The 124,355-nt window shown below is 43.0% G+C and overlaps 3 protein-coding genes across 8 annotated transcripts; 1 reads left to right on the forward strand and 2 right to left on the reverse strand.

The window, feature by feature from the left end:
- The first annotated feature begins 2,626 nt into the window (after window positions 1-2,626).
- Window positions 2,627-41,123, forward strand: FLACC1 (flagellum associated containing coiled-coil domains 1). Of its 2 annotated transcripts, none has more exons than XM_020811758.3 (17): window positions 2,627-2,756; window positions 4,845-4,993; window positions 7,363-7,499; window positions 8,723-8,785; window positions 10,852-10,909; window positions 11,977-12,116; window positions 12,898-12,918; window positions 15,120-15,213; window positions 15,579-15,640; window positions 17,179-17,276; window positions 18,492-18,544; window positions 24,947-25,046; window positions 30,362-30,465; window positions 35,386-35,448; window positions 37,495-37,584; window positions 39,263-39,372; window positions 40,415-41,123. In XM_020811758.3, exons 3-17 carry the CDS (start codon window positions 7,378-7,380, stop codon window positions 40,491-40,493), a joined length of 1,257 nt encoding a protein of 418 aa, XP_020667417.3. In that variant the 5' UTR covers window positions 2,627-2,756; window positions 4,845-4,993; window positions 7,363-7,377; the 3' UTR covers window positions 40,494-41,123. The 2 variants fall into 2 exon arrangements, with proteins under 2 accessions (XP_020667417.3, XP_078235969.1); XM_078379843.1 differs by having other exon boundaries at window positions 2,628-2,756; window positions 4,867-4,993.
- A 1,186-nt stretch (window positions 41,124-42,309) lies between these two features.
- Window positions 42,310-72,087, reverse strand: LOC110089021 (caspase-10-like). The gene is made up of 10 exons (XM_020811757.3): window positions 72,031-72,087; window positions 69,831-69,914; window positions 54,180-54,523; window positions 53,456-53,555; window positions 52,576-52,711; window positions 50,873-50,944; window positions 49,806-49,885; window positions 48,919-49,036; window positions 46,701-47,214; window positions 42,310-42,902 (listed from the first exon to the last, which is right to left on the reverse strand). The coding sequence occupies exons 3-10, from the start codon at window positions 54,491-54,493 to the stop codon at window positions 42,767-42,769; spliced, it is 1,470 nt and encodes a 489-aa protein (XP_020667416.3). The 5' UTR covers window positions 54,494-54,523; window positions 69,831-69,914; window positions 72,031-72,087; the 3' UTR covers window positions 42,310-42,766.
- CFLAR (CASP8 and FADD like apoptosis regulator) lies at window positions 69,831-113,942 on the reverse strand. 5 transcript variants are annotated; one of them, XM_072978949.2, is made up of 11 exons: window positions 113,803-113,942; window positions 101,093-101,678; window positions 99,524-99,635; window positions 94,717-94,852; window positions 92,985-93,079; window positions 91,342-91,387; window positions 90,336-90,385; window positions 89,507-89,582; window positions 82,210-82,687; window positions 80,841-81,001; window positions 69,831-69,914 (listed from the first exon to the last, which is right to left on the reverse strand). In XM_072978949.2, the coding sequence occupies exons 2-10, from the start codon at window positions 101,386-101,388 to the stop codon at window positions 80,866-80,868; spliced, it is 1,425 nt and encodes a 474-aa protein (XP_072835050.2). In that variant the 5' UTR covers window positions 101,389-101,678; window positions 113,803-113,942; the 3' UTR covers window positions 69,831-69,914; window positions 80,841-80,865. The 5 variants fall into 5 exon arrangements, with proteins under 5 accessions (XP_072835050.2, XP_020667410.3, XP_020667408.3 ...); XM_020811751.3 differs by lacking the exon at window positions 69,831-69,914 and having other exon boundaries at window positions 78,123-81,001; window positions 90,336-90,382; XM_020811749.3 differs by lacking the exon at window positions 69,831-69,914 and having other exon boundaries at window positions 78,123-81,001.
- Window positions 113,943-124,355: the final 10,413 nt, after the last annotated feature.

Genomic DNA, 124,355 nt, shown 5'->3' on the forward strand with positions numbered 1-124,355 from the left:
CTAAGTTTACAGCCTTATTCATTTCAGGTGCAATATAAAAAGGGAGTGGCTCATTCTAATGCCGACTATTTCTCCCGACAGGACAGAGAGGAGATCGAGATGGAGGAGAGGACGGCACACTCGGAAGGGGGGGCATGTGAAGGAGTTAGAGCTTCCGTGTCTCTTTCCCGCCTTTACCACCAGTGCCCCTCCGGCCTTGGAAGAACCTTATTACACTGGGTCTCATCATCCCACTAGAACCCAGGTTCTTTTTTTTTTTTGGTATTTTTTATTTTTTATAAGGGATAACAAGAAGGAAAAGGGAATTGGGATTGATGAGGAAGAGGGGAGACAATAACATACTTTCATCCATTCTGTACCTATTGCCATATCAAGATTTTAAATTATTCTATTTACTCTTTTCTGCCTTCTAGATTCAGTTCTCCTTTCAATATGTACTGTTCACAAGCTGCCTGTTGATTCTGTCTACTTGTTAAATAGATCCCATCTTTCTGTTGCCTTTTGCAAGGGATAGTCCTTCATGACTTCTGATAAAATGTCCATTTCGGCTATTTCCCGTATCTTTTCAATAAGATCTTCTTGTTTCGGTACCATTGATCTTTTCCAATTTTTAGCATATAAAATTCTAGCTGCCGTAACTATGTATATAACTATATAATTCTTTGACTTATCTATATTTTCAGGTATCATACTCAATAAAAACAGTTCTGGTGTTAATGGCACTTTACAGAGCAATATTTGTTCCAACATTACATGTACTCTTTTCCAATATTGTTTCGCTACTCCACATGACCACCACATATGATAATAGCTTCCCACTTGTGATTCACATTTCCAACACTTATTTGATACATCTGTATACATCTTTGACAATTTTTCTGGGGTCATGTGCCATCTATAAAACATCTTATATATATTCTCTTTAAAGTTCACCGATCTTGTAAGCTTTATATTATTTTGCCATATTTTCAGCCATTGGTCAATATCAATGTTATGCCCTATATTTTGTGCCCACTTAATCATACATTCCTTAACCATTTCATCTTGCATCTTAATTTCCAACATATAATTATACATTTTCTTAACAGTTTGTTCTTTTGAACCTAATAAAAGTTTGTCAAAAATCGTTTGCTCTAAGTAGAAGCCTTCTATTTTATCTTTTGTATATCTAGATTCTAGCTGTGCTCTAGGCCACCACTCTATATATATATTCTGTGACTCTAGCTCTTCTTTAGACTTTAGTTCACCGTCCTTTTTTAATAGATCTTGATATTTTAAAAAGTTTGTTTTTGTCATAAGACTGGGTTGGATAAAGGCCTCTAACGGTGACACCCATACAGGTATTTTATAATAAATTTGCTGTACAATTTTTCTCCACATTCCCAGTAAAGCTCTTCTTATCATATGTGAATTAAAAATTTTTTGTTCTTTGTCCTTTTTATACCATAAATAGGCATGCCAGCCTAATTGCAAATCATGTCCCTCCAAGCTAAGTAATCTATTGTTTTCTAGAGTTATCCATTCTTTTATCCAATCTAGAATACAAGCTCTATAATACAGAACCCAGTCAGGAAGACCAAAGCCACCCCTCTGCTTAGCATCTTGCATTGCCTTAATTTTAATTCTTGGTTTTTTACCTTGCCATATAAATCTCATGATTATCTTATTAATTTCTTTGAAAAATGACTGTTTTAATATTATAGGGATTGACTGAAATAAGAATAGGATTTTTGGTAAAATAGTCATTTTAATTGCTGCAATTCTTCCCAACATAGAACCCAGGTTCTTGAAGATTATGGGAGCTGACAAGGGCCTGCTGACCAAAGAAACCTACTCTTTTCATTTTTATATAGCATCCGCCAACAGATCATTTAAAAATGCACCAGTGATCTCTGATGGGATTGCAAAAGCTGGAGATAGCAGTGGGAACAAAATCAAAGCTAAGCAGAATCTGTCTTATTTGTGAACAAAATGTTGTTGAATTTGCAGAGGTTCACATAGAACACCTGAGGAAAAAAGAGGAAGAGAATTGGAAAAAAATGTGACTAAAAGATGTTCAATATTAGGCAGCCAAGCCTAACACAGTCAGTTTGCAAGTGATTTGTGAAATATATGGTTAACAAAATCACATCAAAACCAGCTTATGAAGGGCCCATTTGTTTCTGTTACTTAAAAGGCCAAGAAATTAATTGCAATTATCAAGTGCTTTTATGGTGCAGTGGTTAACCTGCAGTACTGCAGTTGAGATTCTGCTCACGACCTGAGTTTAATCCCGATTGGCTCAGATAGCCCGCTCAAGGTTGACTCAGCATTCCATTCTTTCTAGGTAGGTAAACTGAGTTCCCAGCTTACTGATCAGGGGGCAATGTGCAGCCTGAATTATAAAATTGTAAACCTCCAGAGAGTGCTTTAAGCACTGTGGGGTGGAATATAAGCAGCACACTTTGCTGTTATGCTCACTTTTAAGTAATCACATTCTCTGATTAATTTTTTTAGAGCTCAGTACTTGAAAGCAGATTTAACACTTTATTTTAGTAATAGGTAAATTTAAAAAAGCAATCTTAAATATGCTCATGAATCAAGCTAGTACACTGTATCTTTAAAAATAGAATGGTGGGAGGCAAACAGTTAAGTGTGTTTCCATGGTGAGGAAGGTAAAATCACAGAAGAGAGGGAGACAGAAATACATTGACAATGTACTGCTTTACCAGGATTTCAAAGTTCTCAAGCTACACAGGTCAGAAATAACCACTATGGTAAGATCTGTTCAGCTGTGAAATTTTCTTGATTTTTAATTATTAATTCTATACTGTATTAATAGAACCTAAACGCTATGATACTAAGGTGTAAAATATAAATGGCCTCCCTATAACTGCAAGAATCTGTGTTCAGGGGGGTTTTACCTCTGAGGTGTTCCCCCCTTTGCTGGGGCCACGCACCATTTTTGACTGCAAGCATCCCCTTGATTCTGCACCTGGTGGTAAGTATGCCCTGAGCCTTCTGTGACTCTAAGAAACTGCAGTGTGAGTTACCTATTCTCATTGCTTTTGAGTTTTTTTAAATATGTGTCTGATTTTGGTGCTATTAGCACCACAAAAACCATATACATTTTAAAAACTCAAAACAGTAACTTTGTTTAGAGAACATAATATGCATTTCTGCCATTTAAAAGTGAAACCATACAGAAATCTAAAATACACATTTTTTTTCATTCTCCCTGGCTTCTTAGACATGGGTAAGTACTGTTTATTTTAAATTCTTTGTGCTTCTGTACCCTACATCTAGCTCTTTTATTATTTAATTTTGATTTAAAAGTGTTACCGTTTGTAAAGTTAGTTTAAAAATTTTTATTCTCGAAGGCTTCGTTAAAAGAAGCTAAAATAATTGTAAACTGCCTTAGGACTGAGTGAAGCAGAGCAATGTAAAAATGTGTGTAAAATGTATCCAAATAGCAGAGGCAGCCCTACTGTTAGGTACAGTGAAGCAACCGCCTCAGGTGGCAGGTACTGGGTATGTGTGTGTCAGTCGAGTTGATTTCTAAATGTGGAATTTGGGGAAGGACACCATTTTGTCCTTCGTCGGAGGCAGTGAAATATCTTGGGAGAGATCGCTGGCCTAATTCTGAACCTACCGTTAAGTCTTTCCCTTCACGTTGTCTCCTCCTCCTCAATGGCATCTTCCCATAGACTTTCAGGTGCTTCTTGATCACGGGGTATAAGATGGCAGCCTTCAACTCGTCAGTAAGCATCCTTCACCATATGGAGCGCCAAGTGCAATAATAATAATAATAATAATAATAATAATAAGAAGAAGAAGAAGAAGAAGAAGAAGAAGAAGAAGAAGAAGAAGAAGAAGAATAAGAATAAGAATAAGAATAAGAATAATAATAATAATAATAATAATAATAATAATAATAATAATAATAATAATAATAATAATAATAATAATAATAATAATAATAATAAGAAGAAGAAGAAGAAGAAGAAGAAGAAGAAGAAGAAGAAGAAGAAATCATTATTTATTTATTTAAAATATTTTCAACACCCCCCTTCTCCTTTAAAAGGACCCAAGGAGGCTTACAACAATTAAAACACAGTGTTTACATTAGTAGCTGTAACCCTTTGAATGAAAAGTTGCTGTTTTGTTCTGGTGACTTGAAATAGGATGGCACCCTCCCTGGGTCTTGTAATAATACTTTTTCTGTTGTGATGCTGCATTTGGCTGACTATGAAGGTGGCATTAGATATGTAATCCGCTTAATCTTCTAGATTGTTTGTGATACGTAATGAACCATTAGGAATGTACTGGGGTGTGGGTTGGGGTGTATGTGGACTCCAAATCACAGAATCCCCAATTGTGCTGACCTGGAGAAAAGCCAGCCTGAAGGCCTTCATGGCCAAGAATAAGCCCAGCTCCAGCCCTGCTCCCTCTGAGAAAAGGAAGTTGTCCCGGTGCTGGCATGTCCTATGCCAGGCCATGAAACCTTCCAGATGAGCACAGTTACGGTGCGAGTCTGGCAGGTGGAACTCCCAGAATGGAGGATTCAAAGATTTGGAGTTGCAAAAAGCTGAAATCAAACCAAGCACGCATGTAAACAAACAAAACAAAAATGGTAGGTGTCTAATAACTAACTCATGTGGATTTAAGGCTATATTTCTAGCTATCTGCAGCCTGGGCAGTAGTCTCCAAAATAAAATACTGCTTGAAGTATCCATTTGCTTACTAATCCTCCCGTATTTCGATGCACACTTTGTGGTGGTGTGCATGCACATATATACCAATTCAGTTTCAAAGTGCTTGTGACCTTTTCCCTTGCTTCTGAAATCACAATGTTTTGTTCATAGTACTGTTTACCCACCTAACCAGGCGTGGAAGATTGGCTTGTTGTGTGGGCTGCGAGATTCAGACTTCTAGAAGCTACTGGAAAGAATCCCTTAAGAGGAAATCAACATAGTTTGTGATCAGTCATAAAAAGAATACTGCATAGTGTTGGGTGAGTAAAAAAGAGAGAACAATAACGTACAGTAATTGTTTCAAATAAGAAAAGGGATAATACAGGAGAGTGGTGTTTTATTTCAGCCATCATAATTATTCCTCAAAGGAATGGATATATCTCTGTCCAGCGTGCTGGTTGTGGATAGTGGAGGACTCTCGTCACAAGCAACTAACTTATTATGAAGTGGTATGGACCATGAGAACATTGACCGTGTGCATTCTGAGAAGGATGTACATTTCCCAGTCAGATGCAATCCTTGTGATACTGACTTATAGTTAAGAAATCAAAGAGTGGAGTCTTAGGCCAGAATTCTGTTCAGGGTCAAAAACGTGCATGCAATAGTAATCATACAAATTGTTTCCCCCTTTTGTGGGTGCCCACCAAGAGACTGGTCACAATGGCACAATGGGAACCATTTGTGCAATTTCCTTTGCACACACATTATTTCCAACCAGATTTAAACCTTTGTGATTAACGCTAAGGACACATGACCTATAGCCCACAACGTTTTGCCCAGCTTAGAAGGACCTCTCCTCTTTAGGGCCTTTTCCCCCTCCTGTGATTTTAAGACCTGCAGGAGGTTTCAGCAGGTTCAAAATGCTGCAGCCAGACTGAGTGACACTGGTTACAAGGGAGCAGGCCATCCCCTTATTGCAACAGCTTCAATGGCTACTACTCTTATTTCAGTTTAATTCCCTTTTCTAATATATAAGATGTGTCCCCTTACAATTCTGGAAGTTAGGTATATAGATGCTTTCAACGTTGAAGGCCATCTTAGTATTTTTTCCCTTTTCATCTTTCTAAGTAGCTCCTTCTCTTATTTGTCTTTTCCCAATTCTTGTTTCTATCTTTCTAAAACTTCTGCAGTCCCTTGTGCCATCTGAAACTATTTTATACATTTGATCTAACTCCAATAGAACTTCCAGTCTCTTTTTACTTAGAGCTGCTGGTTCTTTCCCCTTATCTTCCCTTAGCACACCTAAAACTCTCCTCAGCTCCAGGGCTAGAATTAGATCTCCTAGGTTTTCTCCTCTAATTTCCTCCAGCCCCTCCTTTGATTGGCATACATAATCCACCACCCTCTCATTTCCCAGATCAAATGTTGGTAACTGCTGTCATGATGGTGGCTTATGTAATCAGAGAAATGTAAGATGGACTAAGACAGGTTCTGTGTGAAGATGATTTGAGAGACATTGGAATGTGTTTTTCTAAGTGCTTTGAGAATGTTTTTCTGATGATTGGTACATCCTGGTTCGAGATAAAACTGAAGGTCGAATCAAGGGGCCCGTGGAAGACTCAACATTCTGAGCTAATTGGAAATGAGATAAAACACCTAGACTTCCATGGGAATAAAGGGGGAGGACAGTGTTACAGCCCATTGAAGCTAATTGGTTAACAGCCAGAATTGTCAAGAAGAAGGGAGGAGACAGAGAGTGTAGAAAATGGACGATGGGTTATGTGAAATATGATGGAGATCCAGTCTTGTTCTGGGATTCAATTCCATGATCATGGTATGAGTATGTGACTTGAGGATAAAAGTAAAGAGAAAGAAGGGGGTGGGGCTAGCCCACCTTAGCCCAGCTTAATAGTGTTTATTATTTTAATGGGGAATAGTTATTTTATTTAACTGAATCTTTGAATATGTTCCTTATGCTAAAGCTTATGCAATATAAACTGATTCTATGAAACTCTATTTTTTAAATGATTCTTACAAAAGGACTGGTCTCTTGAACAACAGGGTCTGACTAAATCCAGGGAGTGGAGAGGGCCACAAACTAGCTATCTTTAAGAGTCCTACCTACCTGAGCTGCTGTGAGTTCTAAGGAATCACAAAGCCCATGGGTCTGTACTTGCAAAGTACTGGGTAAAAGTAAAGTGTTCTTTTAAGGTCAGACTTGTTCAAGGGGCTTATGCTACGCACTGCTGAGGTCTTGGGACTTGCCCCAGCACAAAGGTGGTAGGTAAGTGGCCTGTCAAACTCTCTGACCGAGTGCTAGGTGCCCCTTAGAGGGACCTGGGCATCACACCTCGTCTGATCAACAGGCTTCTCCCCCATTTTACCACCTCTTTGGGGTGGTTTTAACCCCATGGGGGGGTCCCAAACAGGTTGGAATTCAGCCCAGGGGACAGAGCTCCATCCTCCTGTTGCTGTCTCGTTGCAGCATCAAGCTGGAAGTCCAACCTGCTGTTTCCTGTGGCATGTTCCTCATGGGCCAGTCCGAAATATTTAATCCCTCAGGAACCTGAGCACAGCAACACTTGGTCCTACTTGCCTAGAGAGGAAGTCCCCTGAGTTCCATTAGAGGTACATTCTCACCATGTCTGCCTCTGAATTCTGAAGCTGTGTCTTCTCTTTTCACCCACAGGTTTTGGCCGCAAGGATGTTAAGAGCCATGGACATGTCCCAGTCACAATTCCTGTACTGCCCTTGTTGGGATCCTTGGAAGATAGGATGCAAAAGGCTTATGAAAAGCAAAGCAGGCCAGCTAAGCCAGAAGCCTAAGTGAGTAGAAAATATTGACACATTCTGGGAGAGAAGAATGTCACACCCTTTAATTGTGCCTTACATTGACAGAATTAAAGCCAAACAGTGCTGCTGAGTTTTTTTTTAAAAAAAGAGAAAGATTATCCAGATAAACTATGGGTTTCCACCTCTTCTAAAAAATTCCTAATGGTGGCTGTGTAACACTCTCACATTCCATTCGGGCTATGTATATATTTTAAATGAGTATTGCAAATACAACATTCATAAAATCTATGTGTATATATAAAACCCCACAGTGATATAAACACAGCCCAATTTGTACATCAGAGTTCTTGGAGGAGATCCACAATATAAAGGAAACAGCTCCAAGCATAAAGGCTTCAAAACCCTAAAATGAAATACAAATTGAAATGTAACTACATAAGATCACTGCGTGGATTCACCCTTCCGGTGCCCCTCCCGCACAAACAAATTGAAATTCTGCTACCTAAACCAAGGTGGGGAAGGGTCTTCTCCTCCTGAGTCCAGGGGAAGAAGCAGGCCAGCCTCTCCTACTGACTCTTGACGGAATGCTTGAATCACAGCCCCTTCCTAAGATTTCACCCACCCACCAAATACTGTAATCCAGAGGGGCTACAGCTGCACCCCACCCCCACCCCTCCTACCTTCCCAGAAAGCTCCTTAAGGATTCAGTGTGTCCAGTCCTTGTCCAGAGGAATGAAATGTTGAGGACCAGATGGGAATGAAAAGGGGGAAACGAAAGGGGAAGAGGGAAGCAGCCCCTTTGAACTTGTATGTTTCTTTGTGTGATTTAATTACTGTATTCATAAAAATATTGCTTGCTCTTGGTATTGACGTATGCATGAAATATAAGTGAAGAGTAGGTTGTGCTACACTTTAGTTCCAGAGTGAATGAAGATTACAGAGATATAGCCTGGGGATAAGCCATGGTTATGTTCCCCACAACTAGAAAGTATTGTTTCTATAAGAAGGCTTTTATAATCTTCTATGAATGGCAAAACCAATATCCCTAGGGGCACTATGAGAAAGTGGAAGAAAAAACCAGGGATTGGTGTTACCTTTGATTCTTTCAAATTTTATTGACCCTCCCCATATTTCATTGTTATCCCTGAAGTTGATGTTCTTACAGTTTTGGTAACTTTAGTGTCCAAAAGCACTTAGGCCTTTGCTTTCAAAGGAGCTGGAGGTCTTTATAAACAATGATTATTATTTTTAATTAGATCACCTCGATTAGGTGTGATCCTGAGAGACCAAAGCAACTTCCCCTTGGCAGGTACACCTAGGTATGTAAGTATCAAAGTAAAGTCGAATGGTAATGTAGGGTGGAGCTGGGTTTCTAAAGTACATATAGCTTCCAGTGGCTTTTAGTATATATTGAGGACTTTAATTGTTGCATAGTTTTGAATTTCTGGTAAAATTCTCCTTACTGCTGCACAGTAGCAAAAACTACAGCGATCCATGGAGGAGAACAGCTTCACGTTCTCTAGAGTCCACCCCTTTCTCATTACTTGGCGCTTAGTCTCAATAACTCACTCTGAGATATTTGAAAGGGAAAGAATAAAAATATTATTTACTTACAGTTACTTGAAATTGCAATTTGTGTGCATATTGCTTTCTTCACTGCACACATACTAGCCTTTCCCACCCACACCTTTTTGGAAGAGAAGAAGCATGTTTTTGCAACCTTACATGCTGCCTTTAGTAGGTTTCGCTGGGGTGGGGTGACTGTCAATAACCAATTGTTCCCTCCTGCTCCTGAATTCAAAGACAGCCCCACCTTTCTGCTCTATGTCTTTACCCATGTCTAGAGCCTTTTGACATCCGTTGTTGAAAGCAGTCATGTTTTTCAGGGGTTTTTTTGTTTGATCTATTCAATTGTAAGTAATGAATCCCTTTTTTTAACTTCTTTTACTAATGTCTCTGAGTTACTGAGACTATAAGTGCCAATTTAATGAGAAAAGGGGTGGACTGCTCTGGGTAAAATGAAGCTACTCTGTTCTGTAAATCCCTGCACTTCTGCTATGCAGCTAGAGGAATTTAACCAACATTCAAAACTCTGCAACAGAGCAAAACTTTGAGGAAGGAGAAGAATCTATACTGTATTTGAACACAAATCTCACTAGGTGACCCAGGGGAGAGCCACATTCTCTTCTGTGAGGCTTGACCTGCCTCACGGGATTGTTTTCAGGCTAAAATGAGAAGAAGAAAGCCATCACTTCTTCGTTAGCTCTGAATATCCATAAACAGTTTTGTTACTACCCCCACCTCAAAGATTCCTCTTTTGAAATCGGGCCTTCTTGGCGGTGGCTCCTCACCTCTGGAATAATCTACCTCCTGATATTCGCGCGGCTCCCTTGCTGGGTATTTTTAAAAAGCAACTAAAAACATTGATGTTCCGGCAGGCCTTCCCCTCAATCAATTCCTTCCTCTCCTCTCCTTACCCTTTGTCCTAATTTGTTGAAAGTTTTTTTCTTTATATAGAATTGATTTTATATATATTGCTGTATGTTTTCTGTAAGCCGCCTAGAGTGGTCTTAACCGGCTAGATAGGCGGGATATAAATAAAATAAAATAAATAAATAAATAAATAAATAAATTTCCTACCACCATCATCCTGTTTTGTTTCTTATCCCTAACTCTCTTTTTTACCTGCAGCTTTCAAAGTGATGCTCCTCCTGCTTTTTACTGGTTTTAATTTTACTCTAACCTTTCCTTCTTGTGAGCATCTGGGTTTTTAATTACAGTATATATATATTTTTAAATTGCTCCCGCTTCTTTCATCCAAGTTTCTCTGTGCCCTTTTCTTATCCACCGCCTAAATATGTCCGTCCATCATTTCTCCCTAGACATTTCCTCATGATTTGCTGATGATTTGCTTTTCTTTTAACAAGAACATTTCAGTGAGGATTGAGAGGAGGTGGCACTTTCAGCCGGGGGTAGACCATCCTCCTGAAAGGCCACTTCATCATTGCTGGCCACCCATGCTTCTTATAATCTGACTGGAAGTGAAAGGGTTAAGATGTGGGCAGCTACAGGGGAAAGGGTGTGGCCATAGAAACAGGCCTCCAAAAAGGTAATTAGGCAAGTGTGACTGCAACCACACCTGGCAGAAAGGTCAAATGCTAGCAAGGATTCTTCATACTCTATGTTGGGGTTTAGGGGGTTATTAGGGAGAGGGAACCAGGAAAGAAGAGAAGGACCAGGATTGCAATGACCAGACAGCAAGATTGGCATGGTGGTTTGTCAGGGGATTATAGGAGGCAAGAAGGGAAAGGAATTTAACAACAGAAGCCATGTCTGAAACTGCCCATCATTGGTGTTCTGAATAACAATTAATTTTTTCTTCCAGAGTAAGATTTCCCCACAAGACTTATGTACAACAGTTAAGAAGCAGGGAGCCCCGAGATGTGAGTAGTATACGTAACTGAAGTTTTAAGAAGGTGGATTTATTTGGAGTATGAAAAGCTTTCTCAGTCTTTATTCCCATCATCCTTACAACAGCCTTGCGGGGTAGAGCAGTTAGTTCTTCTTTCCGACCAGTAAGGTAATGGAGATCAAACTCTTTGTTGAAGGAGCAGGTGTGTAAGTGCAGGTCTTCCACACCAAAGACCAAAAACTCTGATCCTTTGATAATGTAAATGCCGAATGATGAAATGTTTTGGTGTAGATCATAATAGGATGGCTTTTGAGACTTCATTCTGTCCTGACTGATGAAAATATTTGAAGCAGGCAGGTGAGCAGAGGCTGCACGGCCTTTACCATCCCATTTTTGACTCCCTCAGACAGCTACGGGCTGTGCCTGTGGGCTGAAGAAGAAAAAAACTTGGGTCTAAAACACACAGGGAAGCAAAATAGTGTCAAAACAGATAGCAACATTCTTGGACGCATCTGAGGACATGGCCATCCGTTCTTAGCCTCTTCCCATTTTTATGTCCGTGGGAATGCAGGGAGGCAACAGATGCTACATGAGGGGGAATGCAGAACTGACTCCTCTGTTTTAGGCCCTAAGTTCACGTGTGCAAAATTCCCGTCACTAAAACCACATTTCAGGTACTCCCTAACTAAAAGGGAATAAGAATGGTTTTACTAATTCTCTCCACAATATGTACCTGCTAAAATTTCACTCAGGAAAGTTTGGGAGCTCCACCTTCTGTCATTAAGGAGGAGGACCAGACCAGCAAAAGCATTTAGTCAACAGGGGCAGCCCAGCAATTATAATAGCCTAGCTTTGAGATGGTGGCAGTATCCTGAGCCTGAGTCCTGTGTAAGTTCAACACTTATACTTGGTGACATTGCTCCGATAAAAGGCATCCTCTTGCTTCTGTCTTATAACTCATTCTAGGCCATTAGACCACTAAAAAACAACACCCGTTTAAGTGCTGCTGGGTTCTGTGAGAATGGATCACACGTCTGGGATTCCATTTTGAAGTTCACACAGGATTCTAGAATTCGGCCCCTTCCCCTTTCATTCCAGATATCAAAAGAGTTTGAAGATGAGGTCATTCCTGGCTTCACCTTGACCCGCAGTAAAGAACATATTGATGTCACTCTGGGGCAAGAATTCTTTGAGAGGAAAAAACCTGCCGAGGAACCCGCCAGGCCCGTTGTGCCGAGGTAATCTTCAACAGTGTCAAGAGATGATGATGTGTTCATAAGGATCTTTGTTCCTGACGTCTTGCTGAGGACTACTTCACATTTGATGTGGCATGTTAAGACTAAACTGGAGCAAATAGACATGAGAACAGGGGCACTTAACATTTATGTAAAACACTTTCACCTCAGACCTTTGTGCAGATATTAGAGAGAAGAGATGTGGCTTTTTGACCCGATAATCAAGAACTCTATGCCTGGTGTATGTTGGGTAGTGGTTTAAGTTAGCACGTGACATGAATGTTGTCTCCATTTTGGTGACATACTGTTTGACTGTTTGATGCCTCTTCCTGGGCTGTTTAAAATGCCTGGTTTGGGTCCCTCAAGAAGCCCTGTGGGAGCTCTCCAGAAGGAAGACCATGCAGATGATGGCTACAGTAGTGACCCCCTAGGGTGAGAGTGTGGGGCAGAAGGTCAGGACAGCACATGGGAAAACGAGCAGGAAGATGCTCAAACCTAGCAGGGCTCCCTTCCCACAGTTTAAATCCCATGACGTCAAGCACATTGCCCTCTAAATTCTAAAAAAACTATTTGGGATTTTAATGTACAGCTTAAAACAGGGTAATATATGGGCCCTCCAGATATTTTTTTATTTCCTATTTCGTAATGTAACTAAAGGTTTTGGGGTGCAGCTGTCTAGCAATAGAAATGAATAATAATTTCAATATGAATGTGTTTAGCTGACTGTTAATGGTGCCTTGAACAGCCTCTATTTCTCTTCTCCCCACCCCCAACTCCTCCGCAGCACTCCACCTAAGCTTGAAACGTAAGTAATGCATTTTTACTCTCCTCCTTTTTTTTGTGTGGCAGCAAGGAGCCGTGTTAGTCTGTTGGACCAGAAACAATAAAGTGTCCTGTGACATTTTTATAACTGGCAAGTTTTAATTTGGCCTTAGCTTTCATGGACTGCAGTTTGTTTTCTGGGGCATCTGAAAAAAAAAACTTGTGCTAGGTGAAATATATTAATCTTCAAGGATGGCACAGGGGGACTCTTTCTTCTTCTTCTTTCTTGGATTCAATTGATAGAGTTGCCAAATGTGTGCCTTTGTTGCTTACTGCGTCCACCACTTCCTGGGCGGCTGTAATTTGATCCCTTCTTAAAGGACATTCTGACAGGAGTCTGCTGTGAAATATATTGTGACCTATTAACTCACGGACCATTGCTGACCAGATAAATGAAAATTATTGTCCTGAGCAGAAGTCTAAAGCAATGTTAAGTCAAGCACTGATTCAGTTGTTGATTAATTTATCTCTTGGGCTCGCTCTCTCATTCTCCCTTTCTCTTTTCCACATTTCCACTCTCTCATTCTCATTCTCCCTTGTCCTCTAGAGTAGTGGCTCTCAGCTGTAGATTCGCTTCCAAGGAAGGCAGGATGCTCACCTGTTCTCCTTGAGAAGCAGCTGTAAGGCACAGTTGGAAGACACTTGTCACGTTCCCGGGGGTTACAACAGCCGAAGTCGGATAAACCAGCCCAGGGTCAAGAATACAAAGAATGCAAAGCCAATGTCCATAAATTAACTCACAGAAGGAAGTCCAGTGTCAAAGTCCAGAGTCAGAGTCCGAAGTCCAATACCGGCATAGTTCAAGGGCAGAGTCCAGAGTTCAGGGTCAGGAACAAGATGCAAGAAGCGTGGATGCAAGCCGTGGTTTTGACTCCTTGCTTCCATGAAGTTTCTGGCTTTACTGGAAGCTTGTTTTATAATGAAACAGCTCCTTGAGCTGCTGGAAAGCTTTCTGTTCTGCTTGTACTCAGGATTAGATGAACGTAGGTCTCTGTGGAAAGCCTTTGAGCGATCCTCTGATCTTCTTGTCCTAAGTCTCTCCCGAAGCCTGGCCCGAAACCTGTCTGCTGTGGAAGGAGAATCTGGAGGCGGTTCAGGTGTTTCTGATCTCTCCACATTCTCTTCAGCCACAGTTAACCCTTCTGGGTCCAGGTCTTCGGGAGCATTCATGACAACACTATAATTAATTACCAGCAGAACAATAAACCTTAATTGTGACTGCACCAAGAGCAAGCAGAGTTTTTACAAATGTTTGCTGTCTTCTTCAGAATGGTTAGTAGATTTCTAACAATTAGAGACATGCAAAGCCAAAAAAGTGTGTATTTCTTCTATTTCTTGTGTTTTGAGTTCTTTTCATATCTGATTTTATGCCTCGTGTCCCGCCTTATCTGATATTAAGCCTCTTACTATGTTTTATAATCTCTTGGTTTTATTCATAACTAATAATTGCAGGGCTATATTTTATTATGCTGTAAACTGTCCAGAATAGCATGCTGCACTAATATAAATTAATGAATTTAATAAATAAATAGAATTTTGCTGAAGATGCCTCTTGCACTTTTGTATTTTTCATGTACTATTCTTTTTGATTTTACATGAAATGGAAAGCCTCTTTTGTGTTTCCCATTCAAGTTCATGTTTTCTAGTACTCTCAAAGCCAGGGGTGGGCAATTAATTTCTATAGGGGCCACATGAAAAATCTGAACCGTGTTGGGGGCCGAACCAACTTTATTTAAAATAAAAGATAAGCAACTGATCAACTTTAGACAAAAAACGATAAATGATTTTGATGTTCAACTTGTTCAGTGAGAGAAATCCAGTCTGTCTTGGGCTTGAACAAGTGCTTGAACACCAGACTGGAGCGATGACCGGCGGGCCAGACAGGAGCGGCTCACGGGCCATATGTAAAATTACTCCAAAAAGCAGAGGCAAGGCAACAGAGAATCATAAACGGATATGGAAACAGGACAAGACATATTTTATGATAAAAAGTTATTTCTAAAGTGTAACCCTTTCCCTGGCTGCCCAAAGGAGACAGAAGCAAGTTCCGCCCTCCTTTGGTTGATCACCAGCCACCAACCGACCAGGACATCCTACAAAGACTCTTTATGGTAAACTGCTATTGACAGTTCCCTTTTGAACCTGATTTGTATTTTGCTGCATTTTATGGCACATGTTCTGCAGGGAGGATGTTGTCGCTGACCTAGTGGACCAGATTTCTGAGCTCACAGCCATGATGGAGCAACTGCGCCGGGATAATGAGGCAACCCACAGACAGGTAAGTCCTCCTCATGAGGGCACCCTCTGCGCGTATGTAGGCTGGGCACTCTGCCATATTTTGAGAGGGTGGGGAAGAATCGTCATAACTTCTTCCATGTAGCGGTTGGTGTCTGGCTCATGGAGGTGGCTTTGAAAGGTGGTATGGCTGTGAGATGACCATAGCAAAATCAAGATGAGGGGTGTGTGTGTGTGTGTGTGTGTGTGTGTGCGTGTGAGAGAGAGAGAGAGAGAGAGAGAGAGAAGAGACTGCTGGTCTCAGCAAGAGGTTGCCTATAATGAAGCTCTGTGGAAGTTTCCTGTGGACTCCCCTCATGAACATTTTACATGTCTGTGAAAAAAGATATAATTTCTTCCCCATCGTAGCTGGAGAAGGATATGGAAATGAAATGCAGTGAGATGCAAGAGGAACACGAGAATAAAATGAGGTATGTCTGTTCTTGTATGTGAAATGTATGCTTATTCTAATGCTTAGAGCCATGTTTCCTAAAATGTGAGGCCACCCAAAATATCTAGAATACTAATAGTTTCTCACCTCCGATACTGGCTTTACTAGAGGTTTTCAAGCAGACTTTAGATGGCCACCTGTCAAGAGTGCTTTAGTTGTGGGTTTTCTACTTTAACAGAGGGCTGAAACTCAGTGCCTTTGGAGTTTCTTCCAGCTCTGCAGCTCTCTGACCCTGTGATTGGCTGTGCATTGCAAGATTAGGTGGGTAAGTTAAGAATTGTACTTCCACCCATCAGATACAGGGACATCAAACGTCCCTTTCCTCCATCTAAGAAGAAGCGGATGGACTGTAGTTTCTTTCTAATTGTACATTTTGTATAGAATGTGTTCAGCCTGAGTGACACGTCACAGCACCCCATTAGATACTGCCTGCTGTTAATGAAAAGCAATGTATTGCCTTTGGGCAAAAATACGTATTAAAATTATACATAAGTATGGGGAAAGGTAGGTACCAAGCTGGTATACTTAAAAAAATCTTTTAGAAACAGAGTCATCCCTCAGTTCTGCATCACTGTGATATTTTTTTACTTTAGGTCCCTCCCCTGCCGCCATCACTGCAGAAACCATACTGAATGTTTACTGCTTGATTAATTTTTTAGGATGTTGCAGTCTCCACTCTCCAACTGGATAAAGCTAGCAAAATTGCTTTCCTTGCATTGACCAGAAGCTTGGCCTTAGCGGAAGGCACTTCTGCTTTCTTACACAAAGCAAGGTCCCTGATTCTCTTGGATTCCTCTCTTCCCGCCTCCCTCTGGACTCCCGGTCCTCCAAAAACAGGTGCTTCAGACAGGTTAGAACACACAGAGAGAGAGACATTGCAGAGGCTTGTGGTCGTTAGAGAGGATTGCCAGAAAATTCAGGTAGCCTGACTTGCATTGAGGGAACGTGCTTTTCACTAAGCCAGTAGTTTCCAAACCTCCAGTCCTGGCCAGTGCAGCCAGTGGTGAAGGCTTCTGGGAGTTTTAGTCCAAGAACAGCGAGGGGCCCAAGGTTGGGAACCACTGCACTCTGCCAAAGCCGTCCCTGAATAGGCCAAATAATGTGCCTCATTGTGATTAGTTAAGCACATATAATAGTACCTACCACAGACCTGGGCAAAGTGTGGCCCAAGGGCCACATACGGCCCACGAGCTGCTCCTGTCCGGCCCGCAGGCAGTTTTGAACATCAAAACCATTTATAGCTTTTTGTCTAAAGTTGATCAGTTGCTTATCTTTAACATGCCACAAAAAAAACCTCTTTAGTATTTGCGAAGATTAACAAATGTGAAGATTAACAAGTTTGAAATAAAAACAATCATAACATCACTGTTTCATTTTATTTTTAAGTAAATTTGGTTCGGCCCCTGAACACAGTTCAGATTTTTCATGTGGCCCCCCCTAATAGAAATTAATTGTCCACCCCTGACCTACCAGAAGGCTGACGCCTTATAGAAAACACTTTCCATCCTGTTTTGGCAGGGAGATTCAAGCGTTCCATGCGTCGGAATTGTCTGCCATGGAAGAGCAGTACAAAAAAGAGTTGCGGAACGAGAGGGCAACGGCCCAAGAGAAGCTGGGTGTGTATGATTCAGGGCCTGACCACCCTTGGCCTACCGTAGTATCCCTACAGGACATTTTCGTACCGCATATGCACACACTGCACCATGTACACATGCATATGACAGTTTCTAAAAGAGCATGGATGCTCAACGTGGATGTGAGTGGGGGAATGGCCTAGAAATCCAACTTAATCATATATTTACTTTTGTTTGTGCAAAGTATTCATTTGCTGGAGTCCTAATGCCAGGAGACAGGCGGTGGGCTGCATTCTTTCTGGCCAGGTGGCTCTTTCTGCCCAACACCCTAAAGTAAGAACTCTGGAGAAAGCCGAGGAAGGAAAGGAGCTGTTTTGGTTTCTCCTCTTTCAGGTCAACATCAGGAATAGCCAAACAGGCAAGATAGCTGGGCAAGAGAGAGTGGTGATGAAGCAATGGGCATGATTTTTAAACTATCTGTTTATATCTGTTTAGAGATCCCTATGTGTCCCTGTGGCATGCATGCATCTCAGCATATTAGCATGGCAAATGGCAGGCTGATGACTGGGGCCACATTTTGGAAAGTAACATATGCTCAGAAGACAAAGTCAGGTGCAGATTTCAAGACGGGGGACACTTCAACCAACTTCCAAGATGGTTGGTTGTAAGGACTGGGAAAGGGATGTTGTTATACAGATAGCAATCAACTGTTTATGAATTAGCTGTTCCTTGTTTCTCTGTGGCAGCGCATTTGGAAATTGCCACAAACTAGAAGGGAGCTTGTAATTATCTGTGCATGCACAGAGAAACCGAGTGTTGTATGTTGTCTTAGTGGAAAAATTAACACACCATTTCAAATTACTTAAACAACCACACTCCCAATATGATTTTTTTTCAACACATGGTTTCCTTTTATTTACTGTGTTCTGTTAGTAAGAATGACAAGAGTTCCTTTCCACGCACTTTCCATGTCAATCTTACGTGCAGTCTTCTAATTTTATACAAACTACAGTGATGTGAAGGTGCTATACCAGATTTTGCATTCGTTGTGCAAGGTCTGTACTATTTTCTTCCCTTACATGTTCTTTCAATAAAGATTTTTTTAAAATGTAAAAACAAAAACAAAATAATTTTGTTGAAAGAACAGCCTGTTGGCTACACTTCAGAAATAATGATGGAAAAGAAAAACTGAAATTCTTTTTCAGTGTTAACAGCTAAATTCCATGGAATATGTTATTCCCCTTTCCTCCCCTCTAGCTGGGATGCAAAAAGAATACAAGTATTTGAAGAATGCATTTCGTGTGTACCAGGTAAGATTAAACTACCATCCAGAACAGTAAGATATGTGGAGGCCTACATAGTTACAGAGTTTAGACATGTAAAAAAAAAAGTATGTTAATTATTGTGTGTTATTATTTCATAGAAACTAATTATTCATTGCTTTTCCACTACCTTTAAAAATATTTCTTTTAAAATCTTAAAAATACAAAAAAGGACCACAGTGTCCTAAATCAAATGAAATCAAAACCCATTGTTTTGAAGTCACAATTAAAGATCACTTGTTATGCTAAAGAAATATTAGTTTTGCTCTGTAGCAAAAATGGCATTGTTTGCTGGGTGTAACCCCTTACTGTCATGACTGATGAAGTGCCCCTTCCAAGTTCTGCTCAGTTGAAGGTCCTTTGTTATTCTGTGGGTCTGCAGGGGTAGTGGCCTTACTGATGCATCCTAGCATATGGGATTGGGGTTCAATATGCTTGGCAGGAGACGAGGACCATTGAAAGCAGCTTGACGGGGAGGGCAGTGGGGTAGGTACAATGTGGGAGTGTTAAACGCTGCAGCCAGCTCCCAGGTAGATCAATTGCTGGCCCTTTTTAAAACGCATGCATCTCCTTGCCCTCTTCATGATAGGCTGGGTATTGAGAGAGAGAGAGAGTGGAATATATTCAAAATAAGCTAGTTTCAAAATCTTGTAAATGCGTGAGCTCACACAATGTGATAAATCTGTTTATTCTGCAAGATGTCACAAGATTTGTTTTTTATTTATTTATTTATTTATTTATTTATTTATTTATTTATTTATTTATTTATTTATTTATTTATTTATTGATTTGATTTGATTTGATTTGATTTGATTTGATTTGATTTATATCCCCCCTCTGGTATATTCTACCACTCTGGGCGGCTACCAACAAACATATAAAAATAACACAGAAGCATTGACATAATCAATAACAAGAACAGTGCAAAAAATATAATAAATGATAAATAGCAAGAAGAAAGAGTTAAGTGCTGACAGGAGGGAAGGCCTAGGTGTACAGCCATGTTTTTAGTTGAGTTTTAAATGTACCCAGTGTAGGGGCCACGCGAATCTCTGGAGGAAGGTTATTCCAGAGGTGAGGAGCCACCGCCAAGAAGGCCCGTTTTCATGTCTTTTCCCTCCGGGCCTCCCTCGGCGTCAGGCTCCTCAACTTCACCTCCTGGATTGCGCGGGTGATCCGGGTAGATCTTGGTGGGAGCAGGCGTTCCGCCCGGTATCGAGGTCCCAAACCGTTTAGGGCCTTATAGGTAAGCATTAAACTTTGAAGTCAATGCGGAAATGAATGGGCAGCCAGTGCAGCATGGCCTGAATAGGAGAAATGTGCTGGTGTTTTCTCACTCCAGTAAGGGTTCTGGCCGCTGTATTCTGCACTATCTGAAGTTTCCGCATCAGCCTCAAAGGCAGCCCCACGTAGAACGCATTACAGTGGTCTAATCTTGAGAGCGCATGCACCAAGGTAGTGAGTGCCCCCATGTCAAGGTAGGGCCGCAGCCGAGCTATCCACCAAAGGTGGAAGAAGGCGGTGCGGACTACCAACGCCACCTGCATTTCCATGGTGAGCTTCGGGTCCAAGTGTACGCCCAAGCTGCGGACCCCACTCATCGGAGCCAGAGTCACCCCCCAAATGAGAGAGAGTCACCCAGGCCACCAGCCACGGGGACCCCCACCCTCAGAACTTCCGTCTTGTCCGGGTTCAGCCTCAGCCCATTTTCCTGCATCCACTGCAGTACGGTCCCCAGGCAGCGCTGAAGGGACATAATGGCATCACCTGCAGTTGGTGAAAAGGAGATGTAGAGCTGGGTGTCATCCGCATACTGATGACACGATGCTCCACACCCCCTGATGACCCCACCCAGCGGCCTCCTATAGATGTTAAACAGCATTGGGGAGATAGTCGACCCCTGTGGAACCCCACATTTGAGACTCCATGGGGCCGAGACACTCTCCCCAAGCTGTACTCTCTGGGGACGGTCCTCCAAGAAGGAACAGATCCAGGCAAGCGCCGAGCCACCAATTCCCAACTCGGAGAGCCTCCCCATGAGGATACCGTGATCGACGGTATCAAAGGCCGCCGCAATGTCGAGGAGGACCAACAGAGACGTTTTGCCCATCGGCCTCCCTCAACAGGTCATTGTACAGGGCAACCAATGCCGTCTCTGTACTGTGGCGTGGCCTGAAGCCCGACTGAAATGGGTCCAGGGCATCTGTTTCATCCAAGTGTGCCTGAAACTGATCAGCGACCACCCTCTCGACCGCTTTGCTCATGAAAGAAACATTGGCGACGGGCCTATAATTGCCAATTTCGTCCACCACCATGTTAAGTTTCTTTCTAATGGCCCATTCTGTTGTTTTTGGCCTGGCTGCTTTGATTAGCCAGGCTGGGCAAGGGTCAAGGGAGGAGGTGGTAGTTCGACAGCGATCAAGCACTTTGTCCACAGGGTCAGGCGTCACAGGCTGAAAGGAGTCAAAGATTACCAGGCAAGACGGAGCGCTGGACATCTCAGCTCGACTCACTGTATTCAAAAAGGGGGAAAGCTCCCAGTGAATGGCATCCACTTTAGATTTTTAAAAATGCTGCAAACTGGTCAGGTGAAAAACTAGGGGAGGCCTATCACCCGAACCAGTTCCGGATAGGTCGCGCACTATACAGAATAGCTCCACCTGCTGGTTTGATGCTTCACTTATCCGGTTAGCGAAGAATGATCAACATGCAGCCTTTACCTTATTCAGGTAAAGGTTAATTGCGACCTTAACAGCTATCCAATTGTGATCCATTGAGTTCTTCCTCCATCTATTCTCTAGCCTTCTCCTCATTCACTTCATCGCTCGAAGGTCCTGGTTAAACCAGGGCGCTGGCTGAGCTCTACGGCGGAGAGGGCGTTTAGGCACGATCATGTCTATGGCCCTGGTGGCAGCTGTCAACCAGAGTGTCGACAGGAGCGCTAGCCAGGTCAGCCATAACCCCTCTCATGGCATCCTGAAATACGACCGGATCCAGTAGTCTTCGAGGGCAGACCATGGAAATAGGTCCCTGCTCCCTGCGAGGGGGGAGAGCCAGTGTGAGGTTACATTTTATTAGGTGGTGATCTGACCATGACAAGGGGACTGACACAAGGTCCGTCACTATCAGATCACACTCACTCCAACTGGAGGAAAAGACCACGTCCAACGTGTGACCACCCACATGGGTGGGGCCGTTGACATGTTGGGACATGTTCAAGGAAGCCATGGTTTCCAAGAACTCAAGAGCTGGCCCAGAAGCCTCTGCCCCCACATGCACATTGAAATCACCCAAGACCAAAAGCCTCAGGGATCCCAACAGTGCCACGGATACAAAGTCGGCCAGCTCTGGAAGGGAGGTGGCTGGGTTGCGGGGAGCGCGCTATCCCAGCAAAATCCCAATACCATCCCTGGCCCCAGTCGACACATGGAGTGCCTCTAGACCTGGCTTTGCCACCAAGGAGCGCCTAGTAACCTCCAAGCTGGATTTATAAACAATGGTTACTCCCCCCTGCCCCTCCAGTTTACCCTGGTGCTGGACAGCATAACTGGGCAGACAGACAAGAGCGAGGGGAGGACCCCCCTCTCCGGCAATCCACGTCTCAGTTATGCATGCCAGGTCTGCATGATAAGATCGTGAATCACCTGGGGCTTGTTGGATACAGACCTGGCATTCAACAGCACCAGAGTTAGAGTGGAAGGCTGGCTGAACTGGCTACCTCGGTACTGAGGGTTGGTCACAGTCTCAGAACAATGAACAGGCTTCAAACATCTGTTCATCGTTCTACTAACACGAGCAGGGACTGTGCCAATGCCATATCTCCCTCTACCCATGACCACTGGGATGTTAAAAGGCCCCTTGCTGGGCAAGCAGGCCTCCCACTCCATGCCAGACAGAGAAGAGAAATAAATAAATAAATAAGAAAAACAAAGCCCTAAATAGTACGACAACTTAACAAAGTGCAGAGACAAATACAATGCAATCCAAAAATTATACAGTATTATAATTAAAAATCCCAATACAAAAAATAGAATTAAATTAAAAAGGTACCCAAGAAGTTAACCCCCCATCTAGTCCAGGTCCGTCCTCCTCCACCTCGCAACCTTGTCCTTTTAAGGAAAATGCCGGAGTGAGGATGTTACTCACAAGTTGCATCACAATGATGAGCATAGGCAGCGTCGAGCAGTAAAGTCCAGGCAGAAAATTGTTCAGTCCCTGGCTTTCCCTTTTCCCTTCCTTGAAAGGGAGGTAAGGCGTCTTTATAAGTAGTCCAGGAAGGGCAGAGTGAACAGTCCAGTCCAGGAGAGGAGGCTGCCATGAGGGAGACCATCATGGCGACCACCCAGCAAGTCAGCTCTCTCCTCCCCACAGCCACCCAGGGTCTTCCCCCCGCCGTCTCACCACCGGTGCCTGGGATGGTCCGCCTCTCTACTGCAACAACTCGGGATCCACAGAGCTCCTGGGCAACACAGCCACCACCATCAGCCACAGGAGACCCAGCAATCCGGGCTCCGGGCTCCAGCCTCAACCATGCGGTCGGAGCAAAGCTCGTCAGGAGGGGGGGGGCTCCGAATCACCAAGTTCCAGGTCTTCTCCCCTCCGAGGCAAGCCTCTGATGTCAGCCTAGTCAGTGAGCCCATTCCCCAACAGCGCAGTTCCCCAGCAGTCGATGAGCCCGTTCCCCAACAGCACTCAAATGGCAACTCTTGCGGTCGGGCGAAGGCGTCTGAGTTCCGCTGAAAGCCGGAAGGCTCCAATTGAGCACCAACTCCTGCCCCACGTTTGAGCTCTGGCTCCAGCACCGCAATCCCGCGCTCAGTCCGGCAGCCAGTAATCAGGGAGGTGAGGAGGGGGACCAGAAAAGAAGAGGGAAGAGAAAGAGAAGAAGGGGGGAAAAAAGGAAAAAAAGACAAATAAAATAGTGAGGAAAGACCAAGAGGCAAGCCGGTGCGGCGGAGAGAAGCGCTAGCCGCCCGCCACCGGTGCCATCTTGGGATACTACCAGACAAATAAACACAGCATCCCTTCCGGAGAGGTGCTTTTTTACTCCATAGAAAATACTAAAACTAAATGTTGTTGTCTTTTTACACGTTGTCAAGTTGCTTACGTCCTATGGCAACCCTGTGAATGAGCAACTTCCTAAACATCCTGTTCTCAACAGAAAAGCTCAGCTCATGCAAACTCAGAACTGTGGCTTCCTTTAGGAAGTCAATCCATCTGTCTTCCTTTTCTCCTGCTGCCTTCAACGTTTCCTACCATTGTAGTCTTTTCCACAAAATTTTGCCTTCTTATGATATGCTCAAAATATGAAAGCCCCAGTTTCATCATTTTTACCTTAAGAGATAGTTGAGGCTTTATTTGCTAGTGGCAGATCCTTCTACGTGATGATCTTTTCTAATTCCTTCATCACTGCTCATCCTCGTCTCAGATTTCTTGTCCGCAGTCTCCATTTAAACTGATGATTAAGCCAAGGTATACACAACCTTTCCCTATTTTAATTTCTTTGTTGTCAACATTAAAGTTGTCCAGTTCTTCTATAGTCATGGTTTTTGTCTTCTTTAACTGCAGTCCTCTTGGGCACTTTCCCTAAAAATCATCTCAAGTCATGGCTAGTTTCTGTGTTGGTCAGATGGTGTCCTCTGCATATCTTAAATCATTGATGTTTCTTCCACCAGTTTTCACTCCACCTTCATTTGAATCTAGTCTGGCTTTCCGTATGATACATTCCATGTACAAGCTGAATAGAGAAGGGGATAAAATGCACCCTTGTCTGACAGCCTTGCCTGTAGGAAACCATTCTGTCTCTCCTTATTCTGTCCTTAACAGCAGCAGCTTGTGCACAATATAGGGTTACACATCCAGACCATCAAGGGCTCAAGCACACCTATTTCTTTCAGAACCACCCATAGTTTCCCATGAATGTACTTCCATTCAAACATAAAGGCAAGTCTACAATAGTATCCTTTTGCTGAGCTGACAGTAGAATTTACAGAAATAAGATAATCTATAAATAATATACAGTATCGGACAAAAAGTTTTTTTTTAAATGTACTATCAAAGACTCTTCTGTTGTTGTTGTTGTTTTGACTGGTCAGCAAAAGATGATTCAGTCATTTAGAGAAAATACCCCTTTGCATGAAAGTTTACTCTCTGGAGAGGGAGGATGGCAAATATTCCCACAAAATCTGCCTTTAACCTTTATCCAAAAAGGGAGGTGGTCAGGCCAGAGATACTTTTAGACGGAGCATTCCCCCTCTTTCTGGGTTGCAAGTGCAACCCGTCTCCTCCTGAAGTGCTTGAAAGTTCTGCAAATGAAAGAGGGTGCTTAGAATGATCATCTACATTTTTTTGCAACTGTTCAAATGTCTCTCTGTGATTTCTCCTTGGCAGGACAGCATATCTGATGAAATGGAGGAAAAGTGGCTGAGAAGACAGGCGGAATGGAAGAAAAGTGAGAGGACTGAGCGGGAGAAGGCACTGTTGCAGCAAAGTGAGTCTAAAGGGGAGCCTCCTTTCTTTGTGCCATTAATATTAGGTGTGTGGAAGAATCTGAGAGCAAACATGGTACAGAATGTCATGGCTGAACTCCTGTGCAAAAGATCACCCTGTGTGAGCTTCAGTTGTCACTTTTCTCTTGACTACATATGGTAAACAGTGAAGAGGCCGGGCCTCTTCTTTTCCCGTGGGCTTTCATGACGGGTCATGTCACTGGTTGATCAGGAACTCCTCAAAGGTCGTTGAGAGGAAAACGCCTGCGCGCATGCACTCATTCTTTCACATACATACCATTGTGCCTTAATGGGCTTGTAGGGGGAGAGAAGAGTGAGAAGCAGCCACCCACCCACCCAAAATGGAGGAGGAGGGGGAAGGGGAATCCCCCATTACCCCAAGTGACCTTTTTATTGGCAGCACTAAGATTGGGCAGCATTGGAGAAGGAAGGAGGCTTAAAGGTAATGAAGGGCAAAGGGTGAGGGAAAGAAAGGTGTGTGTGTGTGTGTGTGTGTGTGTGTGTGTGTGTGTGTGTGTGTGTGTGTGTGTGTGCGCGCTTATCCTCACCAAGGTGGTCATGCTCCTTCCCAGCTCAGTGCCATTTAACATCAGCGCTACGTCACTTGCAAAACATTGAAAAACAAAGGAATTAGGATGCCTGCAGGGATAAGAATTTGTATGTCTTGTATATATGTGTGCATACATGAAAATGTTCATGGAAGGGGCATTTCAAGTGTCTACAGAAGAGGGTCAAACCAGCTACGTTTTTCACACCCACACCAACTTCTCCTTTCCCCTTTCTTTGCCATTGTCACCACCTCTTCCTTTTACCTGGCCCTTTGCAGCAGTTACTGCTGCCAGCTCAGAGAGGCAAATGTGCACACACAGATGCTTGCTTGCTTCATGCCTACCATAGGGCCTTCATGGGCTTGTCCTGGGAGAGAAACGTGAGAGGCCACCACCCACCCACAGAGAAGAAGGAGCCTTTGCGTGAGCTCTGTCTCTGTTTTGGGAGACAAACGTGGCTGGTTTAAAATTCTTGCCTAGACATTTGGAACTCGCCTTCCAGGAATAATTAAACATGTCCTTGTGGACAACGACTTTGCATTTCCTTGTGGAGACAGATGGCTGGGTGAACCTCAGATTGTTGGCATTCTTTATGCAGCCAAAATAACTGCTTATGAACATTCTGTTCTACTTGGAAGATCTAAGTTATGATCCTGCATGAAGTGTGGCTGTATTTATTTTTTTATTTAGTTAATCATTTATTCATTCATTCTATGTTGCGTGCAATAGAAAGACCTAAGAAGTCTCCCAAATGGTTTTTAAAAAATCCCATAGTATTTTTTAAAAATTAAACACATGGGCCACAATCTTGTTCATTTTTTAAAAAATATGCATGTATAATGCTAACAGGATTCAGCCATAGTAATATTTATGAATAGAGTAATGGAGTAAGACTCAGGAGAGCTGGTTCAGTTCACTGGCTCTGCCATGGAAAATGACTGGGGGTTTGTGGAACTGGTTAAATACCTCACTTACCTTGAAAGCCCTATTAAGATCACTAGAGATGGGGACAAATCTCTTCATGCTGGGTCATTTGAAGCTGTCAATATTCCCTTTCCCCACCCCCTGTCAACTCCCCCACTGACCAGCTAGCATGTGCTGCTTGTTCCCTCCTTATCACATGATCTTCCACTCTTGGCAGGAGCCTGGACATCCCTTCTCTGCCTCCTTCAGCAGCCCCCCTTTCAGATGAGGAGATTGGGCAAGGATTTCGGCAGTGCAGCCTTTGAGTGGGGAGGCTGCTGGAGGAGGCAGAGAAAGGAAGGCCGTGCTCCTGCCAGGACTGGAAGATAGTACATGAAGAGGAAGGAAAGACGAGTGCACGCCAGCTGGTGAGTGAGGAAACCACACACCTATGGTGCCATGCCAATGACTTGAGATGACCAAGCACAACATGATTTGTGCCTATCTCTAAAGGTTCTGACTTGATGGCACATAACAACAAAATTTAAAACCAGTTTTTAATATTTTCAAGGTCAAATGCAAAAATAGGGAAATATGTAATGTCCTGTATTGACGTCTGTCTGATTTCGTTGCTAGCTGTTAAGGTCGCCACTAACCTTTACCTGGCTAAGGTAAAGGCTGCCAGTCGAACACACTTCGCTAACCGGATAAGCAAAGCGTCCAACCAGCAGGCGGAATTATTCCGTATAGTGCGCAACCTATCCGGAATTGGTCCGGGCGATAGGCCTCCCCCTTGTTTTTCACCGGACCAATTTGCAGCATTTTTAAAATCTAAAGTGGAGGCCATCCGCCGGGACCTGTCTCCTTTTTTGAATACAGTGAGTCGAGCTGAGATGTCCAGCGCTCCATCTTGCCCGGTGACTTTTGACTCCTTTCAGCCTGTCCCGCCTGACACTGTCGCCAGGGCGCTTGACCGCTGTCGTGCCACCACCTCCTCCCTTGACCCTTGCCCAGCCTGGCTAATCAAAGCAGCCAGGCCTACAACAACGGAATGGGCCACTGTAATAATTAATGGGTCTTTCCTTGAGGGCAGATTTCCATCTGCCCTCAAGGAGACACTCATTAGGCCCATCAGGAAGAAACTAAGTTTGGCGGCGGATGAAATTGGCAATTATAGACCCGTCGCCAACGTTTCTTTCTTAAGCAAGGTGGTCGAGAGGGTGGTAGCCGATCAGCTGCAAGCACTCCTGGACGAAACAGATGCCCTGGATCCATTTCAGTCAGGGTTCAGGCCGCGCTATGGTACAGAAACGGCATTGGTCGCCCTGTGCGATGACCTATTGAGGGAGGCCGACGGGCAAATTGTCTCTGTTGGTCCTCCTCGATATCTCAGCGGCCTTCGATACCATTGACCACAGTATCCTCCTGGGGAGGCTCTCCGAGTTGGGAATTGGGGGCCTTGCCTTGGCCTGGCTCCGTTCCTTCCTGGAGAACCGTCCCCAGAGAGTACAGCTTGGGGAGAGCTTCTCGGCCTCGTGGAGTCTCAATTGTGGGGTTCCACAGAGGTCGATTATCTCCCCAATGCTGTTTAACATCTATATGAGGCCGCTGGGAGGGGTCATTCGGGGGTGTGGAGCTCGGTGTCATCAGTATGCTGATGATACTCAGCTCTACATCTCCTTTCCGCCTACCGCAGGAGATGCCGTTTTGTGCCTCCAGCGCTGCCTGGAGGCCGTACTGAAATGGATGCAGGAGAACGGGCTGAGGCTGAACCCGGACAAGACGGAGGTGCTGAGGGTGGGTGCCCCCACCGTGGGGGGTCTGGGAAACTCCCTCTCCTTTGGGGGGGTGACCCTCCCTGCCAAGGATGGGGTCCGCAGCTTGGGGATCCATCTGGACCCGGCGCTCACCATGGAATCCCAGGTGGCGTCCGTGGTCCGAACTGCCTTTTACCACCTTAGGCGGATAGCCCAGCTGCGGTCCTATCTTGATGTGGGGGCCCTCACTACCTTAGTACATGCGCTTGTAATCTCAAGATTAGACCACTGTAATGCGTTCTACGTGGGGCTGCCTTTCTGGCTGCTGAGGAAATTACAGGTGGTGCAGAATGCTGCGGCCAGACTTATCAGTGGTGTGAAAAAATACCAACATATTTCTCCCACTCTGGCCGCACTGCATTGGCTGCCCATTCGTTTCCGCATCGACTTCAAAGTGCTGATGCTTTTGTATAAAGCCCTAAACGGTTTAGGGCCTCGATACTTGGCGGAATGCCTTCTTCCACCAAGTTCTACCCGTGTCACTCGCGCGAGTCAGGAGGTGAGGCTGAGGAGCCTAACGCCGAGGGAGGCCCGGAAAGAAAAGACAAGAAATCGGGCCTTCTCGGCGGTGGCTCCTCGCCTTTGGAATAACCTTCCCCCTGACATTCATGCCGGCCCCTCGCTGGGTATCTTTAAAAAAACAATTAAAAACACTGATGTTCCGGCAGGCCTTCCTCACAGCCAATTCCTGACCTTCCCTATTTTTCCTTTGCCCTAGTCTTCGTTTCACTTCGTTCTTGCTTTTCCTCTACCTTAAAATTGTATTAATTTTTATTGTAAATTGTCATTGTTGTAAGCCGCCTAGAGTGGTCCTATGTGATTCAGATAGGCGGGATATTAATTAATTAATTAATTAATTAATTAATTAATTAATTAATTAATTAATTAATTAATTAATTAATTAATTAATTAATTAATTAATCAATCAATCAATCAATCAAATAAATAAATAAATAAATAAATAAATAAATAAATAAATAAATAAATAAATAAATAAATGCTTTTCTCAGTGGAAAAATCTTTGCCTCTCAGCACGACAACAAAAATGGAGGCACCCAGGTCTCTCACTGAAAGGGAGTTCAACATTTGCAGGACAAGCACTGAAAAGTTCATCTCTCACGTTCTCATCAAATGTGCTGCGAGGATGACAGCACGAGGAGGAGGACCTCCTCTGTCCTATTGGAGACACACACACCCTTCAGATCTCGGACCCAATTCATTCAGGGCTTTCATGCTCAAGTCATAGCTAGTGCCTTGAACAAGGCTCAGAAATGGACTGGCAGCACCTGTGGAGCTGTCACAAAGGGGCCACTCCCGGCATCCAGCCCTGGCCAGCAATCTAGCTACTGATTCACTTCCCACAGATGTCAGGAACTGTAATGAAGGGCTAATTTGGGAAGATTGTGTTTCTGAACAGGAAGCAGTTAATGATGAGGGGACAAAAGCCAAGAAACAGAAGTCTCTTTGAACTAAAGAGGTAAGGAAGGAGATAACCATGGAAGAACCAGTTACAAGTGGAACATTTTCTGAACGGGATATTTCTGAGGAAAATATATTGCACTCTGTGTGTGTGTGTGTGCACGCGTGTGCATGTGTGTGCGCATACACACACACACACACACACACACACACACACACACAAAATCAAACAGTATCCAGAGGGCCAAAAGTTGCCCACCTCTGCACTAAAAGGACCCAATATTCCCCACATCACCTGTGTTCTATGAGAGGACACTGTTGTGGTCGTCGGTTAAAGCTGGGAAAAGACACTCGATTAGTGGTTTCCCCAAATTTGGGTCCCCAGATGTTCTTGGCCTGTAATTCCCAGAAACCCCAGCCAGTACAGCTGGTGAGGAAGGCTTCTGGGAATTGCAGTCCAAGAACTCTCCTGGGTTATCCAAGTTGGGGAACCACTGCTCTAGATGCTTCAAATGCATAACATCATGAAATAAAATCTATGAACATTTTTGTTTCATAAGCCACATACATTCTATTAATATGTATCTGCTATTTTTATCCTTTTGCCAGAGCAATCCTTGACAAAAAAATTTGAACAAGAAATAGAGGAACAGAAAAAGATTATTCAGAATAACAGTTTTTTGGTAGGCAAAGTCTATGAGCAAGAAAGAGAGGTAAGAGGCATTTTTAACTAAGCAAAATTGTGTTCAGTTTAAACAGTTCTATTTATAGGTTCTGCTCTTTTTTCCCTTCTTTGGCCTGGGGGATTTCATAATACAGCGGTGCCTCACTAGACGATGATAATCCGTTCCACTGAAATCGCTGTTTAGTGAAATCATTGTCTAGCGAAAAGCATTTCCCCATTGGAATGCATTGAAACCTGTTTGATGTGTTCCAATGGGGAAGAATCGTCATTGTCTAGTGAAGATCGGACAGAGGAAAGCCGCTTTGCGAACCGCCGATCAGCTGTTTAAATCATTGTCTTGGAGCTTAGGTCCCCAAAACACCTGTTTTGCGAGCGCGGAGGGAGGTGTCAAAATCGTCGTCTAGCGAAAATTGGTTTGCAAAGCAGGGACCAAACATTGTCCAACGAAATTCCCGCATAGGAACCACTGGTTTTGCGAATCACGCGAAAAGTCAATGTATAGCGAAAAAACTGTCATGCAGGGTAACTGTCTAGCAAGGCACCACTGTACAGTGGTGCCCCGCAAGATGATGCTAATCCATTCCATTGAAATCACTGTCTTGTGAAAATATCATCTTGTGAAAAGCGTTTCCCCATTGGAATGCATTGAAATCCATTTAATGTGTTCCAATGGGGAAAATTGTCATTTTGTGAAAATCGCCCATAGGGAAGCCATTTTGCGAAGCGCTGATCATCTGTTAGAATCGCTGTCTTGTCAAGCATTGGTCCCAAAAACACCCGTTTTGCGAGTCGTAGAACTATCTGTGAAAATCGTCATCTTGCGAAGCATCGGTCCTGAAAAAAAAGTCTTGCAAAGTACGGACTGAAACATCGTCCAGCGAAAATCGCCATAGGAAAGACTGTTTTGCGAATTGCTATAGCAGTCGCAAAAAGTCGTCATGTCAATTTGTTGTTTTGCGAGGTCATCGTCTAGCAGGGCAGCAGTGTATGCCATTTGTCTTAATTACTCAGCTTTCCTCTCTGTAATGGTGAGCTTAGTAATGTATTAACTGCTACTGTGTGTTCTTATTGTCTCTCTTACAGCAAAATAATGTTATTTTGTTCAAGTAGAAAAAAACTAAAATGGAAAAGACACCAGCAATACAAATTTGTGCTTATTTAATAGGCCATCAATAACTAATTACATGGAAATAATTTTTAAGTGGTGGCCATGTTAGTTTCTGCAGACACATCAGATAGGAAACAAAAGAAAAATAAAAAAGAGACAAAAGCATACTCAGTGATTTAGGCATCTGCCTGTGGAGCCAGAGGTTGGGAGTTTGATTCCCCACTGTGCCACCCTGATGGGGGCTGGAGTCAAAAATCCAAAGTGTCCCTTCCTGCTCTGCAGTTCTAAGATTAAATACTACCTGCTATATTTCATGAATCAAGTCCATTTCTTCAGACATAAGAGTGAGACTATATGACAATCATTACCAAGTAAGAAATGCCACATGGACTTACACAATTTGTCGCTTGAGCCTACTGTACTAACCACCCATTGTTTTTCTGTTTCCCCAAGTGGTCATGGGGCCATGTATAAAAGATTAACCTATAGTCCCATTTTTATGTCTGAGGAAGTGGACTTGATTTAGGAAAGCTTACATTAAAATATAGCTGTCAATCTTTAAGGTGCCACCACATTTTCGTCTCTTTTATTATTTGCGTTTTGTTTTGTTGTCTGATATAATTATTATGGTTATTTGCAAATTAAAACACTTTTCAATTGAATGTGGAGCAAGCATGGGGAACAGGAAGCAATAAAAGCAGCAGAACCTGACAGAAGGAAGCTCTTAACTAGTGTTGCGTTAAAGCTGTACTGGATGGGATTTGTGGATAGACACTGTTGAGCAATCCTCTTCATGGATTGCTGCCTTGTCATGGAGAAGGGGCTTGAGTAACTCAGAGAAGCTGTGGGCTATGCCGTGCCGGGACACTTAAGACTGACAGGTCATAGTGGAGAGTTCCAACTAAACGCAATCCACCTGGAGCAGGAACTGGCAAGCCACTCCAGTATCTTTGCCAAAAAAACTCCATGTACAGAAACAAAAGGCTAAAAGATATGACGCTGGAAGATGGGACCCTCAGGTTGGAAGACGTCCAACATGCTACTGAGGAAGAGCAGAGGACAAGTACAGGTAGCTCCAGAGCTAATGAAGTGGCTGGGGCAAAGCCGAAAGGATGTTCAGCTGTGGACCTGCCGGGAAGTGAAAGGAAAGTCCGATGCTGCAAAGAAAAATACTGCATAGGAACCTGGAATGTAAGATTTATGAACCTTGATAAGCTGGATGTGGTCAAACAGGAGATGGCAAGAATAAACATTGACATCCTGGCCATCAGTAAACTAAAATGGACAAGAATGAGTGAATTCAGTTTAGACTATTATCATATCTACTATTGTGGGCAAGAAGCCCATAGAAGGAATGGAGTAGCCCTCATAGTCAACAAGAGTGGGAAAAGCTGTAATGGGATATAATCTCAAAAATGATAGAATGATTTCAATACGAATCCAAGGCAGACCTTTCAATATCACAGTAATCCAGGTTTATGCACCAACCACTAATTCTGAGGAGACTGAACTTGACCAATTCTATGGAGACTTACCTAGAACTAACACCAAAGAAAGATGTTCTTCTCATTATAGGGGATTGGAATGCTAAAGTAGGGAGTCAAGAGATAAAAGGAACAACAGGTAAGTTTGGCCTTGGAGTTCAAAACGTAGCAGGGCAAAGGCTAATACAGTTTTGTCAAGAGAACAAGCTGGTCATCACAAACACTCTTTTCCAACAACACAAGAGGCGACTCGACACATGGAAATCACCAGATGGGCAATACCAAAATCAGATTGATTATATTCTCTGCAGCCGAAGATGGAGAAGCTCCATACAGTCAGCAAAAACAAGACCTGGAGCTGATTGTGGCTTTGATCATCAGCTTCTCATAGCAAAATTCAAGCCTGAACTAAAGAGAGTAGGAAAAACCACTGGGCTACTCAGATATAATCTAAACCAAATCCCTTATGAATACACAGTGGAAGTGAAGAACAGATTTAAGGAATTAGATTTGGTGGAGAGTGCCTGAAGAACTTTAGATAGAGGCTCGTAACATTGTACAGGAGGCAGCAACAAAAACCATCCCAAAGAAAAGGAAATGCAAGAAAACAAAGTGGCTGTCCAACAAGGCTTTACAAATAGCAGAGAAGAGAAGGGAAAGAAAATGCAAAGGAGACAGAGAAAGTTACTGAAAACTGAATGGAGACTTCCAAAGCAAGGAGAGACAAGAGGGCCTTCTTAAATGAACAATGCAAAGAAATAGAGGAAAATAATAGGAAAGGAAAAACCAGAGATCTGTTTAGGAAAATTAGAGATATTAAAGGAACATTTTGTGCAAAGATGACATGATAAAGGACAAAAATGGTAGGGACCTAGCAGAAGCAGAAGACATCAAGAATACACAGAGGAATTATACCAGAAAGATGTGGATATCCTGGACAACCCAGATAATGTGGTTGCTGACCTTGAGCCAGACATCCTGGAGAATGAAGTCAAGTGGGGCTTAGAAAGCGTGTCTAACAACAAGGCCAGTGGAGGTGATGGCATTCCAGTTGAACTATTTAAAATCTTAAAAGATGACACTGTTAAGATGCTACACTCAATATGCCAGCAAGTTTGAAAAACTCAACAGTAGCCAGAGGATTTGAAAATATCAGTCTACATCCCATTCACAAAGAAGGGCAGTGCCAAAGAATGCTCTAACTACCGCACAATTGCACTCATTTCACATGCTAGCAAGGTTATGCTCAAAATCCTCCAAGGTAGGCTTCAGCAGCATGTGGACAGAGAACTCCCAGAAACACAAGCTGGATTTCGAAGGGGCAGAGGAACCAGAGACCAAATTGCTAACATGTGCTGGATTATGGAGAAAGCCAGAGAGTTCCAGAAAAACATCTGCTTCATTGAATATGCAAAAGACTCTGACTGTGTAGACCACAGGAAACGATGGCAAGTCCTTAAAGAAATGGGAGTGCCTGACCATCTTATCTATCCCCTGAGAAACCTATACATGGGACAGGAAGCAACAGTTAGAACTGGATATAGAAACATTGATTGGTTCAAAATTGGGAAAGCAATACAACAAGGCTGTATATTGTCTCCCAGCTTATTTAACTTATATGCAGAATACATCATGCGAAAGGCTGGACTGGAGGAATCCCAAACTGGAATTAAGATTGCTGGAAGAAATATCAACAACCTCAGATATGCAGATGATACCACTCTGATGGCAGAAAGTGAGGAAGAATTAAAGAACCTCGTAATGAGGGTGAAAGAAGAGAATGCAAAAAACAATCTGAAACGCAACGTCAAAAAAACTAAGATCATGGCCACTGGCTCCATTGCTGTAGAATGAAATCATAGTCAAGCGAACGTAAAAATCCCATTGAAATGCACTGAAAACTGGTTCAGTGCATTCCAATGGGCGAAATACCTCAGTGTCCAGCGAAGATCCTCCATAGGGTGGCCATTTTCCGGTGCCTGTAAAGCCAGGAATCTGTCCTAAAACACAGTGGGGAGCCATTTTACACAGTGGGGAGCCATTTTAAAAACCCAACAATCAGCTGTTTTGATTGTCATTAAGCCAAAAATTGGTTCCCGAAGCAGGGAACTGATTATCGTGAAGTGATTTTTCCCTATTACGTTGTTTTGCGATCACAAAAACTTCATCGTTAAGCGATTTCCTCATCTAACGAGGTAATCATCAAGCAGGGCACCACTGTATAGTGAAACAGAAAGCTGCAGAAAAGATGATGCACAGCAAGGCCATATTGGGAATGCATTAATAACATTGTGATGAAATTTTTTTTGCATACATATTTTTTCTGCTTTATAATTCAGCAGTTTCTCTCTTCTAGGCATTTCAAAAGCAGCAACAGACCACTATGAATACTATAAATGAGTTAAACCAGAAGATTACGGCAAGTATGGTTAAAGTTCTTACATAGATTCACATCTGAATATTGAGTAGACATGGTACTGACTAGACAGTCCAGTTCTCCAGGCCAGGATTGGTCAGGGTTGCTATGAGGTACAGTATGTCATTTGGGCCAATCTTTCTATCCACATGCAAGAATCGACCACACCACACTTCAAGCAACTAGAAAGATCTAGACTGATGTTTTCCTTTAAAAGGAAATAACCCTCCCTCCCATCTCATCTTCTATGCGTTCCTTGAGCTACTTAGTGATATTTGGAAATGGGAGACTCCCTTTCTGCTCCCCTGAGAAGGGGAAAGAAAATGAATTATTCTTTTTTCTTTTAGCTGTTGCTAACCAAAACAATGTATCAGCGATGCTTTGAAAAGGTTTTTGAAAAAGCCCTTTCAGAGCATCACTGATGAGTAAGCAACAATAACGGAAACATTTCTGTCTCTTCCCGTCTGCAGGTAAGCAGCCAGGAAGTTTTCAATTTCTCTAAATCGTTAAGTGTCTTCAGCAAGAGGACAATCAGGCAGCCGCTTTGGTTTGATCCTAGCAATAACACACACTGGAATCAAACCAAAATGAAGCAATCCTACTTGGACCAAAAACAAAAGACAAAATCAGTAGCCCACGACAGGGGCCCAAAAAGGTGTGGATAGACATCAATCAGGGCAGGCTGCTTTGCAGTGGCACGTACATCATGTGGTCATCAAAAAAGGGAGTAAACCAACCTGTCCCCAACCTGGACCAAACTGCAGGATAAATGCCCGCCTGATCGCAACCTGAGTCCCAAGCAGGTATTTCGTATCCCTGCTTGACCAAAACATTTGTCTGAAGCCCATCGGCAACTTGTGGGCTGTGACGTGTGGCCCTCGGTTGCTCTCTGCCTGGCCTGCAGCAGGGATGGACCAGGCTGCTCTTTGACACTAATAAATGTGGCACTAAAATGCCATCTGATGGCTGGAGAGGGAAAGGGCACCGCACAGAATTTATTCTGGGCCCAGTTGGGCAACTCTGGACTCTACAAATATATGCCCTTGTAGGGAAACGACTGTGCAATTGTTATGAGAGAATGCACGTGCATTTGTATTTTGATGACCATAGTAATAAAAAACAAGCAAACAGTGTTCTTTGGCCAGAGATGTGTTGTGCATTAATTGTTGGCCAACTCTGCATTATGTACCTGTGCAGAATGTGGCCTTTTAAGCGGGAGTGCCTCACTCTGAAGACTCTTTGCAAACATAATTTGTCTGCCGTTGTCATATATTTGAAAAAATGAACACAAAAAGAGTTTTCTGTAGCTTGTGATCTTGTTGTTGTTGCACCAATTTGAAAAAATTCTACAATGACATTTAAAAATGGTTAACAAATGAAGTAGTGCTTTTTCAGTGTATGCCTGCTGGAATAGCCTTCTTCAAGTTGTCATAAGTGATCCTGCTTCCTGACCATCTCTCTCTCTCTCTCTCATACATATACACACACATACAGTATATATATATATACACATACATACATACATACACACACACCGTATTTTTCGCTCCATAAGACGCACCTTTCCATAAGATGCACCAATTTTTTAGAAGAAAACAGGAAAATATAATCTGTTTTCTTTGTTCCATAAGACGCAGACTTTCCACCACCCAGTTTTGTGGGGAAAAAGTGCATATTATGGTGCGAATATATATATATATATATATATATATATATATATATATATATATATATATATATATATATATATATATATATATATATATATATATATATATATATATATATATATATATTATTTATATTATTAAAATAATAAGTAAATAAAGCTATAATATGGTTTACATAAAAACACTTTTTTGGCCTTTGTGTCAGATGAAAGGAAGGACAAGCTGGTAAGTGTTGTATTCTTTACGCATTGTTTCTTTTATTGTATTAAGTTGCTTTACACCCATGCTCTCATCTGTTTTGGAGAAGTTGTGAAAATGTGAGATTCTTAAAAAAAATAAATTAATGAATGAAAACTCTTTGGGTTTTGTGCATTAAAAGAGTCTGGAGACAGAATTAAATGAGAAGAATGAGACTTTGAATGCCATTGCTTCGTCTCTTCACAACACAGAGCTGGAACTCCGGAATGAGGTGAATATGGAGAAGCTGGTTCCCAAGATTTTGAAAACAAAAAATTGGAAACCTTCATCAGGTGGTAGTTGGGACAGAAGCAGAGGATTTATTTACATGTTGCAGTTAAGACTTAATTCTTCAAAAAGCCTCTGGTTTGTGAATGTGGGGATATTGTGCTTCCGTACCCAATGATTCAGGATATGGCTGCACAATATCGTACCTGTGTTGCCAGGGGAAATAAGGATGCAGAGTTTTACATAGCTAAGGGCAGCCTGAATGTTGACAACACCAATGGCAGCAGTGAAGATGGTCTACACGATACACTTTTCTGCTCAGCACCATTCACAAAGTGGCACCGTGCAAGGGAAAATTCCAGAAGCTGATTCCTTTCTTCATCCGTTAACCACTTCTCACCTAAATACAGTGGTGCCTCACATAGCGACGTTAATCGGTGCAGCAAAAAAGAGCTGCAAAGCAATTTCGTCGCTATGCGATTAAAAAAAAAACCTTCAATGCGTTCCTATGGGCTTAAAACTGACCTTTCAGCAAAGATCCTCCATATGGCGGCCATTTTTGCTGCCCAGTAAGTGAGGAATTAGTCACAGCGGGTGGCCATTTTGGAACCGCCTATCAGCTGGGGAAAATCATCGCTTTGCGATAATCGGTAAGCGAAACGGGGTACTGATAATCGCAAAGTGATTTTCCCCCATTTAAAACATCGCAATGCGATTGCAAACGTGATCGCAAAAAGTTCGTCCGTATGCGATTTCATTGTTAAACGGGGCACCCATTAAGCGAGGCACCACTGTACAAAGCAATTATTAGGGCTGTTCCAGTGTGAATGGTAGTGAGCAGAAGATGGCATCTTCTGCCATGGGTGTGGTTCCCTAGGTGCTTTGTATAATTCCCTGATTAAAATGATTGCTTGTCTTAGGCTATCTGTAACACAGGGTATAATGAACCCAAACTCTCCTGTATCTTAAGGGCAGGTCAGCAAAGTAACAGGCCATTTTCACCCGATCAGCTGACATCATATATTCTCTGTGTCCGTCAGCCACAGTTCTAGGCAGTGGTTTCCATTGGTAACGTTCCTGTATTCTTTTCACACAAAAATCATGAATGAGAGAAGATGAAATAGCTACATGTCTAGTGCCAGGATCTCTCCATTTGGAAGGACCTTTAGACAAATGAATTGCAGGACATTCTGATAACAGTTTGATATTTCAATCAAATGGTTGGTTTTCAATACAGAGATTCTGGTTAGGCTCTGTAGCTGTGTTAAGGTATTTTGCAAAGCCTTCTGCCATGGCAGAACAAGCTAGGTAGATATGACCTAACTTCCTCCTCTTCCAAGCCAGGAGCTCACAAGTGACTAGGGAAGGACAGGTATGTCAAACCCCTCTCTGTGGATGTATCCATGTCCTCTTCCCTGCCAGTACATCCTTGCAGGCCCTTTAAAGGGGTAGGACAGCAACTCCATGACAGAACCCCTGCACTGCCCATAGAAGGCCCCAGGTTCAGTTCTCATCCTGTTTTTAAAGGGTTCCCAGATAACACTGGTGGTGGTGGTGGGACACCCACCCACCCCGTCCTCAGATTGCCAGTAAGAGGGGGCAATCCTTGAAGTAGAGTGACCAGTGGCTTCCTAGGCTCTCCTCTTTTCTAGTCCAGCACTTTTTTCCTTTCTTCTCTGCAGAAAGCCAACTTGCTAGAGATGGAGAAAATGATCCAGCACCGAATTGCATCAATTGAAGAGAAGCATCGGATTAATGTTGCTTCTTTAGTGGAAGAAAATGTGATTTTGAGGTAGGCCAAAACAATCCCATCAACATCCAGAGGGTAAATTATAGTAGATCAAGAATTATTAAATGACTCTACAGTGCAATCCTATGTATATCTTATACACAGTGAGCCCCACTGAACGGAAGGCAACTGACTCCCAGACAAGTCTATACAGGTTTACTGTAGAATTGGAGGGGAATATATAAATTGAGTGGCATATTCCTTAATTAAGTTATTCAGCTTTGTTTTCACTAGGGAAATTACTTGTTACTAGTGCTGGGTGGGTTCTACAACCCTCTGAATATTCAGATTTTCTAAACCAAATTACTGTATTTCTCTGTGTATTTACATCTATTTCCTATTGTGGCCTGATCTGCTGATGTGTTTTTTTCTTTAATCCCACTCCTTCAAAAAAACAAAAAAGAGCCTTCATTAAAAGCTGAGTCTCAGAATGCCACTGCACATGATGGATGAAGTGTGGCTGACCAACATGTGGTGCAGCCAGTGAAACATTGCAGCACACCTGAGCATGCATGGAAAAGCCTTGGATGTAGTGAGAAGGACACTTGAAAGTGTTGTAACAAGGTGGTTTAGGTTTTAAGATCTAAGGAGTTCCTTGTCTCAGTCCCACCACTCTCACAGATGTTTGGTGAGAGAAGTGTATTTTCCAGTGGCTACTCACAGGCTGCAGAAATGCATTCCCTTGAGAGACCAGGTTAGTCCCCCACTTCTTGTCCTTTTCAGGAAGATTTTTAATTGATTTTGACAAATAAGTGTAGTGACAACAGAACATAGACAAGAGTTCTAACTCCTGTCCTCTGAAGATGCTGGCCAGACTGGTGAAACAGGAAAAAAAACCTCCAGAGTACAGCCAAACAGCCCCCCAAAAAACTACAATCACCACAAGAGGTAGACCTTGGCTACTTCCTGTTTGGTGGGCTTTTAGGGAGGAGAGGTTGCAATTTCTTAGTTATGTTATAATCCAGAGAGTGTTCCAAGGGGGAAGGGAAGAACTGGCCCCTTAAACTTCATCAGCTAATGGTATGACAATTGTTCTACATCTTAGACGTAAGCTTATTGAGAAGAATGAAGAACTATACAATGAACGTAGCCGAAGAAGTAGCATCTTTGAGCCACTTAACTAAGACTGCAAATGAAGAACCAGTAAGTGCTTTCCTCAGACAGGGTGGTAAGACTCCACATTTCTTCAAAAGATCCTAAACCAAATCTGTAATGTTTGTAGATTAAAACCACCCGGACCACCTCTGTGGATGACATTAAATCAGAATTTACTGTTCATGAGACAATGCATAACCCAGGAAACCTGAACTCTTACAAACTGGCTTTAGGCTTTTGCTTAGTGACAACATGGGGGCTAACAGAAAGCATGCGGGGGGGAGAGCCCACCCCCATTTTAGCGTACTTCCCAACTGCAGCTTCTACAAATATAGTCCATGGGGGCTAACCCATCATGAGAGGCAGTTATTTATTTTTGCAAGAATGCTGTTTCAGTTTTTTACCAGCTGTTATTACAAGATGCATATTCTTAAGACACAAAGTTTAAAAAGTATTTTTAAAAAATTCCTTTGAGGTAATTCTTTTTTCCTTAATTTAAAGGACCTGAGTTGCACTACTTCTGGTTCTGTGGTTACCTTACCAGAAGTTTTCAAGTCTTGTTTCATGTGCCTGTAATTGTGTGTTATAAACTGCCATCTTGATTTCCTTCCCATGCTGTGGCCGCTTGGAGATGTTCAATAAAAGTTAAGTTGAACTCAGCCGAGCTCTTCCTTCCCCTGGGACGGCATAGTTTGAACACAGTGTCTGCTACATAAGGAGTATTTCTTTGTGACGGGGGAGCCCTGCTGTTTCGGGCTTCTGATCATACAGAAAGAGCCACTTCAAGGGCTTCTTCTTTGCAATAAAACAGCTCATATTAGACTTCAAATCAGCACACCTTCTTGTGACGATAGCTCCCCGCACTGGGCTGCGGAGGGCGGATGAGAGTTGTGGCCCCAACAGGAAGCAATGCGTCACACATCGTTATAAAGTTCATTATGCGACTTACACAATTTTGATCGTGTCTACAGTTCTTTCATACGTATTGTGTTTATGGCCGTGGCCAAGAAAAGGTTGAGAGTGGCTGATTCAGAAGGCCAGACGTTTGTTTCCTCCCACTGGACTGAGGCTCAGGGTCTCATCCCTCTTCTGCTGTTCATGACAACAGCGGAGTGAGTAGCGTCAAGGCTCAGGTGGCCAAGAGGCAAGCCCAAAAGCAGACAGAGTCCCCGAACCAATCCGGGAGCCTAGAAAGTACACCAGAGGACTGTGTTTTGGGTCTACCTTGTTCCATGGGAGGTGGCCCTGAGCCAGAAAGACCTTCAGCAAAGGAAGCTTCTCCTACTGCAGCATTGTTGTGAGAGAGAAAGCAGCAATTATCTTACTAAAACATATGCCGTATTTTTTTGCTCCATAAGACGCACTTCCCCCCCAAAAAAGTGGGGGGGGAGTCTGTGCATCTTATGGAGCGAAGGCCGCGATTTCGCCCCCGCTGGCCCCGTGGGGGGAGCTTCGCAAAGGTCCGAGTGAGCCTTCCAGGACCCTTGCGATGCTCCCCCCCACCCCCCACGGGTCCAGCACGGGCGAAATCGCCACCTTCTGGGACTCTTTTGAGGCTTGGGAAGTTTCAGAAGAGTCCCAGAAGATGGCAATTTCGCCCCCTCTGGCCTCCGGGGGGGCTGGGTGAGCCTCCAAAGGGTCCTAGGGTGTGTTCCATAAGACGGACCTCTCCATAAGGCTCACCAATTTTTAGGAGAAGAAAACAGATTATTTTCTTCCTGTTTTCTTCTCCTTAAAATTTGGTGCGTCTTATGGAGAGGTGCGTCTTATGGAGCAAAAAATATGGTAACACTTCTGTTCCATTATACTGTCTGCCAGAAATACCGCCCACAGATTTGAACCAGGTAGTGTTCCTATTCTTTTTTTCCTTAAAACAAACAGCATAATGACATTAATTGCTAAGACTTTCTTGAGAGTATGCAGTGTAAAACACCTCTCCCCCTCCCCATTCCTTCAGAGGAGCAGCAGCAGCAGGATCCAAGCAAAAGCCATTGAATGCAAGATTCTGTTTTGAACAAGGGTTACACGGGTGCCTCTGGAAGATCACGGGCAGGACATGGAAGGATGCTCTTCCCTCCTGGTGCTTGGCAATCATTTCAAAAGCACACCACCCCTGCAGCTGGAGGTTCTTTTCAGCTACCATGACTAATAGGCGAGGTCAAGGCACAGCAGGCACAAGGAGCTGAACAAAATCCATTATGGTAAATAGGTAGCGCCTGAAACATCACTCACGCAGAGAAACTGTGGGGTTCGTGGCAAATGTAGATGGCAGCCACCAAGTTGTGTTGGCGAAAAAGGGTTTTTAAGGCACAGGGAATATCAGCTTTTTCCTAAGGGTGTATGCTGGCTGTGGCATCTGTTTCTTCTGCCCCTGAGCAGCTGCACGTTGGCTCACATCTGCATTGACTGCTGTCAGAATGGACAAGATGTCTTCACCTCTGCAGAGAGAATGAGTTAAAAGGAAAGTCTCAGTTCAACTACCACATTTCCAGAAGAATAGCTGCATTAGCCTGTTGCAGCTAAAAACAACAGTTTTGCAGAACCTTCAAGAGTGGCAAGTTTCATTTGGCACAAGGTTTCGTATGCTGCATTTGTAAGGGGGACACAATCTCTCCCAAAACTTCTGCCAACTAAAACCTGTTAACTCTTTAACATGCCACAAAACTGTTTACTGTGTTTGCATACTTATTTTGGTATGACATGTTCCTATTTACCTTAATAAGAAACAAGATGCAATATCAAAAAAGGAAAAGCACAAAATATACTGTAGTCCTAATGACCTTGAGACTGGTACCTTGAGACATGGATGGAGAGAAAGAACTGTATTTACTGCTGATCATCCACAGCAGCAGAACACAGACGTGCGCACACAATCAGAAAAAATGATTCCACTTCTCTCTTTGTGCATCCTCAAGGCTAGCAGGAAGCTGCTCATATAATGGTCCCCAACGTGCTTGTAACTGCACAGCTGAGCATCCATTTGCCCTAGCAGGACAACATCTCTCGCAGTTGAATTACTGCTGGCTGTGCTAACCATCCATCTGATCAGAGGACAGGTAACTTGATACTGTACGGCAGTGGTTCCTCAAGTGTTCTTGGACAGGAACTCCCAGAAGCCTTCACCACCACTCATGCTGGTCAGGATTTCTGGGAGTTGTAGTCCAAGAACCTCTAGGGGACCCAAGGTTAGGAACCACGGCTGTGTGGAATGGAGTCATTCTAGCTAGGCTGGGGCATCACTCACTTCGTGATGAGGAAGTAAGGAATTGGGAATAAGTACACGCACATGGACTCTTCTTTCAACACATCAAGGACTGCTTCTGCACTGACTTCTCAGAAGTTGCCTCTGCATTCTGGGAGAGTGCAGAGGCAGCACATAAAGAATCAGGGCCATCCTATGGGTATGTATTTGGTAAGTGGGGATACAGTGGGGTCTCGACTTACAAACGACCCTACTTGCGAACAATTCAACTTACGAACCTGCCCTATAGGGGAAATAAGGACTCAACATACGAACTTCCCTAGAGTTACGAACAGGAAAAAAAGTGCCCCTTCCTTCCCCTTAGAGGATTCTGGAGGGGGGAAAAAGGTGAGAAACTTGAAAATAAATAAAAGAAAGTCACTTACCAGGCCTTGGTAGGCCCCAAACAGCAGGAAAAAGAGCAGGAAACAGCTAAAAGCCGACACCCAGAAGGGAGCCTGGCAGCCATTTTGTGCTTTCCCCCCCCTCCTGCCCTCTCCTCTCCCCGCCTATCAGCTGATTGGCTGGCTCTGAAGAGGCTTGAGGAGGCTTGCTCAGCACCTAAAAAGCCTGCCTGTGTGTCTTTGTGCTGAAAAAATCAGCACAACATGTTTTAAAACATGCTTTAAAATTGGCTTCGTTTCAAAAGTGCTTTGCAAACTGTTCCCTGCCTCCCCCTCCTTTCCTGAACCTAAGGAAAAAAAAAAGAAAAAAATTATCCCCCTCTAGTGGCAGAAGGCAGAATAGCAGCTTCCCATTAGTTTCTATGGACAGAAAAGAGCAGATACAGATTAAATTGTTTTCAATGCATTCCTATGGGAAATGTAAATTCGACCTACGAACTTTTCGACCTACGAACCACCTTCCAATACGGATTAAGTTCTTAAGTCGAGACCCCACTGTACACAGGGCTCTTAAGGGGGGCTACTCTCGTTTCACATACTAAACCATCAGGGATGCCACATGTCATGAATCTGGACCTGGATCCTGCCCTGGACATCACACTGCTGGCTCCCCCTCTTGGCTGAGAACAATGGGGGTGGCGTGTGTCCAGTTTAGGGTTTTCTCATTTCAGCCAGAGCATCAGACAGGTCAGCAGGGCGTTCATGGAAGTAATTAAGTACTCTTCACGAGACAGCTTTTGACCCAATAAATAGGCAGCCGCTGCATCATCTTCTGTACCATTTTCTAATGGAAGCAGGAGCCATGTCCGTGTTATCTGGTACCCTATGCCAACTAAAATGAAGCACAAAGGCTGCTGGGTCCCCTCTGGGAGAAAGACCGTGCCACACAGCAAGTGCACCCTGGACAGTAGAGAGTGGCTATGGCCAGCCCAGCCCATGAAGCCTTCCGGCTGGTGCCACCTGGAAGACAAAGTCTGTAATTTCCCACTTGCCATAGATTCAGAAGAGGTAGCCACGTGCGTCTGTGCTAGCATATCAGGCAAAAACAAAATAAAAATATAGACAAAAACACTGCAGCACCTTAAAGACTGTGTTACATGCTGTCAAGTTGGAACTGACATACAGCGACTCTAACAGGGCTTTCAAGGGAACCGAGCAATTTAAGGAAGGGCCTTTATGAGTTCCACTCCCCCAGTAAGTTTATATTTCAATGTCAGTCTGAGGAAGTGGGACTTATTCCATGAAAGCTCACATTAAAATATAGCAGTTAAGTCTTTAAGGCGCCACAACATTTTTGTCTTCTTTATTTTATTTTTGCCTCATATGCTAGTTTTCTACTAGGTCCTCTCAGATGCTGCACAAAAAGGTCTGAGGGTTGGTTTCCCATTCCCATTGCAGACTGATGGAAAAGCGATACCAAGTTTCTTGGCAACTTAAATGTAAGGGGTGTTTTGAAAGCACATACATAATCTTCAAATCAAAGATCAGAACAGGACTCATGTTGGCTTGGGATTCTAGTAGCTACTACAGAAAAAAGTCAACATTTCTGAGCTCGGATGCGTTTAAGGGGCACCTCCTCCCATTTCAACCTGTCCTTGCTTTAAAAACAGCTTGGAGCTGCTTCATGTATCAGAGGCAAGTTCCAGAAGAGAGGAAACAGCTTTTAGGGCACTGATGCCCCAGCTAAACTCCCTAAGGAAGCTCACCTGTTAAAATATTTTATCAGAAGGCAAAGAAGTTGTTTCCCCCTAGTTTTATTAATTCATTGTAACTGCAAGGATTCTTATCTGCTGCTTTGTGATATACAGTGGTGCCTTGACTTACGAACGTTTTGAGTTACAAATAGCTCCAGGTGCGAAATATTGCTTTGAGTTATAAACTGTGTCTTGACTTGCAAACAAACAAAAACTTTCTTGCCCTTTTTTTGACCTAAGTTCACCTCAGGTCAAAAGAAGAAGAAAAATTCTCCCCCTAATGGTAGAGTATGGATTAACCAGCTTTGCATTAGTTCCTATGGGAACTAATAAATGGTTTGACTTAAGAACGGTGCCTTGACATAAGGTCAAAAAACAGCCGGAACGGATTAATCTGTTTTCAATGCATTCCTATGGGAAATGCTGCTTTGACTTAAGAACGTTTTGACTTACAGCCACCGTTCCAATACGGATTAAGTTCTTAAGTCGAGGTACCACTGTACACAGTTCTTAAATCCTGATAAAAAATGGGGCAAATCTTTTTCAGTCCTCCCTAACGCCTTCTGAGCACTGATTCCCTGGGAGATGGGAGTGAGGAATTGTTCCCCCATGTGAAATGCTGGATAGCCCAGTGGGGTTTAGGTATCTGGTTTGCGGAGCCAGAAGCTGAGAGTTCGAGTCCCCACTGGGCCTTCCTTGACAGGGTCTCTTCCAGCTCTGAAGTTCTATGATGGCGGCGACACATTAAATTAGCAGAAGGAACACAATGGATTCCATCTTTTGTAGTCAGTTAAAACTGATGTATTTCCTAACCACTTATGCATACGTACTCGGCATTTTTACAAAAATATCAAATGCAAATGGTAGCGGAAAGGCTACCTGTGGCAAAAAGATTACCTTGGCACCAGATCCCGCAGCTTCTTACAGAGAGACTGAATGTACCAGGAGCCCTGATAAATGTGACGGAAAGAGAGATAACCATCCACCGTGGCCATGCCAAGGAGAAAATCTGCTTCTGCTGGAATACTCATTGTGGGGACAAATCCTGAAGCTTGTGCATCTGCTCCAAGTGTGGCAGGACTGTTGTTGTCTGTGTCAAGGAAGAAAGGTGCCTGTATCTTTTCACCCTGGCACGCTTGGATGAAGAACAGTTTGGGTTTTTTTGCCAGGAAGGGACAACGGTTGGCGGTGAAGTACGACATGATGGCACGGATTGAAATTTTCTGTTCATCTGTTCCAAAAATCAATCCAGACTCCCCGTGAGACAGAATGCAGCACACCAGACAATCCCTGTCCTTCAAGCAGTCAGAGGATTGCCACTGCTTTAAAAGTTCTTCCATCCCTTTGGCCGTCTGGTCCTTATAGGTCGTCACTTCTAGCCCAAGCCATGTAAATACACGTTCCAGTTCCACTTTTGGACAGAGGCAAGGAAAGGTATTGAGGTTCAGAATGAGAAGACCAAAAAAAATAGAGACAAAGACAAGGGTTCGGGGTGCGCAAAAAACGAAACTGAAAAGAAAATCAGTTTTTACATTTAAATTGTCAAAAAATTACTAATTTTGGGGTTTAAACCAAATTCACTCTGCAAGGGTGCCAATTCCATTCAAAGTTATTCGTTGATCTCAGAATCTACAGACAGAGATTCTTTTAGTTATCGGCACTCTTTCATGATAAGTTATTCTGCTCTAATTACTAATATATTTTAGTAATTCTTTTGACACTACTTTCCTTTTTGGTAATTCAAAGGGGTGACTGTACAGGCATTTGTCTTGCTGTTTGGTCTGCTACTAAGGATGGGCTGGCTTGCTCTTTTTGCCGGCAATCAGCTAATATACTGTAATTGCTAAAGCAACCTAACTTGCCTGCAATCAGACAACACAATTGCCAGAGCAAATCAGCCAGTCCGCAAAGCCTTCCTACCCACACTTTCTGCAGTCCCTTTCAGGGGAGACTTTTTAAGGTACATGCAGGATTGCTCTGTTTTGGTTCAATTCCAGCCCGTGTGATCACTGAGTCGTTGGGCAGGCTCTGTTCCTTTGGAGAAGCCACTTCATTGGAAATTTCCTCTGGAAGAAAGGGCCATTCTTTTCCATTTCTGCTAAGGTATCAGCAATGCTTGATGTCAAACCACTCCTGATTTGCTCTGTTGGTTAGCAATCATTAAAAAGAAATGGGAAGCTTTCCCTTCCCTTTCAAAGGCAAGGAATATATAAAGCTTCCCATTTCTCAAAATCATAAATCCCAAAAGAGAGTTGAGGAAGTTTCCAATTAAGCAGCTCCTCTGGAGGGAAAACCTTAATGATACTGAGAAATCTTCCTTTTAAAAAGAAACAATGCTTTCATTTGAAGTGAAAGGTCTTGATCATGCTAAACGAAGTTGCTTGTGGTGCAGTGTGGTTTCTTGACCCAAAAACAACACACCTCTGACTGGCATTATCTTACTCTATTTAGCATGGATCCAATTTGGCTGTCTAGCAAAGCCCTTTGGAGAACAAGCTTCCAGAACCCTAATATACATTAAGGAGTCTTCCTTATCTCAGTCTTTTTCCATTCTTCAATTGTGTTCTCAGTCTAGCTGAGCCAGTTAGGAGCAGAAGCAACAGCGACACGCTAAACTCCTGAGAAGCTCGCAAAGAGAGTTGCCAGGCCCCTCCCTTCTATGAAGGATCATCGCAAACTTGCAGTGAGCAATTGTAATCTGCTTATGCACCACTTTTATTGCAGCAACTTGATCAAAATACCCCTTCTCTAAGTAACACAAAAACATCATTTTCCCTATCATTTGAAATGTGGATGGGATGATTTCTCAGGAAATGTCTTATTTTTAGTGATTTGGGGCAATTCTGATGAAACTGTCCCCATACCCACGCAATTTCCTGTCACCCCCTAGAATGATTCTGGCTTTTGATCCCTACTCCCACCCACCTTTTTTAAAAATTACTTGTTATTTTGCTTTCCTAAATTTGTCCAGCACAGGAATCAGTCAAGTTCAAGCGGTTAAGAACTTCTTGGGTGGGAAGTTCTCAGTTTTATCACTAATCCATTAATAACCAATGATGTTGCAATGACGAGCAATAAGACACCCCAAGGCAGGCCTTTCACGCAAGTCACTTACTGGCATCTATCTCAGATCCATTCCTCCTCTTGTCCTGGAGTGATCCCTCAAAGTTCATATTATTAAAAATGAGGCAGCATCCCCTGTGTGGCCCATCCATTTTATAGAGAGCTGACTTCTGCGGATTGAGCGGGGGAGTAGATGGGTTAGGTGGCACTGTCTTATAAAAAACTTTTTTAATTAGGCATTCAATTCCAGGCTGGGGAAACACGGAAACATTTTATGCTTAAGAGTCTTACCACAATGTCAACTTCTTTTGTTTAACCCTTTGCTGCCCCCCCCCAATTATAAGAGGGGTGTTTTGTTCACAACCACCTTCCAGTTCCCCAGCTAGAAAACCAACTGGAAGACTAGAGGAGCCACTGATGGGTCAGACCCAAGGCCAGTCCGGTTCAGTATCTGAATTCTGAGAGTGGCCAGGAAAGTGCCTGGAGCCAACATTCTTTCATGCTTCTCAGAAACAACCCTGACAAGGCTGTTTGTCCCTAAGCAGCTGTTCTTCAGAGGACACTGTCAGGGGTGACTCTCTTAGGGCTCCTTTGTCCAGTAAACAGGGCAAATATGGAAATGGGCAGGATTTCCTAGGGCTCCAGCAACCCACCCCAGTCCATAAACCCACCCACCCCCATTTTTCAGATGTACTTCTGGCACAAACCCATTCCGGTCACTCTAGGAACAAGGCTAGAAGTGGACGTTTTACACACCGAACACAATGAATGCTGTAAAGGGGCTACACTTAAGACTTATGGGCTGGTTAAAATAAAAGTTTACTAAATTAAATCTAAGCAGAATTTAGTTGCCAACTTCTTGAGCTTAGGCCATGTGAAGGCAAAATTGCTATCTGGTGTTTCTGGGATGTTCAAGAATTCCTTTGGAAGATGCCAAACCTCTAGTTTGCATTCATGGTTTCCCGGAGGCTGTTGCAAGCTGGGTTCAGAGGTGTCAAACATGTTTCCTGCTTTGACATCTATAAAACAGTCATAAACAGATGGGAACTTGAGAAATCATAGTCTGTAGTCGTACATTTATTTTAAAATATTTTTATATCACCCCATTACCTAAAGATCTCAGGGCAGAGCACCAACAATACTAATTTTTTAGACAAAAGCAATAGCACTCCCATTTTGAAAAAGCTAAAATCACTTTGTATCTTTCTTTCCTAATAAATAAGAACTTTAATTAAATATATTTCTGGGAAATTTTCTTTACTGATGGGTAGACAGCCTCTCAAAAATACACATAAAGGAATGAGAATGGCTATTGAATTTACAGCTCATATGGTAACAGGAGAACGGTCACAATGTTCACACACAGCTCATTTAACTTCCTTTGGCTAATTAACAGATCAGGTTCCAAGGTACACCTCAGTCATGTTGTCTGGTTCTGTGGCCAACTGCACAACCATGATGGGCCCCCGGGAGTTTATCTAACAGCCACAATTAACAGTGACAAATTAAGCTTTATGTAAATACTATCACGATTCTAGCCAATTATTTGTTTAAGAAATATGCACTTAGGCTACAGCAGTCCCTAAGAGCAGAATCACTAAAGTTCTGTATTATCTGTTCCACTACAGATGTGTTTAGATGTGATTTAATCCCCCCCCCCCCAATTTATGCAGTAACCCTTGACATTTCTGGGGGAAGACATCCAAGGACCACTCCCGGATGCTAAAATACAAGAATATGAGCCTTAAGAGAACACAGGACCTATCCTGCCAACAAGAGCCAAATCAATAATTTTCTTTAACATTCTGAACAAGGGGCACAAAACAAGAGTGTTTACCCAGCTACTGGTTAGCCTGTGACGACTGGTTCTTGGAGTAAGCAAACAAAACACAAAATAGAACCCTTTTTTTTTTAAAAAAAACTTCCCCAGTCCTCCCTTTTGCTTTCATAACTAAACATTTTAAAATTATAAAAGTCAGCATGCACAGAAAAACACCAGAACAAACCTTGATTTGCAAGTAGAGAATGCATAATGTGCTCCTGTACATTTAGGTTCTGAAATTCACCATGGTAAGAACCTATTTAGAAGGAATAACAGAATTAACAAAAATTGTCCCCCTATATTGGTCAATAAATTTCACTGTCTGTCTTGATAGCAGGACATAGATCAGATCCTGGCCATGTTTGCACATAACACTAAAATGACTCTTGAAAGGCCCCTCTAGTTTCTTTTTTACAGCAACAGAGAATCACTGCTCTGAAGTGCTGCCAACAACTGGTGGCAGTTTCTCTCTGATTTAAGCAGATCTACAAACCTGTTAAAAGCAAGATTACATGCTTTACACATTTTTATGAATTCTGCTTCTTTAACAGAGGGAAATATAAGATTGAATTACTTTATTTGCTCTGAGTTTCCCTTAATCTACTGCTGTACTTCCTTGTTCTTGGGTTAGTTTCTTGACAACAAGAGATAATTTAATTCCTATCTGCTAGCCTTGATAATCAGTGATTTCCAGCAATCAGAGCTGTGATTCTCTGATGCCAGTTTCTCATTCCCTTAAGTTTTCATAGAATCGTAGAGTAATTGAGTTGGAAGAGGCCTATAATATCATTGAGTCCAAACCCTCTGCTCAAGGCAGGAATCCAAATCAAAGCAGATCTGACAGAGGGTTGTCCAATTTTCTCTTGAACGCCTCCGGTGTTGGAGCACTCACCACCTCCTGAGGTAATTTGTTCCATTGTTGTACTGCTCTAACAGTTAGGAAGTTTTTTCTTGAAATTCAGCTGAGGTCTGGCTTCCTGTAGCTTGAGCCCATGGTCCATGATTACATTTAGATACTGCACCAACTTCCTTTCCTTTCCTTTCCTACCTACCAACAAGCAAACAAACACACAGGCCTCCTTGGGTGTTCCATGCCCCCTGGGAGTGCTGTTTTCAGGTTCCTGACACATCTGAAAAAATGGCACTCAGCCTCTCTAGGGTTGCCCACCTGTTCTTGGGCAACAGGCCACAGCCTGAAACCACAGCTTGCAGCTAAGCTACCTTACAAATCTTAACATGTGCTAATCAGAGTTTGTTGTTCTTTTCCGAACTGTATTCTGGATTTATTCCTTGTTTGCCTGAACATCGTGCACTGGGCACTTGCCAGAGACTTAAGTCAAGCGAGGAAAGAAAATTGAAACCATTCCATCGGCGAAGCGACGCTCTGTGGCCCTTCTCCAGAAGTGAAGTGCTCTTCCTCCTCACAGGGCCTGATAAGAGCCCCCGGGTCTCCCCCACTCCCAACCCCGTTAACCAGTCCTCCCTCCTTTCAAGCCACCCTCCCCTGCCTGCGGCTGCATTGGCACCCTGACTCCCTATTAAGGGAAAGATGGGATAAAATTTCATTTAAAATTTAAATAATAAAATAGTTTTTTAAAAAGTGGTGTGAAGGAAGACAGGAGAAGGGGCAGATCCTGCTTCCCTTCCTCGGGTACTCCTTTTAGCATAAAAACGCAAATCCACACCCCTGCATTTTAGCCAATATATAACCACACATTTAATAAACAGAACAACATCGGACTTGGCTCTCTGTTGTGTAGCCAGTGCCACAACCTCAGAAGTAAGTGCCTGAGAAGATACATGCAAACACAGCTACGCTTGCGAAAGGAGAGGAATGGTTTGGTTCCAGTGAATTTGGCAGAACAGAGCCTAATCAAAATCAGACACCTGCTCTTTCTTTGTATCTATTCACGTTCTTCAGGAGATCGGGTGATATTTTTTCACAGAGTCTTTCCAACATCTCCAAGTTGTTTGTACCCAGGAGGTCTTGTTTCTCTAAGGAAGTCAACAGTTCCAGAGCAGACTAGGAGAGAGGAGGAGGGAAAAGCAAGAGTTCATGTCCTTTGTTCACACTCTTCCGCATTTTTAGAAAGGCTTCATCCACAAGCAAAAGCCACACATGCTTGTTCTGCTCCTCACCCCATTCAACTGAAGAAATTATTAATGAGACTAAGACGACTGGCAAACCCAATCACCCATCCACCCCTCTCTCTCTAAAAATGCTGAGCGCTTCATGCTTTTTGTGCAGTTTCAGAGGTGCTGCCTCTGCCTACATAATGAACCTACATAATCCCTAACCTCAACATTAGAGGCCATGCTCCCCAGAAGATACTAATTCCTACCAGAACTTGGAAAAGTTACTTTTTGGGGTTTTGGCTCCCGATCCATTGGACACATTGGCCGGGCAATACTTAAAGTGCTCAGGGGGCTTTTTTATTTCTGTTTTGGCTAGAGTTTGGTTACAACTGGTGTTGGTGCTAAGAACAGGGCCGTTATCAATGCCGAGAAAAGAGCAACTCCTTTATTCATTCTATTATTCTTCCTATCTCCTCTCTGGTGTTTGTTTCTTTCATCTGTTTGATATGATGTGAATCATATTATACTGTGGCATTTTTATGGTTTAATGCTTTTCTTTCAAGGAGACCACCTCAATAGAGACGGGCCTATTTTTAAAGATTGGTCAACCTTCTCTGAAGAATTTATCCAGTAAACCCCGTCCATTTCAACCACCCTGAAATATTGTTTACAGTCCTTATACTTTACTCACTGCAGGACACAGCTTCTTTGGAAGGTGTTCCCTCAGAAGGAATGTGGCAATCCTCACATTCTCTTCAGTAAACTGTTCAGATATGTCATACAGCATCTCTCTGTGTGAAAAGTCAGGTAAAATAAGTTTACAATGTTTGGGAGAGAGGACAGAGTATGGTTCCCCAGACTGTGCATTCCCCCCAGGGAATCCAAAATTACCCAAAACAAGATTTTGGAAAAGTGTATAGCTGTGGCTTACAAGAGACAAAAGCAGCAGGAAATTCCCCCCCCCCCAAATCATCTATATTGACTACTTCTGGTTAAAGCATTCTATAGCCTCCCTACACCCCCACCCACCACCACAGCTACTTAAACCTCCACTAATGTAAAGCAGAATGTCTGACAGAATTCATTCAGGCACAAATTCTAGCCCTCCTTCCAATCAGGAAACCTTTGATCCTCCGGACATTCCAGACTAGGATTCCCATAATCCACTATCCTTAGCCATGCTGGATGAAGCTGCAGGGAGCTGCAGGACCAAAGACTTGGAGAGCCAAAGTTTCCCTAACCCTTGTTAGCCCCTCTAAGCTGTCACGAGGAAGGATGGGATGCAAATGATACGAAACGAGCCCTTTAAGAAAATGAAGACGAACATTTAGCATGCCCTATTCCCACCAAAAGGTCATACATGAAACCATACATTCCACGCAGAAGGAATCTCTGGCCATGGAAGGCAGACTCACCGATACTCAGACACCATCCTTCTCTGAGGAAGCTTGTTCTGAACGTCCTCTTTGGTAAAGCCAAGGATATGCAGCAGAGAGTTGTGCTTAATTAGGTAGAGAAGCTCTGCGATGAGAAACATGTCCTCCTTATTGACTAAGTCTTTACTGATGAGCAGCTCAAAAATGTCCTGTGCCGACATCACTGTTTCTAGCCTTTTAAAGGCAATTAAATCACTGCAGAGAAATTTCAGAGCATCCACATCGTCCTTCCCAAGATTGGCATCAACTTCGAGAAGCTGCGAGCGGAACTTCAGGCTATCTTCCTCCTCCATGACGGCAGCGCTTCCTCAACACTAAACTTACTAAAAGTGGGAACAGAAACAGGTATTGAACAGTGGTGGGCATGTGGCTCTACAAACAGCATTCAGGATAAATTGTATGTTGACTACAAGTCCCAGAAGCCCCACCCCACCGATCCCCGGTCACAACACCCAGTAGCCAAACAGGCTGAAGCATTCCAGGAATTATTGTCCAAAAAGAGTCACTTTTCCAAGCTCTGGTTAAAGCAGACAAACATAGCAAGGACTGGGAATAAGTTAGCATCAGGAACATCAGTCATACTCGGCAGGAACCACAGCCACTAGTGCATGATAAATTATTTTGCCAGAACCAAAGTGAAGGTAACTACTGTAAACTAGGAAATGATCTAACAAGGAGAAAGGGGGGGGGGACCATCACACTCACCCACACCCCAAACTGTCATTTATTTCTTCAAGGTGAGAACTCTGCAGACACACAGAACATGTTTGTAAGGATTCTGACGTCTGCTTGGACATCAGCTTATATTTGAGGCTGGAGGTACTGGGTAGCCACATGGAGGACGAACACTGCACTTTGCCCACTCCAGCTTAGAACTACTGAACCCCTTTTTCTCCACCTTTATTCACTACATTGTTTTAGTAGTGCTACTTGGAAGTGCCTCTGCCAACCAATGCTTGCTCTCTTTCTCTCTTAAGACATGTTGGAGGGTGTAAAAACAACCAGCACAGAATACATCTGCCACCACTGGTGCCCCTGATTTGTACTCCTACTGTATCTGGAACTGCCTTTTTATGTAATCTCCTTTAAAACATTTAACCCTACCTTGGTGCTTTAAAAAACAATCTTCTAGGACAGTTAATACAGGTAAGGTCAGACGTAACCCACAAGTATCCTACAGAATCCAACAATGACTTAAAGGAGCAAGGAACTGGGATAGCAGGCTGTGAGGAAGAGTCAGAGAGTGAGACGTCCCCTCAAACATCTAAAGTAGAGAAAGCAAGGGAAACACTGGAGGCAGAATGGGAAATAGGAAAAGGACAAGGGATACAGTGAGAGGCAGAACAAGAGGCAGACACGCGCACCGGAGAAAAGGGGTTCGCGCGGAAGAGATAGGGTTGGCGCGTGACAGTGGAAGCCGCGAGGAGGAAGGACAGTTAGTTCGGTTAGAAATGACAGAGAGAAGAGTTAGGAACCATGAGGGAGAAGATCGACGTATTTCTAACTAATGAAGAAAGGGGTGAAACTAGAGACACCAAGAAAGTAACAGTGTTTAAAGAAAACATGAGAGAGAGAGACTTGATAAAGGTGTCCAAGTATTTTCGGTACCAAGGAAAAGAGCTGCAACCGAGATTAATGAGGAAGACAAACAGAAGTTAGTCAAAGAGAAAGCAAGACCAATAATACCAAGTTTGAGCCCTGAAGAATGGACAGTCCTGGTTTATCCACCACCCTTGTTGCAGGACTCTGTGTGCGGTTTGCAGTGGGTGCCTGAGTTTGCCAACCGAACAGGAGAAGGCAGCAAAAACATATTATTAAAAGACACCAATAATGAGAAGTCTCTCATGTGGTTCTGGGAATGTTCACCCCCACAGTTATCGCTACATAGTTCTATGGAGTTAAATAAAGATGAAACTACAAGTTATGTTAATAAAAGTTCGTTTATTAATAACTCCGAGTCATCCTTTGTATTGCCAGAAGATGAACAGCCCAAGGTAAATCCCGAACCTGTTTACACAGACAGCCAATAAATTACGATTCTGCCAAAGGTCCTAGCAAAGCACAGGGCAACCCTAACCTCACATTTGGGAGAGGAAAACAGAGAGGGGAACTGGATCCTCCCACACCAAAGACACAGGAGAGGAAGTGAGTCTATCAGAGAACATTTATGCAAAATGGATCCTCTGAAAGATACCAGGTTCAATGGTTCACCCTCATTTGTTACTCTGCAACACATCTTACCAGTTCTTATTTTTTAAAAAGCACTCTGAGATATTATACCCCCTTAGCTTCCCCAGTTTGTACAGAATCGAGAAAAGCTCTCGAAATATGCACCTGATCCCTCAAAAGATGGCACCCTCTTTATATAACTCCCTCCCAGGTAATAGCAGACTTGCCTTCAGAGTCCTACTGTTTAAGCAAACAGTGAAGACATTTAAGTAGTTAAACACCATAATATTGTGATGTTAATGATGCTTATATTTTCAATTACAAGCTTCCCTGTGATCTGGAACCAGGAGAATGGTGGAGTATGAAAGTATTTAATAAGTCAAAAGGAAAAAAAATTAAACTAATAAAGTAGTAAGCTTCCATCTAGTGTAGTCAGTTTCCTTAACCAAAGTACCTCCATCTTGTCTGGACAATGTCTCAGGTTCTTCATCCTCACCCTACCTACCTGCCTACCTATCTAATTTTTACCCTGCTTTTCTCCTAAGAAAGGACCCAAGTCAGCTTGCATAATTAAAAACACAATATTAAAATCTAAAAACATGACATTACTCAAATACTGAAAAATAATTAATAACATATTAAAGGTGTTAGGTAAATATATTACTGAACACAGATTTTGGAGCAACAAAATGCAAACCATTTCATTTTAAACTTCTCCTAAAGGAAAGCCTTCCTGAAGAGAAAGGTCTTTGCCTGTGGGGAAATTGTATGCCTTTAAAATGTATATATCTGTTACATACAGCACTGATGTTACCTGTCTGTCATGGGTTTGGAGGGAAAGTTCCATCCTATGGGGAGTGGAAGGCGGGACATCAGGAGGAGGGGCTGTACTGTATATATATGTGATGCCTGTGTGGTGAAGAGGAGATGCTGAGACAGACTGTGAGACACTGGGAGGGACGAAGCAGCAGCTGGGGAAGAAGAAGCTGTTGTGGGAGTCTGTGTGTCTGACAGGGTACTACTGTGTGTCAGAGTACCAACCTGAAAGGTTCAGGGGTCTGTTGGTTAGCCAGAACTGATGGGTTCAGGGTCTGTGCTTTAAGTTAAAGGTTCTAGGTGAACCAAACTGTATGCTGGTGTGTGTGAAAATAAGCCACGTTACTTTATTTTATTCACCTGATTGCTTATTTTTCCCTGTGTGTATTTAAAATAAACTTTATTCTTTTTGTTGTTTAAAAATCCATCCCTGGTCTGTGTGACTTATTATAGGGAATGGTTGGTGGCAGCTTAGTAACTGTGTGATAGATCCCAGTAGGTCTGGGTTTGTCACATTGATTGGTGTCCAGCGTGTGGGATACGACTGGTCCAGTTGTCCAGCGGTCCAGCAAAGCCTTGGCAAGTGTGCCCAGAGCAAGGGGGGTCTAGTCAGGGACAGTCTGAGGCGCGTAGGTAATCTTCTAGGTGTACCTCACGGGGAGGTGCACTAGTAGAAGAACGTGCCAACTGGGGAGACTTAGATTAAGGTGCTCTGAGGCAGCCTGATTTTGGCGGGAAAACGCTGAGGCAAAACTGCGTAGCAACAGTGAGCTAGCTTGCCAGCTGAGAGGCCCAGCAGAGGGGGGTAGGCTCTGACTCGATACTGTTGCAAATTTAGTGCTGAAGAACAGCAGCAATCTCTAGGAGAGCTGGTTCTGAGGCAAGAAGGAAAAAAGTGGTCGTTTTATTTTGAGGCTTGACTTTTTAAAGCAGCCTGTTCTGAGGGGGGATTATGCCCTTGACTCGAAGTCAAGTAACAGACATGGGTGAAGTGAAAGACCCCCAGATTGACCAAGGTTCTGAGGATGAATTTGGCTCAGTGCAGGGTGACAGCACAGGAGAGCAGAACCCAGAACTTAGAAAAATACTCCTAGCCCAACAGCATGAACTGAGGGTGAGGGAAATGGAAATCAGAAGAAAAGAAAGAGCTGAAATCTGTCAGGCAGAGGCAGATGCCAAGAAAAGGGGAATGGCCATGAGGATAAAAGAGATGGAACTGAAACACCAAATTAGACTGGTACAATTGGAATTGAAGTTCCTAAATAAGTTTATTAACAATTTATCAGGGGAAGAAATGTCAAAGAAGGAAAAGTATGAGGCTCAGGTCAGACAAAGTGAGCAAGATCTTGGAAAATATACTCAGCAAAAAGACATTAAATTAAAAGAAATCAGAGATAAGACTGAAGAAAAAGTAAAAGAGATAAAAGCTAGGGCTGAGGAAGAAATTTTACAGATCAGGGCTGAGTTTGAGGCCAAGCAAAAGGAGCTGGATTTGAGAATAAAAGGGAAAAGCCAGCAAGGGGGAGGGGCCCATGGTGAAGGGAAGCCCTCAGATATGAAACTAAGACCTCAGATTTTGGAGGGAAAACCAAAACAAGATGAGAGAGAATCAAAATACGCCAGAAAATGTTATTTCTGTCAGGGAAAGGGTCATCTAATCTCAGAGTGTCAGAAATTAAAGCAGCTAAAAGGAATGGTGCCTCAGGAGTCTAGTGGAACCAAGCCAAAAGCTGTGTTCTGTGTCCAGAAAGAGCAAGGCTCAGTCTCACTGAGGGAGCCTGTTGCCATGGCTACTCAGTCTGAAACAGCTACCTATGCTGATCAGGCTGAGGAAAATGGTCCTCTTGGGGAGGTAAAGCGCTGCTTGCTGGTAAAAACAGATTCTCAGTTGTTTGAGACAGCCGGGGTGGACGTAGGAATACTTGACCGTCAGTATAGGGGGCTGCGGGACACTTGTTCCCAGGTAACCCTGTGCCATCCAGATATTATTCCTAGGGAGTTTATAATCCCAAATGAGAGCATAAAGGTAGCAGGTATTGAGGGGCAGGTAATCTCTCTGCCAGTAGCAGAGGTACCTGTCAACTTTCAAGGCTGGAGGGGAGATTGGCGGATAGCGATTTCATCTACTCTGCCAGCAGCCGTGCTCGTGGGAAATGACCTGGCTGAACATGTGAAACGGGTGCTAGTGATTACACGCTCACAAGCCACCACGGGGACAGTTCAGGGGGGTAATGATGAGCCAGAGGCGGAAGCAGAGGGGAGTTCAGAAGCTGTGGTGGAAACCTTAACCACAGACAGCAGATTTGGACAGGAGCAAAAGGCAGACGCCACTCTCCAAAAGTGTTTTGAACAGGTGACTGACGCCCAGCTAACACCTGAAACCCCAGTGAGATTTCTGGAGAAAAAGGGGATTTTATATAGAGAGACCCTGAGGAATATCTCAAAAGGGGGAGATGGGATCAGAAGTCAGCTGGTGGTACCTGAAAAGTATCGCCCCATGATCTTACAAAGGGGGCACTCTGACATGTTTGCTGCACACTTAGGGGTGAACAAAACACAGGAGAGAATCACACAGAATTTTTACTGGCCTGACATAGGGAAGCAGATCAGGGAGTTCTGTAAACAATGTGATGTGTGTCAAAGGCAGGGGAATAGCCGCGACAGGACCAAAGCAAAGTTGTGCCCTTTGCCTGTGATTGACACTCCGTTCAAATGCATAGGGGTGGATATTGTGGGACCTTTGCCCAAGGCCACAAAGAGGGGGAACAGGTTCATTCTCACAATTGTGGACCATGCCACGAGGTACCCTGAAGCCATACCCTTGACTAACATTGAAACTAACACAGTGGCAGATGCCTTGGTGGGGTATATGTCCAGGATGGGATTTGCCTCAGAAATAATCACAGATTTGGGAGCATCGTTCACATCGAAGCTCATGAAACGCTTATGGCAAATCTGTGGAATTAAGCACAAGGAAACCACTGCCTATCATCCTGAAAGTAATGGGTTAACTGAGAAGTTCAATGGGACTCTAATGCGCATGATTAGGGCTTACTTGGCGGAGAATCCAAACAATTGGGACCAGAAGCTGCAATCCCTTTTGTTCGCTTATCGATCAGTGCCACAAGCCGGTACCGGGTTCAGTCCATTTGAACTTTTATTTGGGAGAAGGGTGAAAGGGCCCCTTGATTTGATCAAACAAAATTGGGAGCAGATCACCCAGGATGACCCACAAGGTGTTGTGACATACATAGACACCTTGATGACTGACCTAAAGAGAAACCTAGAGCTAGCAGCAGAGACCCTGCAAGCTCAAAAGGTCAGAAAGAAAGTTTGGGATGACCAGAAAGCCGGGGAGAGGCACTTTGACCCAGGGGAGGAAGTGCTTTGGCCTAGGCCCTGCAGAGAGAACAAACTGCAGCTGGGTAGCCCAGAAATGGAATACTTGGGTCACATGGTAGGGGGAGGAGTGATAAAACCCCTGGAGGCCAAAATAGAAGCTGTTCGTGATTGGCCTAGACCCAACACCAAGAAAAAAGTCAAATCATTTCTTGGGTTGGTGGGCTACTACAGAAAGTTCATCCCGAGGTTTAGCGAGATTGCGGCTCCGCTGACCGATCTGACGAGGAAGAAGGCTGATGACCGCATCCCGTGGACCAGCGACTGTGAGGCGGCGTTCCAGAGGTTGAAGGAGGCGCTAATCAACTATCCTGTCCTGCGTGCTCCAGACTTCGACCGGGAGTTTATCATCTACACCGATGCGTCTAACAGCGGGGTAGGAGCAGTTCTTTGCCAGGAGGATGAGAATGGTGACCAGCATCCAGTGTCCTACCTGAGTAGGAAACTTCAAAAAGGTGAGAGACATTTGGCAACCGTGGAGAAGGAGTGTTTGGCCATAGTCTACGCGATCCAGAAGGCCAAGCCTTACATCTGGGGAAGACATTTTGTTCTGTGCACTGACCATTCACCACTGCAATGGTTAAAGACAATGAAAACCCACAATAGCAAACTTATGAGGTGGGCTTTAAACCTACAGGACTATGACTTTGAAGTGAAGGTGGTCAGAGGGTCAGTGAACTGTGTTGCTGACGCCTTGTCAAGAAGACCTGAAGATTGAAGACGGCGAAAGAACATGGACTATGTATATATATTGATGACAAAAAGTTAAATGTACCTGGGTTTTTTTGAATTTGGTTTGTATGAATAAAGGTAAATTGATGTAATGTATATGGTAAATGTTTAAATGCCTAATTGATATGGTTGACTTAGAATGTAAGTATAAGTAAGTATTATATGGTATGTATAACTGTTGTTGTGTGTTTTATCCAGGTTGTTTTTTGGGAAAAAGCACCTTAGCTTTCCCCCTACAAAACAACTTATAAAGAGGGAAGGTGTTACATACAGCACTGATGTTACCTGTCTGTCATGGGTTTGGAGGGAAAGTTCCATCCTATGGGGAGTGGAAGGCGGGACATCAGGAGGAGGGGCTGTACTGTATATATATGTGATGCCTGTGTGGTGAAGAGGAGATGCTGAGACAGACTGTGAGACACTGGGAGGGACGAAGCAGCAGCTGGGGAAGAAGAAGCTGTTGTGGGAGTCTGTGTGTCTGACAGGGTACTACTGTGTGTCAGAGTACCAACCTGAAAGGTTCAGGGGTCTGTTGGTTAGCCAGAACTGATGGGTTCAGGGTCTGTGCTTTAAGTTAAAGGTTCTAGGTGAACCAAACTGTATGCTGGTGTGTGTGAAAATAAGCCACGTTACTTTATTTTATTCACCTGATTGCTTATTTTTCCCTGTGTGTATTTAAAATAAACTTTATTCTTTTTGTTGTTTAAAAATCCATCCCTGGTCTGTGTGACTTATTATAGGGAATGGTTGGTGGCAGCTTAGTAACTGTGTGATAGATCCCAGTAGGTCTGGGTTTGTCACAATATCTATGGCAGTAGCAAATGTATATTATAAATGTATATAAATGTATATATCTGTATGCTAGTAGCAGACATCATGCTAAAACTGCAAGGCTAACGTCCAGTAAGGATGATCATTAACCTACTGTCTATTGTCTCTGGGTAATGTAGTTGAAGTGTATACCTCAGGAATGTTTACATTGTCTGTATATTTGGAGTTATCGGTGTCTGTTTACTATTAACTGTCTGTTTACCAGCCTGTCTGTTTACCAACCACTCTGTTTACTGATGCCTTTGTATTCAAGGAAATTACCTGGCTCTGTTTACCAGCACTCTGGTTATTCTGGCTGTGTATTCAGGAAATTAAATGCCTCTGGTTAAAATAGTATTGATTAACTAGAGCAAATGTAGTAGGGGATACAATAAAAGAAGAGGAGGCGGGGGAACAAGAGATTCCGCCTCTGAACAGCTGCCATACACTCGAGTGTCCCGTCATTTCTTTTCCCCCTTGCTGGTCAAGGAGAAAGATCCCTGCCCTGAGGCTTCATCTGCAAGATCCCTACTTCCTCTCATCTTGCAGATCCCGACAAAATGGTGCCTTCTCTGAGGAACACTCTCGAAGACCACCTACTCATCACGCCCGGTGTGGAAGGGCTACAGCGCGCGCACGCATCCTCTGGATCCCGATGAGTAGGACTGAGGTCAACTTTCGACAATTCGCGCTCATCTCGCCTGGCACAGGCCCCAAGACGCGTCAATCATCCGCAAGGATCCCTCGGGTGAGTGGAATTTGTCAAGTAAGACACCTACACGTTTAGCAACATGGGAACTTCTTTATCAAATCTTCAGGAACAATTTGTAGTGTGTACTTGCCTCCAAGACACACGTAACATCTTTTTCGATCCAGAATTCGAGGCTAATCTGATTAAACAACTCCCTCAAATTCTGCCTCCACTCCCTTCAGCCTCTTTGGCTTGCCTGGAGCAGCATGAGAACATCTCCTGGGAAATCCAGGATGAATTCAAAGCACTGCCACCTCAAGCAACTGAGATTGATAACCATCCTTCAATGGATACAACAGGTGCTTGTGCAGAAACTGGTGTCATTTCTGCCCCTCCTATCACTGAGGGAGCAGCAGAAGCACAGAGAGATGTGCCAGTTGTTTCTGCTAGTTGTGAATTGTTCCCAGCTCAAGGCATCCACAAACTGCAAAGCAGTAACCAGGACAATGGGATGGACTCTTTATCTGCCCCATGGCTTAACGACTGCAAGGCCTTGATAAAAGATTCCTTTCCACCAGCAGAAGGACTCACTTGCCTTCCAGAATGGCAAGATTTAGCATTTAAGCAAACAAAAATTAATGCTGGTGCATCCCCTGATAGTCCTCTAATGTTTATGGGAGGAGCTGCATTTGCTACTGCTGTTCAGCAAAGCTTCATGACAACAGCTTTAACTCAAGCAGCAGAAGTATCTATAAACGCATTCCAATCAGCAAATCAAACTGCATGCCTGACTCCCTTCCTTGCTGGTCTGAAAGAATCAGCAGCTACCTCGGAATCTCCGCCGGTTCAGCCAAAGTTGCATTATGTCCCAGTGAATTGGGACCCAGGCCCAGATTTCTTTGATATCATAGACTGGGGGTACAAAAGCAGCTTTACAAGCATTAGATGCATCATATAAGGAAGGGGAGGAAGAAGAGAATCTAAGGGGGGTAACTGTTACACACCAACATGAAGCTTGTTTTGAACTGCTTTTTCCATGTGCTAATCCTGTTTGAAAGAAAAGTCCTACTCAGCCGGACATGGCAATTATATAGATCACCAAAGAATGCCTCCCACCTGGACAGTAGAGAGACTAATGCTGCATATTGGGGTGGGAGGAGGCGAACCAGAAAGTTTTCCCCCATCACCTTCCAATTTGGAGAAAGCATTGTTTACACTCAAGCCACTTGTAAGGATCCAAATGATGTCCTGCACACTCTAGGTTCCATGTTCTTAGAACTACAAATCACATCACACCTTGCATTGCTTCCTGAGTAGCTTAGCATATGGGACTTCATACAAGCCTGCATTCCTGTCTCTGCCTTCCCGGAGTAACAGTGTCACATCCCTGAGAAAATGTTTGTAAATGCTGTAAATTGTCAAAAATGTTTGTTTTTCTTTCTGCAGGATAAGGTTGATAAGAATTTCAGAGAAACAATTCTTAGTTTTATACTCAGAATTAACTGCAGTTTTAGCCTTTGAGTTTTTCCTACTATGAATTTAATTTTGTTGTAGACACTGTATGTTTATTCTTTTACATGTCACAGTTTTCCTTGAAAATTATTTTCTAATGTAATATGAAAACTTTGTCTGTTTATCCCTGAGACAGAGAAGCATATTATTCCCTACAAGTAGGCCCCAGAGTAGGCAATTTTGTACACTGTGATGCTGATCCATCTGACATGCTTGCCTGTAGAAACATATTTTCAGTCCAGGGGAAATTTAAGGGCACTAGCAGGCAATTTTTTAATTCAGTCAGTTGTACAGTTTAAGAACTTTGCCCCAGAGCCAGGCAGATGCATACAGACACCATTTTTTACTACTCATCCCTCAAAATAAGTTGCTGTTCTTTTGCCAAGCTCTATATGTATCTCTCCAGTCAAGTGTCATACAAGAAATTCATGGTGTGTGTGTCTTCAGTGGGGAAGTTGTCTGTGTCACATATTTCTATGCAAAAAATCTGTATACCTTAAAATGTTTTGCTTTTGCCTCTTAGCAGTATATTGTGCTTATATATCTGAATAATTAGTGATCAATATGTTTGTTTTTCCTGAATGCGGTTATGTACTTGTTATGCATATCTTATTGTAATTGTAATTTTAATTATCCAATATTGTGTTTTCTTTAATCTACACTATAAATTTAATTCTCTTGCCAAGATTCCAGGTTTCATTCCATCTGAACAATGTTTTAAAGTTGTAAAGAATGAGTTTTGCCTCTCAGTGCAACAAGGAAGCAGGTTTGGCTATTTGAATGCTTCCCTTATTCCCAGTGGCCTGGAACATGCTATTCTGCCCTCTGCTGAAGATGAGCCTGACTTCATACCATCATACCTGGACTCAGAATTTTCAAATGTTTACAACAGCCATTGTCTTCAACAAAATAAATAAAAAACGGTTGGGATGTGGGGAAATTGTATGCCTTTAAAATGTATATATCTATGGCAGTAGCAAATGTATATTATAAATGTATATAAATGTATATATCTGTATGCTAGTAGCAGACATCATGCTAAAACTGCAAGGCTAACGTCCAGTAAGGATGATCATTAACCTGCTGTCTATTGTCTCTGGGTAATGTAGTTGAAGTGTATACCTCAGGAATGTTTACATTGTCTGTATATTTGGAGTTATCGGTGTCTGTTTACTATTAACTGTCTGTTTACCAGCCTGTCTGTTTACCAACCACTCTGTTTACTGATGCCTTTGTATTCAAGGAAATTACCTGGCTCTGTTTACCAGCACTCTGGTTATTCTGGCTGTGTATTCAGGAAATTAAATGCCTCTGGTTAAAATAGTATTGATTAACTAGAGCAAAAGTAGTAGGGGATACAATAAAAGAAGAGGAGGCGGGGGAACAAGAGATTCCGCCTCTGAACAGCTGCCATACACTCGAGTGTCCCGTCTCTTCTTTTCCCCCCTTGCTGGTCAAGGAGAAAGATCCCTGCCCTGAGGCTTCATCTGCAAGATCCCTACTTCCTCTCATCTTGCAGATCCCGACATTTGCCTGCTTGCAGAAGGACACCAAAGATGGGCCTAGCCTGGCTTCCTGTGGGAGGGAGTTCAAAAAGTCTGGGAGCAGCATCAGAGAAAGCTCTCACCCATGTACCCCACCAAGTGCACCTGTAAGGGTGATGGGATCGAGAGGAAGGCCTCCCCGATGATCTATACGGTGCTGCCTTTGAAGAGTGTCCGGAAACTTCAGCCGTTTCGAAATGCTGCAGCCAGACTGTTGACTGATGCTGGTTATAGGGAGCATCTTAACTTCCTTATTACAACAGCATCACTGGCTGAGAGAAAGGACCTTCTCAGTGGCTGCTCCCAGGCTTTCGAAGGCACTGCCCTGAGAAGACCAGTTGGTCCCTTCCTCCGTGACTTTCCATTCAAGCAGGCCTTTAAGTAGTAAGTTATCTCATAAATGCTGTTTTTTAAACTTACAGGTTTTTATTTTATTTATTTAAATTAAATTTAAATTATATAAAACTTGGTTTCTAAATGTTTTAAAATGCTTTTAAAATGCTTTTAAAGGCTGTTTTTTTAACTTAGTTTTTAAAAAATTTATTTAATTTATTTAAATTAAATTAAAATTAAATTAAACTTGCAGGGTTTTTTAATGCTTCAGAACTGCTTTTATTGTTAAATCTTAATGTATGTTTAATTGATTTTTAAATGTGCTATCTATACAGTGTTTTTAAAATTGTTCTTTTATCTGTTCTGAGCTGCCTTGGGCCTCCTAGGGGAGAACGTCAACATTTAAATCATTTAAATAAATATTATCACCCCAGCAGGCTCATAAAGGGGCACATGGTTTTTGAGATAGCTTGGACTATTAGCCTAGGATTTCCCGCTGCTCTTACTCGTCTAAACGTTACCATTCTCAGAAAGAAGTCTAGCAAGCTTCTGAAGGGTTCCCTTTCTGCTGTCATACATAATGCTAAATTATAATTTAAGTTATTTATTTTTTCAGTTTTCGTGACCAACAAATTGCACTTACTGGTGGCAAAAGTAGCTGAGCAACAAAATTAATGCAGAAAGAAATTGCCATTATAAGGCATGGATGTTTTTTAGACTTGGTGCTAAAGCTAAGCTAATTCTGAGAGCAAGAAGCTTTGGCAAGCAAACAAAGTTAGTTCTCTTGTGCATCAATATCCAGTCAGAAAGCAAGAAATAAAACAGGGGCAAGGAACATGTGGCCTTCCGTATCTTGTTCAACTGAATCCCCATCAACTCCACTAATTCCATGGCTCAATTCTGGCGCAACAACCTCTGTCTCTCTTGACATACTGTTCTCCCAGTGACTACTCTGTAAAGTGGTGGCGGGAAGGGGAGAAGCATCAAAATTCAAGAGAGAAAAGAGAGCCTGCCACCCACTCCTGCCATTCGTGCAAGACCTCTGTGGGCTGAATGGAAGAGGACTCTACTGATCCAAACTACAATACACTGAAGATAAACTCATACTTCAAGATGATTTTGGAACAAGGAACCCGATTAGATCTGTTTATCCTACAGATGTACCACCATTCCTTCCCAAGCATACGTGACCTCATCAGATTTCAGGAACTGTGCTAAAGATCAGGCCTGGCCAGCACTTGGATGAGAGGAAAATATCAGGGAACTCCTAGTAGTGGCTGGGAAGAACCACCTCTCTACAATTTTGGAGAACCATTCTGAATCCGGCAGGAGAACACTGGGCTTCCTGTGTTCCTAACCTTGTAAGTTGTATACAAGGATCATAATTATCCTACTGCAGGATGAGAAATATGTAGCTGCTCAACACTGTTGGATTGCAACTCCTGTTATTTCTTGCCATTTGGATATAGAGGCTAAGGTTGATGGGCCCTGTAGTTCAACAACACACATGAAGTTGTACATTCTCTACCTCTTCCCTGCTCTACACTCCTGTTCTCCACCCAGTAGCCGCCGCCTCCTCTACGTGAAAGACTCCTCTGACTGACAACTGTGCACAGGGCTATTTGGTCTGCTGTCAAAATAATGGCCTTGGATGGGCTTAAAACGTTGAAGTAAGCTTAGAAGTGAGGGCATGGACAATAATTCTAAGCCATAATAGTGTGCCCCCAAGTATTAAAAATGCCACCATCCATGAGAAAAGTCATCACCTTTACCTTTCTCCAGAGCTAACAACTCATTTTCAGAGAACCAACTTGGGTGCTGGATGGGAAAAGTCCATATATCACACCAAGCATTACTGCGGAGTAAAATTCCCGTTTCCAGATCAACACAACAGTCTTATCTGCACTTATTTAGGGGCAAATAACTTAATGGAGATTACATCAGAATATGACCAGGCTGCTTATACAATAAAATGGATGGGGCTTCCGATATTTCTATTGCTTTCTAAAATAGTTTTCAGAAAATGTGAGGCTTGCAAACTTTGTGACAGTACTGCCCATCTCTTTTAAGCACTTACAAGCATCCCTACTCCCCACTAATTGAACATCAATTTGTTTAACGCTACTTTGAAAACACAGTGGTGCCCCGCATAGCCACGATAATCCGCTCTGAAAAAATCGTCGCTATCCGGATTTGTCGCTATGCAGGGGAAAAAACCCATAGGAATGCTTTAAAAAACGTTTAATGCGTTCCTGTGGGGAAAAAACTCACCGCTATGCAGAAATCCTCCATCTGGCCGCCATTTTCGCTGCCCAGTAAGCGAGGAAAGGGCGCGAAAACACTGCGGGCAGCCATTTTGGAGCCGCCAATCAGCTGTTTTTAAAACATCGTTATGCGATAATCAGTAAGCGAAACATTTACTGATCATTGCAAAGCAATGTTTACCCACTGAAAACATCGTTATGCGATCGCTTTTGTGATCGCAAAAACCTTGTCGCTATGCGGATTCGTCGTTAAACGGTGTGCTCGTTAAGCGAGGCACCACTGTACTGTATAAAAATACTTCTGAAACTGAAGAGAGGCAGGGCTGGTGCCCCCTTATCAAGCCAGCCCTTCTCTCACACAGGGAAGGAAAGCTTCTTCTAAGAGGGTGCCCAGAGCGCTGTGACATAAAACCATAATCTAAAACCATAGAGAAAATAACAACAGCCTTGACACCACCCTGAACAAATCACAAATTTTATTTGGCATGACCTTTCCAGCTTGCTTAGTGGACGGCAATCGATGGCAGCCTGTGCCAGAGAAAACATGTTGAATTTTTAAAGTGTCACCAACATTTAAACTTTTTTTTAATTTTGTATTTAAAAACTAGAAAGATACAAAAAAAGAACATTACTACAAAGAACATCTTAATAACACACAAAAACAAATACTGTACAATATAAAAATATTATTTTCATCTATCTGTTCCTTCTGTACCACTATTTATTTAAACCTTGTAAGATCTTCACATTTATATATTTTTACCCAATATTTAGTGCACTGTTCTCACTGAATAAAATTAAACCAGGATATTTTTTTCGATCCTAATTCCACTATTACTTGTTCTTTATTAATCATATTTTCCAGCCAATTTTTTAACCTAATAATTTGTTTCTTCCCTAATAGATTCTTCAAATTCCATTTCAATTTCTCTGGGAAATTCTCCAATTCTACAAGTGGATATAATGGGGAGATTAATGGAATAAATTATTTCCTATATGTATTCTAAATTAATAACATTTCTTTTTTTAAAAGGGGTTTCACATTTTTCTGTAATGCTCTTATTAGTTTGTTTAAAAAGAATGTTCAAAGTACCCACCAACTGCCTGCAATTCCAAACTTAACCATAATAAATTATTAGGATGTGCTATATCTGGAATATATCTTATTTTATTATTTGTGTTATATAATGTTTAATTAGGAATACCTAACCCCCCCGATTTATACCATTTTATTAATCCTTGCTTTTTTACCTCCATTATTAATCATATTTTGCCAGTCTCTCAACTTTTCTTCTACTGTCTTTATCACTAACACCATAAATAAAAAATTAATCTTAAATAAAATCTTCATTTTACATACCATTAAAGTCCAATCTTCCTTAAATCATCCAATTTTGTTTTAATTTCTTGCTTCAAGACATGGATATGGATGTGATAGAACAGACTGTTAAAGAAGAATAGAGATGTTATTAAAAATTTAAAGATCAGAAAGATCCCCTGGAACAGATGAATTGGAACCAGAGTATTATAACATTTCTAGGAAAACGTTGATACCTAAATTAAATTCCCCTTTTAATAAAATAATGGAAGGAGATGAGATAGATTCATTAGGTATACTAACTCCAAAAACAAATAAATATCCAACACATTTGGGATCTTATAGATCTTATACAGTACTAGCGAAGAGAATAATGCTAAATATGTTAAGGTAGATTAAGGTAATTTTAAAGCAGATATATAGCAGATTTGACTAGGAGAGTACCAAATGTAAATATTACAGAAAAACAAAGTCTGGAGGCTGGAATAATCTCATTAGAAAATTTTAAGGCTTCTGATTGTATGGGATGGCCAACATTAAAATGTAAGTATACTATGTTTTGGAGAACTGATAAATGTGTAATAAATCAGTTACGTTCAGAGAACACAAGCACCTGTTTTAGTATGTAAGTGATGGGAGGAATAACAGAACAGAGAGATACATCTAGGCCAAGAGCCCTGACAATGTTTGCTTTAGTTATAGAATTAGTGAGTGTTATTAGAAAAGATACACTAATTGGTGGTACAGGTTTTAATGAAAAAGTTAAGATTAATCTAAATGGTGATGATACTTTATTGTCAATAGAGAATCCAATTAGGGTGATGGACTGAGTTAAAACACATTTGAAAGAATTTCGAGAGATAATGGGGTTACAGATAAATTGGCAAGCTTTCCCTGAGTGACTGGCTGTCTGAATGGGCTTTTTTTATCGGATTGTTGCATCCTCTACTGCTTTGAATGTGTTTTGGTGTTGGTTCTGTTTTTTTAGCATGCTGTTTGTTTCTTCCTTTTTAGTACTTGTACACTTGCTACTGATAGCTTTAAATATTGCCTTCTAATGATGTAAGCTGCCTTGGATCCTTTTTAAGGAGAAAAAGGGTGTAAAAATATTTTAAGTAAATACATAAACAAATCTGAAACGATGTTATTTAATTATGATAAAGAGAAAAAGGAAAAAATTAGAAAAAAAACGCTGACGATTAAATATGTATTCAGATGTAAACAGCTGAAAGAATTTAGGATTGAAAGAAAGAAAAAACATTTTGATAAACTGAAGCAACTTTGAAACTTTCTCTTCCTCTGCAACAGAACATGGCTGTTTCTTCCTGAGCATTTTCTCCACAGAAAAACAAGGCCTCCCATTTCAAAATGAAAAGTTTCACTCGGAATCAAACGTACTGTATGTGCCTTTAATTTATTCCTGTTGCCTGCCATCAAGTTGGAAATGATTTACAGGAACTGTTAATAAAGCTTTCAAGACCAGATATGTAAGAAGTGGTTTTCCCCCAGGGTGCCACCCCAAGTTTCCATGGCCAAGGGGGGATTCGAACCCAGGTCTCCCCCCCCCCCCGAGGCCTAGTCCAACATTCTTATCGCACTCACTACATATCACAGTGGGCATCCATTTAAGGGGCATAAAATAAACTCCTTTTTCCCCATGAGGTGCAATAGTAACAAACGAAAGCCAAGGAGACCCGTTCCCATTTTACGGGGAGTCCAAGGCCGCTTGGGAAACAACTTAGGACGCACCGGAACTAAGAAACGAAGAGTTTTTGAAAAGTTCCTTTTTTTGGAACGACAACTTCCCGAATCCAAATTTGCCCCCCCCCCTTTCGCCCTGGGACGCCACAGAAGGGTTTAACAGCTAAAAAGCAAATAAAAACTCCGGAGGCTCCTCAGGACTTCCGAAGCATCCTCAAAGGCCCTGCCCGGAGAGTTTCTTGGGGCAAAAACGTCCGCCATGTTCTTGCAGGCGTTACAAACGCCGGACGTTACACTTAACTTTTTTTTTTTTTTTTTTTTGCCCCTTGTTGCAGGGCGGGAGAGGCTGAAAGAGGGGGCTGGGGAGAGAAAACCCCCACAGCCCCTGATTTTCTGAGACATGGAGAGGAGGGGGTCCCATCCCCACCCGAAGTCTATACAGAGTTGCGCCCTATTACTTTCCAAACGATTCATTTAAGTGTTGGATTTAAAAAAAAAAAAAAAGGTCAGGATTAAGCAGAAGCGTTCTTTAGATACGTACCCACGTTCGGGTTTTCCTCCGACTGACCATTCAAAAAGAAATAAAAGAAAACAAAACCACCCCCACCCCCGCGACTCTTGTCACGCTCGAGCAAATCCCACGCGAGACAGAAGTTCTTATTGGGACGCAGCAGCGAATCCCATCAGGGGGGAACCCGCGTTTGCACGGACGGCCAGAGGGCGGGGCGGGGCGAGACCCGGGCGACTCCCGGCACCTCCTCGCGCTCGCTCGGAGTTTTGAATTTCCTGGTTCGACGCTTCTCTTCCCCCCGCCCTGCCCCCCCGGGCGCGTGCTGGCCGGAGCCTCCCCGAGCAGAGAAGAAGCCCCGCCCCGGCTCCGGGTTGGGAAACCGCCCTGAGCCTGGGAAGCACGTGATTTGCCCGCCCCTTGCGTCTTAGTGGCGCGAGGGAAGAGCGAGACGAGAAAACGAAAGCGGCAACAACAGCTTGAAGGGCGCTTTACTGTACTGTATTTTATTGTGAGTTTTCCCGGCCACCCGTCCACTGCTGTGGGAAATTCCATGCCGTGGGAATTCCCACAGGCCTGCCTTTTGGAAATCTCCTAGTTCTCGCTGTGTTCTTTTCTAAGTCCCTCGCAATCCAATAATTCAAGTTATCTGTTCTAGAAACTTCCCTGGTAACCAGGGTGAAGCTGATGGGTTAGTAGTTGTCCAAATCCTTTTTTCTTCCTGTCTTTGAAGATGGAGACATTTGCCGGTCTTCAGGGCCTCACCTGTTCTTCCAGATTTTTTTGCAGACTGAGGATCTCGGGCCTACCCTTGAAAGGTCCCTAGAGTGCCCATGGATAGAGTTCATCTGCCCCCCCCCGGGCCTTAATTCGTTTAAAGTACGGCAGCCAGGTGTTCCTGTACCAGTTAACTTATCTTGAGCCACAGCAATCTGACAACATAAGTGATATTTTTTTTTCTCCTGGTGGATGATTGTTTTCCTTTTGGATGAACGCTCAGGTAAATTAGATGTTGAGAAAGCCCACTTTTACTCATTAACATCGCTCCACCCTTTCCCCACAGACCTACCACCTTGTTCATCATCTTGTTCCAAGCATAGCTGAAACCCTTCTTTCTTTGTTTCAACTTCTCTTGTTAAGTCTGAGCTCATCCCTTCTGACCGTCTCCCTACAAATACAGGTTTACTGTTCCTTGGTGATTGGCAACTCCTCCTTTCCTATCCACACCCCCTTTTAAGCCTCAAGTCACCCCAAACTCCCCTAGGCAGTTACACTGCAGTCTGGAGCAGATGCATTCCACTTTTCTTTCAGAAAGCACTTGGGATTAAGCCTTTAGCACCTCACTTTTTAGAAACCCTCACACACTTTGAGCTCCCTTCTTTCAGAATATTTCTGACCCTGGGATCTCATCTAGTTTTCTTTCTTTTTTTAAAGTTCATTGAAATCAGATTTCTTAAATGTCCAGAACGTATGCTGTATCACCATCAGCTTTGCTTTTTGTCAGTCCTGTATAATGAATCCCAACAGGATGTGGTTACCCAAGCTTCTTACTCTCTGCGTCACTGGCTTTTTAAGTTCTTCGCTATTAATGACGACAGGTCTAAGACAGCTGGTCCCCTTGTGGCTTTGTCCATCTTCTGGAACGCGAAGTTGTCAGCAAGGCAAGTAAAAAAAACTGTTGGGATCTTTTGTTCTTGCCAGCAATGGATTTCCCACAGAAATTAGAGTAGATAAATCTCCCATTTCTCTTATATATCACTTCTTTGAATGTTTGGTAATCTGGTTGAAGAAAGCATCATTCAAGTGTCCAGCCTGGCTTGATATTTGTAGTGATGGTATTATTGTTTAGCCTCTCCTTTGACTTTTACCCGAAAGCTCTCCCCCATGTACTGTGCTCCAGATCATGGATCTCCCTTCAGTGGTCATATTCCATTCCTGGGTTTCATCCCACCAGGTTTGAGTAATGCCCATGAAATAATCTTTGTTTTCCATGCTTTCTGTATTAATATAGCAATATTTGTAAACATGGGTCATTCCCTCCAGCTTCTTCTATATTGCTCCTCCCCCCCCCATGTCTAAATCTATTGATGGATTGCTGTAGCTGTTTCTGATGCATCTTGTCCCTGGTTCTTGGTGTCTCCCTGTCCTCTGGAGGTACCATTTCTGCTCCCTGCATGATTCAGTTGAAAGCACAAGGGACCCAGTTTCTGAGATGTAACAGATGTAGTTCTCCTGTCCCCTGCATCTTCACACCCAACTGAAGAAACATACTTCCTGATACAACCTCTAGGCCCACAGACTACTACACTCTGTGTTCTCTCCATAGGGAATAACCACCACTGCCACATATCCTAATCTGGGAAGTGGCAGGAATCTCTAAACTGCAGGATTTTCCAGAGCTATCTCTATGCTTGCTGAAGCTTGAAACCACCATCCCTTTTTTTCAGTGAAAAAAGAATCACGCTAACACTATTCCTGTTTTGGTACTCCAAAATTGCTGACCAGTGGGAGACCTGATACTGACTGTGTAGCACCAGAAACACTGTACTTCCTGCAGTATAGTTCTTGCTTTTCTCTATTACGTTCAGTGGATCTATTCTTTACTGTAATAATTAAAATTAGCCATGTACAACCTATTCATATTATGGAATTTAATGGCAATTACTCCCAGGAAGGTTTGCGGCATTACTCACACTATTTTGGGTCTGTACAGCTCACAGCATTACTTATTGCAGCATTACTCACACTATTTGGGGTCTCTAAATGTTAGCAGCAGCCCTGGCTACCACTGCCTCTGGGATCAATGTCTCCGGCTATCACACTGTCTTTTACTTTCCTGCTTTCCGTACCTGGAGACAATAGGTCAACTAGAAAAACACAATGCTCTGCGTCCCAGTTTTGATGGAACAAATACTGTATACCCTCCAGTTCTAGAGAAGGGCTTGGGCTTATTTCCGACCTACCTCTGCATTCCCAACAATCCTGTGAGCTATATCAAGCTGAGTGTGTGTGACTGGTCCAAGGTCACCTAGTGATTTTCATGGCCAACTGGGCATTTGAATCCTAGTCCAGCACTCTAACCTTTGCACCACACAGCCTCATGTGTTGGTAGCATCTGGGAATACTTCATCACAGACCACAACTTCAGTTGTCCCATCACCTCAAATACGCATTTTTAAAACAGAATCTGGTGTTTGTTTATAATATTTTACCCTGCCTTTTCTTCTAGGAAAGGACCCAAGTTGGCTTATAGCACTAAAACATGATATTCAATCTAAAAACTGAATTGTTCAAATATTAAATGAATTAATAACATATTACGAATTTTAGGTAAAGCATTAATAAAAAATAGAAGCAATAAAATGCAAACATTCATTTTAACACTTCTCTTAGACAGTACCACGAATGAAAAGCCTGTCTCAAGAGAAGGACAGCAATGATGGAGCCAGCCTGGCTTCCCCTGGGAAGGAATTCCAGAGTCTGGGAGGAGAGAAGGGCCCTCTCCTCTCCCATGTCCTCACCAAGTGCACCTATGAAGGCAGTGGGACCAAGAGAAAGGCCTCCCCTGATGATCTTAATGGCTGGGAAGGCTTGTAGAACAAGACAACTTGGACTGAAATCAGTTAGGGCTTTAGAGGTTAAAACCAGCACTTTGAATTGTGCCCAGAAATGGACTGGCAGCCAGTGGAGCTGCTGTAACAGGGGAGTTATGCGACCCCTGTAACCAGACCCAGTTAACAATCTGGCTGCAACATTTTGGACCTGTTGGAGTTTCTGGAGACTTTTCAAAGGCAGCCCCACATAGAGCACATTACAGTAATCCAGTAAGATGTGTGTCACTGGCCAGATCAGATCTTTCCAGGAACAGGAACAGCTGGCATACTAGTTTTAACTGTGAAAAGGCACTCCTGGAGAGAGCTGAAATCTGAATTTCAGTTTATTCACCCTCATCTAATCCACTACTGATACAGTGGTGCCTCGCATTACAATGTTAATTCGTTCCAGCGAAATCGCTGTAGAACGAAAACATCGTAATACAAAAATAAAAAGCCCATTGAAACACACTGAAACCCCTTCAATGCGTTCCAATGGGCTGGAAACTCACCATCTAGGGAAGATCCTCCATAGGGCGGCAATTTTCGGTGGCTGTCTTGTGAGGAATCCGTCCCAGAAAACAGCAGGGAGTCATTTTATTTATCTGGTGGCCATTTTGAAACCGCCAATCAGCTGTAGAAAAATCGTCGTTTTGCGAAGAATCGGTTCCTGAAGCAGGGAACCGATCATCGCAAAGCGAAACAAGCCCATTTAGATCATCGTTTTGCGATCGCAAAAACGTCGTCGTAATGCAGTTTTGTCGTAATGCGGGGCAATCGTAATACGAGGCACCACTGTATCTAGACACTGGTCTAATATTGAAACACTAGCTAATATTTAAGAATTACTGGTGGCAAGTAATCAGCAACATACTTCCACAGTCATCTCTGAAGAGATCCTGTGTCAGCTAGAGACAGCTGGTTATGGTTTAATACTTCCTCCAAAGAAAACATCTAGAGAGACCAAGGTTGGGGAAATATTGAGTTCTTAAGGTCATTGCCATGAGCTGGGAGTATTTTTATTTATTTATTTATTTATTTATTTATTTATTTATTTATTTATTTATTTATTTGATTTCTGCCCCGCCCCTCTAGACAACGTCTACTCGGGGTGGCTTACAAATAAAACACAACAATATAAACAAATATAAAATCATAAAATTTTCAAGTTATTTACGATTATAATTACAATATTAACACTTAATTAGAAAGCAAGACATTGCCAAGATGGCATACCAAAAAGAAAAAGAAAAGGACTAGGGATGGAAATCACTTAATTTAATAACCTGGAGAGAAGTTGTGCGTGTGTTTTACAGACCAATCCTCAGGGGAAAAAAACAGCTTGTAAATCTTTAGATTAATTGTGAGGAATAAAAACAAGCAACGGCTTTTAAGACCAATTTAATTCTTCAAAATCAGGTACATGAAACGGGTTTAAATGGTGACCAGATTCTCCCCCCTATTAGTGGCAGGGAACTTTGGGCCCTCTGATAACTTTGAACGACACAGTCTCTTGATACTACAGTGGTGCCTCGCTTAGCGAGCGCACCGTATAGCGATGTTTCCGCATAGCGATCCCTTTTTCGGGATCGCTATACGGAAACATAGCTGATCTTCGCAATGGGGAAAACCCGCATTGCGAAGATCGGGTATTGCGGCGGCCATTTTGAAGCCACCGAGGCTCCAAAATGGCCGCCAGAAGCCTGGAAATGGCTGCCGGCAGCCGTTTTCACGCCCTGCCCTCGCTTAGCGAGGGCGCGAAAATGGCTGCCGGCAAGGGGAATCCTCACTGAACGGGTAAGTAAGCAAGGTATTGGAATGCATTAAACTAAGTTTAATGCGTTTCAATACCTTTTCCCTACCCGTTTAGCGACGATTCCGCATAGCGAGGGTTAATCCGGAACGGATTAACCTCGCTATGCGGGGCACCACTGTACTTGTGATGTATTCAGCTCTCCATTCCTCTAAAAGAAATAGAGAAGTGACAACAGGGAAAGAATGGGGCCTTTTAAGGTTGGGTGAGAAGTCCTCTTATCATGATTACAATTCACATATGTTTGAATGTTTGAATGAGATACATATATCTCATTTCATGAGAAAATCTCAATGATTTCTGCAAAGGAAAGCTACCTTCACATCTGTTAGGCATGGTAATACACAACCCTTCCTAATTCTGTATCAGACCGAAGGGTTCATCTATTCAGAAAAAAATATCTGAGAGTTCTCAAAGACATCAGCATTCTGAAACACAAAATATGAGCAAACAGACAAAACTGGACAAAAAAAATAAACTTAAAAAAGTATTATTTTTAAAGGCTTGTTAATAGAGAATTTTACTATTTAATAATAAGTCCCATAAAGACGAGAGGGATAATGCTAGAACTGCTGGATAGCTCAGTGGTTTTAGGCATCTGACTGTGGAGGTAGAGGCTGGGAGTTTGATTCCCACACTGTGCCTCCTTGACAAGGGCTGGACTCAATGATCCAGAGGGTCCCTTGCAGCTCTGCAGTTCTAACACAGAGCTATAACTATTACTATTATGTGTAGTATTTTAATAAAAATACGGTGACATGAAAAATCCCCCCACTTTTGAGCAGAGTAGATTACAATATTTGTAATATTTGTTTGTCCGGCAAGGTACATATCTTCATGTGGCTTTTGTTGTATATCAGTTGCTCCAGTATTTGTTATTGGATAAAATACTAAACAAGCAAAGCAAACATTAATATTTTATACTGACAAGAGCTTCGGAAAGTTTCTTATGTGGACTACAATTCCCAGAATCACCCAGGCAGTCATTTGGGGAAGTCTGGGAGTCGTTATCCTGGGAAGTAACTATTTCCAGCTGGATGCACAACACAGGCTTGGCGTGCAGACGGTCCAAGATTCAGTCTTTGGCATGTCTGGAGAGCATGAAGGAAGAAACCTGCCTAGAACCATGAAAGGCCACAGTGGAGGCAACCCCAGGACAGACAGACAGTTGTCTACACAGTAATGAGTTTCATAGGGCAAGCCACCTAGATACTTGTGACCCAGAGTCCTTTCTGCAGAATGAGGTGCATCCAGACCCAGGCCCTTGGTTTCCCATATGCTTCAAGATATCTTTCAGCCCTCCTTATGCTTTTGTGCATTTTCATGTCAATTTACAAATGCAGGACAGGAATTATAAAAGTCCTTGGAAAACCAAAAGTGAGAATAACCGAGTGAATCCAAGAAGGTTATGTGCACAAACAAGCATTTGAATTGTATATGGTAGGGCCGGAGTCTCCAGAAACCTGGTTTAGCGTTTTGTATAAATGTAGCCACTGCATTGTTTTAAATCCTGTTGAAGATTATGGATCTGCTCAATTTTTAAAGGCAAATTTATTATCGTATGTTGTAGTGCAGAGATGAAGCTAGTATAGTGATGATTTAAAAGGCTGAAACAATTTTTAAAATTTCAATTTCCTTCAAAAAAAAAAAAAGGAGACCAGATAGTTAATAATGCTGCAGTTATTCTGGATAACTACTGTATCAGGCAGCTATTTTTATTACTGTCTTCACAGAAGAATGTAGCTTATAAAAGTTATTTTTTTCTGAACAATAATCCCCAGAACTGGCTAAGAATTCTTGGGAGTGGCAATATAAAAGCAAAATTTCTAAACTCTGCCTGAAAAGTGGGATATACATGTAAAAGGTATTCAGGCAGTCTGAGAGCAATTGGGTTTGTGGAGATCTAATTTAAAACAGGGAAAAACTCTTCACAAACAAATTTCCGGATACAGAAAAAAAGTATCTTTTGTTAGAGCTGAAATAAGGAATAAGGAAAGAATAAGGGGGGGGGGGAGTATCTTTTGTTAGAACTGGAAGGAAAAAGAAAACACAAAACTAAAACAAGGCACCACGTGCAAATGACTGGAATTTAAGAATGAATTCTTGGGGTTTTCTTCACCACCAGAGGGAGCCAGGAGCTCAAAAAAGACTGACTTTAAGATCCTGTCTGCCAAGGTGAATGGGTCGGAAAACTCACCTTGTCATCCTCCCCCACCTTAAGGAAATGTTCAAAAAAATTCAAGCAGAGACTTGTTAACTTTCACGGAGAAGCTGCAACAAGTTACACTGTTTGCCTTCTGCAGGCATAATTACATAACATAACATGGCCATAACAGGGTCTTTAAATCATAACGCCTAACACTATCAAAGCAATCACCAACAGAACACAAATTCTGATGCAATCCCATATCAAAAATATACTTCTGACACCCCATAACTTAACAGCAAATTCACATGTCCCCAAAGAGCTTCTTCTGTATTCTTTCTCAAACTATCACAGACCTACAAGAGCTTAGTCTTTCACAAATCCAACAGTGGCGCCCCAATTCTACCGGAGGTCTACTGCTTGCCCACATAAGGTAGAGAGCTACACTCTACACCCTCTCTTACACTTAAATAATAGATGTAAAAGGCAGAGCAACCGACTAAAGCAATCACGCAGGGATTCTCTCTTAATAAATCTGGCAACAGGCCCGTGATGGTAGAGGCAGAGCTAAACTCAGATCGAGAAAAGATGCCGAATCCTGGAGTCTGCCTTGGAATTACATACACACAATTCCAACTGATGTGTTTCTGTATCAAACGTCCTTAACCTAGTGCCATCTAGACATGCTGCATGCAACACAACCCCAGTAATCTCAACCAGTATGGCCTCCGGGATGATGAACTATCTGGAGGGCACCAGGCTGGAGAACGCTGACCTTCTGACTTTCAAAATCTACAAACGGCATGGTTACAAAAGCAAGCCTCAAAGATCTCCCTCTTTCTACGTTCTTGTGGCCAATGGTTTTTCTGCCAGGAGCCCCTCTGACCGAGCAGTGGTACTTCCTTATATCATATATGACTCGATTTGGCCAAGTCCCCCATTTCTCTGTTGCTCCTCCATTACCTCTGGCTCACTCTGGGTGCGCTGAGACTGATGAGTGGGGCATCATATAGGTGTATAACCCTTGACTCCAAACTGGCTGAAGGGAATATACTTCTTTGAAGGAAATCTTAATGTCTTTAAAAGGCAAGAGTTTTATTTTTGGGTTTTTAAAGACAGTGCATCTTTACCATGGACACTTATACCTTGGTAAAGCAGAGTAGTGCACTGTAGGCACAGATCTGAAGTGCCTTATGTGGACTAGCGGCTTGAAAGGCACAACGTGTTTCTGACTACACATGGATGGCCAGTGAATGATTATCTCCGCAAGAAAGGAATCTGTTGGACATACCTATCTCAGGTAAAGGCTTAGATGTTTAACTGGTAGAAAGGAAGAGTTTTTTCCTCAGAGTGTGCTTCAAGAAAAGAGAATATAGCTCTGTTGGGTTAGTCCTATTCCTCTCATAAACTCTGTTGTTCAGTTCCACAAGAATATCCAGCAGAGGAAATTTCCTGTAAGGAAAAGAAGAGGGGCGGGAGTGGAGAGAAAAACAAACAAACAGAGGTTTCAAATATTGAAGAAAAGATCATGATGATGATGATGTGCTGCCAAGTCACTTCTGACCTGTCGCAAGCCTCCCAAGGGTTTTGTAGGTCTCAAGTGCTCAGGTGTGAGGTTTACCAGTCTCTCCTTCTGGTGGCACAGCAGGACCGCGCTACTTGCCCAAGACGATGCAGGTGGCAGTGCACATAATACCACAATCCACACACAAGCCCCTGCTGGTCTCCGCTGTCCCCTTTCCCAGGAGGCCCAGTGGAGATTCAAACTCCTGCCCCTGGCTCTGCAGCCATGAACTTCAACCCACTGAGCTAATCACCAGCAGTGTCAACAGACTCTACAACTTCTAGTATTACTTGCCTGCGTCCTCTTTGTAACATGTTCCCAAGCATTACCCACTGAACTGGTTAAACCTTAAATCATGCATACTCAAAATAAAGTTCCAGTGCCTTAAACAGAGCACACTTCCAGGTACATGTTCGGGGAGCTGTGGCATTCAGGATGGCTCTGCCCTCCACGTAAGGAGATTTCATTTCATTTTACTTGATCTTATTTTATTGCAGGACAAAGCACGTACTGTAGAAGCTTTGCGTTTGGCCTACAATCCAGGCAGCTTCACCCAAGAAGGCCAATGGCAGGAGACTGTGGGAACCTTAGTCCAAAATCTCCAAAATACCAAAGGTTCCCTCCAACAACTAAAAAAACCACAGAACTCTTATCTGCTCTGAGCTAGAAGGGTTGGGTCATTTGTGCAGAAGTACTTCCCACTGCATAACAGATTTCTGCTTTGGCTTCCTTCCGACACGAGGAACGGGGCCTATTCAAACCACACAATGGCTACCCTCTAAAGCCCTTGAGGTGCAAGGCCCACCTGCTGGCTTCTGGAAAGTCACAGAAGAGAACAGGGAAGCCTTGTACTCATGGGCAAGAAACACATTACGATTTTCAGCCAAGCATCCCACAATTTCCATTCAAAGGCAACCTGTGTTCTTTACCATGAACAAATTCATGTCACATGAAAATTTGCATAGGTTATCCTTATTCTCAATACTTTATTCTACATTGAAGTGAAAACTAAGTTCCATGGCCTGCACCCAACTCCACATTTCTTCAGGCCTAATCAAGAGAATGATCTTGAACCGCTTCTAAAACCTTTTCCTACCTTTTGTGCGGGTCAGTCAAAAGCTTGGCCAGAGCCGTCAGATAGTACGAAGAGGAGCCGGGTGATTTCTCTAACGCAGAAGCATCCACCATACTCTGGCTCCAGAGAATGTCTGCTACCTGCGGGATCGTACACAGGTCTCCATCTGCCTCGACCAGGCTAGTATCGTCCTGCCAACCTCCCGACTCGATGTAGTTCTGGATGAAGAAGAGCTTCGGTTTTCCTAAGAGATCATTACACATGCCGCCAGTGAAAAAGCTCTTCACCCTCTCCAGCGGAAACCCTGGAACGAGCTGGTCTGTGCAGAAGATGTTCTGATGGTCTCCTCGGCTGACCAGGATACAAACAAAGCAGTCATAGTCTTTGTGCTCTTTCAGTCTCGCTGCCGTGTGCAACTCACGCACCATGGAATCCACATTCAGGAACAGGTGACAATGGACTTCAAATCGCAGTGCCCGAAAGGTGTCCGCCAGCATAGCTGGAGAAGAAATGCAAGCAAGCAAGAAAGGTAAATACATTCTCACCTGCTGACTGTCACTGTCACACTAGCCGGGGAAAGGGCTCTCATCAGCAGGATAGAGATACAAAACCCGTATTTGAGAGGGTTGCACTTTCTGTGAAAGGCCGGGGACAAAAGATCACAGTTATAGCTGCCCATCAGCAGAGCTGCAGCTCACCAAACTCCGTAAGTAGGAAGCAGTCCAATTAAAATATCTGGATTATCTTCATAATGAGATAAACAATATTAATCACAAGTAGAGATGGGCATGAACTGACGAACCGGTGGATTGTGCTGGTTTGTTTTTCAGCCAAACAGGTGTTCAGCATGTCCCAGCTCAACCTCCTCTGGCGGGCACCCACTCAGAGGCAGCACCCTGGCTTCCCTGCTCCTCCTCCTCCGAGTGGTGCCTCTGAGTGGGCGCCTGCTGGAGGAGGCACAGCTGGGAAGTGCAGAACACCTGTTCGGCTAAAACACAAACTGCCATGAACCACCAAAAAAGACATACATATAGATATCGACCATGCACATAAGTCCTGTAATAAATACTGCAAGGTATTCTCATCTCTGAAAAGTAACGTTCTGGTTTAGGGGTTCCAGACAGGTATGCCATTCTCTAGGATACTCCATTTCATGTGCCCCCACTCCATCTTCATTCTTCCTCCAACTTAATTAATTTCTTTGGCAACTGAGCATGCTCAGTTCATGCTGGAACTGTATCCCTTTCTTAATAAATTCAAAACATGCCCAGCAGAGAGCAGTATTGCATACTACCAAATACGAACCTGAAAATAAGCCCTAATATGATTTTTCAGGATGTTTGTAATATAAGACCTACCCCAAAAATAAGCCCCAGTTCAGTAAAACCCGGCCCTCCACCACTGTGCAGCAACCAGAAGATGACATGACTGTATCTGAATAAATGTAGATTGTTGTCAATGAAAAAAAATCCCCTGAAAATAAGTCCTAATGCATGTTTTGGAGCAAAAATGAATATAAAACCCTATCTTATTTTGTGGGAAACACAGTGTTTGGGATCCAATTTAGAGCTTACACCAAAGCAGGGAGGCATAGCGCTCCAGTCAAATTGCTGAACAAACCACGTCACTTATCAGAAAACTTCACATGGAAAAATTGTGCCCTGGAGGGTTATCAGCAGTAGACCAGATGCAATGAGAAATGAAGCAGAAATGTCCTCCTGCCTCCACCTTCCTTTAAAAAATAGTCTTCCCTAAAAGGGAGATGGCATTTTCTGTGGGATAACAAAGCCTCTTCTGCCTTCCCTACAACTATTCTGCTAGCTTATGGACTTCAGAGGATCTAGAGGAAACTGTATGTATATATTCATCTAGATTCTAGGCTATCATGTTGGGTGATGGGGAATGAAGCTATTTCATGCATGATGAAACCATCTCCACTGCAGTCAGCTTTCTTCTCCGTATCCTCTCGAACTCATCTAAAGATTAATGGAGTCCAGAGACATTAGGGGTGTCCTTAGCCTTTAGGCATTAGTAGTTATCATCTCCATCCTCTTACATGGACCATGTACAAAAAGCAGAGGAAACCACATTGGCCATCAGGTAAAATTCCAAAATCAGTGTCAGGGGATGCCTAGATGCTCTTTGTTTTCCACTAACAAAGAAGTCTGGAAGTTTCACCTAAGACAGAGATGGTGCTGAGTTTACGGCTAGGTTTTATATTTCCAAAAAGAAACAAAATTTCCCAGCCTTTTTTGTTCTCAACATGCCAAAAGGTTACTCCAGGTAAAATCTAAAGCTATTGTTTGGTAGAGAGCCTCATTTGAACATCTGCCAAGTCTTCCACCTCCATTACATCTCACGACACTGTGCAGGCACCATAATATCAATGCCAGTTCTTCCGTTCTCCCCATAACCCATCTGCTTTTTGTAATATGTCATCTGATTATGAGATCTGCAGGTCTCTAAAGTGTGCATGCATTTTGATGCTCATTGGGTTGGCCCCGCACATATTTTAGAATTTCCTTGGGACTCAGAAGTGAAAACTGACTTGCTTCTGAGAAAAAACATACAATTGCTCTGTTAAAGTGCTCAAGTGTGGGGTCAACTCTTTTGCGCCTCTGGCCTGTATTCTTTGAGGTATGGTTCTCTTATGAGGACTGCTCTTTTACTAGATCTTTGACTGGTCCCTGGTTTAAATGCAAATCCTTTGGCACCTTTGCTTCCGTCAGCAGAATGCCAGTTCCCTCAGGCAAACTCTGGACAGTTTTACAAGGCTAGAACTGCTAGGCTGAAGCCAGAAGTGAAAAAACAAGGGTAGCTCTACTTTATTCAAAATGGTTCTTAAGAACAGAGCCCACTGCTTCAGGCTGAGTCAGATCAATGGCCCATCTATAGCTCAGTACTACCAACTCTGACTGGCAGCAGCTCCCTTGGGGGTACCAGCAGGAGGTTTCCCAGCCCTACCTGGAGATGCCAGGGACTGAACTCAGGACTTCTGCACCCAAATGAGATACTTGGCCACTGAGCTGCACACTCTCCTTTCTTAACTGCCACTTTGTCAAGACGTTCCAGGCCAAATTGCATGGCTGACAAGACAAGTTGTACCTTTATTGCTAACAACATCCGTCTCAATTTCTCAAGGCTTTGTCTTTATGTAAACAAAACAATGCCCATCCGTGCACAAGTGAAAGGTAGCATCATTTGGAGGAATTCCCAGTTTTGCAAAATACCAAAGCAGAAACATTTGGGAGGAAAAAAAAATCAAAACCAAACTGCCAAAGGAGGACTAGGGCTAAGCTACTGGGGCTTCTGGGAGAAAGTCCAAAATCAAGTCCAATTACCCTGTTACAGGTCAAGCTTTCTCTTTCCTTGCATTAAGATAACTGCATGAAACCTGTTCCAGCTGGAGCTCACACATAGGGGAAAGAGTGAGGTGAGCCAAATTACTTTGCAGAAAAGTTACTCCCTTCTTAAAGATTGAGGGTAACTTCGGATTTGATTCGTACAATGGCATCGAAAGATCAAGAAGGTTGGATGAAGGGTCTAAAAGTAGCTCCAGACAATGAACAGAGCAGCTCAGCCTAGTCTCTCTTAGGAGAATGCTATGCTCACCAGTTATTCTGCTGCACTCTGCTTATGCTCTGGAACTATGCTGCTATCTAACTGTGTTGTAAGCACTAGTATAGGTTAGCTGGTGTTTTTTGTTCTCTGTGGGAACTCTTCCAGAATTGTCTAGCCTCTTAAGTTTTGGGAAATGGATTTGTTTCACATCTGTTCGATTTTCCTTGACGTTCCGAAATGGTTTCTGAGCTTTTATTTTCTTTTGCATCATCTTTAATTTTAAAAAAGTATAAAATTCAGTTGTTTGATCCCTCTGAGAAGAAGACAGATAATGAAGAAAGTGCCTCAGCTAGGGAACATCTTGTAGGTATTTTGGTATTCCTAGTTTGCAAAACTGGTTTCTGGACTCAAGCAAGCAGCCTTGTGACTTCTGGCGACTCCCTGGAGCACTGAGGGGCCAGACAGGCTCACAGTGTTGGGAGGAGGACCAGACAGAAGACACTACACACCCCCCCAGAAAGCACCCATACCAAGAAAATCTGGGTAGGGTCACTGAGTGGTTTGTGTGGTCCTCCCTGTCAGGGCCAGAATCTTGACACAAGCGGAGAGCCCAAAGCTGAGAACCAGTGACCAAGGCTATCTTGTTTTCCTCTCAACCTCTCTTTGTCCCTTCCCTCACCCAATTCAGGGTGGAAAGCAATCTCCTCTTTCTGTCACTTGCTATCTCCTACATCCTGACAACGGTCACCTTGCAGTCATTTATGGCAACACTTGCAAGTGATGCATAAAACTGACTCACCTCCCTGGACCGCTTCAAAAACAGAAGCGTGAGAGAAAAACTCAGTGCTTTCCCTTCCCCCTCCCACAGTCTGGCTCCCTCAGGCACCAAGTGGCCCACTCTTGTTCTGACTGAATGTAGTATTTTTAGCTACTGTGTTTGTTCCAGGCGCAGGTTTCAAGCCCTCAAGAGATTTCTGGGTTTGTTTTGGTTTGCTTATGCAACAGACTCCTATGGGAGTTTCCAGAAGAGATCATGGGGAGTTGAAAAAAACCATTCAAGGAAGGGAAGGGAAAGGAAAGGAAGGGAACTTGGGCTTCACAGACAAAAAAAAACTCAGGAAGGCTCTCCGATTCAAAGATGATGACGACTACGGACAGAAAAGAGAAATCCAAAACTATAAAACTATAAGGGCAGTTTGCTTTACAATACTGTATTTAACCTGGACCAATGACTAACTGCTGGCTATATATGCAGAATTGCAAGCATGGATCAGATATCCTATCCTGCTTTACTCAGGAACACCAGTTTTTTTTAAAAAAAATCATTCAGTTTCCCTAACTGTGAACAGCATAAAGCAATTAAAGTAAAAGAGCAATTCATCCCCATTAAGAGGCCTTGGGGATTAACTGCTCCTTCACTTTTAACCTCCTTGTTTTGCCTACAATGAATGAAAATGAATCTCTCTTCAGGATTTGGTTGATCCATAGTACGCTCCTATCTTGGTTCATGGGGAAATGGCTCAAATTGCATTCTGGCAATCACTCTCTGCTTGACCAACTGTAGTTGCTCCTGGTCAACACTGTCCAATTAAGTCAAGGCCTGATCCAGAAACACACACACACACCTTTCAATGGCTGAAATCCTATTACACTTGGCACAGTACAGTCATGCCTCGCTTTACAATTGCCCCGCATTATGACAAAACCACATTACGATGATCTTTTTTGCGATCGTAATTGCGATTGCAAAACAATGGTCTGAATAGGGGTTTTTCGCTTTGCGATGATCCGTTCCCTGCTTCAGGAACCAATTCTTTGCAAAAAGACAATTTTCGGACAGCTGATTGGCGGTTTCAAAATGGCCGCCAGGTAAATAAAATGGCTCCCCACTGTGAGTTTCCAGCCCACTGGAACGCAATGAAGGAGTTTTCAATGCATTTCAATGGGTTTTTTATTTTCGCAATACATTTTCGTTATACAGCGATTTCGCTGGAACGAATTAATGTCGTAATGCGAGGGACCACTGTATAAAGTTATGCTTGCAGATGTTCACAGGGAGTTTTGACCAGGTACTACAGAGGTCTGATTCTGCAGTTAACAGTGCAACTGACTGCTTAATTAACCACGCTGACCATGCAGCTGCATTCACAGAACAGCTTCCTGGATAAGACTTCCACCCTAGCGCAAATTTTGCAATGGCTTGTGCAACTTCCGAGTTATGCAGAGCAGCTGTGCAACAGGATTCTAGCCAATGTCTCCCAGATGCCAGCAAATTTTGAACTAGTTGGATTATAATATTGGGAAGACAAAGTGACTGGGTGTCCGAGTGTTTTTTTAATGGGTTGTGATATTGTTTACCAGTTTTTAGTGTGGTATTTGTTTACTCATTCTATTTGTGTGCTTTCCGTTGTTATCCTAAGTGTTATCTTTTAATGATGGAAGTTGCCTTGGGTCCTTTTTCAGGATAAAGGCAGGGTAAATATATTCTGAATAAATAATAAATAAAATAACTGTGGTGAAAAATGGAGGCAGCGGCTCAGGGGATGTGTACACATACAATGGGAGAAGGATGGGAACAAAGCAGCAGAGATCTCATGCGGTAAATGGACTGAACCACGTCAGACTGTGTATGAGGGACAGCAGTCTCCCATCTATCCACACACACAAAAAGGACAGAAATCCATAAATAAACAATTAACACAGGAGGGGGATTATGCTAAACTCCACAATTTCCCCCCCGATGTACTCATTTTTTTGTTTAATTTGCAGAGTGGGGTGTTTTGTCCCCTCTGAGGGAACAGCAGAAATAAAATCTCCCCAGCAGTCAGAAATCATATTACGCTGTATAGGAATTTTATTCATTTTACTACAGTAGAACCCGCTTATCCAAAAATCAGTATCGGTGGAATCATTTATCCATGATCTGCAGATATATACAGTATATTTTAAATTATAGAAATACATATACATACGGTATATATATTTCTAAAGATGAAGTTACCAGAATTGGCCACTAGAGGGAACCAGAGACTATTCTATGTATAGTTTGCACTATTAAAAGTGTTTGCTATAATGAGGGGGGTCTAGGAACCCATCTCTATGGATACAGAGAGCTAACTGTATATTTGAATCCTGTCTTTCCTTCACAAAATTCAAACTGGCTTACATCAAGAACAGAACATATGACCTTCCAGATACTGTGAGACTGAAACTTCCATCGTCCTTCATTATTGACTATGTTGAGATTTGCATACCAACTAAGTTCTCAAGGGCTCATTTTTTCCTCTACATTTTATATTCATAACTTCCCTAATAACCAAGTTTTGGTTAAGAAACTGCTCCACATTCACTCAGTGAACTTGATGACTGAGAGTGGATTTGAATCTGGGTTCTGCACTTTTCAGGACCCCGATTTCAGCCTTCCACCCACTGCACTATCTTGGCTCTCTGTCATTCTGCTATCTAATTCTGCTACATACATTGATCATGACTAAACTTTGCAATTTAAAGACAGAGTGAGAGAGAGAGAGAGAGAGACTGAGGCAAGGACAGAACTATAAGGCATGGTAAAGAGTATCTACAAAATGTACAAGAAGGCGTTTCTAGATGGTGATTTTCATAAAATAAAGAGAATGTTCCTTCAAGACTAGACTAAAACACCCATCATCCCCAAGCAGCATGCTAGGAGGCCCTAAGCTGGAGGAAGACTGCTGCTGAGCTTTGATGGAAGGAAACATCTGGTGTCCCAGGCACTTACCTGCGTCATTGCCAATGCAGTCTATAATCAGACACACTCCTAAAGGCTGGCTCTGCATTCTGTACTTCTTCAATACCTGTAGAGAAGAAGAAGAAAAAAAATAATATCCCCGTGTCACTCTTCTTTCCAACTCACAGGACTTCTCCTCTTTCTCTTCCAGCCTGACCTAGTTAATCTTTGCAGCTGAAAGGGGGGGGGGGTGCTGATAGCCGAGTGGCTGGCAGCACTTTCCTGGCATTGATGCCTCTTTCCCTTCCTATATTGGAGAAAAGCCAAGGAGAAAAGCCTGTGCTTTGTTTTTAAATGTTGGTTCTGTGTTGACTCTTGTCGCCCAACTGCACTCTCCAGGCCGCCACCTGATCTTATCTAAGCAGGAGCAGATCTGGAAGGGAACTACATGGTAATACCAGGGATTTCCAGGTAGGTCTGGGAAAGAGTTTGGCCTGAAACCCTGTTGGACAGCCAACGCCTGTCAGCTGACAACAAGGAACCACGGAGACTAGGTCATTCTTTGCTTTTTGACTGCAGAGATCTCTAGCGCATGTAGGCATTACAAGAAAAAAAAAGTCTGTATCAGGAAGGGGAATGTGTGGCCCTCAAGGTGCTGCTGGACAACAACTCTGGACCACTCTGGACCAATGAGTAGGCTGTCTAGAGCTGATGGGAGATGGCAGTCCAAAACCACCTTAGAGGGTTGCATGTTCCCCAGCCTGGTTATAAAATATACCTGTTGGGGGGACGAGCGAGGCCCTTAAGGCATTTCTTTATGGAAAAGGAAAGAGTCTGAATAGTAGCAGAGAAGGACTTTTGTCCTTGCATTCTACAGTACCTGTGCTGGGGCTCCTCCTGTTTCGGGTATTGATATGTGAACCTGTTCTGCTGGAATACAAAACGTTCAACATTATTATCTGCCAGATGCCCATCCTGTCCCACAGGGGCAATTTTAGTCAGTCTTGAAACAGACAACACCACCCTGTAGTATGAGCAACATTTTAGCTAGCCATCATAACTGATCATATCACACTCTTAAAGTCTATCTGATTCTAACTTATTTTATCTGATTTTACCTCACTAACAATGATGTATTTTAAATGTTCTCAGGCAGGAACATGGGACCCAAAAAGGTGGTTGTTAAAGCACGACATTTTATAACTATAAAAAAAACTGGAAACAAATAGAGCTTCATTAGTAGCTACAGTATGTGTCATGGCAATCCCTTCTTCCAGAACAACAATCAGTTGGTCCAAGCAGCAATGTGCAATAGCTAACAATACGTTCTCATTAACCGTACACCATATTGCAAGAACTTACATGTAACTAGAGAAGGGCACGCACCACTGGTTCAGCAGTTCCTTTTTCATCGAAACAGGTGTTTGGCTCTTCCTCGCCCCGCCTCCTCTGGCGGGCACCCATTCAGGGGCAGCGCCAGGTGGAGGCGGGACTGGGAAGAGCCAAACACCTGTTTGGATGAAAAACAAACTGGCATGAACCACCGAACCAGTGGTTTGTGTCCATTTCTAAACGTTAACTTGTTTATTATTGAAATTACATTTTGGAACTGGAAGTCCAACAGTGTGAATCTATATATGTCTCTTCAAAAGTAAGCCGCAATGAGTTAAGGGGCACTTACTCCCAGATAAATGGATACAAGAAAGCAGCCCAAGGCTATAAGGCAGCACTAGGGCACATGCAGACCTCCAAATGTTCCTGGACTCCAGTTCCAATAAATCCCAGTCTGTCTGGACAGTAAAATGAGGGATGATGGACATAGTCATTCACCAGACTGAGAGGGCCACAGGTTCCCCACTTCTGCAGGAAGGATTAACAGGCCTTACCTTGAGGAGGACATTCTCCATTTAGGGACCTTCTTTTTTCTGTAATCTGCAGACAGAAAGGAGCCAAAACAAATATACTTTATGCTTTAAAATCCAGCTTTATGTCCTTTTGAACAAAAGTGCAAAGGCAGCAAAGGCAAACAGCCCCGGGCTGGGGATTCTTAGCAAAGGGATAGAAAATATAAATACAGTGGGGTCTCGACTTACAAACTTAATCCGTATTGGAAGGCAGTTTGTAAGTCGAAAAGTTTGTAAGTCGAATCAGCATTTCCCATAGGAATGCACTGAAAACCAATTAATCTGTTCCGGCTGTTTTTGGTTCTTAGGTTGAGGGGCATTTCCCATAGGAACTAAGGCAAAGCCGGTTAATCCGTTCCTACCACTAGGGGCAGAATTTCTTTCTTTTTTTCCTTTTAATCTAAGATGACTTAGGTTTTAAAAAAAGGAAAGAAATGAGGGAGAGAAGGAGGGAACAGACACCTTTTCAATAGAACACCCTGAAAAGCACATTTTCAGCCAAGACAAGTACCTTCTGGAAAAAACCAAGCACCTTTCAGACAACAGATCACCTTGAAAAGCACCTTTTAAATCAAGACAAGCCAATACAAGCACCTTTTGGGGAAAGGGGGGCAGCAAAGGAGGGAGGGAACACCTTTTAAAAATCCAAAAATCAAAAATTAAAAAAGCGCCAAAAAATAAAAATACAGTCCGTACCGCACTGTACCAGGCAATACCAGCAGTACCAGGCAGTACCAGGCAGTCTGAAGACTGTCTCCAAATCCACTCTCAAAACGCTGGGAAGAGCGAGGAAGTAGATAAGCACCCTCTTCACTGGCCAATGGTTAACTGAAAGTTCAAACTTCATGCTTTCCCCACCTCAAACACGTTTTTTTGGTTTGTAACTCGAATCTAAGTGTGCAAGTCGAGTCAATATTTTTCTATCAGAGTGGTTTGTAAGTCGAAATGTTTGTAACTCGAGCCGTTTGTAAGTCGAGGGTTGACTGTAGCTGGGAGAACAGCCTTACTATATTTTAAATCTCTAAAATGACACTGCAAAGCCAGAGGAGGAGAAGGAAGGAGCTACCAGTAACCGATGCCCTTCAACAATTTAACACTAGGGTATTAGCGCTGGCACAGACATCTCCCAATCCCGCCCTTCTTTTGCACAGATGTTAGATAGAACAACTGGAACTTCTGCCATTTCAAAGCAGCCATAACCCCAAGCTGGCTGGCCTTGTACGAAGGGCACACACTTCACGAAAGGCAGTATCTCTGTTAGGGATGCCCGTCCACCAATTCCACCTGAAGTTTGCAAAAGGACAGGGCCTCCCAAGTATTGTCCAACTGCTAGTCCCCTCCACCTTTGCCACCCTAGCCGAAGGTAAGAGATAATGGGAATGATGAGTCCAAGAGCATCTAGAGGCACTGCATTTTCCAGGGATGCCCTCACTAAACGTCAAGCAGGGAACCAAAGTACAAGTGTCCCAAATCCACTCGAAAAGGCTCTCGAGCAGCCAGGTCAGTAACTCAGAGACATTAGCAAATGCTTTTTGCCTCCCATTGGCACTGCACTCTTTGCAAAAACTTCTCCTATAAGCACATTTTGGCAGCCAACCCCATGTATTGAATTACTATGCCCTTACCAGTGGAGGGTCAGCAAGCGAGAGCTTAGGAAATGATGCCTGGAGTGTGTTTCCATACACCGGTGGAGCGCTAATGGGGTGCACTGGAGCTGAAACTGGAGAAGACGATTCTCAGAAGAAATGCCATCCAGAACAGTCAACCCATACAGCATATATCTTCCTGATCCCAGCCCTCTCCCGCTTTGAAATCCACAACTATTGTGTTTGCGCTATGTTAGCACTACACAGAGCAGGTCAGGCAAGGTGTGGCCCTTCAAGTGTCATTGAACTGCAACTCCTAGCACAGCCGGTGATAAGGGGATGATTAGGGGTGGACCTTTAGATTAGGCATCCTTCAGTCTCGAGAGACTATGATAATGTGCTCTGAATGGAGGACTTGGAACAAAGTCTAGTGTGGCTGAGAAGGCCAATTCGAGAGTGACAGTCCCTTCCACACTGGAGACAAATACAGTCTGTCCCCTGTCCAGCTCCCTGATTTTGCTGGTTTCGGGACTGCCCCTGCCTTGGCCTGCTGGACAAGGGTCTCTTCAAAATGGGAGAGGCCATGATGCACCGCCTGCCTCCAGGCTGAGTGCTCAGATGTCACTGATCACTGTAGGGGTGGACCTACAATGGCAAGGATCTCAAGGTCCACCTCTATACAGATGGGTTCAGCCTCCTTGCTAAAAAGAGGACCTCCTGGCCCTAATCAGGAAACACTCTGGATTTCAAGGATCTCTATGGACCACATACGGGAAGAAAAGGAAAAAAGGAAACAAAGTGGAGATTCTACCCAGCCACAAGGACCAGTGATCACTGCACACAAAAGACCAACAAAGGACATCCATTAATCACACCATGTAATGCTATAGACAGCAGACAGGGTTGATGCACTGTTAAGTAAAGCACTTGTGGTCTCAAGCAAGATCCTACTGTGAGACATTAAGATGTGAACACCTTCCTCAGCCTAAAAGCATTCAGGGAGTGGGAGATGCCCAGCTAAGTTCATCCCTCTATGTAATCAGACCAGAGCCTTTAAAAAGTTGCTTTCTGGACTATGACCTTGGTGACTTGGGGAATTCTTGGAGTTACTATCCAAAAAATAACTGCTCCAAGTTCTGGTTAGTAGAGGTCTATTGAGATATTGATAGCTTAATACCAATTTTTAGTGTTTGTAATTAAAATGGGCGGTCGTGACGGGAGGATGCTGTACACGTCTCCAGTTTTGCAATCACAACATTGTGACGGCTTTGCTGCTTACAGGAGTCTTTTGAAGGGTGCCACAGACTGGAAACAATGCCTCCTTATAAGTTAAGTTATGCGACCTACACAATCCTGATTCTGCCTACATTTCTTTCGTATTCTCATATAAGGTTGAGAATGGCTGATCCAGAGGAATCATGTGTGTATGGGGATTAAAGATACTGGCAGCCTGTGTGATGTGCCTTCGTTACTAAGTCTCACCAAATACAGTGGGGGTCACTACCAAACAGTGTGGATAAAAATCAATGATTTATTTCATAGAGTTAAATGGTGATTCAAGTCATCATTTAAATTTTGAAAAATCATTTTTAATTTAAATCTATTTTTTTTAATTTAAATCAATTTAATTTAAATCAATTCCACCCTGCTGCCAAATATTTAAGTGCAGGTCAGTCAAGGAAGGAATTCATTTGTCAGCCAAGTCTGTATTCTGTGTGAATCAGCACCATGATCTCCCCAAAAACCCTGTTGGTGAAATAATACAACTTACCTTCCCATTTGTATTTCTGGATCCTTTTTACCAAATCATTCCTGTGAATGTGCCGGAAGCAATCTTCTATCAAATCTAGATGACCAGGGGATATCCGGTCTCGCTTCTCCAGGTCAACTACAATTGACAGGAAACTCTGAGGAAAGTCAGAACAAGTTTATAGAATTGACGGTATTTGGCAAACTGGCAATATGTACGCAGATGAAACAGAGTGAGGAATAACATAATTTTATTTCAAGCTTTCAAAGGATTTGACTGCAAATGTTGTATTTACTTACAATATATCACAGAAGTGAGTACACCCCCTCACATTTCATAAATATTTTAGTATATTTTTTCATGTGACAACACTGAAGAAATGACAATATAAAGCAGTGAGTATACAGCTTGTATAACAGTGTAAATGTGCTGTCCCCTCAAAATAATGCAACACACAGCCATTAATGTCTAAACCGCTGGCAATAAAAGTGAGTACACCCCTAAGTGATAATGTCCAAATTGTGCCCAAGCAGCCATTTTCCCTCCCTGGTGTCATGACACCCATTAGTATCACAAGTCTCAGGTGTGAAGGGGGAGCAGGTGTTATCGCTCTCACTCTCTCAGACTGGTCACTGGAAGTTCCACAGGGCACCTCATGGTAATGAACTATCAGAGGATCTGAAAAAACAAATTGTTGCTTTACATAAAGATGGCCTAGACCAGTGGTTCTTAACCTTTTTGAAAGAAACGCCCCCTTGAGCCATTGAGGAAGTTATCATCGCCCCCCTCCCTGCGGCTATGATATCATATTTATTTATTTGTTAAAGACACTTAAATTCAATGACTGAATTCAATTCCTTAAATTCAGGGAGAAAGAGGAGCAGCTGCCTTTCTGCAGTGCATTTGTGATTCCACCCAAAGAGATGCTGCGCCACCCCAAAATGTCCCATTTCTCTCCGCACTTCCCTTGCAACGGGCGGGAAGGTGGGTGGGAAGGCAGGACAGACAAATGGGGCTTGTCTCTCCCTCCCCACCTGGGTGCGAGGCAGAGCTTCACTGGGCGAGGACGGGGACCCAAGAGACCCTTTCCTTCCACCCAATCCGCATTCAGTGCTCCCCTAAGGGAGAATGGCGAGATGTGGCAGACAGAAAGAGTGGGATCGTCTGGCAGTGGCAGCACCGGATCCACTGCCAGCACTCTGGCTGCAGCCACCTTCACAGGTTTGGCTTGCTCCAGCGCCCCCCTACTGCCCCCCTTCTGCTCCATCGCCCCCATGCCGCCCCTTTTCGTTTTACCACCCCCCTGAAAAATGAAATCGCCCCCTGGGGGGCATTATCGCCCACGTTAAGAACCACTGGCCTAGGCCAGCGATGGCAGACCTATGGCACATGTGCCACAGATGGCACGTGGAGCCCTTTCTGCTGGTGTGCGAGCCATAGGTCGCCAGGTCGCTACCGCCCCACGCAGCCAAACCTGAGAAGGTGTATGTGTGTGTAGAGGCAGAGTAAGGAGACCCTGCCTTACCTTGAATCCTGCAAGCACCACCGGTGGATGGAAACAAAGGAACTTGCCTTCCATCTCCACCCCCCTCCGGCCTCCCTCTAATGATGCAGGACACCCCCTCCCTCCCTTAAAGGGACAAAGTCCCAAGTGGGACTGGAGAGGAAAAGGGGCCGGTGCTGGAGGCAGGCAAGAGGTGGAGGAGAACAACGCCCCTGCAAGGGCTTCAATGAGTGCGTCTGTACAAGACCCTGGTGCTGGCAGCGGATCCGGAGTGGGGTTTTGAGGCACCTCCGTGCTGGGATTCCCCCTTCCATCGCCACTTCCGGTCAGTCACCGCCACCTCTGGGTCCACCACCCCACCCGCTGTTGTTGTTGTTTTCCAGTTTGGGCACGTGAGCCCAAGAAATTTCACCACTACTGGCTTAGGCTATAAGAAGACTCCCAAAACCCTGAAACTGAGCTGCAGCATGGTGGCCAAAACCATTCAGTGGTTTAACAGGACAGCTTCCACTCGGAACAGGCCTCACCATGGTTGACCCAAGAAGCTGAGTGCCCGTCCTCAGTGTCATATCCAGAGGTTGGCTTTGGGAAATAGACGTCTGAGTGCTGCCAGCATTGCTGCAGAGACTGACGGTGTGGAGGGGTCAGCCTGTCAGTGCTCCAACCATATGCCTCACACTGCATCAAATTGGTCTCCAGGGCTGTCGTCCCAGAAGGAAGTCTCTTCTCAAGATGATGCACAAGAAAGCCCGCATACGGTTTGTTGCAGACAAACAGACTAAGGACATGGATTTCTAAAACCATGTCCTGTGGTTTGATGAGACCAATGTAAACTTATTTGGTTCAGATGATGTCAAGCATGTGTGGCAGCAACCAGGTGAGGAAGTACAAAGACAAGTGTTGTGCCTACAGTCTTCTGCCTACAGTCAAGCATGGTGGTGGGAGTGTCATGGTCTGGGGCTGCATTAGTGCTGCCAGCACTGGGGAGCTACAGTTCATAGAGGGAACCATGAATGCCAACATGTACTGTGACATACTGAAGCACAGCATGATCCCCTCCCTTCGGAGACTGGGCCACAGGGCAGTATTCCAACATGATAACAACCCCAAACACACCTCCAAAATGACCACTGCCTTGCTAAAGAAGCTGAGGGTAAAGGTGAAGGACTGGCCAAGCATGTCTCCAGACCTAAACACTATTGAGCATCTGTGGGGCATCCTGAAACAGAAAGTGGAGGTGCGCAAGGTCTCTAACATCCACCAGCTCTGTGATGTCATCATGGAAGAATGGAAGAGGACTCCAGTGGCAACCTGTGAAGCTCTGATGAACTCTATGCCCAGGAGAGTTAAGGCAGTGCTGGAAAATAATGGTGGCCACACAAAATATTGACACTTTGTTCCCAGTTCGGACATGGTCACTTAGGAGTGTACTCACTTTTGTTGCCAGTGGTTTAGACATTAATGGCTGTGTGTTGCGTTATTTTTAGGGGACAGCACATTTACACTGTTATACAAGCTGTATACTCACTGCTTTACATTGTAGCCAAGTGTCATTTCTTCAGTGTTGTCTCATGAAAAGATATACAGTACTAAAATATTTATGAAATGTGAGGGGGTGTACTCACTTCTGTGATATACTGTACATGTAGGTACAATGCTGTGATATCAGGACATCCATTCAAATTGAGCATTGGGAGAGTGAGAACAGAAAAAAGAAAATCTTTATTTACCCAGCGTGTTGTTAGTCTGTGGAACTCCTTGCCACAAGATGTGATGGCATCTGACCTAGATGCCTTTCAAAGGGGATTGGACAGATTCCTGGAGGAAAAGTCCATCACAGGTTACAAGCCATGATGGGGATGTTTAATCTCCAGGCTTAAAAGGAAGGCACCTCCAAATTCCAGATGCAGGGGAGGGGTTTCAGGAGACAGGTATCTCATTGTCCCAGGTGCTTCCAGAGGCATCTGGTGGGGCCCCTGTGAGATACCGGAAGCTGGACTAGATGGGCCTTTGGCCTGATCCAGCAGAGGTCTCTTCTCATGTTCTTATTCTTACTTTGCCTACCTTATTTATGCCTAATGTCCTTATTGGTTCATGTTATCTCTAATAACCCTATGAGAGAAAGTGTTTGATCTCCCATTTCACTGGTGAGGAACCGATCTCAAGATAGGGTGCCTTGAGTATAAGGATGCCAACCTGCCCAGGTAGGACCTAAGGGGAAAAGTAGCCACAGATGCCACGGGGGGGGGGGGTAACATCTTCAAGCTCTGATTCACTCTTAACATGCTCTGAAGGAACTGGCAAAAAGAGGGTTAAACAACTCCAAATGCCCTGTTAAATGGTATGTCTGTTGTTTTGGGCTAGAGAGAAGTGGAAAGGAAGGAGAACCACTGCCCGCTTGTTAAGAGACCCTTCACAGCTGGTGGTTTGTGGGAACCAAGGTGGAGCCATCTCCTCTGGCATCACTTCCCTGCCTCAAATGGTACAATTAATTGCAAGAAATCTGTTCCAACTGGACCAAGGATGGGGAAAGACTGAGGTGACCAAAGTTACTCTGCAGAAAAGGTACTCCCTTCTCAAAGATTCAGGGTAACTTGGGATTTCATTTGTAGAATGGCATCGAAAGATCAAGAAGGTTGGATGATGGGTTTAAAAGTAGCTCCAGACAATGAATGGAGCAGTTCAGCCTAGTCTCTCTTTGGAGAATGCTATGCTCACCAGTTATTCTGCTGCACTCTGCTTATGCTCTGGAACTATGTTGCTATCTAACTGTTTTGTAAGCACTAGTATAGATTAGCTAGTGTTTCTTGTTCTTTGTGAGAACTCTTCTAGAATTGCCTAGCCTCTTAAATCTTAAATATGGATTTGCTTGACATCTGTTTGATTTTCCTTGATGTTTTGAACCATTATTTCATTTTGAAACATCAATAATCTTTCCAGCAGTCTGGTTATTTCAAGAAGTGAGTGGTTGTGTGGTAACCCTAATAAAATTCCTTATCTTGAGATCCTGAACATCTTGTGGGTATTTTGGTATTCCTATCTTACAAGGCTGGCTTTTTGCCTCAATCAAGCAGCCTTGTGACTTCTGTTATCTCCCTGGACAATAAAGGGGCAGCCTCCCAATGATGGGAGCAGGACTGACAGGAAACTTTCCCTAGCCAGAAGCACACTTGACTTTCTTGGAAAGCACCACACCAGGAATGTCTGGGTCGTGTGGCTATGTGGTTTGTGAGGACCTCTCTATTGGACCAGAATCTTGACACAAGCACAGAGTCCTATCAAAGAAATGCATTTCACAAATTAACAGAAAAGTGAGACTTTTACCTTATCTTTTGCCATCTTCATATGGGACCCCCCGCGTTCACTCATGAGAAGAAAAACAAGAGAACTCAAGTCATCTTTGTCCAGATCTTCATTGATTTCAGACATCAGCACCCTGCAAACACAGAAGCATCATTTGGCCCCTTCAATTAAATTCCATCTCTTCTGCCCTGTTGGTCCAAGTACGTTCTATTCATGTGCAAACCCTCTCCCACATTAAACGGCCAACCACCTAAACAGGTATCTCATGGACCCAGAACAACAAGCCAAAGCCTTAGAACAGTAAGCTGCTGATCTTTTGGACCTCATATCCCATCATTCATGGCTACTGGATGATGGGATATGAGATCCAAAAGATTAGGGACTTACAGGGACTTCATATCAAAACTGCAACCCATTGTAAAGAATGTTCAGCTAGATAGTCTGGTAGTCTGACTCAGGGTAACACAACATCCCAAGACAGTGATTCACAATTTTCCTACTTTTACTATGTTGTTTGTGAAAACATTTTAGTTTATCTGTCCAGAGGCCAAGGTTCTATTTACATAGAGTAGACATGTTCTACATGGGTGGTAGATACGTCTAATTAAATAAAAAATAAACATATCAACACCAAAAATACAAAGGATTACAACACTTCAATCTGACTTATAGTCTTAAGTAAGTCTCTGGGCACGTTGGCCCGCTGGTGAATGAAACTGTGGGTTAGTTATTAACAGCTTCATTGCATATCCATCAGTTTTACAAGAAATGAAAAAATTATAGTCACTCACTCTCATAGCTCAAATACAGAGACCTAACAGTTTGGAATCAATGGCAGTCACTATTAAGAGTAGACCCATTGAACCAATAGATTCTACACAAGTGTAGGCTTATCATTCAACACTAGATTCAGTGGGTCTACTGAGAACTGACAACATGGGGTCCTCCTGGATTTGTTCAAACGCAACTATAACTAGCTCTATCCAGCACAGCCAATGGTGAGTAACGCTAAGTTGCAGTCCAGGAACATCTAGGGGCTGCTTGTAATCCATCCCAGCTCTGGAAGAGCGATAGAAAATGTTGACATTAATCTTTCTTAGTGGATAGGTGCGGATACTGACCAGTCCCTAGTTATGGAATAGGCAGGGAAATGCTGTGAGCTAGAGGGCCACATTCAAGGTCCAAAAAGTCATGGCTGCCTTGGGTCCTTTTAAGGAGTAAGGTGGGGGTAAAGATATTTTAAATAAATAAAACTGGGGTGCTGTATGCCAGTGGCAGATGGAATCAAAGAGCAGGACCAAAAAGCTTAAAGCCCATAATGGCATTAACTAAGCCTTCCTTAGAAGAAACACTTCAACCTTTAGAAGGGGAGAAAAACAGAAAAACCAGGAAGCCACCAAATGGTACAGTTAGTGGAACATTAGAACCACAGACCAACAAGGGATCCCAGTTACTTGAGACTTTCCAAGTATTCCACTGAAACGTTGGGATAACACTATCCCAGCTTGGATAAGCAGGCTATTGGCCTGAGGGGCAACCCCTACAAACAAGCCACCAGCTGAACCCAGGAAACAAATGAGCTAAACTCACCTGTATCGGGACACCATTGGAGGACACCTGGCCAAGCTGCTTTCCACAGCTGCTCTCCCCATGTTCAGGAGCTTCTTCAGCAAGTCAAACCTTTTTACTCTGTACAACAGTTCAGGCAAGCCCAAAGGGGCCAGCATCTCCTTCTCGTTCAGAGCCACAAAGAGCTTCCTCACATCCATCTCGGATCCTTCGGGAATGAGGTCCCGGCACAAGAAAAGCATGGTTTCTTTTTCATCCAGGTCCAGTTCCTGCTCAATCTGGTGAAGGAGGGCAGCTGGCACTCGGTAAGCTGTCATCACAGTTGAGGTCCCTTTCAGATTGTCCGTGTGGTTTAAGCAGCCATGTCACGGGGGCTTGTCCTGGTCTGATCTTCGGTTGCTTCGCTTTGTTTCCCTTTGGGTTTCTGATGAATTAAGACAAGATCTCTATGATGACACAATATGAGATCATGCCCAGAAAAGTTCAGCACCATCACTGAGCCTAGTAGCTATTCACTGGCAACGCAATTACGAGGTTAAGTTCCACAATCAGACTGTGCACATGTTCAGGAACAGAATGCTCTTCTCTTGCTGACACAAGGCTCCGACTGAATGAATGAAAAACAGAATTCCCCATTTACTGCAAAGATCTCTTATTCACACAACTTGGAATGTCCAATTAGGGAAATGAAACTAAAACAAGACAAAAGTACACAGTAAAAAAAGAGAGAGAGAGAGAGAAAGAGAGAGAGAAGTCACACGCAGTCAGCTACTCCCACACAATAGTTTCACTAAAATTATTACTTAGTCTTTCGTAAAATTCTGAAACTGAAGTTTTGCCCAAAATGCCTCGGAATATTTAGACTTCACGTTGTTACATGCTATTATTTCTGATTTACAGTGGCTGACAGGGTTTTTCAGAAATTTGAGCTATTAAAGGAATTGTTTCACCAGCCCTACTCTTCAGTGAGTTTCCATGGGGATTTGAACTCAAGTCTTCTAAGTCACAGTCCAACACCCCATCCACTCTGGTACTCAAAACACTGTTAAAATTATTACTAACAAAAAACCAATTTATCATTTGTATGCTTACTAGTTTAAAATTATTTTTATTCCACCTTTAGGTAGAATCCTCCCAGGCAGCCTACCGGATTAAAGAAAAAATACAGTAATAAAATCAATTTACAAGTTATGAACATACTAAATGTCCTCAATAAATTGTTAACGTTTTAAGAATTGTTTTAATACTGTATATGATAATTTATATTGTCTTTTAAAATGTTTTTAATGTTTTTAACTTTTAATGTTGTACGCCGCCCAGAAGCCACTGGTAATGGTGCAGCTAAAAATATTGTAAATACTGTAAATAAATAAATAAATAATAAAGTACTGTAATTAAAATCCAGTCTGCAAACACAAAATTACAACTAGAGAAATTAGTTCAAATTATTCAAGCAAAACCAAAAAAAGTCATAAATACTTCTGAACATTTTATACACTATCCAGTTGTGATCTGCTCTATAACATTACAAATCAAGTTTATATTATTTTCCCAAATTTTACAGATGCAGGAGTGGAACTAAAAGGAACAGAGTGGCTTGCTTAAAGCTACCCAATGAGTTGTCATGGTAGACGCATGATCTCAGTGAGGCATTTCCCAATTCACAATCGCTCGAGTTTCTTCCAGGGCAACCCCTGGCCCAAGTAGGGTGGCCCCTTGTTGAGCCCATGCCTGGTGATTCTCTTAGCCCCTAAAAATGACAGAACCTGTAATAATCCTCCTTGAAGAAAGAAATCTCACTGTGTCTTCAATATTATTATCACAGAAACTACCGTCCCTTACCGTATTTGTTGCCAGGGACTTCAAAAATTGTCACCATGTATAGCATCACACACACTCCTTGCAAACACAGGTACAGGTGCTACTGAAAATCCCTTTAAATCATGCTTAAAAATACACCACCCAAGAGGTAAGTGCTTTAAAGTTTAAAAGGCTTTGGCATACAACATTAGCTTTGTGCCAAAAATAAAATAGTAGTCCTCCTGTGGCGCAGGACTGTAGTGCCCCAGGCTCCCTAAGGAGCACTTAGCACTCGGTCAGAGAATTCGACAGGCCACTTACCTACCACATTTGCGCTGAGGCAAGTCCTAAGACCTCAGCAGTGCGTAGCATAGCCCTTTGAACAAGTCTGACCTTAAAAGAACACTTTACTTGTAACCAGTACTTTGCAAGTACAGACACATGGGCTTTGTGATTCCTTATAACTCACAACAGCTCAGTTAGGTAGGACTCTTGATAGCTAGTTTGTGGCCCTGTCCACTCCCTGGATGTAGCCAGACCCTGCTGTTCAAGAGACCAGTCTTTTGTAAGGATTTTTGTAATTTATTTTTATTAGAAAAATAGAGCTTCATAGAATCAGTTTATATTCCCCATTAAAATAATAAACACTATTAAGCTGGGCTAAGGTGGGCTAGCCCCACCTCCTTCTTTCTCTCCACTTACATTCTTTCTCCTTCAAGCCACATACTCAAACCATCAAGTTCTTTTTCTCTCCCATCATCATGGAATAGAACTTCTGAACTTCTCCCATATAACCCCTCATCCATTTTCTACATCCTCTAACTCCTGCCTTCTTCCTGACACTTCACGGCTGTTAACCAATTAGCCTTGTTGGGCTATAACATCTTCCTCCTCCCTCAATTCCCATGAAAATCCAGACGTTTTATCTCTTTTCCAATTAGCTCAGAATGTTGACTCTTCCAGGGGCTCCTTGTCCGATCTTCAGCTTTATCTCGAACCACACTGTACTGGTCGTCAGAAAAACACTCTCATAGCACTTAGAAAAACACATCCCAATGTCTCACAAATCATCTCCACACAATACCTGTCTGACTCCATCTTACATTTCTCTTGACTACATATCCCATACTGCTTCAACTCCATCACAAGGGACAATAAATACAAATCAGAAAGGTTGGGCCTCATGTGATCCACCTTTGGAAGGGAAAAAATCGTGCATATTGCCTGTAGCTTCTCTTCCAATGCTCTGCATGCCACATACCCACCCCCTGCCAAATTTCCATATGCAGAGATATGTAGAGATTTCCATTCCTCTGTGCTATTGGTGTTGGATATTAGGTAGAGGCCCTTGGAGACACCCCCCCCCTTGCAGACATCTGTCTTACATGTATGTATGTCAGGGGAAGGGGTTATGCCACATTCCTGGTACAACAGGCAGACTTTGTTGATACAGGTGGGATCACATGCTTGACTAACCTGGGCTGTGGACCTCCACCCATTGTTAAGAGTACAATTCCCTTCATTCCCCATCACCAGCTGTCCTGGCTAAAGTGGATCCCCTAACTGGAGAGTCCCTATTTTGGACCATATAGTATATATTTTAACCTGGCGTACTGCCAGACGCATGTGGTAAGATTAGGAAAATTAGGAAAAAAGCCTGGAATCCTTCAATGATACAGGGCACCGTTCTTTGGAGATCTGAGACAAGGCAGTCAACTGGCTCACTGGCAGAAGCTCATATGCTGCTTGCCTCCATCCATGTGTTACTGGCATATTCAAAACTGAGCCCATCACTGAGAAAACTATGACAACCTTCAACACATCTGCCAAACCAAGGGAACATTATTCTGCTCTTCTCTGCTTTCAGGTGAACGAGGATCAAGATAACATAAAAAGAACGGGGTACTGAAGTCTGGTGAAGATTAAATCACAACACGTGAGATATGCGGTTAAGTGTTTAAAGAATCAGATTGTTCACGAAGAAATTGAAGACAGCGGCTAGCACAGAGCTGGGAAACCTATGGTCCTCCTGACATTGCTCAACTCCAGTTCCCATTGGCTGTAGCCAACCTGGCTAAGAGTGAGGCATGATGGAACTTTGACAGCTCAGTTTCCCCCCCTCCCCCTCTGGTCTCACTGACAGTGAGCAAAGATCTTAGGAATGATCAGATCCAAGTCAAAGCAAGGGCAGGGGATATCTCTATCAGAGCATTTAAAAATTCAAAGAAATAAAAAAAAATAAGTTTAGACTTATGCTAGTGTTCATCAGGTTTGGAGGATCATAATCAGCAGAATGAGAACAAAGATCTTGGTGGTAAGTAAAGGACTGAAACAATGGCTGAGACCATGCTGCTTTGCATAAGCCAAATTATGACTTTTGATCTGTTCCTTCTGATAAACAAAGCATCCCCACCACAATTCACGGGGGTGCACATACAGACACCAAGGCAGCATGTGCGTCATTAAGAATCACAGCGAGCCCGTTTGTTTCCCTAGGAGGAACACACTGGAAGTTATCATTTGGCTTACACTAAGCAACAAGGTTTCAGCCAGTGAATCTCTGAAGGTGTGGAACTGCAGGAAATAGAACAACAAATAAGCAGAGTGAGGATCGGAACTAGATAAGGGACTGTAAGAAGGAACAAGCTGGGACCATCAAGGAGAAGGGTGAGCCGTCCCCTCAATCGTCTGCTATGTATAGAAGACTATGAGACTGTTTACACCCACCATCAGACAGTCCAAAAAAAACTTACTGCTAGAGGGGAAAAACTATTCCAGTTTTTTTTTACTGTGGGTTCTCTTACACATCAGAATAAATAAAGGTAAAGTTGAATCTCTGTATGAATGGACACAACTTTTAATTTAAAGACCCATGGTTTAATAAAATGTGCATGTATTTTCTTGTTCTGCAGAATGTATTCTTCTTCATTAACAGTGAGATCTTATATATGTTCATTTATAAGTAAGCCTCAACACATTCAGTGGAGCTTAGCCCCATTAAATGCATTGAGATTGCCTTAGAACCTTATCTAACATCATTGGCTGGCTGTAATATTTTTGTTAGAACATCAGAACAGCAATAAACTAAAACTGGGAAGAAATATGTTCAGTTCCACAAATTTAGTGCTCCTAACTGGAACAAACATTAGACCTGTGTTTGATTTTTAAAGGGTATCGAAGCAGCCAAGATACTAATCCTTCCATTTACTTGTTTTGCAGTGTTCTTGTTAGGTACCGTAAAGGTACATCTGGCATGTGGTGACTCTAATCGGGGTTTTTATGTATGTGAGATGATCAACTAATGGTTTGGTATTTCCACTCACTACAAATCCCATGAATTTGAACCCAGATCTCCTGAATTTATCCATTACATTGGCTCTCACTTTTGTAGATTAGTGCATGCTTAAATGGATTTAACAGATTCACAGGGCTAGCTAGGGTTCCACTAAATCTATGATGGTTAAAAAAAAAACTTTGTAGAGGATCCTGTTCTAATAAGAGACACATTTATGCTCTCCAGTCCTTCCATATTTTCCCAGCTCCTAGATGCACAAAGATATTTTTGCAATTGGATGTTACACCTATCATTTCCCCTTTCACATAATTATCCACCTACGCAGTTCATCCCTGCACTGTATAGCTGGAACAAAGGAAGAGACCCACATTCAGTCCACAAGGCAACACACTGAAGTTGCCTCATCAAAAATAAGTTTCTATATAGAAATCTAAAGAAGGCTGCGGTTCCATACGCACATACCTAGCAACAAGCCAAACTGAACTCAATGGGGTTTAATGTATTCGCGAAGGCTTTCACGCCCGGGATCTAATGGTTGTTGTGGGTTTTTCCGGCTCTTTGGCCGTGTTCTGAAGGTTGTTCTTCCTAACGTTTCGCCGGTCTCTGTGGCCGGCATCTTCAGAGGACAGCACTCTGTGCATGGAAAATTTGGCCTAGGGGACAGCACACAGAGTGCTGTCCTCTGAAGATGCCGGCCACAGAGACTGGCGAAACATTAGGAAGAACAACCTTCAGAACATGGCCAAAGAGCCTGAAAAACCCACAACATCAGTGGGGTTTACTTCTGAGCACCGGATTGCATTATTAGGCTGCCAACACAGCAGGCTGATATTGAGGCAGATGAGGTAGGAAGCAAGGTTATTCCACCAGATGTGCTTTTAAAAAAACCCTCTGATGGAAAAAGTAAAGACAAGACTTGGAAAAATTGAAATGGTGTGCCATTAAGTGGGTTCCGACCTATGTAGACCATCCCCAGCATTTCCAGATACAGTACTAAGTACTCAGAAGTAGTCCACCAGTCCCTCCTCTTCTGGAAGCGCAACAACACTGTGAAGTTTACACAAGGCCGCACGGATCCCAGGGCACATAACCCCCATCAGCAGCAATCTTCCAGGAGATCTGACCTACCTCTCAGGATGCAGAGGAGAGATTTGAAGCCCCCAATCTCCTGCTCCAAAGCCTGGTTCTCCAACACACTGAGCTACACCAGCACAAAATACACTTATTTCAAAGAAAAGGTACACCTAGGCAGAGAATTGCACCTGCACTCAAGGTTATCTCAAGTGAGTCCCTTGCGACTCTTGTTCCTCTCTTCCCACTCCAAGATCCTAACGGAAAAGCAGGGTTTTACCTTAGGTTGTCTTGCTATTTACATTTTGCCATGTCTTCTGATGGGAGATTTCCCATTCAGATTTTATTTTAATAAGCTAATATTTATTCAAATATATTATTAATAAGGCAGAAATACACTTGACAGGCTTTCAAATGATATACCTTACCACTATGTACTGCTCCTTTCTTTTAAGATGTAGGTTCGTTCCATTAGCCGAAAGGAAAAATACAATTGTACCATTGTAAAGGACATGACTGTGACCTCTTTGCCAAATTCAGTAATAACTATTCTGGTTTTATTCTCATTTTGCTAAATAAGAGGGGGAAACACTTTCTACTTTGTGCCATGCTACCACACCATCCTATAGGAAAGTATATCTGGAACCAACATATAGTACAGACAGGCATTATTGCAAGCAAAGAGGGGACATGGTAGGTGTCATTCAGTGGACAAACACATTAGCCTGACAAGTGCCATACATTTCACACAGATTAAGTAAACTTCTTCTGCCACCTTTAGTAACTCAGCCAAACCACTACAACAGGTTGTGTGCATTTTGAAACAGATGTATACATTCAAAACAAATGAAAATAATCAACTGAAGGGTTATTTTAAAATATAGTTTAACCACCTACAAAATTAGCTACCAAGTATGGGGGGGCCTCTCTTCTGTGCATCTCTAATGTTTTTTTTGCACTTTTAGAACCTCCAACAGGATCAACATATCAAACAGAATTCCAATCGTAAACGAATTGCTTATTTCTAATTTACTACCCATAGGCAATTTTTACTCACTACAGACACTAGGCAATGGCCATCTGACAGCTTGATTTAACTTCTACTTCTTTCTTTTTTAGGGAATAAGTACCAATCACATAAAAATGTTCAAAATATACTTTCTCACAACAGCAGGCAAAAAGAACAGTAAGCAAGCCAAAATTTACCACGGTTACAGAATTAAAGGCAGCAATCTAACACTGTGTCCATTAACCAGCAAACCCCAAGAAAATGTAAAGTTTTCTCTACTATTTCTTCAATATGAAAGATCAAAGGCCATTCTTCTGTAATCCATTCTTCCGTATTTCAGCTTGTGAATTTTTGAAAATGCAGCACACCCCTATTTCAACAGATCCCCAGTTCCAGTTCAGCTTGAATGTCCTGTTCTGCTGTTAGATCCAAGACGAAGAGTTTGGAGACACCATAGTAGTAGAAGTAGAACCATGTACTGTCAGTTTAGCATGCTACAGTGAAATGCCTTAATTTAAAAATTTTAAATGTAGAAAGTCTGTGGACAAGATTACTTCATTAGATGGCCTCTAATAAAGTAGATGGCAGTCCACAAATGCTTCTTAAGACAAAAAATACACCATTTTTAATGATACCATAAGTTTTTCTATTGTTTTACTCCTGCCACAGATAATATACAGAAAATCTGTTAAGGCTCAAAACTCTACAACAAGAATGGTAGTTTGATACACAACTAAGCTGTTTAGAAGGGCTTGGGATATAATTTGTATAATAGATCATTCTGGTGATGGATCTTCAGAGAAAAAGCCACTTCTCCATTCCCCCTTCATTTTGCTTTCAAGTGGTACCAGACAGGTAAACATCAGTTTCACATGGGCCCTTAACTATGAAGCTGGAGAATCTTTGGCCAAGCACATTTTCAACCTATTCTACCTCATAGTGTCATTGCTGGGAGGGGAGAAACAAAGAAAATTAATGGACTTCAGAGAGGGAGGACTGAATAAAACAGGAAAAAAAGAGAGAGAAAACATGTCTCTCACTGTTCCCCTGGTTTCTAGATTGCATACTATATCCTGATGAGAATGCTATCAAAATCACAGAAGATACCAAATATACGTATACTGTATACTAAGGATTCAATCCTGTGTACAACCTACCTGGGAGTAACCATCATTCAACATACTGGAATTTATTTCTGAGTAAAAATGCATATGATTCCACTGCCATGATTTCAAAATATTACAAAGCAACTTTTGGATGAGGGTCTCAATAATGACTTATGAAGATAACAGAAATAAGATATGTGAATTTATCATTCTTATTTCCAAATCAGAAACTTAATATTACTCCTCAGAAATTTCAGGACAGATACTTCCAATGAAAAATAACTTGGGAGACTGAACTTGTCTCTCCATGCCTCCGCTGGCTCTTTCTGCTCATGAATAAGAGGACTAAGAAATGAAACTAGTTATCTATTGTTTAACCATCTCTTAAGGAATAAAGGCAAGCTTTAAAAAAACTGCATGGAACAGAAGTGTCCCCTCCCCCTCCCACATGGGAAATACCACTCTGCTCCCAGGGAAGAATCTGAGGAATTCAAAAAGGACAAAGCCATGTGACATCACCCATTCCACTCCTGACATGCATGCCATTTGGAAGAATCGCATACTCTGATGAGTTTGGCAAGCCTTAAAGGAAAGTGATCAGCTAACAGGAATGAAGATAAAAGACTGCAACCAGGGGAACTTCCTGCTAGCATAATCTGTCAGAAATGGCAGTTCTCGGCATTTGGAACCCTGGGGCTGCAATCCTGTAAACCACTAAGATGTTTAAATCCTATGACATCGAGTGGATTTAATTCCATGACATCAAGTGGATTTGCCTTGTACCAGTCCACTGGCCTATCTGGCAGTTTTTAAAATATGACTTTGTTCAGACAATAGCCCTCCCATAATCCACTTCAAGCCAGGGTAGCCACCACACTTCCCCAAATCCCCCAGCCAGCAGCATGGGTGCTGGCAATATCGGCTGGGGAGTTCTGGAAGTTGAAGAGGCCCTGCTAGCTGGGGCATTCTGGAGTGGTGATCCAAAACACAACTTTTCCAAGCCCTGCTGTCTAACTTAGTACTGTCTGCTCCAATGGGCACTAACTCTCTAAAAGCTTGTCACCCTTCCTAGCCTTGTTATCCAAGATTTCAAGGGAATTAAACCTGGGACTGTACCGTGTTTCCCCAAAAATAAGACAGGGTCTTATATTAAGTTTTGCTCCAAAAATCACATTAGGGCTTATTTTCAGGGGTTTTATTTTTTTTTCATGTACAACAATCTACACTTATTCAAATACAGGGATGTCATCTTCTTCTGGTTGCTGCACAATGCTGTACTGTACAATGGTGGAGGGCGGTGTTTCACTTAACTGGGGCTTATTTTTGGGGGTAGGGCTTATTATATTACAAGCATACTGAAAAATCATGCTAGGGCTTATTTTCAGGTTAGATCTTATTTTTAGGGAAACATGATAAGTGTATTTTAAAGTGTACATTCCCATAGAAACAACTGACCTGTGCATTATTTACTTATTTACTTATTTATTTATTTTATATGCCACCCACTCTACCCAGAGGTCTGTGATGCACAACCAACAGTACTCATCCCAAAGATAAGTAGGAAGCAATTACTTTTTAGTTTAGGATTTAGACAATAGGTTGCTTTCAGGCCTGAATATTACGCTCATTTACTTAGCAGTAATCTCACTGAATTTAGTAGGGCTATCCAGTAAACATGTATAATACCACACTGCAAGGAAAATGGAACAGGAGTAAGGTTCAATGGAAGCCCCCAGTACTGTCTAAAAAAATTCAATAGCCAATACATTATACTGAGTGCTGAGTTTATGAGCAGGCCAAAGCAAGAAAGCTATGCAGAAGGCTAGCTGGAGAATCAGGTGATATATTGAAGGACAATATTATCTTTTCCCACTGCACTTCTCCTCCTGCATGATGGTTAATTGTTCACTAAATTCAGCTATTCTGGCTTACTGTGAAAAAAAAACAGTGAGGTTGCAACATACTGTACTGCCCTGTCATTCTTGCTGCCAAGAACAAACCCTAGATTACCTCTCCCACTTTTTGAGGGATTGACAAATCAAATGGCTGGGTTCAGGCATCATCATCAATGCAGACACCACAAAAGGTGCCTAGTTTGTTGAGGTGATCCTGCTTGCAAGTAGAACCAACAGGGACTATGCTGCCCTGCTTACGAAAAGATTCTATCTATCTATCTATCTATCTATCTATCTATCTATCTATCTATCTATCTATCTATCTATCTATCTATCTATCTATCTATCTATCTATCTATCTATCTATCCATCTATCTATCCATCTATCTATCTATCTATCTATCTATCTATTTAAAATATGTTTTGCCCCACCTTCCTCCTTAAAAGGATCAAAGGTAGCTAATGATTCTTAGTAATTTTGTTTTATTGTGATGTCCAAATGCAGCCACATATACTGTATATTAGTTCCTCTGTACGCACTGCGGAGCTCCTGGTCTACTGCTAAGTTGAGCCTGCCACAGACACTTTGAAAAAGGTGGATAGGGGCAAGCTGAAAGTAATGAAACTTCTATCTCTCTTGTTTCCAAAATATGCTTTCTGCACAGTGACTACAAATGTCTGGAAACTAATCTGCATAACTTCCCATTTCTTTTTACGGTACCAAGATATTTCCCCAGGAACTTCCCTGAGTCACTGTAATACAGCTTCAGTCTAGATCTGTATAGTTTCTTCTTTAAAAGCCCAAGCAGGTAACTCTGATGCAACTAAATGGGTTTTGCCCTCTTTTACATTAAACAGGGCTGTGTCAGGAGACAGGGCATCTCTACATCTCTGCCCGTTCATGGGTAAACAAAAGAGCACAACTTCCAGCAACTGCACACAGTACGTGTTTTTTTTAAAAAAAAAAAAAAACCTAATGGGAGTTGGCAGAGAACACCTGAAGGGGCACCAGAGGTGCTGGGAGGCAGGTGGAGGTACTTCCTCACCTCACTAGATTTCTCCCTTTCTTTCTTCCTCTATAAGAGATTGCTAGGACAAGACTGGAGAAGAGGGGGAACTTCCTCTGGAAATTTACAAGTCCTCCAGCAGAAAGGAAACTACTCCTTCTGATTCACAACAAGGATATGGTTAAGTTCAAGTCTTTTAAAGGAAGTGGTGAATTTTAGAAATACAAAATAATTATTTTTGAATGCAGTCTGGCTGGCACACCCCTCTGGATGCAGCAAGACCTCACAGTCTGCCACAGCCAGAGTCAAATGAGCCCTGAAGCTGCGGGGAAACCTCCGGGGCAAGAGGCACAAGTCGGCTGACTTGGGAAATTCAAACCGAAATCTGACACCTACTCTTTTCGCTCTTGCGTGTTTGCAAAAAGGCCACCTCCAACCCCAGCCTGCTGTCTCGCTGATTTTTATTTTATGAATACAAAACACGGAAATACAATGATCACGACCTACGCCCAAAGCGCCGACCAGGAGCTAAACCCACCACAAGCTTGTTTCCAAAGTACGTAAATAAAATAAGGCAAGACAAAAAACACGCGGCACCTTAAAGACTATTATATTTCAGAAGGCGGCTTAACCCCTGCATGTAACCCGTGACCATTTTTAGAATATAAAATTGACATTTCATTCTGTCTCTTAACGCCTGAGGAAGTGGACGTGTCCCTGAAAGCTTACTTTTAAAATATAACGGCTAGTCCTTAAGGTGCCCCATGTTTTTGAGGGTTTTGTTTGGTATTGTCTTTGTTTCTTTCGGTTTTGCCTGATAATTGCATTTTAATGTGAACTTTCACAGAGACGCCCACTTCCTTCGTCAGACCGAGGGACGCGTCCACGAAAGCTCACAGTAAAATTTAACTGTTAAAAGTCTTCAGAGTGCCACAGGATTTCGTCTTGTTTTGTTTCGTTTCTTTGGAAACAAACGTATCCACGAAAGCTCACGTCCTAATATAATCGTTTGTTCGAGGTGCCACGGGTTTTGTGGCTTGTTTTGTTCCGTGTCTGCTTGTTCCGAGGCCAATCCCACGAGTCTCTCTCCCCAGAAGGAATCCACCACTACCGTTCATGGTTCATGAGGGCTTTCTCTCTCTCTCTTTCTCTCTTTTTCAATCTCTCTCTGTCTCTGTGAGGTGGACACGTCGGCTTCAGACAAGCCGGTGGTGCTACTTCCTTGGTGCGCGCACAGCCGTCGATGCGCGTTCACACGACGACGACGACGACGCCCCAGCTACACCGGCGGCCCGCTTTCGAGTCGAGCTTTTTTTTTAAAAAAAGGTGCGTTCATGGCGCGAAGGGCGGAAGGCTCAACCCGCGTCGTCAGAGCAGAAAACGGAGAGAAGGGGGCAAACGCCGGTCCCACCCGCCTGCCTGCCTGCCGCTCCCTCTCCTTCCCTGTCCCCCTTTTCTCTCCGGCTGGGTTTCCTCTCGGTAATGGCCCGAGATGAACCCCCCCCCGGTCCCTCCCCTCCGGCTTCTCGGAAGGCCTCCTCTACTCACAGCCACCGCGGCGCTCTCGGGCCTTTCGTGCCCTCTCAGTTACGGCAACGACGCACTTTCGGCGGCCGCCATCGCCGCTCCGCCCGGGCCTCGCTCCTGACGCCCAGTTGCGGGCGCGGGGGGAGGGGGGAGCGGCCCTGTAGTAAGTAGCCGACTCCGCGGTCGGGCGGACTATGCGCACTTCCTCCCTCGGCCTGCAGGGGCCGCCACCACCACCACCACCCCAGCCCCTGTCCTGAGCGCGGATTCTGGAGGTGGAGACAAGCTGTGCGGGAGTTAGCGCCGACCAAGCGGGAAAGGGAAAATGGCGCCCTCTGGCGTCCCTCTGAAACAACCCGAGGTCCCGACGAAGCCAAACGGCGCTTGCTGTCATGATTTTTTTTTGGTGAGGCAGTTGTTCCTGAGGGGAAGAGAGGGAGGGAGTCACGAAGGGGTCGCGTGTCTGCCTATTCATTTGTCGTTTCACACATAACATATTTAAAAGCTGAAAATGTGAGAAGCTGTTTTTTTATTTCTCTCCCCCAACCCCCCCCCCCGGGCCTTTCTCGACCTGCCGGGAATGAGGCGGACAGACGGAGAAGAGAAAGAGAACGGACAGAAAGAGAGAAAAAGGGAATAAACTTGGTCGAAGAGAAACCGACAGGTTCAGGGACCTGCCAGAGTGCGAAAGGAGCTTTATTTTTCCCCCTTGGAGTGCAAGCCCGAGGATGAGTCACAAGTCAGTCCGAGGCGGGCAAAATTAAAGGAAAAAGATGATGTGAAAAGGACAAAAACACGGTGGCACTTTAAAGACAAATGCCTCCGCCTCTAAAGTGTCATAAGATCGCGTCTTTTATTTCCCCTTGAATTTTGCCAGAAAGCTGAAACAGAAGACTGAGAGGAAATGGGTTGCCATTTGAACTTCTTGTGGAGCGATATAGGGTGCAATCTGTTTCCTAAAGATCACAGGATGTAGTACAGGGAAATGCTCTCCAGCCTAACCCTGTTCCATACTCAAGCTGGAGGTTTGGGTTCCAGCTCCACGGTTACCACTTTTGAAGACCAGACTGGAGCGATTTCCCTGCCAGAGAAGAAGGGTAGCTTTAAGGGACATTGCTCCCGTTAAGGCACCTGAGTCAATCAGATATGTACCTTTGGAGCAGTCTGATCACACCCTAAGGTGGCTTATCCCTTTGAAAATCCTGATCCTATGTATGTGTACCTTGAAATAAGTCCCACTGAGCTCAGTGAGACTTGTGGCCAGAAAGATACAGAATTGCAGCCTCAGCAGAACAAATTTCTAGAAGTTTATTAGGTTATGGGTGGTATGGGGATAAATGTTTCTATTCAAGGGTGAAACTACTTAGCCCAGCAAATGTGAATTCACTGCACTCACACTCCATGAAGTTGAATTGGGGAGTTCTGGTTTCCCCAGATTCATTTGCATTAAGTGGCGATCTAAGGAGAGAGAGGACAATGTTGTTTGCGGCTCTCTTGCAGCCCTGTAGCAAGCACAGTTACAAGGGAATTGCCCAATAAACTGTAAACAAGGCTTTCCTCCTCTTGTTTCTTCCTCATTAGCCTTTCTTTTAGGTACCTTATGTTGGTACAAAGGTGCAGGTTTTTTTTTTTAAGGAAAAGTCTTGATCTCCATGTGATCGGGTTCGTTGTAAGTGTTTGGCAGTTCCCTGGTTAGAGCGGGAAATGACAGGAGAGGAGTTTCTTTAAACAATTCTTTATTAACACAACTTTTGGCTTTATCAACAACTTCAAGTGGATCATTAAGGTCTTCATCAACAGGACAATTATTCCACAACAGAGGTAACGTTTTCTCAGGCACCCACTCCTTATAGCACAAATTGTCCAGCAACAGGGGTGACATGCCCATTCTCCCTGCGGCGGTTTCTCTTGAGTTTGAAGTGGTCCTGGCCAAGTCACCTTCTTCAATGGACCTCGCCCCCGCAGATAGACTAAAACTGTCCATTCTTCAGGATACACCCCTTCTATAATAGGTTTCGGTCCCCAATTCTTCCCGTCAGGCTTCTACCTATATATCTATCCCTTTCCGTGGTGTTTGGAATACCTTAGGTTCTGTTTCTCCTTCTATCCATTCCTCCTCCAGAACTACTACCTTTTCCGTCTCCCCTGATTCCTTTCCCTCCTCCAAAGTAAACATCCATCTCCTTTCGGACTCTTTCCTTTGGCTCCTCCCCCTCTTTTCCTGTGTTTAAGCCTTTTACTTTAGTAATCAACTCGGTTATCTGCTCTTTCTTAATTCCTCCATCCTTCATCTCTCTCTCATATGTTTGAGGGGACGGCTCATTCTCACTTATTTTCTCCTTTTCCTCCTCTTTCAATAGGTTACAGAGAAGCACCCTTTTAAAATCTGAAGCACTCTCCAGTTAACAATGTATTTTCAGTTCCTTCGTACATACCATAGCAGCTAAATGTTTTTGGAAATTGCTGTAAGGTTGCTACAAACAGTCCTGTGAGTTTTGCTGCTCTCAAATAAAAGAGAGGGAGAGAGAGAAGCGTAACATTTTCAAGTACACATTTATTGGTATTTGAAAACAAGGACTTTTGCTGACAGAAGGAGGTATTGCATGCCATCCTCAAGCTGTTTAAAGAAAGAGAGGCTTTGCACTTAGTGGTTTGAAAAAAAGAGAGAAAAGTCTTGCTCCCTTTTCTGCTTGTGTGTCTGGCATGATGACTTTTCTGCATCAGTTCAAGTGATCACACGTCTGAACCCATGCAAATTGATCATTTTTTAAAAAAAGAAGCCCCAGGAACAGAGGGAAAAACTACAGACTCTGGCCTGAATCACATTGTCCTTTGCATTGTGTAGTAAGTGAAAAAAATGAAAATCAACCTGCCCCCAAGCTGTAGTGTTTCCTGCATTTTTCCCCCAGGGTAGTCACACCTTAAGACAAGAACATGGTTCAACTAGCAGAGTAGATGAAATAAACAATCTCTTGACATACACACAGAAAGCTTAAAGCTGGAATATGTTAAGTATTTCTCAGGGAGCATGGGAAGCTTACTTCTGAATAAACACAGGATTCTCGTAAAATGTACAAATATTTCTTGCTAAAATGTAGTGATGGTAGTGTATTGCTTGAATGGCACTGGCTTTTGTCAGGAGGTGAAGCCCAAGGAACAAAGTAAATTCTACAAGACACATCACATCATTTGACTTGTTTTCTTTATATAGTTTACCTCCCCCAACCTATATCGTCATTGTTTCTGAATGGGTTTTTGAGACTCAGATTCTAAGGCTGGCATGAAATAGAAGGATGAGAGAAGTGCTATTACAACAAGCTAATTCTTGATAGGTTTATTGAATGCATTACATGCTTCTTTGAAACCTGGCTAATGTTTAGAATAGAGAAACAGCCAAGTAAGAGACAGAAAACTGGACAGCAATAGTAAAGCTTTGTCTCAAGAAGCACAAGTAGGATCTGCAACAAAATGTTGCAGTAGAAACACCCCCTTTTCAGTGTGGATTTCGAGCTAATAGATCCACCACTGACATGGTATTCTCCCTCAGACAGTTGCAGGAGAAATGTAGGGAACAACAGCAGCCACTCTTAGTGGCCTTCATAGACCTTACAAAAGCATTTGATCTGGTTAGCAGGGATGGCCTTTTAAAAATACTTCCCAAGACTGGATGTCCACCTTGACTTCTTAACATCGTCAGGTCCTTTCATGAGGAAATGAAGGGCACTGTAGTTTTTGATGGCTCGACATCAGATCCCTTTGACATCTGAAGCAGAGTGAAATAGGGCTGTGTCCTCACGCCGACCCTGCTTGGCATCTTTTTCTGCTGTCATGCTGAAGCACACTTTTGGAACTGCAACAGAAGGTGTCTATCTCCGGACTAGATCAGATGGAAAGCTCTTGAATCTCTCTAGATTGAGAGCGAAGACCAAAGTCCAGTTGAAATGCATGCAGGACTTCCTCTTTGCTGATGATGCAGCCACTGTTGCCCATTCTGCTGAAGACCTCCAACAACTCATGAATCGTTTTAGCAAGGCCTGCCAAGACTTTGGACTAACAATCAGCCTGAAGAAAACACAAGTCATGGGCCAGGGCGTGGACTCACCTCCCTCTATTACCATTTCCATGCAAGAATGGGAGGTTGTTCATGATTTCGTGTACCTTGGCTCAAGGATCTCTGTCACTCTCTAGATGTCGAGCAGGATAAACGCATTGGCAAAGCAGCTACCTTGTTCTCTAGACTCACAAACAGAGTGTGGCTCAATAAGAAGCTGATGACATATACCAAGATCCAGGTCTATAGAGCGTGTGTCCTGAGTACATTTGTGTACTGCAGTGAGTTCTGGGCCCTTTGTGCACAGCAGGAGAGGAGGTTGTACAGGTTCTATATGCGTTGTCTCCAATGCATTTTTTGTATCACCTGGCAGGACAAAGTTCCAAATAGAGTAGTCCTATATCGAGCTGGAATTTTTAGCATGTATACATTACTGAAACAGCAACATCTACATTGGCTTGGGCATGTTGTGAGAATGGCTGATGGTCGGATTCCAAAAGATCTTCTGTATGGAGAATTAGTGCAGGGAAATCACCTCAGAGGGAGACCACAGCTGCGATACAAGGATATCTGCAAGTGGGATCTGAAGGCCTTAGGAATGGACCTCAACAGATGGGAAACCCTGACATCTGAGCATTCAGCCTGGAGGCATGCATTGCATCACGGCCTCTCCCAATTCGAAGAGACCCTTGTCCAGTAGGCCGAGACAAAGAGGCAGTCCTGAAAGCAGCAAAATCAGGGAGCTAGTCAGGAGACAGATTGTATTGGTCTTCAGTGTGGAAGGGATTGTCACTCTCGAATTGGCCTTCTCAGCCACACTACATGCTGTTTCAACTCCTCCATACAGAGCATGTTACCATAGTCTCTCGAGACTGAAGGATGCCGATTATTATATTCAGAGTTTCACCTAGCTAAATAAACCTCTGAAGATTTTTTCATTCCATACCTCAGTCCCCTTAAACAGACTGGTAGTGTTCTATGACTGCTTGGTGTGTTATTTGGGCTTTTCTCTCCCTGCGTAAGGGATCCCCTTGCTTTTTGATGGGGAAGAATCCTGTAAACCACTTTCCCACCAAGTTGGTGGTACCTTCCCCTTGTTCATAGATTGTACTGCTACTTTGGCTCCATAACAATAGGAGAATGAGTTTGATACTACTCTGCAGATTATTGAGAGCTAGTATGGTGTACTCTTGGATAGCATATTGAACTAGAACGCAGGAGACCCAGGTTCGAACCCTCTCCCAGCCAAGGAAGCTCACTGGGAGTTTCACTGATCAAATCACTCTTTAAACATCTCATATACTTGAAACTTCTGTCAGGGTTGCTAGAAATCAGATGCAACTTGACAACACTTAACACACACAGTCATTTAGAATATCATTTGATTCAGTTTCTAACAGCTGATCACCGATGGGATTTGCATAACTACTTCCGCGCCACATTAAAGGTGCTGTACTGTCCTATATACAAGTCTCATTAAACTCACCAAGTTTCTTGTTATGTTCTGTCAGGTTACTTCTGACTTATGGCAGCCGTATGAATTAATGAGCCCCTAAAGGACTTCTCATTAACAGCCTTGTTCAGTTCACGCAGACTCAAGGCTGCAACTTCCTTTATGCTGTCCATTCATTTCATAATTGGTCTTTTTGTTTTCCTGCTACTTTCAGCTTTTCGCAGCATTATTGTCTTTTCCAGTGAGTTTTGCCTTTTCATAATAAACCTAAAATATGATAGCCTCTGTTTAGCCATGTTCACTTCCAGAGGAAGTTCAGGCTTATTTGACCTGGCATCCACTTGTTTGTTTTTCTTGCTTCCCTCAGATAAACGTGCAAAAAATTGGCCTCCAGAGTGGTGCACAATTATCGGGCACAAATGCTTCCTCCATGCTGTCAGGATTTTCAAATACAAGTCTGTCATACAAAGAGCTTTCCAAGCTTTCCATACAATAATTATTGCCTGTCCACAGATAGGGAACTGAGGTTGAGAGAGCAGAGCAATCTGTAGCTGAGCGGAGAATTGTATTACTTCAAAATACAATGTTCCATCCACCAGATCACACAAGCTCCTAACAGCATCTGTCCATCTGGGAAGACATGCAGTCTCTTATTTTAAAAAGTGGCAAAGTATCCTGGGCATTTTGCAGACCTAGAAATTGTGACCTAGGTCTGTTTCTAGCCTTGTCATGGCTGTATCACAAGACCTCTTGTAATTGCATTTGCATGTGTCCAGAGTTAGCTCAGGATTGCGCAGTTGCTTACACAATCCCTTGTGCAACAGTTCAGTTGCACTAACAGGAATCTTCATCCTGCTTGTGTTATGTTGGAATTTAGGCCACATACTTTTCCTTTATAGAAAACACAGGCAGCACAGGTTCATCCTTTCAGTTGGGTACTTTTGAACTCCATTGCTTTGCTACCTCAAAGGTAACCCTTGCCAACTGAAAGTTCATCTATTCAGGTATTACATTTTATCTAGGAAAAAAATTGAACATATTTGAAATTAAAAAGACAATCAATGCTGGACAATTGATTAGCAAACAATTGATTGTCCAGCATTTTGTATTTCCATTCTGTCTCAAATGCACACACAGCTTGTATTGCAGTGACTTGCTTTAAAACAGGAAGTAGGAATGGTGTCCTTGTATAATAGCAGGAACACAATAATACCACAGTGTTCCAGGAAGCGTGGAGAGATGGGGGGAAGAGTGTGAATTTGTAGTATGAAAAGAGATCAGCTCCAAGTGGGGAAGACCTCTTGGGAATGGTGGTCTTCCCCATTCGGGAAGAGAGATAAGAGATAACATTTGGGAAGGAGCTGGAGTGCTAATGCGGGAAAGAAAATAATTCAAGGACAGCTGGAAGATATGTGACTGGGAATAAAAAACGGATTACAGTGTAGAGCAGAAATCTGAAAAATTAACTATCAGGAAAAATTATGTGCTGTCAGTTCAATTTGAAGTTTTTAAAACCCTTTTCAGGATTTTCTAGAAACCCAGTACTCAGAAGTGGTTTACCTTTCCCTTCTTTTGGGGTTGTTTTGGAACTGGGCAGCTTGCCCAAGGCCACACAAGCTGGCTCTTATCCTGTGAGGCCTAGTGGGGAATCAAACACCCAGTCTCTACCACAGGGCTATTCAGCCAGCCTGGGTGGCACTACGAATCCTCCACATACTACAGAGTAGCTAAATTGGCAGGGAAAGGACAGTTCTGGGAACTGTAGTCCAAAAAGGAACTTCACCAAGGCCTGCTGTAGGGGTAGTTGATAAAAGGATAAAAGTATATTCCGTATAGCCAAATGAATACGTTAAGTGACTATAAGCTACAAAATTGTGAAGAATTAGGTATCTTTACCCATCTCTCCAGGCTGTAATATTATATAATTAAAATATATATTAACCATGCATTCTGTTTTCTCTACCCATTAGAATTTAGTGAAATCTGTATTCCTTATACTGTACAGGTTTACACCACCACATCTGCTTTTACAAACCATACCAACGTTACTTCCGTCCCCACCTCCCTTTGCATCCAAAACTCAAAACCACTTATAACCAGGGTTGTAAACTTTTGTAGAGTTGCTGTGCACTCTCTTGGTCAGGTCACACTGTGATATGAGAGCAAGAAAGCAGAGCTGGGAGAGGGAGAAAAGAGGACAACAAAAGTCAGAAAGGAGCAGCAGTAAGCAAACAGAAAAGATGGAGAAGTGAGCAGACAGAGAAGATCAGGGGGCACTCCCAGCATCCCAGCAAGCGAGCTAGAGAGAGGGTGAGGGAGGGAGAAAGGAGCAGAGATTTCATTTATTGTTGAGTTTTATTTGCAACCTTGCATGCTGTCTGTAGTTTTATGACTGGGAGGGACTTTTCTGGGCTGGGGTAATTCTCTATCCAGCACTAACCAATTATTCCTTCCAGTCTTTGGATTCAAAGAGAGCCCTGCCTTTCTGCTGGGTGTCTCTTTCCTTCTCTTTCCTGGGTTGGTGGCAGTTGTTTGTTTGCTGTTGATCTCTTCAGTTGTTTGCCAAGTACATGTGCCATAAAGAAAGCAGCATAACAAGTGTGTAATTTCAAGCAAATATATGTAAATAAATGGGCTTTTTAACACTTTCTCCAACAAATGTCTCAGAGTTAATTAGTGAGACTTAAGTGCTAGTTAGTGAGAAAGGGGTGGACTCTGGGGAACGTGAAGTTATTTGCCTTTGTGGATCTCTGTACTGCTACTGAGTAGCAAAAATGAATTTTACCAGAAATTCTAAACTGCAACATTTAAAAACCATACAGTTCTTCAGGGACCCAACCAAGCTACTGTTTTAACACACCGTGTAACGAAAATAGGATTCAACAGCTCACTTAGGAAACTAATCCAGGTACTGTACTGTACAAGTGGTTTTTTCCCCCCAATCCTCATGTGAGCATTAAGAGTCAGGTTTGAGAAAAGGCCTTTATAGGTAGCAATACTACTGAAGAGAAATGTTGAAAGTGTCCACCCAGGGAGGTGTAAAGAGTTAAGTAACTGGTTCTGAAAAGGAATGAGGAATACTGACCCCTTTTTACATCCAATTGATGTTAAATAAGTTATTGTTTCATAAATGTCAAACAATACAGTATTGACGGATTGATTTGAATGTGTTTAACTGTTAAACTGTAGTTTGGTTTCCCTGTGTTGCATACTTAAACATTCCATCCCTAATCACAAATATTTACACGTTAGAAATTATTAACCATTTCTGTACTCCAAAGTCCAGCTAATCAAGTTCTAAACATTCAAATGAATGTTTGTCTTCTCCAGTTAAACTCATTAGACCTACGTTGCTTCAGCACCGTTTGCTTTGGTTTAACTTGTCTCTGCATTGCACTGGAAATCAAGAACTTACAGAAGTGTTAAGTTACTTAATGCTTCACAAAATTGCCCCTGTTCTCTAGGGGCTAAGGGGGGACATCCTGAGCCGATTTTTTTTTTTTAAAAAGGAATGTTTGGAGAATCTAGCAGATTGTATTTGAGCCTTGAAGAAGCTTGTCTATCCCTGTCATGGGCATTCGTATGTTGGGTCACCTTGATTTACTTTTAAAAAACTTAAGAATTGTTAGCAATATATATTTTAATAGTGTTTCTAAGTTTTGCTTTTGCATTTTAATCATAATGTTCTTTTTAAGTGTTATTAGTGGTTGCTTTAACTTCTTTCTGCATTGCACTCTCTAGTATTGCCATTATTCTAATAGAGGCATACCTCAGTTTACGAACACCTCGGTTAACATAATTTTCAGTTTATGAAAGAAAATCCATTGAAAATAATGCTTCAGTTCACAATTTTTTTTCGCAATACAAAGCAAGTTTCCCCAGGATGCATTGCGCCTGGGAGGTTTATAGGTCTGCCCCCATGCATGTGTTCCTATGGGAAACCATGTTTCAGTTTGCAATTTTTTTGCAATATGAAACGTCCCAGAGAACGTATTAAATTTGTAAACTAAGGTATGCCTGTAGCTATAGTACAGATGCAATTGCTTCCATCAACAGAAGAGGAAAAGACCTCACCTTTTTGCCTTTGGTATAATCCCCTGCTTCAGCTCCTTTTGCACTTTGAAAATCTGTTTCACACAGCAGGGAAACCCTTCAGAGTTGATGCAAGAAGAAATGATACCTTTATAGACCACTAATAAAAAAAAATCACACACAATGGGAGCTTTCCTGGGTAAATCCCACTTCTTCCAGGTAAGTACCCAAAGTCCAAATCTTCATGGCAAGATGGGATTTGCCAGGAGGATATTCTTAGATGTAAAATTCTTGGCAAGATGACTTTTGCCAGGCGCATGTCTTAGACGAGGCAGTAAGGTTGTTTTTAAAAAGTGTGCAGAGTTGGTGTTTTATTGGTGCAGAAGGCTGGAGTTAAGACGGAAGAGAATCCCTGTCACTCTGGCAACCAGACATCCACCTCATGTTGGATCTAGGCCAATATTCCCCTCCCCTGCTTTTTTTCCAATACTGGAACAAACTGTGGCTGATAACATGAAACACTACCGGCTGTAAAAGAAAAATATGAGCATCTTTAAAACGGCAGTACTTAGTAAGCGATGAAAGAGCAGTGCGAGGCTTCAGCAGACCCACTTAAGGTCAAAAGCGTGGGCAAATTAAAAACATATGTAAGGCCTGTGATCCTCTCAACATTATGTGAAGAGAGTTTGTGAGCATGAAACTTTGGAAGGATGGATTTGAAACCCGACAGTGAGAGGAGCAATTCGGTTGGGTTGCATGTGCTCAGCCTTTCTGTGAATGACCGAATGGTGAGAAGTGACTTAATCTTACCTCGGGGGTCAGTTGAGAGCACAGGAAACTTTCCTTTGGGTATCTGGGAGATAAAAACAGGTGGTTACCTGTAACATTTCTCTTTTTGAGTGGCTGTCTGTGTGTTCTAGAAATTTCTAGATAGAAAGTGGTCTGGCAGGAGCCCTGGCCTTCCTATGTGCATGTATCAGAAGAGCAGCAGTTTGGAGTTAAATTCCTCTAGCTGCACAGCAGAAGTTCAGGGATTCA

This window comes from Pogona vitticeps, chromosome 1, assembly GCF_051106095.1.
Source record: "Pogona vitticeps strain Pit_001003342236 chromosome 1, PviZW2.1, whole genome shotgun sequence".
Classification (NCBI taxonomy): domain Eukaryota; kingdom Metazoa; phylum Chordata; class Lepidosauria; order Squamata; family Agamidae; genus Pogona; species Pogona vitticeps.

Coding starts and splice junctions, on each gene's coding strand:
- LOC110089021 (XM_020811757.3), bottom strand. CDS start 54,493: ATGGAGGAGGAAGATAGCCTGAAGTTCCGCTCGCAGCTTCTCGAAGTT. Junction 50,945..52,575: donor TAGATACAAAGAAAGAGCAG/GTGTCTGATTTT, acceptor CCTTCTAAATAG/GTTCTTACCATGGTGAATTT. Junction 47,215..48,918: donor TGGATCTGAGATAGATGCCA/GTAAGTGACTTG, acceptor TCTGTCCAAAAG/TGGAACTGGAACGTGTATTT.
- CFLAR (XM_072978949.2), bottom strand. CDS start 101,388: ATGACAGCTTACCGAGTGCCAGCTGCCCTCCTTCACCAGATTGAGCAG. Junction 99,636..101,092: donor CCAATGGTGTCCCGATACAG/GTGAGTTTAGCT, acceptor CTGTGTTTGCAG/GGTGCTGATGTCTGAAATCA. Junction 82,688..89,506: donor CTGCATTGGCAATGACGCAG/GTAAGTGCCTGG, acceptor TTTCTTCTCCAG/CTATGCTGGCGGACACCTTT.
- FLACC1 (XM_020811758.3), top strand. CDS start 7,378: ATGTTAAGAGCCATGGACATGTCCCAGTCACAATTCCTGTACTGCCCT. Junction 12,117..12,897: donor GCCAGGCCCGTTGTGCCGAG/GTAATCTTCAAC, acceptor ACTCCTCCGCAG/CACTCCACCTAAGCTTGAAA. Junction 12,919..15,119: donor ACTCCACCTAAGCTTGAAAC/GTAAGTAATGCA, acceptor CATGTTCTGCAG/GGAGGATGTTGTCGCTGACC.